At 53.1% G+C, this 138,678-nt stretch overlaps 7 protein-coding genes, 1 non-coding gene and 1 pseudogene across 17 annotated transcripts; 6 read left to right on the top strand and 3 right to left on the bottom strand.

Moving 5' to 3' along the window:
* Positions 1 to 28,152: 28,152 nt before the first annotated feature.
* LOC137776333 (immunoglobulin lambda-1 light chain-like) lies at positions 28,153 to 56,812 on the top strand (annotated as a pseudogene).
* LOC137776335 (immunoglobulin iota chain-like) lies at positions 34,877 to 35,401 on the top strand. Its single transcript, XM_068562724.1, has 2 exons — positions 34,877 to 34,922; positions 35,007 to 35,401. The coding sequence occupies exons 1-2, from the start codon at positions 34,877 to 34,879 to the stop codon at positions 35,399 to 35,401; spliced, it is 441 nt and encodes a 146-aa protein (XP_068418825.1).
* Positions 56,813 to 65,180: 8,368 nt separating the features above from the next.
* LOC137777079 (U6 spliceosomal RNA) lies at positions 65,181 to 65,287 on the top strand. Its single transcript, XR_011076408.1, has one exon. It is a non-coding gene; the product is annotated as a U6 spliceosomal RNA (small nuclear RNA).
* An 11,145-nt stretch (positions 65,288 to 76,432) lies between these two features.
* ZNF70 (zinc finger protein 70) lies at positions 76,433 to 87,497 on the bottom strand. 6 transcript variants are annotated; one of them, XR_011076201.1, is made up of 3 exons: positions 87,399 to 87,497; positions 78,769 to 84,318; positions 76,433 to 78,657 (listed from the first exon to the last, which is right to left on the bottom strand). XR_011076201.1 is itself a non-coding variant. In XM_068562709.1 (3 exons), the coding sequence occupies exon 3, from the start codon at positions 83,959 to 83,961 to the stop codon at positions 82,921 to 82,923; it is 1,041 nt and encodes a 346-aa protein (XP_068418810.1). In that variant the 5' UTR covers positions 83,962 to 84,087; positions 84,228 to 84,318; positions 86,999 to 87,169; the 3' UTR covers positions 76,433 to 82,920. The 6 variants fall into 6 exon arrangements, 5 of the variants coding, with proteins under 5 accessions (XP_068418810.1, XP_068418807.1, XP_068418811.1 ...); XM_068562709.1 differs by lacking the exon at positions 87,399 to 87,497 and adding an exon at positions 86,999 to 87,169 and having other exon boundaries at positions 76,433 to 84,087; positions 84,228 to 84,318; XM_068562706.1 differs by having other exon boundaries at positions 76,433 to 84,318.
* A 1,101-nt stretch (positions 87,498 to 88,598) lies between these two features.
* On the bottom strand, positions 88,599 to 89,846 carry VPREB3 (V-set pre-B cell surrogate light chain 3). The gene is made up of 2 exons (XM_068562725.1): positions 89,749 to 89,846; positions 88,599 to 88,915 (listed from the first exon to the last, which is right to left on the bottom strand). The coding sequence occupies exons 1-2, from the start codon at positions 89,795 to 89,797 to the stop codon at positions 88,599 to 88,601; spliced, it is 366 nt and encodes a 121-aa protein (XP_068418826.1). The 5' UTR covers positions 89,798 to 89,846.
* Positions 89,847 to 93,607: 3,761 nt separating this feature from the next.
* On the top strand, positions 93,608 to 95,801 carry C14H22orf15 (chromosome 14 C22orf15 homolog). Its single transcript, XM_068562433.1, has 6 exons — positions 93,608 to 93,632; positions 94,219 to 94,305; positions 94,397 to 94,534; positions 94,768 to 94,842; positions 94,923 to 95,078; positions 95,731 to 95,801. The coding sequence occupies exons 1-6, from the start codon at positions 93,608 to 93,610 to the stop codon at positions 95,799 to 95,801; spliced, it is 552 nt and encodes a 183-aa protein (XP_068418534.1).
* An 83-nt stretch (positions 95,802 to 95,884) lies between these two features.
* On the bottom strand, positions 95,885 to 97,797 carry CHCHD10 (coiled-coil-helix-coiled-coil-helix domain containing 10). Its single transcript, XM_068562892.1, has 4 exons — positions 97,645 to 97,797; positions 97,175 to 97,394; positions 96,182 to 96,329; positions 95,885 to 96,083 (listed from the first exon to the last, which is right to left on the bottom strand). The coding sequence occupies exons 1-4, from the start codon at positions 97,683 to 97,685 to the stop codon at positions 96,064 to 96,066; spliced, it is 429 nt and encodes a 142-aa protein (XP_068418993.1). The 5' UTR covers positions 97,686 to 97,797; the 3' UTR covers positions 95,885 to 96,063.
* Positions 97,798 to 100,519: 2,722 nt separating this feature from the next.
* Positions 100,520 to 110,042, top strand: MMP11 (matrix metallopeptidase 11). Of its 4 annotated transcripts, none has more exons than XM_068563659.1 (8): positions 100,520 to 100,640; positions 105,783 to 106,012; positions 106,915 to 107,058; positions 107,139 to 107,272; positions 107,415 to 107,656; positions 107,774 to 107,990; positions 108,688 to 108,945; positions 109,815 to 110,042. In XM_068563659.1, exons 1-8 carry the CDS (start codon positions 100,530 to 100,532, stop codon positions 109,946 to 109,948), a joined length of 1,470 nt encoding a protein of 489 aa, XP_068419760.1. In that variant the 5' UTR covers positions 100,520 to 100,529; the 3' UTR covers positions 109,949 to 110,042. The 4 variants fall into 4 exon arrangements, with proteins under 4 accessions (XP_068419760.1, XP_068419762.1, XP_068419758.1 ...); XM_068563661.1 differs by having other exon boundaries at positions 107,778 to 107,990; positions 109,815 to 109,964; XM_068563657.1 differs by having other exon boundaries at positions 109,726 to 109,964.
* Positions 110,043 to 111,784: 1,742 nt separating this feature from the next.
* SMARCB1 (SWI/SNF related BAF chromatin remodeling complex subunit B1) lies at positions 111,785 to 138,383 on the top strand. Of its 2 annotated transcripts, none has more exons than XM_068562908.1 (9): positions 111,785 to 112,069; positions 115,793 to 115,904; positions 117,456 to 117,585; positions 119,481 to 119,618; positions 121,668 to 121,795; positions 124,865 to 125,031; positions 131,618 to 131,808; positions 137,585 to 137,716; positions 138,052 to 138,383. In XM_068562908.1, exons 1-9 carry the CDS (start codon positions 111,977 to 111,979, stop codon positions 138,089 to 138,091), a joined length of 1,131 nt encoding a protein of 376 aa, XP_068419009.1. In that variant the 5' UTR covers positions 111,785 to 111,976; the 3' UTR covers positions 138,092 to 138,383. The 2 variants fall into 2 exon arrangements, with proteins under 2 accessions (XP_068419009.1, XP_068419008.1); XM_068562907.1 differs by having other exon boundaries at positions 115,793 to 115,931.
* Positions 138,384 to 138,678: the final 295 nt, after the last annotated feature.

Here is a 138,678-nt window from a genome sequence, read left to right as displayed (position 1 = left end):
CGTTGCTGCACATGGGCTTTCTCTAGTTGCAGCGAGGGAAGGCTACTCTTCGTTGCAGTGCATGGGCTTCTCATTGCGGTGGCTTCTCTTGTTGTGGAGTACGGACTCTAGGCGTGCGGGCTCAGTAGTTGTGGCTCTTAGGCTCTAGAGCGCAGGCTCAGTAGCTGTGGCGCACGGGCTTAGTTGCTCCACGGCATGTGGGTTCTTCACGGACCAGGGCTCAAACCCGTGTCCCCTGCATTGGCAGGTGGATTCTTAACCACTGTGCCACCAGGGAAGCCGCAAGGAAAAGGTTTTTAAAAAGCTCAAAGGGGTCTTTGGGGCCAGGCCTTGGCCTCAGTCTTTCCCCATGAGGTTTTCTCACTGCTTAGGAATTATAGCAATATGAGCTGCGATCTAAAGTCACACAGATCGGGGCTTCCCTGGTGACGCAGTGGTTAAGCATCCACCTGTAAATGCAGGGGACACAGGTTTGAGCCCTGGTCTGGGGAGATCCCACATGCCGTGGAGCAACTAAGCCCGTGAGTCACAACTACTGAGCCTACACTCTAGAGCCCAAGAGCCACAACTACTAAAGCCGTGCGCCTAGAGCCCGTGTTCCACAACAAGAGAAGTCACTGCAATGAGAAGCCCGTGCACCGCAACAAAGAGTAGCCGCTGCTCTCCGCAACTAGAGAAAGCCCATGAGCAGCAACGAAGACCCAACGCAGCCAAAAATGAATAAATAAAACAGATAAATTTAAAAAAATAAAAAAAATAAAGTCACACAGATCTGTGTTTAAATTCTGGTTATGTCTCGTTTCCTGTGTGATTTTGTTAAGTTATGTAAGTTCTCTAAACTTCCTCTTTTTAATCTCTGTGGAAAATAATTGTACTTGTTTTAGAGTTATTGGGAGAAAATATATACATCACACAGCACTGAGCCTTGTGCATAGTAAGTACTGGATTTATACATGCTCATTTAACATTATGTGAATTAATGAAAACTCTTCCTACTTTGCTTCATCTTGTCCTTGGCCTACGGAACCCTCTTAGCACCCAAGCTAGGCCAAAACAAAGAGTCATGACATTTTTTTTTTTTTTTTTGAGTCACGACATTTTGAAAACTATTTTAGGAAAGTATAAATAAGGTGACTCACAATGCCTTAAAAAGGGCAAAAGAACACTGAAAGGTGGATTGTCACCATAATTTAGGGCCTTTAGGTTCATGAAAGGATTCCCGGAAGAAGAGACAATGGGAGGAAAGTGAGAGAAAATGAACATTTCAGGCAAGTGGAACAGAATGTGAGAAGGCTCAGCTACAAGCTGGCACAGGGCAGGTGCGGGGAACTGAAGTTAGCTTCGTTTGAACTGAGATGCTGTTGAGGGAATGGAATGGAGTAAAGAGGAAAGCAGGACCAGATCTTGTATGGCCCTGTAAAGTCCTGTTAAAGAGTTCAAATTACCCTTCCTGATCATGTACTGATAATGTATGAGTTAGATTAATAACCTTAGGATATGGACAATATGGAATTGGCAAATGACAGCTACCCCATATGGTAACAGAGGCCAGCTTTCCATAGGAGATGTGGCACGAACGCATGCTCTACTTTAAGTGGTTGATTGAGCTTTAGGGAGTTCCCCTAGGGAGGAGCCTGGTGGCACCTGGATAAAAGACCATCCTGTGGTGCTCCAAGGACAGTGGTGCTTCAAGGGCAAAGGACGACCCTGCCTGAAAAAGTTTCAGTTACACCCCCTACCGGACTCTTAATCAATTGCCCTCCCCACCATGTTGTGATGGTTATGAAATTCCTGAGCCCATCTGGGCGATGCCCACCTGGGCAACAGGACCTGTCCCAAATAAGGAAAGGTATCTGCCCTGTCCCACTCCCACCCTATAGAAGGAAGGTATATGTGCCTCAACCAATCAGTAAACGAAATTTTCACCTCGGAACATTCCTTTGTTTTCTGGCTATAAAAACTGATCAATAGCACATGTTCAGGCTCGACTCTCCCAGACTACTAGGAAGTAGGCCTGCTGTTCTGGCAGTGACCCTTCCCTCTAATAAATCCTATCTTCCTTACATTCTGCCTTGTGTCTGGAAATTCTTTTCCAACCCGTGTTCGGACCACAACACATCCTAAAGTTGTTTATTGCCAATTCAGCCTCATTCAGCAGTGGTTTTGAGAACTTAAATTCCTAATGCTGCACTGGAGAAAGAGGGAAAGGGATATATGCTCTTGCTTCGTGAGGGAAACTTTCCCTTGTCTTGCTTCAGGTGTTGGCAGCGCGAGCTAAACAACTGAGATTTCCCAAGAATGACAAAGAAACACAGTGGCTATGAGTGGGGATTCTGTATGGAGTCAGGTGGCCTGGGTTGAAACCTCACTCCCTAAGTTATCTGACTAAATTACCTACTCTCATTTATAAAATGGGTGCAGTAGTACGTTGATCATGAAGTTGTTAGGAGGAGTAAACAAAAATTTCACGGAGAGCTCTACCTTAATGCCTGGTGTGGAGTAAGACCACAGTAAGTCCTAGTCATTATGATTATTCGTATTTTGCGTCTTTTAATCTTTCACATTTTTGTAAGCATGTGATCATTTGAATTTTACAACTTTGCTAAAGTGAGTATTGGAGAATCAGAAAGCTGTACTTAGTAAAACTTGCCTGGCATGAATTTAAATTATATAGTTAATTCATTCATTTTTTTGAAGGCGTTTGCATTAGTTTTCTAGGGCTGCCATACATAATACAAAATACCACAGACTAGGTGGCTCAAAAAACAGAAATTTGTTTTCTCACGATTCTGGAGGCTAGAAGTCTAAGACCAGGGTTGGTTACTTCTGAGACGTCTCTTTTGGCTTTAGGTGGCCAACTTCTTACTGTGTCCTCACATGGGTTTCCTCTGTGTCCTAATCTCCTCTTCTTATAAAGACACTAGTCATATTGGATTAGGGCCTCGGAACAGTAAACAAGGGAGTCATGAGAGAGTGCACAGTGAGTCTTATCATAGTCATATGGAGAAGGGTAATTCTTTGAGGTAAGCTGTTTCCTAGAACACAGGTTTTCAGAAAACAAAAGGATTTCCTAACCATGGCTGTTTTCTGGGAGCACAGACTCAGTTAAAGTTCAACATTGTCACTAGCTTGCCCGTTAGAGGACAGAAGAGGTAGGGAACTGCTGGAGTTTCATTGCCTTCAGACAAACTATGCCCAATCCACACTCTGAACCTGGTGTATTCGGGTATAGAACAGGGCAGTTGCCTTCAGCCTGGCTTGTGCTGAGCTGAGAATGTGGAGGCTGATCTCGGGGAAGCTGCTTTCCTATCCTTCTACCTCCCAACCCACACAGCCGTGTAGTTACATCTGAGAGTCTCCCCATAATGTTACTTCTCCTGAGAAGTGAAAGGTGACCATCAGACCCGGATAACTATTTATTGGAATGGGGAGTAACTGACGGTGGTTTTTCTGGTGTTTTCACCCACCCCCACCCCCTTAGCTAACTGGAGCTGATAGGGTCTCCTCGGGTCTTCACCCATTTCTTTGCCCTATAGGAGACCATGTTATTTTTATGTTCGAGAAATAATTTACAATCAGTGGTACATAATGGGTTCAGGAAAATTAGTGGAAGAAAATCCACTGAAGCACAGAATTTCCTTTGGTAGTGGTGTCATAAGTGGTCATTTATTTGTGCTCTTAAAATTTTTCTTAAATAATTAATGGCGTACACAGCCCTCCCCACAGGCCCTCAGCTCAGGCCTGAAGCAGTGCTCAGGGAGGGGCTGGAGAAGGCGCTGGGTGGGGACAAGTTTATAGGAGCAGACCCTCCTGCGTGGGTCAGTGAAGGGGAAGAAAGGCCCTGGATAGCCCAGCCCCACAGCCTGCTCGGCTTCCTTTGCTTCTCTCTCACCGTGTGGGTAGGGACAGTCCTCAGAGACCTGGCAGCTGCACCCTAGCATGAGTGAGCCCCTCCAGCTCACACCCTAGAGCAGGTGCAGCCTGGCCGAGCCCAGTGACCATGTGTCTACCCTCCCTCTCCACATCCCTGCCAACAACTAGCCACACTCGCCTGCATCCTGAGCCATGGCTTCTGGGTCATTGGCTACAGGATGTTCTGGCAGAACTTTCTCCAGAAGCACAGATATGACACTATATTGATGATATCCTCCTCTAGGGAGATTCATTTGACACACTCATTAAGGAGATATGACACAAAAGGGCTCACAGAAGGAGGATGGGCCACTGTCCCACACATAATGCAAAGCCGCACCACCTCAGTTAAAATCCTGAAGATTATTTGGTAAACTGAGGGCTGCTCCATCCCTGACACTGTCAAGAAAGAGCCGTTGACCTTCTTAGCATCCACAATGTTCACACAGGTACAAGATCTCTTAGTCCTTTTGGGACTGATGCTGTTACCTGCAATAAGCCTACACTGAATGGGGACCCCTCCAATAAAAGGCTCTAGAACCCTCTAAATTGAAATCAACAGGCAATCCTATTAGAGCTTTCAGAGACTCCTTCACTGTAGAGGCTTTGGCAACCTCCTCTCATGCCTCCTGGAGTTTCTGGACCACCTATGATGGCCATAAGCCACCCATGGGCTCCTGATGTAAGAAACTGACCTCCTTAGTCCTGCATTATATACCAATAGGGCAGCAAATGCTGACTATTTACTGGGCCAGAAAGCAGTAGGTTAATACAGGTAACCGTTGAACAACGTGAGAGTTAGGTGTACAGACCCTCTGTGCAGTTGAAAATTGGCATGTACACTTAGATTAATTTCTATAGAAGGAATAGAGAAAGTTATCAGGAGCTATCCTGCAGGAAGCACTAAGTCCAGATAGTTTCATAGGGGAATTCTACTAAACATTTAGAGACTATCTAGGAAAAAACAAAACAAAACAGTAGATGTGGGACAAACTGAAACATCATCCTGAATAAAGAAGCATCAGTCTAAATGGGCATATGTTGGAGGCATATCTTACAAGATCAGGAAAGAGACAAGGACACCCATTCTTACCTGTTCTAGTCAACACTGTACTAGAGATCCTAGCCTGGGTGATAAGGAATGAAAATTAAGAGACATAGGATTAGAAATGAGTAAATAAAACTGCTGTTATTATAGATGATAGAGAAAACACAAGAGTATCTACAGATTATTAGATATAATGGAAGTGAGTGTAATGGGTCCAGAACAGCAAAGGTAGTTCTCGGGAAGTAGTGCAGGATAGGAGGCAGGGTGGGAAAGAGACATGCATTTAAGTATCAGAATTTATTATGAAGCAAAAATAATTAGAACAAAACTAATACAACATTGTAAATCAACTATACTTCAATTTTAAATAGTAATTAGCAGAACTTCCATGGCAGTCCAGTGGTTAGGACTCTGAGCTTCCACTGCAGGGGGCGCGGGTTTGATCCCTGGTTGGGGAACTAAGATCCCACAAGCCACAGGGTGAAGCCAAACAACAACAACAACAACAACAACAACAACATAAAAAAGTAATTAGAACAATTCTACTTAATTACCTTGTCCTTCATCTTAATCACCTTTGTTCTATCCCAGGTGCTTTTCCTCCAGGTAACTCTATGCAAAGGGCCACTCCATGCAAAATGATTCTCCATTTTCACCACCGAAGGGTTTGACACATCCTTCACCTCCGTCTCCCTCATTCCTTCTCACTGTATGTCTCATTTTTCTGCCTGGGAGGCCTCTCATGTCTGGCTGCTTCTCAACACTCACCTGTCAGTCATTGGTAACATTCACAGAGAACCCTTGATTTCCTGACCATCCCCTCTCCCCCTTGACTAGAGTAGCCACTGTAAAGGAAAAAAAAACAGTACTGTTAGTCTTTGTCCTGTGTCTCCTTTACTACTCATGCAAAACACTTCACTTTTGACACTTCTGGTCACCAGATGTGTGGGGATTTTTCCCCACATGGAGAAGCAAGTTTCTGACACCATCTGGGTGACATACAAGTTAATTCAATTCTAGCACTGTCTACGTGGGGAGTGTCAGATCCCACAGGTTGGGGCTCGGTCCCTCAAGAGACTACCCCCATGCTACTTCAAATGCCAGTAGCAAGTACTGGGTGTCCAGGTTATCCACAACTTGTCTCATTTGGCTACAAACCAGAGGTTCCCACACCCCCCTCCTCAGGTTTGATTTATTTGCTAAAGCAGCTTACAGAACTCAGGGAAACACTTTCTTACGTGTACCAGTTCACTGAAGGATATGATAAAGAACACAGATAAACAGCCAGATGAAGAGATACACAGGGCGAGGTCTGGGAGGGTCCCGAGCGCGAGATCTTCTGTCCCCGTGGAGTTGGGGTGCCTCACCCGCCCAGTATGTGGATGTGTTCACCCGGAAGCTCTCCGAACCCTCTACTAATGGGATATTATGGAGGCTTCCTTATGTTGGCATAATCAATTATTAACTCTGTTTCTAGCCCCTCTCCCCTCTCTGGAGGATGAAGGGTGGGGCTGAAAATTCCAAGCTTCCAATCATGGCTTGGACTTTCTGGTGACCAGCCTCCATCCAGGAGTCACCTAGAGCTGCCTCATTAGAACAAAGGATGTTCGTTGGGTTCTTACCACGTAGGAAATTACAAGGGTTTTAGGAGTTCTGTGCCAGGAACTGGGGGCAGAGACCAATAAAGTTGGCCCTCCGTATCTGTGGGTTCTGCATTTGTGGATTCAATCAACCTTGGATTGAAAATATTCGGGGAAAAAATTCCAGAAAGTTCCAAAAAGACAAACTTGAATTTGTGCACTGAGCACTACGCTGAATCCACACAAATGAAGAGACGTTAGGCACAGCCTGCTGTAGCCTCCCACTGTTTCATAGATCCTCAGTCTCTCCTTTTCTGAGAGTTGTTCACCTCATTGTCTGATTTGTTCACTACTTGTGCTGTGTGCACCCTTTGTTTCTGTGAGAAAAAAAAAAAAAGGCTTCTAAAAAGCAATTAAGTGGCCACAGCAGTCCCTCAAAGGTTAAGGGGGAGCGTAAAGTGCCATGTCTCAATGAGAAAATGAAAATCTTAGATCTTTTGAAAAGTGGCATGTCAAGCGCTTGTCAAAGTGGGCTGTGAGGTCAATAAGAACAAACCGAGCGTTCTCATGGTAAAGCAGAAGGAAGCTGAAATCCGTGGAAGTGTTAGTGCTGCCTCTACGATAGCAAAAACAGTCTCACTGGTTCGTGATAAAGTGCTTGCAAGGACTGAGAAAGCATTTAGTGTATAGCTAGAAGACATGTCACAGAAGCATGTCCCTGTTGATGGCAAAACGATGCATGGAAAAGCACTCAGCCTCCTTGAGTGCTGCTGTGAGGGGCCTGAGCAGAGTGAGAGGAAGGAGTCTGAAGCTAGTAGGGCGGGCTGGCTGGCTAGCTGGCTGTGTAAAGTGCTACAGCCTCATGAGGCGGCCTCATCCTTCCCAGAAGAACTCCAGAAACTTGTAGAAGAGAAAGGCTACCTTCCAGAGCAAGTCTTCAATTGTGATGAAATGGGCTTGTTCTGGAAGAAGATGTCCAATCGTACCCACAGCCATAAGAGTGCCGAGCAGCCCCGTGGTTCAAGGTCTGGAAAGACTGCCTTACTCTGGTGCTGTGTGGCAAGGCAGCAGGTCACATGATCAAGCCAGACCTCATCTACTGAGCAAACAATCCCCAGGCCCTTAAGAACAAAAACAAAAATTGCCTGCCCGTGTTCTGGCAACACAAGAAGGCTTGGGTGATGGCCATCCTATTCTTGGAATGGTTCCACCAGTGCTTCATTCCTGAAGTGAAGAAATACCTCGAAGAGAAGAGGCTGCCCTATAAGGTCTTCCTCGTGATTGACGATGCTCCCCTGGTCATCCCTAATCTCTCTGCTTCACCGAAGAGAATGCAGAAGTGACATTCCCAACTCGTAACACTGTGTCACTGCTGCAGCCACTTGATCAAGGCCTCATCAAGCGCATTAAGGTGACTTACACCCACCTCACGTCTGGCAGGATTTGTGCTGCCCTTGACGCAAACTCGGACTGCAGTACCATGGATTTATTTTTTTAGTATTTATTTATTTAGGCTGCGCCGGGTCTTAGTTGCGGCACACGGGATCTCCCTTGTGGCATGCGGGCTTCTTAGCTGCAGCATGCATTCAGGATCTAGTTCCCCGACCAGGGATTGAACCCAGGCCCCTGCATTGGGAGCAGAGTCTTACCCACTGGACCACCAGGGAAGTCCTGCAGCATCATGGATTTATGGAAGAGCTCCACAACTGTGCTTACTGCAGAGGCTGCAGATGTCATGAAGGCCAAGACAGCCAATGCATGTTGCGATCCATGATGGAGAAAGGTAAGTCAACCATCTCAGGGGATTCCCCATTACTGATACAGAAGTCAAGCATATCTTGAATGGTCCAAGGGAAGTTGGTAGGGGAGGCTTCTCTGACATGATCAAGGACAATGTTGAGGAACATGTGGAAGAGCACAGAGAAACCCTTACAAACAAGGAACACGAAGATCTGCTAAAATCCCATATAGATGATGATGATGCAGAAGATTAGAGGAGGCAGAGCCATCACCTTGGACACTTGAAAATTTTGCTGCAGTTTTTCCAACGGGCACAAGTGAATATGATCCTCGAGCAGTGTCCTTCGATGGAATGAAGTCTCCGTGTCTTTCAAGGGATAGCAACATGCCTATAACCACTATAAGATTTGTTTGATGATGCAAAGAAAAAGAATAAACAACTTCCTATAACAATGCTTCTAACTAAAGCATCTGCAATTGTGAAGCCTCCACCTTTGCTTGAAGATCCTCAGCCCTCAGACTCCACAGATCCTGACATTAGTATTATTGAACCTCCACCGGAGCATCAATGTCTGCAATTGAAATCTGGTTCTTCTGACATAGATGATCCTCTGATGTCCTGTGAAAAGGTCCAAGTTAGCGGTGAGACATCCTCACTGCTTACCTACAGTGCCACACATTTCATTGCCTCACCACATGGGCACTGTAGGCACCACATAGCAATCATCATCATTGTCATCCTCCTCCTCCCTCCTCTTCATCTGAGGGTCATTATCATCACCATCATCTGAGGATCATCATCATATAACAGTCATCAGGTAGTCGTACCATCATCATCATCATCATCATCATATGAAGGATATCAAGAGAGAAGAACCAGGGTTTTGGTGAGTGTTAACACCGTGGGTGAGAGAAAGAATGAATTTACATTTCTTGTTTATTTTCTATATGTTCTTGTATTTTAAATATTCTGTGTTTTAATCTATGTATTTCTCTTTCAGGTCATTAAATGAAAGCAATCTGTAAGTGTTGAAACAAAGAAAATGTTACGTTGTTGCTGACAAATGCAATCATTGGATGGCTGCATCTATACTGAACATATACAGACTTTTCTTGCTGTTATTCCCTAAATACAGTATAACAACTATTTACATGGCATTTACATTATTATCAGTAATCCAGAGATGATTTAAAGTATACAGGAGGATGTGCAGAGGTTATATGCAAATACTCTGCCATTTTACATAAAGGACTTGAGCATCCACGGATTTTGGTATTTGAGCTGGGGGGTCCTGGAACCAATTCCCATCAGATACTGAGGGATGACTATATATATTTCCTATTACCTCACAGCCACCCACCTCCAACTCTAGTAACTCCCATCATGTTGGTATTCTGTTGTTCTCATGGAGTCCTTTGAAATCAGCTTTCTGATTGGTTTGTTAACTTGTTTCGTGGTCCCCATCCCTCTTTCAAAGTTAAGTCTTTGAAAGCAGACATCATGAATGTTTACCTTTGTATGCCCCAGTGAGACCAGTTTTTGTACCAAGCAGGACATCACTATTTGTTAAACAAACAAGTGAATGAAAACTCTGTGTGGAGCACCTTACTTCTCTATGCCCTTGATTATCATTTCAATGATCCCACTTTATAAACGACTATTTTAAGAAACTCACCCCATTGCTTGTTGTTCAAAGTGGGAACAGTGAAGCAAATGAAAGGGAAATTTGGTAAACAGACCAGAGGGGCAAGTGCTGGGAGAGGTTGTCTTTTTATCTCCAGCATTAGAACACTTGCACAGTATAGATTTCTGACCAGTGCCTGTTGATTTCATGAATGAGCCCCAGCTCTCTCCAGAAATCTGGCCTGAGAAATCTGCACTGCCCCTACCTCAGTCTGGATGCCAGTGTTGAGCGCCAGTCTTCTGCACTGGTGAAGAACAGAGCTCAGAGACAACCATTTCCCCATTCCCATCAGGACCTCTCCCATGTTTAGAGCATGGTGTCAGGCACACTGACCTCTTAGCCTCAGGCTTCCTAACTGTGTAAACACAAGCATCACTCATGCTGCATGAGTTGTTGTAGGAATTAATGAAATTCAGAAATGGCTCCTTCCATGGTAAGGGCTAGGTTTTTTCTGGGTGTAAGGTTTGGGAAGGTGGTTCCCCGCGTTTCTTTTCACGCAAAGACCAGGTCCCAGAACAGCTCCCTGTTCCAGGGAATGCCACAGAAAGGTCTGTGAGACATAACTGAGGCATCACTGACCAAATCAGCTGGGCTTAGATGGCGTGGGGGCACCTACCTCCCTCACATACCACCCACACAACTTCACACCCTTATTCACCCTTCTCTGTGAAAGCTCCTATAAGCTCCTGGAACATGAGCGCCTGTGTGACTCTTCTCAGGGTTTTTTTTTTTGACTAGTCAAAACAAAAGTTAAACTTTATTTTTAGACCCAAAAATGGTGATTTAAGCCTTAAAGAATTAATTGTCTTGGGGATTAACCAAGATGGCGGAGTAGAAGGACGTGCTCTCACTCCCTCTTGCGAGAGCACCAGAATCACAACTGGCTGCTGGACAATCATCGACAGGAAGACACTGGACTTCACCAAGGAGGAAACCCCACGTCCAAGGACAGAGGAGAAGCCACAGTGAGACGGTAGGAGGGGCGCAATCAGAGTAAAATCAAATCCCATAACTGCTGGGTGGGTGACTCACAGACTGGCGAACACTTATACCACAGAAGTCCACCCACTGGAGTGAAGCTTCTGAGCCCCACGTCAGGCTTCCCAACCTGGGGGTCCGGCAACGGGAGGAGGAGTTCCTAGAGAATCAGACTTTGAAGCCTAGTGGGAATTGATTGCAGGACTTCGACAGGACTGGGGGAAACAGAGACCCCACTCTTGGAGGGCACACACAAAGTAGTGTGTGCATCGGGACCCAGGGGAAGGAGCAGTGACCCTGGGGGAGACTGAACCAGACCTACCTGCTGGTGTTGGGGGGTCTCCTGCAGAGGCAGGGGGTGGTTCTGTTTCACCGTGGGGACAAGGACACTGGCAGTGGAGGTTCTGGGAAGTGCTCCTTGGCGTGAGCCCTCCCAGAGTCTGCCATTAACCCCACCAAAGAGCCCAGGTAGGCTCCAGTGTTGGGTTGCCTCAGGCAAAACAACCAACAGGGAGGGAACCCAGTCCCACCCATCAACAGTCAAGTGGATTAAAGTTTTACTGAGCTCTGACCGCCACAGCAACAGTCAGCTCTACCCACCACCAGAGCCTCCCATCAAGCCTCTTAGATAGCCTCAACCACCAGAGGGCAGACAGCAGAAGCAAGAAAAACTACAATCCTGCAGCCTGTGGACCAAAAACCACAGTTACAGAAAGATAGACAAGATGAAAAGGCAGAGGGCTATATACCAGATGAAGGAACAAGAAAAAACCCCAGAAAAACAACTAAATGAAGTGGAGATAGGCAACCTTCCAGAAAAAGAATTCAGAATAATGATAGTGAAGATGATCCAGGACCTCGGAATAAGAATGGAGGCAAAGATTGAGAAGATGCAAGAAATGATTAACAAAGACCTAGAAGAATTAAAGAACAAACAAACAGAGATGACCAATACAATAACTGAAATGAAAACTACACTAGAAGGAATCAATAGCAGAATAACTGAGGCAGAAGAACGGATAAGTGACCTGGAAGACAGAATGGTGGAATTCACTGCTGCGGAACAGACTAAAGAAAAAAGAATGAAAAGAAATGAAGACAGCATAAGAGACCTCTGGGACAACATTAAACGCAACAACATTTGCATTATAGGGGTCCCAGAAGGAGAAGAGAGAGAGAAAGGACCAGAGAAAATATTTGAAGAGATTATAGTCGAAAACTTCCCTAACATGGGAAAGGAAATAGCCACCCAAGTCCAGGAAGCGCAGAGAGTCCCATACAGAATAAACCCAAGGAGAAACACGCCGAGACACATAGTAATCAAAGTGGCAAAAATTAAAGACAAAGAAAAATTATTGAAAGCAGCAAGGGAAAAACGACAAATAACATACAAGGGAACTCCCATAAGGTTAACAGCTGATTTCTCAGCAGAAACTCTACAAGCCAGAAGGGAGTGGCATGATATACTTAAAGTGATGAAAGGGAAGAACCTACAACCAAGATTACTCTACCCGGCAAGGATCTCATTTAGATTTGATGGAGAAATCAAAAGCTTTAGAGACAAGCAAAAGCTACGAGAATTCAGCACCACCAAACCAGCTCGACAACAAATGCTAAAGGAACTTCTCTAAGTGGGAAACACAAGAGAAGAAAAGGACCTACAAAAACAAACCCAAAACAATTAAGAAAATGGTCATAGGAACATACATATCGATAATTACCTTCAACGTGAATGGATTAAATGCTCCAGCCAAAAGACACAGGCTTGCTGAATGGATACAAAAACAAGACCCATATATATGCTGTCTACAAGAGACCCACTTTAGATCTAGGGACACATACAGACTGAAAGTGAGGGGATGGAAAAAGATATTCCATGCAAATGGAAATCAAAAGAAAGCTGGAGTAGCTATACTCATATCAGATAAAATAGACTTTAAAATAAAGAATGTTACAAGAGACAAAGAAGGACACTACATAATGATCAAGGGATCAATCCAAGAAGAAGATATAACAATTATAAATATATATACACCCAACATAGGACCACCTCAATACATAAGGCAACTGCTAACAGCTATAAAAGAGGAAATTGACAGTAACACAATAATAGTGGGGGACTTTAACACCTCACTTACACCAATGGACAGATCATCCAAAATGAAAATAAATAAGGAAACAGAAGCTTTAAATGACACAATAGACCAGATAGATTTAATTGATATTTATAGGACATTCCATCCAAAAACAGCAGATTACATGTTCTTCTCAAGTGCGCACGGAACATTCTCCAGGATAGATCATATCTTGGGTCACAAATCAAGCCTCAGTAAATTTAAGAAAATTGAAATCATATCAAGCATCTTTTCTGACCACAATGCTATGAGATTAGAAATGAATTACAGGGAAAAAAACGTAAAAAAGACAAACACATGGAGGCTAAACAATACGTTACTAAATAACCAAGAGATCACTGAAGAAATCAAAGAGGAAATCAAAAAATACCTAGAGACAAATGACAATGAAAACACGACGACCCAAAACCTATGGGATGCAGCAAAAGCAGTTCTAAGAGGGAAGTTTATAGCTATACAAGCCTACCTAAAGAAACAAGAAAAATCTCAAGTAAACAATCTAATCTACACCTAAAGAAACTAGAGAAAGAAGAACAAACAAAACCCAAAGTTAGCAGAAGGAAAGAAATCATAAAGATCAGAGCGGAAATAAGTGAAATAGAAACAAAGAAAACAATAGCAAAGATCAATAAAACTAAAAGCTGGTTCTTTGAGAAGATAAACAAAATTGATAAGCCATTAGCCAGACTCATCAAGAAAAAGAGGGAGAGGACTCAAATCAATAAAATCAGAAATGAAAAAGGAGAAGTTACAACAGACACCGCAGAAATACAAAGCATCCTAAGAGACTACTACAAGCAACTTTATGCCAATAAAGTGGACAACCTGGAAGAAATGGACAAATTCTTAGAAAGGTATAACCTTCCAAGACTGAACCAGGAAGAATTAAAAAATATGAACAGACCAATCACAAGTAATGAAATTGAAACTGTGATTAAAAATCTTCCAACAAACAAAAGTCCAGGACCAGATGGCTTCACAGGTGAATTCTATCAAACATTTAGAGAAGAGCTAACACCTATCCTTCTCAAACTCTTCCAAAAAATTGCAGAGGAAGGAACACTCCCAAACTCATTCTATGAGGCCACCATCACCCTGATACCAAAACCAGAAAAAGATATCACAAAAAAAGAAAATTACAGACCAATATCACTGATGAATATAGATGCAAAAATCCTCAACAAAATACTAGCAAACAGAATCCAACAACACATTAAAAGGATCATACACCACGATCAAGTGGGATTTATCCCAGGGATGCAAGGATTCTTCAATATACGCAAATCAATCAATGTGATACACCATATTAACAAATTGAAGAAGAAAAACCATATGATCATCTCCATAGATGCAGAAAAAGCTTTTGACAAAATTCAACACCCATTTATGATAAAAACTCTCCAGAAAGTGGGCATAGAGGGAACCTACCTCAACATAATAAAGGCCATATATGACAAACCCACAGCAAACATCATTCTCAATGGTGAAAAACTGAAAGCATTTCCTCTAAGATCAGGAACGAGACAAGGATGTCCACTCTCACCACTATTGTTCAACATAGTTCTGGAAGTCCTAGCCACGGCAATCAGAGAAGAAAAAGAAATAAAAGGAATACAAATTGGAAAAGAAGAAGTAAAACTGTCACTGTTTGCGGATGACATGATACTATACATAGAGAATCCTAAAACTGCCACCAGAAAACTGCTAGAGCTAATTAATGAATATGGTAAAGTTGCAGGATACAAATTTAATGCACAGAAATCTCTTGCATTCCTATACACTAATGATGAAAAATCTGAAAGAGAAATTATGGAAACACTCCCATTTACCATTGCAACAAAAAGAATAAAATACCTAGGAATAAACCTACCTAGGGAGACAAAAGACCTGTATGCAGAAAACTATAAGACACTGATGAAAGAAATTAAAGATGATACCAACAGATGGAGAGATATACCATGTTCTTGGATTGGAAGAATCAACATTGTGAAAATGACTCTACTACCCAAAGCAATCTACAGATTCAATGCAATCCCTATCAAATTACCAATGGCATTTTTTACGGAACTAGAACAAATCATCTTAAAATTTGTATGGAGACACAAAAGACCTCGAATAGCCAAAGCAGTCTTGAGGGAAAAAAACGGAGCTGGAGGAATCAGACTCCCTGACTTCAGACTATACTACAAAGCTACGGTAATCAAGACAATATGGTACTGGCACAAAAACAGAAACATAGATCAATGGAACAAGATAGAAAGCCCAGAGATTAACCCACGCACCTATGGTCAACTAATCTATGACAAAGGAGGCAAAGATATACAATGGAGAAAAGACAGTCTCTTCAATAAGTGGTGCTGGGAAAACTGGACAGCTACATGTAAAAGAACGAAATTAGAATACTCCCTAACACCATACATAAAAATAAACTCAAAATGGATTAGAGACCTAAATATAAGACTGGACACTATAAAACTCTTAGAGGAAAACATAGGAAGAACACTCTTTGACATAAATCACAGCAAGATCTTTTTTGATCCACCTCCTAGAGTAATGGAAATAAAAAAAAAAATAAACAAATGGGACCTAATGAAACTTCAAAGCTTTTGCACAGCAAAGGAAACCATAAACAAGACGAAAAGACAACCCTCAGAATGGGAGAAAATATTTGCAAACGAATCAACGGACAAAGGATTAATCTCTAAAATATATAAACAGCTCATTCAGCTCAATACTAAAGAAACAAACAATCAAATCCAAAAATGGGCAGAAGACCTAAATAGACATTTCTCCAAAGAAGACATACAGACGGACACGAAGCACATGAAAAGATGCTCAACATCACTAATTATTAGAGAAATGCAAATCAAAACTACAATGAGGTATCACCTCACACCAGTTAGAATGGGCATCATCAGAAAATCTACAAACAACAAATGCTGGAGAGGGTGTGGAGAAAAGGGAACCCTCTTGCACTGCTGGTGGGAATGTAAATTGATACAGCCACTATGGAGAACAATATGGAGGTTCCTTAAAAAACTAAAAATAGAATTACCATATGACCCAGCAATCCCACTACTGGGCATATACCCAGAGAAAACCGTAATTCAAAAAGACACATGCACCCGAATGTTCATTGCAGCACTATTTACAATAGCCAGGTCATGGAAGCAACCTAAATGCCCATCAACAGATGAATGGATAAAGAAGTTGTGGTACATATATACAATGGAATATTACTCAGCCATAAAAAGGAACGAAATTGAGTCATTTGTTGAGACGTGGCTGGATCTAGAGACTGTCATACAGAGTGAAGTAAGTCAGAAAGAGAAAAACAAATATCGTATATTAACGCATGTATGTGGAACCTAGAAAAATGGTACAGATGAGCCGGTTTCCAGGGCAGAAGTTGAGACACAGATGTAGAGAACAGACATATGGACACCAAGGGGGGAAAACTGTGGTGGGGTGGGGATGGTGGTGTGCTGAATTGGGCGATTGGGATTGACATGTATACACTGATGTGTATAAAATTGATGCCTAATAAGAACCTGCAGTATAAAAAAACAAACGACAAAAAACAGAATTGTCTTGAGTCACAATTCAATTCTACTTAAAGTTCATATATATATACATATACATGTATATATGTTAATATTAACATATAAAGTGAGAAAGTTTGTTTATATTCCTGTCCTGCCCCTAGGTTCTTCAGAACCAATTTTTTTTTTTTTAGATTCCATATATATGTGTTATCATACGGTATTTATTTTTCTCTTTCTGACTTCCTTCACTCTGTATGACAGACTCTAGGTCCATCAACCTCACTACAAATAACTCAATTTCATTTCTTTTTATGGCTGAGTAATATTCCATTGTATATATGCACCACATCTTCTTTATCCATTCATCTGTCGATAGACACTTAGGTTGCTTCCATGTCCTGGCTATTGTAAATAGAGCTGCAATGAACACTGTGGTACATGACTCTTTTTGAATTATGGTTTTCTCAGGGTATATGCCCAGTAGTGGGATTCTTCTCAGGGTTTTATATCCATTCTTAGGTCTATGTATGTCATGGACCAAGTGCTTGAATGAATGAATGAACAAATGAATGAGTGGAGAGATGCCAATTTCAGACATATATCTTTCTCTTCTACAACAGCCAACAGCCACTAGCTGGCCCAGGACGCTGGCCTTGGGGTCTGTCCATCGGTGCCTCTGCAGGAACTTGTGGAAGGGGCAGTCCAGGCTTGCCTCTGCTCTGACAGAAACACTCGGAGTAAGTGTCCAGGCACCGTGACCTTTGTACCTTCACAGGGACTCTCCACACACTCACCTGGGCATCTTCTGTAGCTGGTCTGAGAGACAACCAAAGATGAGGTGGAGCTTCTGGAGGTGGCCCAGCGGGCTGAGCAGAGAGAATCAGTAAGCAGGGAACTCCCAGGGGATGGGGCTCATGATGAGGTTGCCCAGGTTGCTCATCTGCCCGATCTGGGTGAAGAACTGGATTAGGTCTGACTGGAGGCAGAACCTGCTCCTGTGATGGAGCCTCACCTCTCGGATGGCCTCCAGCTCCAGCATCCCCAGGATCTCCACGAGGCTGTGGAATGGCACCTGGTTAATGACAAGTGTCTGGCGGCAGAGGCGCAGACAGCCATGGCTCTTCTTGACTCTCTGCAGTATGTATGAGGGGAACCCAGACAGGTGGAAGAAACCAAACATGCAACCTAAGAAAAAGTCTGTGTGTATCTCCACAGGGTCTCGGTCACGCGGAGGCTGTTGTCTGGAGCTGGGTGTGAGCTGGTCCGCCTCTGGCTCTTACAGCATTTGTGTGATGACAGAGGGCGCAGGCAAGGTCTCAGAGCATTCCTCTCAGTTGGAGTGCTCAAAGTCATGGGTAAAATCCAGCACCTTTAGCTTCGATCTCCTGTGGGGAATGAGGCGGCGAGCTGAGACTGTGACTTTCAAGACAGCACAGCAGGGCTGGTATGGGCAGCGGCAGAGGAAGGGGCCTCCATGCCAGCCAGCAGTCAGCCATGCCTTCTAAGTGGGTCCACCATCCTCATGCACCCCCAGATCCTGCTCAGTCCCCGCCTCTTAGACACCCAGGAACCTAACCACACTCTCAACCACCTCACAGCATGATCAGCTCTGAAACTCACCAGGTACTCTGAATGATGGCCTCAAGGACTCCCAGTGACTGATGCTGCACCAGCAGGAGATTCTGGCACATCCTTGGACCCCACATCACTGAACCCAGCTCCCTCTTCCTCAACTCATGGTGCCCTTACCAGCACCCGACCTGTGCAGTCACCTGGGGCAAGCAATGTTGGCAGGACCCAGTTCCAGCCCATCTAGGACAGCTTCCAACAGGTCCTGAGTTACTGACTGATCCCTTAACGATCCCAGACGGAGGCAGGGGAAGGGCCAGGCCTGCACCATTGCTGTCACGGTCTTCGTGTGGCCCCCATCAAAGGCTTCAGTGGACAGTGTTGGGAAGAGGCCCACAGGAAGCTCCTCCAGGGCATGTACTGCCGAGTCTCTGTTACTCAGCAGGCTCTGTGATGCAAGAGCCAAGAGGCTGAGAGGGTCCTGTCTGCTCATCTCCACGGACCTGGAGCAGGGAAGGGAAGGCCCTGCATGGGTTTTCACAGCACTGAGCCTCCTTCTTTTGGGCCAGAACAACCCAGGCCTCAATCACCCACCACAGCAGGAACCCCAGGTTGTCCCCGACCCCTCCTTCCATCCTGCAATTTCTAGTCATAAATCTCCAGCCCTTTCTCTGCTGGTGTCAGCCCAGGGTTCCCTGGCCCTCACAGCAGCTGGCTGAAATGAGAATAATTAGGGTTTTATCTCTGTCCCTCATTGGGCTTCAGAAAGTATAAGTTGTTCCAAACTTAATTTCTTGAGCTTTCCCCAGGATCACCACCACCTCCAAGGTGACTTTAAGGAACACGACTGAACATCCAGTCTCTTACTGTAGGCCAGTGGTAAGAGGTCAGATCCTGAAGTTTTGTCTGCCTTCTCTGGCAAGCAGGGCTTCTAAAATAGTGACCACAGCTTTCCACATGTTCTCACCTCTCCTCTGTCCCATTATATGGAGTGAATTGCTAACTCACATTCCACCAGGCTTCAGTGCAGTTCAGAGATGAGAAAACTTTCAAAAACATCAACAAGATATAAAACTCTTCTTACAGGGCTAGTAAAATTTTGACACAAAATGTCGGAAAAAGACAAGAGAAAGGAAAATTATAGTACAATCCCATATGTAAGTATAGATTCTTAAAAGTCCTGAGTAAAATATTACCAAGTGGAACAGTGTTTTTTAAAGTAGCAGGATCACAAAGGGTTTCTTCCAGGAATGAAAGGAGAGTGCACGTTAGAGCACCTGTCAGTGAACTTCTGATTACACTGGACAAGTGGGCATCCGTGCTCTGAGCTGCCACCTGAAAACCCAAACGAAGTAAAGGAAGATCTAAAACCAGGAAGCCAACAGAGGGTGAATTAGATATCCCCACTCCTCCAGAAAAAGCAAAGTTTTGCATTCTGGGAAAAGGTGAATTAGAGGAACTAGTACGCAGACCACAGAAGCCAAAACCTAAGCCTACAGGGGTGGCGAAGTCAGTAAAAAATCAAGTGCAGGACCTGCAAAGGCCTCAGGTGTGAGACACCTAAGTACAGCCCTGGGCAGGAACCAGAGACCTGGCCAGCACTGGGGCACTCGGGGAGTCTCTACAGCACATGCATTTACTTCTGCCACCAGCACGGCCAGCAAGTCACACCATGGGCCCAACCTTCCTCCACTTCCTGCCTTGACTCTGCTCTGCTGCTCCCTGGAGCAGCCCTAAGCTCTCACCCCATAGCAGGCTGCTCTTCCATGGGGTACACAGGGGGTGCGCTAGGGCAGGCTTGGCAAATGATCATTTTAACAACCAAAACACTAGGTTCTGAGCCGACGGAACCTTCTCTATTGGAGCATTTCCCACGTCTGTATGCCTGAGAAGGGGAACCTGCTGAGGGAGGCTCAGGCCTGGGGGCAGCCTGCGGAGCAGACAGGGCAGGAGAGGGAAGCACCAGGCCCCTGTCACAATCCACCAATTGTTCTGAAGGCAGAGATCCTCTGAAGCAGCTAGAGCCCTTGCCAAAGAGGTGGCTATGACAAGTTTGAATCCTCCTCTCTGCGCTTCTTCTGAAACGTCCCATTTCTCTGAAGGAATAGCCCACAGGAAGCCACATGCCTGGGACCCTCAGGGGCATCTCTGCCCTTGCCCCTCCTCTGAGGGCAGAGCGCCACGCCTCCATCACTCAACTACCAAACTCTCCATGAGGGATCATAGGGGCCAGAGAAGAGGTTCCCAGGACAGAGTACAGTAAGCGCTCAGCACACTCCCCGTGAGACAACATCCTTCCCCCTCCCCTCCCAAAGCCTGTTGGCCTAGACAAGCTCCTTCCCCCCAGATGCCTTTCTTATGAGGAGCCATTCACACCTCCAGCTTCTCCCACTGAAGCCTGAAGCATCTCCCTGCTCAGTACCTGAGGCATCCTCACCTATCCCCCTCTAGTTGAGGTGGGTGTTGTAAGTAGCCCATGTTTCACCTGTCACCCGGATTTCCTCAGGGCCTCCTCCTAGATTCCAAGGCAGCTTCTCCTCCCCACTGGGATTTTCAGCCCAAGGACTGTGAATCTCCATCCAGCAGGATGTAAGGAGCTGAGGCCTCTGGTTCCTGTGAGCAGCCAATGATCTCAGATGCTCCTTTTCTTGTCCGTGAAAACCAGGATTTACAGTTGGCCTACTCCCACCAGGTACACGGCTGAATGCACGTCACCTGTTTGGAAAGGGGCTCTCCTGGGATTCCAGTGGCCTCTAATCCTGGGGGAGACAGAGGAGGAAAGCTAGTGAGATCAATTAAAGTCTTGGCCGCTGCAGCTGGTCTTGTTTCTCCTCACAATGAGCTGCCACCTCTGTCGTCCTTGGTAGCTTGCAAGGTGGTCTGAGGGGTCTGAGCCCCTCTTCACTATGCCTTCTCTGGCTGCACTTGTCTTTTGACTGTCACAACTGGGCAAGGGAATACTGGTGCCTGATAGAGGCACCAAAAGGATCACTTGGGAGTCAAACATATTCCTCTCCACCCCCTGGTTTAAAAGCAGCCCTATCTCCTCATGATGCGGGGGCTCCTTTCCTTGTCAACTGGGTGCCTGACACAAAGAGGATAAAGCATTCAGCTGGCACTCTTCTGTTGCCGGGCCTAACCAACTTTATGACTTGGTGGGTTTGACAAAGCTTACCTCACGACAGGCAGTTCTGGACATGGGGTCACCTCATGTCCCACGGTCCTCCACCAGGGCCCAGCAGCACTGCAGGAGTTGTTTTACAAAACACATAAAATTCACCACTGCAGACCACAAAGCCTTGCCCCAGACCCCTGGAAGCCGGCACTGTGACTCTCCTGCTGGAGCTTGCCACAGATTCTACATGGCACATTCTCCTACCACTGACACCTCCAATCTCCTATGTTCTGCTGAGTCTCATGGCTCAAGCGCAGGGCTGCATTCATGGCAGTCTGGACTCTGCTACTCTGCAGAGAACTTTCCTACTCCAGGTTGCACTCAAAGGTGGTGGTCTTTTGTGTCACCCCATATATTGGCCAGAGGAGTGTTCTCAGACGTGGAACGTGCAGTCTCCAAAACCTGTAGTGTTCTATCAGGCATCATGCTTCCTTCTTCACCACAGGAGGTGCAAGATGTGATCGTTCATCTTTCATTTTGGATGATATGACCTAGCATGCCCTCGACCCCTGGGGGCATTCAAAATTGTTCTCATATGGCAGGTGCTTGACTCCTCATATGGATCAGCTCCTACTCTGCAGTGCATGTTTCTTACCAAGACCTCCAACACGCCAGCCATTTCTTGCTAATCTAACTCGATTAGCATGTCATCAAAGTGAATCAATGCCACATTCTGTGGATGCCCAGATGACAGATGGTCCAGCTGTCTTTGGACTATGACAGAGGGTGGACGGGTATAATCCTGGGGCAAAATTAAATGCATACTGTCGTCTGTTCCATGTGAATGCAAATGGTATCTGATAGGGATAGAACAGAACACATTCACCAATGAATGTCTGCATCCCATATACCTGAGGCGTCACTAATCGGCTCAAGGAAAGGGAGCACATCTGGCATAGCAGCTCAACTGGGGCTTCTAGTTGGGTAAGTTTATAGAAGTCTCAGCCAACCTCCAGGATGAATCTGGTTTCTGCAGGGACAGATTGGTGAATTATATGGAACTATGACAAGGACCACCACCCATGAGTCCTTTACATCCTAAGAGTGGCACAATTTTCCATCATGCCTCTTAGGATGTGGTACTGCTTTTTATTTACTATCTTGACCAGGAGTGGGAACAATTACAGAGGCCTCCATTTGGCCTTCCCCATCACAATAGTTCTTACCCCACAGACGAAAGACCCAATGTGAGTATAGCATCAACTTCCAAATATTCTATTCCAATTACACATTTGCAAACTGGGTAATGACACAGTATACCCATTGTGAGCTGATCTCGGCCAGGATTCTATTTATTACCTGGCTCTCCATTCTAACAGTGGGCCACAATGATGTTTTGGATCTCCAGATATCAGCGTCAACTCTGACACTATGTCCAGCAATATTCAAATTGTTTGTATATTCCCCTTTCCCTGGTCCAATCCTCAAATTGCTTGTATATTCCAATTCCCCTTATTTACACTTAGCCGAGTCTGGTAGCCAGCCTCCAAATTGGCTGCAATGACTCTTGCCTCCTGGTATTCATGCTCTTGTGAAGTCCTCTGCCACACTGAATAAGGCAGGCCTGTGCTAACCAATAGGATATGGTGGAGATTACAGGGTGTGACTTCCAAAGTTAGGTCATAAAAGATACTGTGACTTCCACTTTGTTCTCTCTTGGATCATTTGCTTTGGTGTCATGGAGACTCTCAAGCAGCCCTATGGAAAGGTCCATGTGGCAAACAACTGAGGCTTCTTGTCAAAAACTTGCCAGGCATGAGGGTAAGCTATCTTGGAAGCCTACACTCCAGCCCCAGATGACATCTTGACTTCATCCTTATGAGAGACTGTGAGCCAGCACCATCCAGCTAAGCTGCAACCGAATTCTTGACTTTCGGAAACTGTACGAGATAATAGCAAATTACACTGCTGAGTTTTGGGGTAATTTGTTGTACAGAAACAGGTAACTAATACGCTGAATAAATGTATGTAGATTCCTCTGAGGAAATTATTAGAGTCCCCTTCTTCAACCAAAGGGTTTCAGGCCTGAAAACTGACTCAGATCTAGAAACTTGGCAAGGGAGTATGCCTTTTTGTTGGGCTGACTGCCCTCAGCCTCCCAATCATCCATCCTTGATTTCTTTTGATAGTAAGAGTATTACCCTTGGTGGCGACCCTTCTATTGATATCTTGCACTTAAGGACACTGTTCTTTTTTTTTTTTTTTGGCTGCGTTGGGTCTTCGTTGCTGTGCGGGGGCTTTCTCTAGTTGCCGTGAGCGGGGCCTACTCTTCGTTCTGATGTGCAGGACGCTGTGTTCTTTAAACCATGTCCATAACCCTTTGTGGGTCAGGTGCCTTGGCTGCCACTCCAACCATACGGCTCATTACAGTGATTGAGTCCACCCAGCTTCTGATGTGAAATGCCATCACCTGACCCCAACTGCTTCAGGGTCCTATCATCCCCATTTTTATTAGTGAGTCTAATCCTGTAACAGCTGCTCTTTGCGTCTGTCAGCCCTGGCCTACAGAGGAGCACCACCACCGAGCTGTCAAGTGAGGCTGCTGCCCGTCATCGGCATATTCCGAGGGCCTTGGTAACTGGTGTGTTTGCTGGGGCTTCCCGTGCAGCATAACCATTTGATTGGATTTTCTGTTTCGCAGAAAGTGCATCTATGCCAGCCTGCCACCTCCCCTGAGCCCCTTCCCCTTCCACCTGTCCCAACAATCCTGGAGTTTCCACCTCACTTAGCACTGGCTGTTGCTCTTTGCACACTTCCAGAAGCCATCCTTGTAGCAAGTTCACTTAAACTTGTTTAGGTCCCTGACAGGATGTTAAACATTCTACCTCTGAAGGATGCCCCAAATCATCAAATTCATCCCCCAATCTCAGTGTCTGGGCCCCTTCACGGAGCACCCTCATACCGCAGCCCCCCACGCCCCCCGGATGGGCACCCCCTGGCCAGACCTGGCAGCATCTTCGGGGCGCCAAGACTGAGCCTCCCCCACCCCACCCCCACCCTGAGCACAGCCACCGCGCGCTGCCAGCGCTGCCGGGATGAGTCCAGTCAGAGGCCTGGAGGGAAACTGGGGGAGCGCGAGGAAGGCGAGCAGCCTCGGCAGGGCGTTCAAGGAAGGGCGCCTCGGAGGAGCCCGACGGAGAACGCGGATTTCAGATTATTCGGGGCCCGGGCGGGCGGGGGGAGTCCATCGCCTTCGGACCTGCTGCTCGGGGTTCCGGCCCCAGCCCGCGCTCCCCGGCTGCCCCGGAGAGCCTGCCTGCGTCTCCTCCAGCCTTCGCTGCAGCCCCGCCGTCGGCGTCCCCAGCACCGTCCGCGGCCTGAGGAGGGTGGGCGCGCGAGGGCGTAACGACGGCCCGTGCCTGAGCTCGACGAGGTCTCACCCCCCGGAATCCTCACTCCCCCACGCCGCGCTTCCAGCTTTCCTTTCAGAACCTCTCGGGGCCCCAGTCAGAGCCGACCGGGAGCACGGGAAGCCGGGGCCACGCTCTGAGGCCTCGGCCGCGCCAGCCCTCAGGCCTGGACGCCCCCAAACCCGGCGAGGCAGCTGAGGGAAGAAACCTCGGGGAAGGAGGACAGGCCCATACCGGAGCAGCCCAAGGCCTGAGGCCCGCGCGACTGCATGCCTCTCCATGCTTCACGTAGGAGGCGGGACGCGAAGAGCTCAGTGATTCACGTGGATGAGAGAAGCCTCTCGCCTCGCACGCGGCAGATGGGCGGGGCCTGCTGCTCTCAGGGGAGATCACGTAGGCGGCAGGGCGGGGCGCGCCTTGCCACGGGAACGTGGGCGGGGCTTTCCCTTTACCCGCTCTCCCCCAGCGGTGGCCTTCGCAGCGCAGGCATCAAGGTGGCTGTGGGCCTTGGGTTCCAGGGTTCCCAGGCCTGGGCCTGAGGCAGGACTGCAGTCAAGGATCAGGGAGCCCATTGACATGTAAACCCCTCCCCTATCCTGAGCAAGGGTGAAAAGGTAGTGGGGTACCGCCACCCCATTCACACATCTGTGAGGTCTCAGGAATGTTCCTCCCTCCTCTCAGGGTCTAGGATCAGGCTACTCATCGGATCTGGGTCTCAGGACCAGGGGCCCCCCCCTCCTGCACTGGCAGCTGTGGCAGGGACCCCTGTCTCTTGTGCCTCTGTTTCATTCTTTTTTATGGCTGAGTAATATTTGTGTGTGTGTGTATATCACATCTTATTTATCCCTTCATCTGTCGATGAACATTTAGGTTGCTTCCATGTCTTGGATATTGTACATAGTGCTTCTATGAACATTGGGGTGCATGTGTCTCTTGAAATTAGAGTTTTTATCTTTTGCAGATATGTGCCCAGGCAACTCTGGGTTTCATTCTGGTTTCTTGCTGGCCTCAGAGATCCTGAATCACTCTGTTTCAAAGTTAACATCCCTTTTCCCACTGAGCTCAACAGAGCACCAACTGTAGCATGTCAGGCCACAGAAATAGTAAATGTTTAAACTTTAAGGTGCAAGAAACATCTTGGGTGAAGATACAGAGGGACCCTTTCTGAGTACCATCCTCCTAGTCTCTGCAGAAGTGATGAAACTTCCATGGGCTGCAGGAAGCAGCCTGTGGTGACCTCCGAATTTGCAGCATGAGGCTAACTGCACCCTCCTCTGACCATGGCTCTTGCCCAGAACTCCAATCCCCTCCCCTATACTGAAGAAAATCCAGTGTCAGAAGTCTTCAGGTGTATATATGTGGAACCTAGAAAAATGGTCCAGATGAACGGGCTTGCAGGGCAGAAATAGAGACACAGATGTAGAGAACAAACGTATGGACACCAAGGGGGGAAAGGGAGGGTGGGGGTGGGGGTGTGATGAATTGGGAGATTGGGATTGACATATATACACTAATATGTATAAAACGGTAACTAATAAGAACCTGCTATATAAAAAAATAAATAAAATTCAAAAAAAATAGTCTTCAGGTGTAACGTGTGTTGTGCTGACATCTTCAGAGGGGACAGAGAAGGTTTAATGTACAGAGAAGTGCACAAACCACAAGCATACAGCTTGATGAGTTTTCACAAGGCAAACCCTCTTGCGTGACTAACACCCAGATAAAGAAATAGAGCACAGAACAATGTTCCACTTCTTGGACAACAGAAAGAGCCCCACAGGGGATTCTAACCAGCAGCAAGATTTCCAGAACTATTGCAAAGAGCAGGGGTTTCCAAACTTGGCAGCATATTGGAACCACCTGGAATCTTTAAAAAAGCACTGATTCCTGGCTCTGACCCCCTGCCTCCGATGTTATGGTTTCATAGGTATGGGGGAGACCCAGGCATCCAGGTGATTCTAATGTGCAACCAAGTTTGGAAACCAAGACAGTCAGGAATTAATAAGCAAAATGTGCCATGCAGGTGATGGAGTAGTATGCAGTTGTAAACACAGAGATCTCCACACATGCTGTAAAGCAAAAGAAAGTGAGGAATAGTTTGGGCACTGCAGAACAATTAGACTGATGCATGTTAAAAAAAAAAAAAACTCATAAAACCACTATCATTTTCTTAAGATATGTATGTGAGAGAGGGAAGATGGAGTTTGACAGCCAGGAGCTGGCCTGGCCCCTACAGCTCCTCTGAACATGCATAATTTCACAGAAAGCCAGCCTCAGACAAGGCCAGTCTGGGACCCTGCTGGATCAAGACAAAATAAGACCACCCCACAGTCGTATACGAACACAGGAAAACATGAGCATTGTTCAAACCACTAAATGACCAAACATCCCCCCATGCTGGCTCTTGTGAGTGAGTGCTACTTTTCTCCCAGCTACAGCTTCGGCCCGCCTCTGGGCTCCCGCCTCTGGGGTTAGAATGAGGACAGTACCCAGTGATAGGATCACCCGGCTTCCTGACAGCATCCAACCACCAGCAAAGCCTCGCTTCCTTGTACCTTCCCCGAAATTCCCTAACACAAGTCCAAATCCCCTAATAATTCTTTCCTAACACCCTCCTACAGAGACACCCCACGGCTCCCACAGTGCAGTGAATCCAGAAATCCACCCTCGCTTGCCTGCAGGTGTGTCCTGGATGTCTTTGTCTGGAGAACACTGACAAATGCACAGGATTACAAGCAAATCCAATTGTCCTGAAGCACACTCATCACGATGGTAGAATTAACAAATCTATGATAGTGTAGCAGCAGGTTTGATCTAATAGCTACTAGAATTTGGATGCAGTGATAAGTGTAAACTGTATTTGGAGGTTGGTGATCTGAAAAGAGCTGCTATTTCTGTTGGTGACAGACAGGTATGGCCAGTACTGTGGAGGGTTTTTGCCTGTATTCACAAGTGAAGGAACTGATGAATTTTAGAGGTCAGTTGTAATAACGATATATATTTTATCGCCCCCAAGTTCAGCCCTGTGCTGGGGCTCGCGCATCTGCAGCCGGCAGGGGGCGCCATGGAGCTGTCCGAAAGGGACAGCTGGTGGGGACCTCCCAACCGGGAACCCCCAAGGGGACTCTAAGGTAGTTGCGCCAACAGGGCCTTCACTCGGGTGTGACTGACCACAGCAGTGCTCTGCCAGGACCCCTGGGGTCCCGATGGGACCAGGTGCCCCTCCACCCCAGAGAGGCGGCTCCAGGAGGCCAGCCCTCCCCAACCCCGTGCAGTCAATGCCCAGAGCAGGGCCCTGGGCCGGCAGGGGGCCAATCAGAAAGCAGCATCCTCCTGCATCTCTGCCCCCACGAAGGTGTCAGCAGGTATTAGAGGGACCCGGGAACCCAGCCTCCCCTGTGGTCTCAGGACTGGAGCTCTGTGGGCCCCTCCACCATGGCCTGGACCACTCTGCTCCCCCTCACCCTCCTCACCCTTTTCCCAGGTGACCAGCTGATGGGGTCTCAGGTCACAGCCTGGCAGGGCACCTGGGCTCCTCTCCTGCCTTCCTCCTGGGTTCAGTGCCGGCTCTCAGCTCAGGGTGACTGCTTTCTGTCTCTCTCCTTCCATGGTCCTGGTCGCAGTCAGTGCTGACCCAGCCGGCCTCGGTTTCGGGGGCTCTGGGACAGACGGTCACCACCCAGTGCTCTGGGGGCAACAACAACCTTGGCAGGAACTATGCCAGGTGGCTCCAGCAGGTGCTGGGCGGGGACCCCACGCTGGTGGTCTTCGCAGATAGCAGTCGGCCGCGGGAGTCCCTCCCCGCTTCTAAGGCTCCAGGTCCAACAGCACGGCCTCCTTGACCATCTCCAGTCTCCAGCCCGAGGACGAGGCTACTTATTACTGTGGCACACGTGACCACAGCCTCAGTGCACCAACAGAGCTCCAGGGCCGCGGGCAAGTGGGGCAGAAACCTGCTCCCTGCTCTCTCTGTGCAACCAAGTGATTCTGTTATCTCCCACTCCTCTGGCCCCTGGGGCATTGCACCCTGTAACTGTGCCCTGGGCTTCCCAGGATAGGGGGGCCAACAATATGGATCCTTCCCCAGGCTGCGGAGCCCCAGGGGCCCAACCACATCAGTGTGCAGAGCAGAATTTCTGCCCCAGACTCACCTGAATGCTCTAAGCGTCATCTGAGTTTGTAAATCCTATGTTATAAAGGGGTTAGAGAAATCCCCCAGTATCTACCAATCTCCCTCACCCATTCCTCAGCTTCCAGGACCTGATGATTGGCAAACATCTGGATGAATGGGGGTGGAGGTGGGGTCCAGCCAGCGCCTCAGGATGGCCACAGGCTCCTTCAGTCTCCAGCCTCTGAGATTTGTTCCTCAGCTCAGAATTCTGCTCCCTCAATTGTCGGTAGACAGGAAGAGTTGATCTGACTCTTAGTAATGACTTCAGAGAGAGGGAGATCCTTGAATCCCCACTGGTAACTAAATACTGGGAAAATGGCATCTTGGGCACAATGAATTTGGCCAACTCAGTTCCTTATGGAAAACAGAACGTTAAGTAAACTTGGGGTATCCCACCTTCAGCTGGTCAGGCATCACACAAGCCTGGAGTTCTGGTGTGTCTGGACCTCCATCCCTCCCGAGGGAGTGAGGGAATCTCTCCCTTCCAGAGCTCTGTTAAATGCCCTAATTAGATTAATCTGATTAAGTAAATTGTTAAAAAGAAGAGAAAGTTTCAGCACTTTCATATTCTTTGCCCACAGCTAAGCCTGATTGGATTTGGGGGCTTAGTTCAAATGTTTGAGGGATTGATTATTTCATTCATTCAAGAAGAAAAGTAATTGTTTTAAAAAAGATAAACACTCAAAAGTTTTTCTTCTTGGTACCATCAAAATATCGGAATGACCATGTTAAAAAGCAAATAAGGTCACCCTGTGCTGAGAGTCACACACCCAAATGCCCACACAGGTTAGGGGAAGCTGTAAATGAGCAAATATGGCTCAATGCAGAAACAAAATACCAAAAAAGCCCCAAAACTAAACTAACCACCAGAAACTTACTGAAATTTGTTTATTCATCTACAGTGTGAACATACAACAAACAAAAATATCTCTGATGATGATTGTTTAAAATGCAAAGTGGAAAAATCTTAAAAAGGAAGCACTGACCTATTTTTACTTTGATAATTCATTGTTCACTGATTTGAAATGAGAAACTATCTCATTTTATTTATTTTACGATGGAAAATGACTGCTTACAGATGTAGATCCATGCAAATGTCGATCCATTTACTGTAAAATCCTTCCCCTGCTGTTTCCTCTCAACCTGGTCTTTGCGCAGTAGCTGGTACTTTTTCCAAAAAAAAAAGTGAAACAAAGCATGCCCCCCCATGATTTTACATTAAGAGAACATTCCTCCCGTCCCTTCCCTGCCCCCCCATGTCGGAAGGGGGAACCCCTCTGCCCTTCTAACCCCACTTCCTCCACCCTGAGACTCTTGGGGCTCAGCTGTGGGTCACTTCTGCTCTTAGGAAGATGTTTGATGTTGTTTGGTTGATGGTATAGTCCTGTGTGATTTCAGCAGGGGCAGAAGGTAGATTTTTAGTGGTTCTAGTTAGAGGCAGGGCAGGTGTCGTGAGTCTGGTCCCCTCTCAATGGACTGGGGCCTCAATGTGGACGACATGCATTCAGTGGGGCTCAGAAACCCAATTGGCTGTGTTAGAATTTCTAGCTGGTCACCCAGAGCGAGAGGCTGAAGAGCATGGGCTGCTCATGGGCGCCACTTGCTGCCCACCCCCTGTGTGCCCACCAGCTGCTGTGTGGGCCGTCACCCCCACGAGAGAAGCACCATTCATTCATTCATTCACGTTGTTACACAATAGTGAATCTATAGGGGAACTGTATTACCTAAGGGTTGTACATTCAGTGATGAATACAGAGAAACGGTCCCTGTCCTCGCACAGATTGTGGTCAGGAGAAGAGTGATGCACACAGATAAACCTGGATAAGTGCTTTGACAAAAATGAAAATAGTGTGTAGGAGAGCAAGATGGGGTGAGCCTGCTTATCTGGGGCAGTCAGGTAAGACTACAGAGGAGGTGACATTAAAATTAGCACCAAAGGAAGGAGGCTAGTTCTGAGAGGACCAGGAGATTGGACGTGGGGCAGCTTGAGGCCATGCAGAGGCTCATGGGAGCCAGAGGCATGTTTGCTCCATCCTGTGTTTGTGAGACAGGAGCCCCAGTGCGCACCCAGCTGCTCAGGGCCACCCAGTTCGCATGGGTCACTTCAGCCATAGTCACAGGCCAGTGCAGAGCCAAGGGGAGGAAACATAGACTCCAGCTTCTGGTGAGAGGACAAGCCCGTGTGACAAGGGGCCTTGTGGGGCCATCTTGGAACAGTCTCTGGATTCGTTTGCTAGGGCTGCAGCAACAAGTTGTCACAGATGGGGCGGCTTAAACAACAGAAATTTATTGTCTCAAAGCTCTGGAGGCTGGAAGTCCAGGATCAAGGTGTGGGCAGGGTTGGTTCCTTCTGAGGGCCGTGAGGGATGGATCTGTTCAAGGGATCTCTGTCTTCTCTCTCTGTCACTTCAGATGGTCTCCCACTCTGTCTGTCTCTGTGCCCACATTTCCCCTTCTTTGTATTTTTTATTTATTTATGTTTTTGGCCGAGCCGTGCGACTTGTGGGATCTCAGTCCCCCGGCCGGGGATCAAACCCAGGCCCTTGGGCTTCCCTAGTTGCACAGTGATTAAGAATCCACCTGCCAATGCAGGGGACACAGGTTCGAGCCCTGGTCCAGAAAGATCCCACATGCCTCGGAGCAACTAAGCCCGTGTGCCACAACTACTGAGCCCACGTGCCACAGCTACTGAAGCCCGCATGCCTGAAGCCCGCGTGCCTAGAACCCGTGCTCCGCAACAAGAGAAGACACCACAATAAGTAGCCCGCGCACCGCAACTAAGAGTGGCCCCTGCTCACCGCAACTAGAGAGAGCCCAGGCTCAGTGGCGAGGACCCAACGCAGCCAAAAATAAATAAATCAAATAAAAACCAAACCAAAACAAAACAAAAAAAACCCCCATGCCCTAGGCAGTGAAAGCGCGGAGTCCCAACCACTGGACTGCTGGGGAAGTCACAAATTTCCCCTTCTTGTAAGGACTCCAGTCTTGTTGCATTAGGGCCCGCCCTAATGACCTCACTTTAACTTAATTACCTCAGTGAAGATCCTATCTCACAGGAAGGTCACACTCTGGGGTACTGGGGGGGTTAGCACTTCCACATGAATTTTGGGGGAACACAATTCAACCCTTAACACCCTCCAATGGGTATGTCCTGTTTCCTGCAAGATGCTGGCTGATCCGCTGGCTGATGAGAAGTAAGATGCAGTCTCACCTCTTCCTTGAGCCCAGTTAACATTTCCTTTCAATCCTTATCTCTGGGGAACGCTAGAAATCAACTCCTTTTCCCTCAACAGTTAGGATTCTGGGGGACGTGGAGCATCTGTCAGCAGTCTGCCAAGATGGCGGCCGGAGAAGGGCAGAGGTTTACAGGATGACGGGGGACATCGCGGGCCCAGGCTCGGGGACTGCAGTACAGTGCCACCTTCAGGGCCGTTGCCTCTCCAGCAGGTCCACCAGCCTGACTCTCCAAGACAGTGTAGGCCCTGTGAGGACAAGGATCTTGCCCTCACATATGCCATGGCATCTGCGGTGCCTGGCAGGGCAGGAGCAGGGTGGATATTTGTTGAACAGATGGGGAAACAATGATTTCCCCCAGGATTCTGGGCTCACGCCCCTTTATGCAGAGAAAACCTTGTTTCCCTCAATGTCTTGGTTTCTGTTTGTGGGCTTCCTCTGTTTCCGGGTGCATACGGATGCCTCCTAAGTGCCTCTGGAGAAATATAGGAGTGGAGTTATAGGAAAGAATGTTGAGCCTGTGTTAGCCTGTTGGGGCTTCCGTAACAAAATGGCACTGACTGGGGGGCTTAACACAACAGAAATTTATTTCTCACAGTCTGGAGGCGAGAGGTCCAAGATCAAGGTGCCTTTAGGGTGGGTTTCTGGTGAGACCACTCTTCCTGGCTTGAAGGCAGATGACTGCCTTCTTGCTGTGTCCTCACATACGTGGCCTTTTTGTGTATGTGCAGAGATAGATAGATAGGTAGATAGATATGGGAATTCCCTGGTGGTCCAGTGGTTAGGAGTCCGCGCTCCCAATGCAGGGGGCCCTGGTTTGATCCCTGATCAGGGAACTGGATCCCACATGCAGCAACTAAGACCGGGGCAGCCAAATAAATAAATAAATATTTAAAAAAAATAAAGTAAGATTAAAAAATAACAAATAAAAATAAAAATTAGATAGATGAGAGATACAGATAGATTAATAGATGATAGATGGATAGTTAGGTAGCTAGATAATAGGTAGACAGACAGACAGATAGACAGAGCGAGCTCTGGTGTCTCTTTCTCTTCTTATAAGGACACCAGTCGTATAGGATTAGGGCCCAACCCTTATGACTTCATTTAACCTTAATTACTCCCTTAAAGGCTCTACTTTTAAACAGAGTCACATTGGGGGTTAGGGCTTCAACATATGGATTTGGGGGAACACAATCCAGTCCATAACTGGGCCAAAGTGCCTGCTTAGTGAGCTGGAGAACGGGGAGCAGACGACGCTGAGTGCCCTTTGCAATGCAATTCTGACATCAGCTACACGGAGTTAGGTCAACTGTCACAAGTTAAGGGCACAGCCCTCTCTCCCCAAAAAATAACACTGCTCATTTCAGATTGCAAGCTCAGATAGTCCCAGGCCACCTGTATTTCTGACCAATTGGCCACAGATTTGGGGCGGGTCCCCAAACCCCCTCAGGATGAATGACTTGGTAGAAACACAGAACTCAAGAAAGCTCCATCCTTATGATTCCAGTTTTGTTGTAAAGGCTACAAACCAGGAGCAGTCGAATGAAGAGATGCATGAGGGGCGGTGGGAGTCCCAGTTGTGGGGCTGCTGTGTCCTCAGGATGCCTTGCCCTCCTGCACACCCACAATGCACCAGCCTGGGAGGCTTCCGTGAACCTCTGTGCCCACAGTTTCCACTGGGGTTTCATTACTCAGGACGATTGCTGGGACCACTGGCTCTGTGCTTGGACTCAGCCTTGGGCCCCCCCCTCCCCGCCCTGGGGGTTGTGCTCATATCCCATGGCCTAAAGCCCTAATCTTTGAATCACATGGTGGGGCTTTCTTCATGGCCAGCCCCCATCCTGAATCACCCATTAGCATAAACTCAGGGGCCCCCATGAATAACGAAGACACTCCTATCACTCGGGAAATTCCAAGGATTTAGAGAGACTCCCTTCCAGGAGCCAGGGACAAAGAGCAGCCAGTTCTTTTCTATACAAACCCCTGGTCCCCACACAGCATCTTATTTATGGACCTGAGGATGCAGGTGCATGTCTGGCCAAGGGGTGGGCCCCCAGGACCACTGAGCTCACTTATGCCTCCTCCCCCGATCCCTCGGGAGACCATCATGAGGAGGAGGGGGCAGAGGGCCAGGGCAGGGCTGAAGTGGGTAAGGCTACTCTACCTCCACCCCCACCTGCCCTGGACCCCAGATGGGGGCCCCCTAGATGCTCCCTTCGAGGAAGCTGCTAGTCACTCCAGCTTTACTCCAGGAGGAAAGAGGCTGGGTTTGGGTGGAGGGCGTGCTAGGGACATGGGAGTGGACAGAGTGGCCCCCTCACCCCAGGGCCCCTTACACTTTCTGCAGCACCAAGCAGGTGCTTTCCACCCTGAGTACCTGTCCTCTCTTCCCGGTTCACCAGGCACATAAATGTGCACAAGAACCTTATTCTGTGGGGCTCATCTTCTTCACGGGGATGTTGAGGTCACCCCCTCAGGGACTCGAGCCTGGCCTCCTGGGCACTGGCCCGTGAGCTCCAAGCAGGTGCTTCCTCCTTAAACGCTTCCATGGGGCCAAGGCAGGAGCCGCAAAGGCCACCACGGGACTGTCCCCCTAACCGACAACACAAACCCAAGAAGTCTGGGATGGCCACCGGGAACTGGGCGTGCAACGGCTCCACCCCTGGGAGGGCGGAGGCGGGTGCTGGTGCAGCCCCGCGAGGGCCCGGGGCCCCAGTGCACACTGGAGGCAGAGCTCTGCTCGGCTGCACCATGTCCTGGACCCCTGTCCTGCTGGCACTCCTGGCCCACTGCACAGGTGAGAACCCCCAGAGCTCAAGGCCCCCGGCCCCTTCCCTCACCCTGCTTTGCCCTGGATGCCCATGTGCTTCTGTGTCCCCAGCTTGTAGCCCTCAGCCGGTGCTGAATCAGCCGCCATCCGTGTCCTCGTCCCTTGGAACCACGATCCGCCTGGCCTGCACGCTGAGCAGCGATCATGATGTCAGTGTTCACAGCATCTACTGGTACCAGCAGAGGTCCGGCCACCCCCCAAGGTTCCTGCTGAGATATTTCTCCCACTCGGACAAGAACCAGGGCCCCAAGGTCCCCCTTCGCTTCTCTGGCTCCAAAGACCTGGCTAAGAACACGGGGTATTTGAGCATCTCTGATCTTCAGCCGGAGGATGAGGCTGTGTATTTCTGCGCTGTGGGGGTCCAGGGCATGGAGCAGGAGCCGGAGACGGAGAGAGAGAGGAGGGAAGAAAGGGAGCCTGCTGCTCCAGTCCCCCAGGCACCCTAGGACACACTTACCTTGAACTAAAGGCAGAAGGGCACACATCCCCGAGGGGAGGGTGGTGTGGCAAGGAGGGTGGGGCCTTGGGCTGCCCCAGGCAAGGAGAAGCTCCTGGAAACCCCTTTGGAGGCTGGATTCGGGAATTAAATCTGCTTGTGTCTTGGGAAGTTGTTTTGCTGGGTGGTCTGAATTTGTTCCAGGGAGGCCCCAGATGTTCTGTGAACAGTCAGAATGAGTGGGACGCACCCAAGACCCAACCAGGGTGAAGGTCCCAGGAGACCTGGCCAGTCACGGTCTGCTTGGCCGGAGCCCCTGCTCTTGTGGGTCCTGGGAGGCAGGGGGCTGCCATAGCATCTTGGGGGATGCCCCTGCCAGGAACAGGACCCCCTATTGTCACCTGATTGTGCACGGGGTAAGCAGCTTAGAAAATGCCTTCATTGGGCCTCTGGGGCGGAGAGCCGTGCCCAGTGATAGGGGTGATCTAGGTCCTCCGCTGGGCCAGATGGCTCTTTGTTGTAGGGGGGCTGTCCTGTGCACTGCAGGATGTCGAGCAGCATCCCTGGCCTCTACCCACCAAACACCCTCCTGCCCCTCGTTATGACAACCAAAAATGTCTCCAGGCATCACCAAAGACCCCCAAGGTGGCAAAACCACCCCACCTGAGAAACACTGGTCTAGGAGAGAGAAATGCATTTCCTCTTCTGTGCAGGAAAGCGGCAGGGCTGGCAAATATTTTCTGTAAAGAGCCATGTAGTAAATATTTTTGGCTTTCTGGGCCATATGATCTTTGTGGCAACTACTCATTTCTGTCCTTATGGCGCAAAAGCAGCCACAGACAGTACGTGAACACGCGGGCATGGCTGTTTCCTATTACACTTTATTTACAGAAACAGACAGAGCTGGGCTGGATGTGGCACTCAGGCCATACTTTGCTGACCTCTGCTCCAGAGAAACACCCAGTTCCTGCCTCTAGGTTTCAGCCAAACCACACTCAGTGGGGTGATCAAGGTCACCCTCAACTCCTCCTGCCTGAGGACTCCAGGATACTAACCCTCTGGACCCTTGGAAGACCCGGGGCAGGAGAGATACAAGGGGTGTGTGTGGCCTTGCCGATGAGCTTGTTGGGTAAAGAGGGAACGGTGGGTTCCTGCTACCCTGGCCCACATCTGCACCCTGAGCCCCTGGGTGGTGAGTCAGTGTGTGCCCTGCAGAGAGGGACCCTGTACACCCACGTCCACACCACGTGTGGACATGCCTCCCACTCAGAGAGGTGCCAGGTAAACCATCTCCCCTGTGATCCAAACTTGGCTGAGAATGTCCATTTATCATGGCTGAAAAGACCCGGAAGGGTACATTCATGTCAATATCAGCCCGTCCATGTGTGGCCTGAGTCGCCTGTAAAACAGTGGTCTCAGCTCCGGCCAGTTCTCAGCACCCTTTGGGCTTCCACTCTCTGAAATGCACTGAGTTCTTCCTGCATGAAGCCTTTGCCCCCTGGCAGGGGCCTCCAGGCCCAGGTTTCCAAAGGCCATCGAGGTCATCCCCAAAGAACTCTGTCACCCGCTTGTAACATGCTCTTCTCTTGCTTTCATCCTTTGTGATTCTGGGATTCCAAGCCACGACAAAAAACCCAGAGAGCAGGGAATCAGGTCAGCTCCTCCATCATCCCAGCACCCCTGCCCCACCATACTCCTGGAGGATGGGACCTTGGACCCGGGTCTCGGGCCAGGCAGAGCGTGAGTCTTAGCTCTGGTCAGCCTCGGAAGGGTCATTTGGATTCTAGGTCAACATTTCCAGTGTTGTTTGTAAAGAGGACAATAATAGCACCAATTAATTTCTATAAAGTGCTTAACCTGCACTTGACTGTAACGCGTGCTCAACAAAGTAGTGGTATCGTTTCCTCATCAGTTACCAGGCCTGGCCTCCCCCTTGTCTAAACCTTTCCTTTAGTCTGAGTCATTTCTTACCCGGCCATCATCTGGCCTCCTGCCCATCATCCTGCTGCAGCCTGGACCCTCCACTCCTCATTTTTATTACTCCTAGATCCTTGCCTGCACTCCTCCGCTCTAGCCTTAATTGTCTCCCACCCTCAAAGGTACGGATGCAAGCCATATCTGCCGTTTCCAATTTTCTGGTGGCTACATTTTTTTTTTAAAGATAAAAAGAAACAGATGAAATGATGTTTAATAGCATATTTTATTTAAACCAGTGCATTTCAAATATTATCATTTAAACATGCAATCAATGTACAATTAGTTATGAGATGGTTAACTCTTTTTTCATACTAAATCTTCAAAACCCAGTGTGTAGGGACTTCCTTGGTGGCGCAGTGGTTAAGAATCCTCCTGCCAAAGCAGGGGACACGGGTTCGAGCCCTGTCTGGGAAGATACCACATGCCACGGAGAAGCTAAGCCCGTGAGCCACGACTGCTGAGCCTGCGCTCTAGAGCCCGCGAGCCACAACTACTGAGCCCGCGTGCCACAACTAACTGAAGCCCGCGCGCCTAGAGCCCGTGCTTCACAAGAGAAGTCACTGCAATGAGAAGCCCGCGCACTGCAACGAAGAGTGGCCCCCACTCAACGCAACTAGAGAAAGCCCGGGCGCAACAACGAAGATCCAACGCAGCCAAAAATAAATAAATAAATAAATAAGAGAGAATTATCTTGAGGTGAATGCTTTTCAACCCAAGAATTTAAAACAAACAAACAAACAAACAAACAAAAAACCCCAGTGTGTATTTTATACTCGGGGCTCATCTCAATTTGGACCGGCCACATTCCAAGTGGTCCACAGCTGCCTTGGCTGCGACAGGACAGTACAGGTTGAAGGGGTAAAATTCAGACTCCATGTTGTGACACAGCCTTTGGAGACTGGCCCAGATTCTGTCCCAAGTCTCATTTCTTGTGCGCCGCCCTCACCATCTGTTTCTGCTGATGCTCTCGGTTGCCTCCAAACCTCTGCCCAAGCCATCTACTTGCCAGTGGACTTCCTGTCCCTTTGCCGTGTCCTCCAGCTGGCTGCACCAACTCTGGGGTCTGCTGTTATCTCCACTGTCACTCCTTGGGCAAGACTTCCCTGACCTCTTTATGCAGTTATTAACTTCCTGTGATGTGCAAACATCGTGTTTTCCTAACTATATTTAGCGCCTGCTGCGCAGCTCTGCATTTAGTTTGCAAGTCTCTCTCCTCTACTAATCCATAAATTCTCAGTGGGAAGGACCTCTTCATCTCATTTTCTGGGTCTGATATACATTGATAATGGAGTTGAGTAAATGGATGTATAAACGAATGCACGACTGAATGAATTCTTGGGTCCCAAAGACCTCACCATTCTGGGACCCCATTAGACAGCTGGGGTCACTGTGATTCCCTAAGAAGGGAAAACTTGCAAATCCGGTGATTATATCCAGTAACCAGGAGTGATGTGGGAGGAAAAGATTGAAAAAGGTCAATGCAGGGAAGGGAACATTTGGGAAACTTTCTGAATTGTTAATGGAGGCTAGAGATGTTGGAGAGGGTGGGGTTCCCAGATTGTTGGGATTTGCTGCCTGGTACCCAAAGAGCTCCCCCACCCCCAAGTATCACAACAGGGCTCCTGACTGTGATACAGAACAGGGGCGCAGGGATGCTGAGAGCTGTGGTCTGTGCACAGAAATGCTTGACGCTGCTCCTAAGTCTGACCCAGGAACACAGAACCCAGCAGGCTTGGACATGTCACCAGTGGTACTGAAGACCAGAGGCCCGAACATTCTGACCTGAGTTAGACCTCCAGATCCTCAGAGGAGAGGATCTGAGGACGGCCCAGGGGTCTTGGGGGATGGAACGTGCCAGTCAGACAGAGTCAAAATGCAAGGGCTAAAAAAAAAAAAAAAAAAAAAAAATGCAAGGGCTCTCCGTGCACACAGAGGCCGGTGTGGTTGTGATGGGATTGGCAAGATGAGCTGGGGCAGGTGGCCCCACATAAAGAGGGGGGTGGGATTAACACTGAGAGGCCCTTTAGGGCATGGAGGGCCCTTGCGTCTTGTTCTAAGTTGCATCACAAAAATTTTGTGATGCACGCCCAATGTCCAAATCCATTCATTCACAACGGGATGTAAAACGAGGATATTTTCATTCTAGCAAAACTCCGAAGAAAACGTCCCCTCCTCAATGATTTAGGCACCCAAGGGACTGTTCACATAGTAAAGGCAGGATAAATGTCTGATCTTTTTCCCCTTTATTTACCAGTCATAGAAATCACAAGTCAGTGTGCCAGCATCTTCCAGGTTCGTGGGTATAAGATACTTGAGGTGGGTATAAGATATTTGAGGTGTTTAAATCCATTGCAATTATGGTAAGTTGTTCTGTCTTTGGGCAGCACAAGCCCATTCCAATTGGTGTCTAACCAGGAACATGACAATGTGTCAAAAACAGTCCATTTACTTTTGTCTTTAAAAAATTTGTGCCAAGATACCTTCACTCCAGCTAATTCTCTAAAGGATGATGATTTTTTTTTTTTTTTGGTGTGTGGATCTTTATTATTGTTGTTGTTTTCTTTTTAAAAAATTTTCCCATTCATTTTTTATTAATTTAATTTTTATTTTATATTGGAGTATAATTGATTTACAGTGTTGTGTCAGTTTCAGGTGTACAGCCAAATGATTCAGTTATACATATACGTATATCCATTCTTTTTCAGATTCTTTTCCCATTTAGGTTATTGCTACTGAGAATACTGAGTAGATTTCCCTGTGCTGTACAGTAGGTTCCCGTGGATCATCTATTCTACAAACAGCAGTGTGTATACGTCAATACCAAACTCTCAATTTATCACTCCCCCCAACGTTTCTCCCTTGATAAACATAAGTCTGCTCTCGAAGTTTCTGCTCCTGAGTCTGTTTCTGTTTTGTATACAAGCCCACCTGTATCGGTTTTTTTTAGATTCCACATGTAAGTGATATCATATGATATTTATCTTCCTCTGTCTGACTTCACTTAGTATGATGATCCCTTGGTCCGTCCATGTTGCTGCAAATGGCATTATTTCATTCTTTTTTATGGCTGAGTAATAGTCTCTTGTGTGTATATGTATATATACACACACACACACCACATCTTCCTTAAAAGGACAATTATTATAACACCCTAAATGGAGAAAGAGCACAAGAATGTGAAAATTTTGAAATCCTCCATGTGATACTGGTAGTTACTAAGCCAGGATCCCGAATAGTTTACTCACCCAAAAGCAGAAAAATTAAGGATAAGTTCAGGATAACAGTACCCACCTTACACCACTCTCTCAAAATTAAAGAAATAAAAATAAAAAATTTAAAGCTCTGTTCCATGCCCTCAAGGCATAATGGTGCCGCAGGCCGGGAGTTGTGAGCAGGCTTCTCCTCCGCGGGACTATTTGGACTGCAGCTGAGGGAGGTGGTGCTGGGAGGGTGGTCGTCCTCACAGGCCGACCACGACCGCTCCTCTCCCTCCCTCCACTTCCAGTGACTGCCGTCCACCTGGGGAGTCTGCAAAAACCCCTCAAACCCGAACCCTCCTCTCATTTCCTGCATCTCATCAGTACGTCCTTGACCCAGAAACGCGGCTTCCCGAGGTTCTACCCTCCGACAATCCAGTTCAACCTCAGCTTCAGTTCAGCGGACGTCAGAGCTGTCCCTGGGAATCGCCCCTCCGGCCGCGGTGACCACCGATGGCCTCCATCACCCACTGGACAAGTGCAGACACCGCGTACCAAGGCCACCAGGGGGCAGTGCAGAGTGCCCTTCACACCCCGTTACGCCATGTGGGTCCACAGGCTGGCAGCGGCAGCATCACCTGGGAGCTTGTAAAAAGTGCCACGTGTCCCGGTCACCCCAGACCTGCTGAGTCTGAACCCGCATTTTCACAAGATCCCTGGCGGTTCCACGCACGTGAAAGTCTCAGAGCACTTCCTGCGCCCTTGTCATCTGGTTCAACCTCACTAAGGCACTCTCACTCAAACCACCCATGTGGTCAAGCAGGTGATGCTCTGGAGATGCTTCTCAGGAGCACCTGGAAACCAGAAGCAACGTAACAGATGTGCCTGTACGCACAGAGCACGCTCACCTCCCACGGTTGACCTCTGGCTCCTTCTGGCTCAGAAGCGCAGGCCCTTCCCTCCCACTCAGACCCGGATGTTTGGGCATTTCGACCACCCTCCAGCTGTGGCTTCGCAGCCCTGACTCCCGGATTGCAGCTGCCCCCCTGGCAGCCCCCGCCCCCGCGTCTACTTTCCCCTCCTGGGAAGAGCCCCCGCACCACACCCCTCACGCTCCACTTTCTCAGCCCTCACCCGACGGAAACTGGAGGCCTCTCCCTGGAGGGGCTACTGCTGCGGCCTTGGTTTCCTCAATCCCACGGACCACCCCTCACTCTGAGCTTTGCCGCCCAGGGAAACAGACAGGGATATGGCGCTGCCAGCAGCACCTCTTCCTCCGTCAAAACCGCCTGCCGCAAGGACCACTGGACGAGTGGGACTGGTTTGTTTCTTGTGAATCTGTGTAGACCCAGGCCTGAGAGATGGCTGAAATGCAAACGACCCTCCATAAAAGGGATGAATGTTCCCAGGGAGGTGTGACCAGGGCCAGGCGGCAGTGCTGCCGGCATCGGAGAGCAACCGGAAGGAGGGGCCTCTGCTCCTGTTTCTGCTCTGAGCCGCCTGAAGGGGGCGCCCACGGCAGGAGGCACGTATGGGGCCAGTTCTGGGGCCCTGACTACATCTCAGACTCAAAGGCAGAGCCAGCCTTCCCTGAGGCAGGAGGGCAGAGGGAGAAGTCCTGCGGGGTGTGGGGAGCCCAGCGAGATGGCCGCGCCCCTAACTGGGACCAGCGCCTCAGATGCACAGGGAGCCCACAGCAAAGACAGGAGGGGTCAGGTTTGCATGAGCCACAATGAGAGGGTCTGGGAGGCCCTGCCCATCTCCAGGCGCAGAAGGCAGAGCTCAGGGCATCTCCACCATGGCCTGGACCCCTCTCCTGCTCCCCTCCTCACTCTCTGCACAGGTGCTATGCACCGTCCCCCCCCGCCAACCGCAGCCACTGCAGGATCAGCCTGAGGGTAGGAGCCCCTGGGAATGGGCCTTCATCTTCAAGTCCCCTCTCCCCTCCTCTCTCTCTCTCTTTTTAAAAAATATTTATTTATTTATTTAACTAAGACACGCCGGGTCTTAGTTGCAGCACGTGGGCTCCTTAGTTGCGGCCTGTGAAATCTAGTTCCCTGACCAGGGATCAAACTCGGGCCCCCTGCATTGGGAGCAGAGAGTCTTAGCCACTGGACTACCAGGGAAGTCCCCTCTCCTCCTCTCTTACAGGCTCCACGGCCTCCTATGAACTGACCCAGCCGCCCTCAGTGTCAATAGCCCCCGGAACAAGGTCAGGATCACCTGCTCAGGAGGTAACATCATGCATAAACATGCATCTTGGTACCAGCAGAAGCCGGGCCAGGCCCCTGTGCTGTTCGTCTATGACAATAGCAACCGGCCCTCAGGGATCCCTGACCAATTCTCTGGCTCCATTCAGGGAACACAGACATCCTGATCATCAGCGGGGCCTGGGCCGAGGACGAGGCTATTACAGTGCCATCTACCATGACAGTGGGAGCCGTGACTCATGGTGACGTGACAGACGGGGACTCAAGGCACGAAACTGCCCACCCCAGCCTGGTGCTCCTAGTCCACGCCCACCCCTCCCCTGCCGCCTCCACCCTGGACCAAGAAGGCTCTACTCCTTCTCAACCCAAAGTCACGTCACTGCACCTAAACAAGGCCCTAACTTTCAGTGTCCTCGTCTGGGAAACAGGAATCATAATGACCATCCATGGGATGAGCTGTGTGAGCCAGGGTTCTCTAGAGAAACAGAACCAGCAGGATGTGTGTGTCTATAAATAGAGATTTATTTTAAGGAATTGCTCACGTGGCTGTGAAGGTGTGAGTCCAAAATCTGCAGGATGGACCGGCAGGCTGGAGACCCAGGGAAAAGGGGCAGTGAATCCGTCTGCTGCAAAATTCCTTCTAGCTCTGGGGAGGTCAGTCTTTGTTCTACTCAGGCCTTCAGCTGATTGGATGAGGCCCACCCATATTAGGGAGGGTAATCTGCTTTACTCAAAGCATCAATTTCATGTTAATCCACTGATTTCAATGTCAATCTCATCCAAATAAACCCTCACAGAAACATCCAGAATAATGTTTGACCAAATATCTGGGCACTGTGGCCCAGCCAAGTTGACACATAAAATTAACTCTCACACTGGCCTTAAATAAACAAGGGTGACTACAGCGTCACTCTCACGTCGAATGAAACCTCCAGACCTCTGGGCTTTGGAGAATGTTTTCAACCTTCCACAATAGTGGAGACCACCCCCAGAGAAGGGCTTGGGAGTCATACAGCAGATCTAGTGATCCCAAGAACCTGGAATTTTCTAGAACGTTCACACCTGGGACTTGGAGAAGACGGACCCACGTGTCTGCTCTGGAGACGACTTGGGAGAGAGGAGTCCTGGTGGCCACAGGAGGAGCCTCTGGGGCCTGTGGGATGGAGAATGGGCAGGGGGCTGACCAGCAGGAGGCAGGGGGCGCCCTCCGACACGGGAGCAGGGCAGAAGTGACTGGACATGACACACCCCTCCGCTCCAGGGGAGATGGGTGGGGGCGGGGCACAGAGGAGCCAGGGACCCTGAGCACGGGGTCTGCTGAGCAGGAGAGCTGGACCCAGACCTCTCTGGCTCAGCCTGAATCCAGCCCTCGGCCATTCTCAGTCCAGGGAGGGTGTGGGGACAGGCCTGGGCAGCCAGAGCTGCAGCTGTACCAGCTGGGAAGGCCCTGCCCATCCCCCGAGGGTCTCCAGGGACCAGCCAGACCCGGATTTCCAACCATGGCCACCACAGGAATATGTGGTCTGTAGCAACAGCAGGTGCAGGGCAGGTTATGGGGAGTAGCTGGGGTCACTGAATTCAGGGACAGCCCCTTCTTCTCCCCAAGACCTGGGGCTGTCCTCGGGGGAACCACAGCTTCTGGGCCCCGGGCAGTGGGTGAGTGTCACACCCACATAGGGGTGCTGTGAGGGAACAGCTTCAGCCTGGACCCTGGCAGGAACCCCACCCCAGGCCCCAAGGTACAAGGAACCCAGGTATGAGGCTGGAGTGGGCCAAGCACCACAATGGGGAGAAGCTGGACTGGATCAGGGCCTCCCAGGGGCTCCCCTATACCCCACGTCACGTGTCAGGGCACCTGCACCCAGTTACCGTTCAGTGCTGGCCCATCTTCCCGAGGACCATGAGGTCTTGGGATGCAGTACCTGGCCTCGGGGATGCCCGGTCAGTGTGTGTGGGACATGAGGATCTAAGCAAAGTCACGTCGGTCCACGGAGTCTGACCTCACGGTGGCCTTCTTGAACTCCCTGTGATATGAGGAAGTCAGTCTGTCCGCTACAGCATCCCATGACCGCGGTAGGACAGATGCCAACAGGATGTCTGGGATGGCCCAACTCCACTAGGGCACGTGGCATCTATGAAATTCACTCTGGGGGCCCCTGGGGAGAGCCTCACAGAGATGGACAAACCATCAGGACCTGAAGCAAAGAGTGGTTTCAAACACGAACTCCATCCAGTTTGAACTTGAACTCAAGTTCAAACACAAACTGGACGTGCAAGGGCAGATTTGACAAGGAGCTCCATCTCCTACAAACAACTGGACCAGGACTGCGTTTTCCAAAGGTTTTTCTATCAAAAGCCCCAGTAAGAAATGCATTTCCCATCACTATCCAGAGTGTATCTATGTTTTCGGGTAACTGAGGCAGGACCCCACGAACCAGCTGCCCTCCTCCCGCGCGGACGCTGTCTGTTCTCCGTCTGCTCTGGGTGACCTCACTGTTGCGGGACTCTGGCTGCATCTGACTGAATTCGTTCCACAACCTCTGGGAGTTGCAACGCAAAATTTGAAAAGTGGCAGTTGAATAGCATCAGAGATTCGTTTGTTTTTTGATGGCCGATGGTTTTCCCAAGCCACACCAGATGGGCCAGCTCCCAATGATGATAATAAGAAATGTCATAATTACTGTCATCCTCCATCTGCGTTGAGCGTGGAGCACTTCCCAGTTTAAAAAGCACTTTGAAAGTACAAATCCCGTCTGATTCCACTTATATGAAGTCCCTAGAGGGGTCAAAATCATAGAGACAGAAAGCAGAATGGTGGCGGGGAATTCCCTGGCGGTCCAGTGGTTAAGACTCTGCTTCCACTGCAGGGGGCTCGGGTTCGATCCCCAGTCGGGGAACTAAGATCTCGCAGGCTGCGCAGGATGGCAAAAAAAAAAAAAAAAAAGCAGAATGGTGATTCCCTGCGACTGGGGAGGCGGATGGGAAGATCATGTTTAATGGGGACAGAGTGTCAGTTTGGGAAGATGTGAAAGTTCTGGATGTGGATGGTGGTGATGGTTGCACAACCATGTGAAGGGACTTAATGCCACTGAATTGTACACTTAACAGTGGCTAAAATGGTAAATTTTATGTAATGTATAGCATTCCTGAGGCATCACTGCTGGCAGCACCAGCACAGAGCCAGGCCCTCGCTACCCAAGGTGGGCTCAGTGCCTCTTTTCTGCCCACCGCCCACCCCACCCCAAAGCACAGGGTCCCTGGGCGATGATGCATCCAGATGTTGGGGAAGCAGGCAGGCTCCCCTGGAGGGGAGAGGGAAACGGGGGCCTCACAGAAGTCCCCGCTGTGCACCAGACACTCTGCTCGTGGCGGTGACCTCTGGATAAACTCTATGAGCGTGTGTGTGTGTGTGTGTGTGACACGACGGGGCGGGGGGAGTGAGACCATGAGGTGCTGAACACATCTCATTAAACCCACCATTTTATAATGCAATCACAATTCCCTGACTTGAAACTGGCTTCTTGCTAAACCTGCACCTGTTTCCTCCCCTCTCACCACCCCCGCCCAAGGCTGGTCGGAAGAGAAGCCCCAGCCTCACCCCGCTAAACTCAGGCCTCGGCCGCTCCTGTTCCGCTGGCACTCGGCCGCCTTCCTCGGCCCCTCCAGGCCCCAGGGAGATGCTACACAGGCGCCCTTGGGAACTAGGGCAGGAGCAGATGTGTCCCACCCAGGGTCCCAGAGGTGGGGCCGGCAGGGGCTGCAGTGTGAGGCGGTTGAGCCCTGGATCCTGACCACAGCAGAGCAGTTGGCGGGTGCCCCTCTTGGGAGAGGCCCCCAGGAGTAACGGCCATGGGCCCTGGAGGGGGCCGGGTGCTGGGGGCAGGGACAGAGAAGACCCAGGCAGAGGCCAGGGCCATGTGGGCCAGGACGCACTGGGACGGCTACCGCCAGAGAGGGGAGCCGGGGGCAACTGTCAACACCCCTCCAGGGAGCCCACGCCAGCGGGTCGGCCAGAGGTGCCTTTGACCTGAGGGCACATGAGGCCCAGGACAGGCCAGTTGGGCTGTGAGGCCCCCAGGGGTCAGAGCTGTGTCCCCAGGCACAACTGGCTTCTAATAGTGCTGGGCCTGGCCGTGGGCACCCATGGACTGCTGCCCCCGACGCCAGCACCGCAGAGCACGGCGCCCCACAAGGAAACCCCGGGAGGAAGCAGCCCTTGGAGCCTGTGGCACAGGTAAGGGGCCGAGGGAATCATGGGGGGATATGAGGGTCCCTGCAGGCAGAACTGGGAGTGGGGACAGAGAGCGGGTGAGGGGAGACGGGCAAGAAGGGAGCATCAGCTGGAGAGGAGGGGCCTGGGCAGACGGTGGTTTTATTTGAAGGGTTGACATTTTGTCCAGTGTGGATTTGTTTGCATTAATTTTTATTTTTTATATTGTATTAAAATATTTATCTGAATTACTGAGTTTTTTGGCACCCCTTACATTTTGTACCCAAGACTAGTGCCTCACCCACCTCGCACTGGTCCTCGGGGTAGAGCAGGAACAGGGAGGCAGGGACAGGAGGGGGCAGTGGCTGCTGTCATCCTGGGATCCCTGGGGCTCCTCTTAGCTGGTGAGCCACCTCCTCGCCCTTCCCCTGACTGGGCAGGCTCTGGAGCACCAGGGCGCAAGCTCTGGCTGAGGCTGTGTGGTGAGGGGACCTTTCCTGGTCACCCCGGGTCCCCCAGCCAAGGACCACCTCCTGTGACTGGTCCCTGGGAACCCAAGTCCACCAGGGTGCAGGCGCCTCCATGAGAAAGGCCTGGGCGAGGGTCCGTGGGGGCCGCAGTCTGCCCCTGCTGCTGCTGTGTGACCCCGGCCCCCTCCTCTCTGCTTGTGGTGGGAGGTCCCTGGACAAACTGCTGAGCATCTGGGACCATTTGTGATGATCAGTGACACAGCAGCACATTCATCATGGGCACTGACCATTTAGGGGCAGAACCTCCCTCTCAGTGGCCCCACAAGGCAGGTCCCACTGTCACCCCCAATTTACAGGGATAGAGGCCCAGAGAGGCGAGGCAACTGCCCAAGGTCACACAGCTGGTTCTGACTCCAACGCCCAAGCCTCCAGCTGTCCCCATCCCTATCCCCTAAACAGACCCAGCTGACAAGTCCGCCTCTCTGAGCCTCAGTTTCCCCCTCTGCAAAGTGAAGGGTCCTAGTTGGAGGAGGGCCTTGCAGCCTGACGCCTGCCCCAGTGATGCTGGGGCTGCGGTGGTGAAGGTCTGGGACGGGAGGAGTGGAGTCTGCAGCACCAGCAGCACAGCCGTGGAGGTCGGTGGGTGTCTGTGAGTGTCAGGTCGGGGCCGGCACTGCAGCACCCGATGGGGACTGCACAGCCAGGGCAGGATCCAGGAGAACACGAGGAGAGACGGACCTCCATCAGGTCAGGCCCCAGCTCAAGGTCCAGGGAAGAGGGGCCCGGCGACAACCACCACATGCAGCGTGATGCCTTCAGGACAGAGGGGGTCCCACTGGGGTTGGAGTTCAGGTCAAGGGGTCCACCTGGGCAAGGCAGCACAGGCACAGAACCCTCAGGAAGCACTCAGGGGTCCACAGGGCTGCGGCACGTGGGTCTGAGAAGAGGCTAGAGGGGCGGCCAGGCCCAGACGTGGAGGACCTGTCCCTGGAGGATAGACTTCATCTGGGGGGTCCTGGGAGATGTTTGCAAGGAAATGAGACTGGAGTTGGGTGGGTGGGAGGGGGCGGGAAATCAGAACTAGAGAGGCCTCAGGGAGGGGGGCGTTGTCATGGGCAGAGTGGACAGAGAGCTTGGCTTTTTTGCTAGACAGTTAAGAGAATGCTGTGTCCTGTATTTTAACAAAATGGTCCAAGAGAAGGGATGGTCTGCAAGAAGTTGGTCTCCCCCGAGGACGTCCACTCACCCGACAGGCCACTCAGGGTCTCAGGGTGGGCCTGAACCAAGGGGGTCATGTCCAGGCATAGGGCAGACCCATGGACTATTTTAGGAGAAGTAAGATGTGGGGGACGGATGCCCGAGCTGGTCTTACAGATCCAGCGCTGACCAGTGATGGGGGGGCTCCAGGCAAAGGGAGCAAGGGGTGCTGAGGAGGAGAGTTGAGGTGCACTGACCCGCAGGGAGCTTCCAGAGCCAGGGAGAGCGGGGTGCAGACCATGGGGGTCTTGTAACCCGGTCCTTTATCCTGGGGTCCATGAGGAGTCATTAAGGGATTTAAGTGGGGCACTGTCAGAGTCAGGTTTGTGTTTTGGAAAAATGGCTCCAGATCAGAGACCAGTGTGAGGGCAGATTAGAGAATGGAGAAGGGACGTGGAGAAGGGGCTTTGGCCAAAGCCTGTGCCTTGGGGATGGAGAGGAGGTCCACAGTAACCAGGTACCAAGATCACCTATGAAATTGCCAAGTGAATTTAAAGTGATGTTATCAGAGTGCTGACGGGGAGGAACGGGCACAGTCATGGACTGTCAGTGGGAGGCTGAATTTCTGGAACAAACAATTTCTGGAATAACATACCAAGATTCATAAAAACATACATTCCTTTTAATCAAGTAATTCCACCTCTAGAAATTTATCTTGATGGTATAATCAGAACTTCAGCTAAATACTGTAAGTGTGTTCCTGGGGAAGAAGTAGAAACAACCTAAATGTCCAATGACAAGGGAAGGTAAAATAAACTACGGTACATTCATGGTAGGGAGTATTACACAGTCATTTGATATGATTTTTTTGACAACTGTAATGACATAATAAAGATTTGTATAACAGGCTGCAATATGGTATACTAGCACACTGCTTTTGTTTTATTTCGATTTACAGAGTAAAATTCATCCTTTCTGGTATTAGCAGTTGTAGAAATTTAATAAAACTATAGAGTTGTGTGACCCTCACAACAATCAAGATACAGAACATTTCCACCCCCCACCAAAATTTCCCTGCGCCCTCTGTGTAGTCAATCCCTTTTTCTGCCCCAACCATGGAAACCACTGATCTCTTTCTGATCCTATAGTTTTGCCTTTTCAAGATATAAACGGCATGATGCAGTATGTAATCTTTTTTTTTTTTTAATTTTATTATTATTTATTTAGTTATTTATTTTTGACTGTGTTGGGTCTTCGTTTCTGTGCGAGGGCTTTCTCTAATTGCGGCAAGCGGGGGCCACTCTTCATAGCGGTGCGCGGGCCTTTCACTGTCGTGGCCTCTCTTGTTGCGGGGCACAGGCTCCAGACGCGCAGGCTCAGTAATTGTGGCTCACGGGCCCAGCCGCTCCACGGCATGTGGGATCTTCCCAGACCAGGGCTCGAACCCATGTCCCCTGCACTGGCAGGCAGACTCTCAACCACTGCGCCACCAGGGAAGCCCTGTAATCTTTTTTTAAATTAAACTTTTTATTTTGGGAAAATTGTAGGTTCACATGCAGCGGTAGGACATAATACAGAGGGATCCCATCTACCCTTCACCTAGTTTCTCCCAACAGTAATGTCTTGTAAAATAAAAAATCACAACCAGGATATTGACATGGACGCAGTCAAGGTACAGAACATTTCCATCGCCACAAAGATTCCTTTCTAGCCACGCCCACTTCTGTCCCTCCCAAGCCCCTGCTAACTCTGGCAACTACTAATTTGGTCTTCTTTTCTAATTTTGTCCTTTCAAGATTGTTCTATAAATGGAATCATACTGTATGTACCCTTTTGGGACCGACTTTCTTTCTTTTTCTATCTTTAAAAAATTTTTATTGGAGTATAATTGATTTACAGTGTTGTTAATTTCAGGTGGATAGCAAAGTGAATGAGTTATAGATACACATAGGTCCACCCTTTTTTAGATTCTTTTCCCTTATAGACCATTACAGAGTATTGAGGAGAGTTCCCTGTGCTATACAGTAAGTTATTATTAGTTATTTATTTTATATTTAGTAGTGTGTATATGTCAATCCCAATCTCCCAATTTATTCCTCCCCCCCTTTGCCCCCTGGTAACCGTGTTTGTTCTCTACATCTGTGACTCTATTTCTATTTTGTAAATAGGTTCATTTGTACCATTTTTTTAGATTCCACATATAAGCGATATCATATGGTATTTGTCTTTCTCTGACTTATTTCACTCAGTATGACAATCTCTAGGTCCATCCCTGTCGCTGCAAATGGCATTATTTCATTCTTTTTTATGGCTGAGTAATGGTCCATTGTATGTATGTACCACATCTTCTTTATCCATTCCTCTGTGATGGACATTTAAGTTGCTTCCATGTCCTGGCTACTGTAAATAGTGCTGCAATGAACATTGGGGTGCATGTGTCTTTTCGAATTATGGTTTTCTCTGGATATATGCCCTGGAAGCGACTTTCTTTACTCAGCATAGTTTTCTGGCTCTTCATCCAGACTGTTGGTTGTACATACTTCGTTCCTTTTTATTGCTCAATATATTCCAAGTACGTAACCATATGAGTCTGGCTTCTTTAGTTCAGTATAACACCTTTGCAATTATCCAATTATCCCCTTTATCTATAGTTTGTTCCTTTCTATTGCTAAGTAGGATTCCATCTATGAACGTGTCAGAGTTTATTAACTATTCACCAATTGAGGAACATTTGGGTTGTTTCCAGTTTTTGGCAATGATAAATAAAGCCAGTATATACATTTGCATACAAGTCTTTGTTTGAACATGAGTTTTCATTCCTTGGTTAAATACTTAGGAGTAGGATTTGATTGATCAGAGGGTAAGTGTATGTTTATAAAAAACTACCAAACAGCTTTCCAGAGTGGCTAAAACTTTTTACATTCCCACAAGCAATGTGTATGAGTTACAGTTGCTCTGTATTCTCCCCAGCACTCGGTATTGTCAGTGTTTTAAGAAATTGAGATAAAATTCTTTTAACATAAAATTCACTTTTTTTTTTTTTGGCCGAGTAGCTTGTGGGACCTTAGTTCCCCGACCAGGGATCAAACCCGGGCCCCAGCAGTGAAAACACCAAGTCCTAATGAGTTGACCGCCAGGGAATTCCCAAAATTCACTACTTTATTTTAAAATACACAATTTGGTGACATTTAGTGCGTTCACTATGTTTTGTGACCATCACCACTATCTTTTTCCTGAGTCTATTGATCACGCCAAAAGGAAACCCCAAAACAGTCCCTCTGCATTTCCCCAATTCACCAGCCCCTGGCAACCAGTAATCTGCTTTCTGTCTCTATGAATTTGCCTATTCTGGATATTTCATATAAATGAAATCATACAATATAAGACCCTAGTGTCTGGCTTATTTCACCTAGCATCATGTTTTCAAGGTTCATCCATGTTGTAGCAGGAGTCAGTACGTCATTCTTTTTAAGGCCAAATAATATTCCTTTGTTTGTTTGTTTGTTTGTTTGTTTGTTTGTTTTTGGCTGCATTGGGTCTTTGTTGCTGCGTGCCGGCTTTCTTTAGTTGCAAGGAGTGGGGGCTACTCTTCACTGGGTTGCGTGGGCTTCTCATTGCAGTGGCTTCTCTTGTTGCAGAGCACGGGCTCTAGAGCGCAGGCTCAGTAGTTGTGGCGCATGGGCTTAGTTGCTCCGAGGCATGTGGGATCTTCCTGGACCAGGGCTTGAATCCGTGTCCCCTGCGTTGGCAGGCGGATTCTTAACCACTGCGCCACCAGGGAAGTCCCAATATTCCACTTTATGGATATACCACATTTTGTTTATCTGTTCATTAGTTAATGTGTTATTTCCACCTTTGGGTTATTGTAAATAGTGCTGTTATGTACATTCATGTCAAGTGTTTTTCTGAGTATCTGTCTTCAATTCTTTTGGGTAAGTGCCTAACAGTGGAATTGCTGGGTCACATGGTAGCTTTACGTTTAACTTTTGAGGCTGGCCAAACTGTTTTCCACAGTGGCTGCACCATTTTACAATCCTACCAGCAATGCACAAGGGATACAGTTCTCCATATCCTCACCAACACTTGTTATTTCCTTTTTTTATTATTGTTATTTTTATATCCATCCCACTGGCTGTGAAGTGGTATCTCATTGCGGTTTTGATTTGCATTTCTATAATTATTAACGATGTTAAGGGTCTTTTCAAGTGCTTGTCAGTCATTTTTATATCTTCTTTAGGGAAATGTCTCTTCAAGTCCTTTGCCCACCTTTTAAATCAGTTGTCTTTTTGTTGCTTTGTTGAGTCATAAGATTTCTTTATATATTCTGGATACTAGGGCCTTATCAGATATATGATTTTCAAATTATTTCTTCCATTCTGTGAGTTGTCTTTTCACTTTCTTGATAAGGTACTTGGAGGCACAAAAGTTTTGAATTTTGATGAAGTCCAACTTATCTATTCTTTCATTTATTGCTTGTACTTTTAGTGTCATATCTAAGAATCTGCTGCCTAATCCAAGGTCATGAAGATCTACACCTATGTTTTATTCTAAGAGATAGTTTTAGCTTTTACACTTAGGTCTTCGATCAATTTTGAGTTTTTGTGTATGGTATGAGGTCGGGGTCCAACTTCATTCTTTTGCATGTGGATGTCCAGTTATCCCAACACCATTTGCTGAGGAGAGTCTTCCTTTCTTCCTTCCTTCCTTCCTCCCTCTCTCTCTCTCTCTCTCTCTCTCTCTCTCTCTTTCTTTCTTTCTTTCCCACACCGCAGGGCTTGCAGGATCTTAGTTCCCTGAACAGGGTATCCCCTGCAGTGGAAGCGTGGAGCCCTAACCACTGGACCACCAGGGAATTCCCTGTTCTTTTTCAAGACTGTTTTGCCTATTGGAGTCCTTTGCAATTCCATGTGAATTTTAGGATCAGCTTTTCCATCTCTGTAACAATGACCACCCACTGAGATTTTGATAGGGACTGCATTGGATCTGTAGATCACTTTGGTTAGTATTGTCTTCTTTCAAATACTAACTCTTCCAATCCATGAACGCAGCACATCTTTCCATTTATTTAGGTCTTCTCTAACTTCTTTGAACAACATTTTGCAGCTTTCAGTGTACAGTCTTTCACCTCATTGGTTAAATTTATTCTTAATCGATACCATTGCAAATGGAATTGTTTTCTTAATTGCCCTTTTTGAATTGTTCATTGCTAGTGTGTTGATCACGCACCTGCGGAATTTATTTGCTCTGTATATAAGATCATGTCATCTGTGAATAGAGACTTTGAGTTACTGTCTAGTATCCTTTCTTTTTTAATTAATTAATTAATTAATTTTGGCTGCACCGGGTCTTAGTTTTGGCACATGGGATCTTCGTTGTGGCAAGCAGGATCTTTAGTTGTGGCACGCAGACTTCTTAGTTGCAGCATGAGGGCTCTTAGTTGAGGCATGCATGTGGGATCTAGTTCCCCGACCAGGGAATGAACCCGGACCCCCTGCATTGGGAGCGTGGAGTCTTACCCACTGGACCACCAGGGAAGTCCCCAGTATCCTTTCATTGCACTATTTAAATGCACTTCTAGATTGCTTACTTGTGTTATGTATCTAATGTTCTTATAATTTTAAAACAATTAAAAATTTAAAGCAAAAAATCTTATATTTGCCTCACAAAACCAACCACAGCTAACTGGGCCAGCTTAGCAGGTGGAAAACACAGTGGTCTGATCCTCTGGCAGAGATTCTTGCATCCAACAAGCCCCAACTCAATGCTGCATCTTGTATGAGTTGGGAATTTAAATCAGCAAAGGCAAAACCTGGAACTTCTTGTGGCTTTGGAGTCTCTGAGGGTGGTTCTGTTGTTTCTTAATTATTTTGGGCCTTGCTTTAACTTTAAGGAGTATTTAGGTGCAGAATCTAAGGACAAAGTTTTCTGGCCTGGGGGTGAGAGCACTCATGGTCACCTGTGAAAAGGTGAAGACAGAAAAAGAACTGGAATAGGAGAAAAGTGGTCAGTCTCATGTGGAAGTGGTGAGTTAGTTTCCTATTGGGCATCCAGCTGGAGATGGTCAGTAGGCAACTTAAGTGGAGATGAGGAAAGGGTTTGAAGCTGGAACAGACTCGAGCCTCATCATGTGGGCACACTGTGGGAAGATGGCAAAGAAGGAGGACCCAGGGAGGTAGCCTGGGGATCAGTAGCCATGCATGGGTCAGGGGAAATGGAAGACAAAGAAGGAAGAAAGTGGGGGTCACAGACATCAAGGAGAACAAAGTCACTGGAAAGAGGGGCCAACCCTATGTTACATCCTGCAGAGGCATTAGGTACAACAGGAACTGGGGAGAGACCTTAGACTTGACCCAGATGAGGGCCCTGTTGTCCATCACCTGAGAGATTTCAGGGAGAGATGGGGTGAGAGCCAGAAGGGCCCTGGCATGTCCCAGAATGTAAAACAGTGCTTGGCAGGCAAGTGTTTGGGAGCCATTGTTGGTTGGATGGATGGATGGATGGATGGATGGATGATGGATGGATGGATGGATGGATGATGGATGGATGACAGATGGATGGATGGATGATGGATGGATGACAGATGGATGGATGGATGATGGATGGATGAATGGATGGATGGATGATGGATGGATGGATGGATGATGGATGGATGAAGATGGATGGATGATGGATGGATGGTGGATGGATGGATGGATGATGGACGGATGGATGGATGATGGATGGATGGATGGATGGATGATGGATGGAAAAACAGATGGACAGAAAGACAATGATCTGAAAGATCCAAGAAGGCTTCGTGAAAGAGGAGGAACTGAACTGCCTCTCAATGAGTTGAGACAACAGGGCAGGGGGCCCCCAAATGACCTGGTGTCCACAGGCCCAGGGAGGAAGCTGCCTGGCTGGACTGTGGGAAATTATGGGGGAAGGAACACCCAGAAGCCCTAAAATGAGGCCAGGAGAGGTCGGGCAGGTCCAAGCCAGCTCAGGACTCACTCTGCCACACCACATGGCCACCCGAGGGAACTCGTCACTCAGCAGCACCATCAGCACTGAGGATTCAGAGGTCACAGGACAGCCTCAGAGTGGGGGGGACACACTGGGTGACAAGGTGTGGGTGGCAGCTGCCTCAGACAGGGGGCTGGGCATGGGGACACCCAGGGGCGCCCCAGCCTCCGGGGGGCTGGCTGCCCACCCCCCCAACCTGAGGACACAGCCCTGCCTGCTACAGCCCTGTTCCCGTCATGCCCAGCAGGTCCCCGGTCCGGCCCGGCCCCCGGGGGACAGGCCCCAGGTGCTGGCCTGGCGGGTTTTGGTCCGAGTCTCATTCACCGTGGTACATCTTTGGCGGCGGGACCCAGCTCACCGTCCTAGGTAAGTGACTCTCACGTCTTTCCCGGCCTGTCCCACCCTCTGCTGTCTTGGGAAAGTCACTTTTTTCTCTCTGGGGGCTGCTTCCCCTCTGCCCTCCCAGCTTAAGGACTGACCCCCACCTTTCTCCTTGGGGCCTGGGGAGGCAGGTTGGTCTTGGGGTAACCAGCAGGAAGGACCCCAACCGCAGAAGCAGCCACCTCCAGAGTCCGACAGGGATCCTAAGGAGGGAGGAGAGCTGCTTTGGTTATACACGGGGACACTGAGGCTGCACATGGGACGGCTTGGCCGGGTCACCTGGGAGAGTGAAGTGGAACAGCATCTGGGGGGCTGTCTGCTGTCCAGGGGCTGAGTGGGAGGGGGGACAGAGAAGGCAAGCAGGGCCACCATGGGGACAGTCACAGAGGCCATGATGGGGGTGGGCAACCCCGGACCCTCCCCTGCATCTCACACCCCCTCCTCTGTCACACAGGTCAGCCCAAGTCCGCGCCCTCAGTCACTCTGTTCGCACCCTCCACTGAGGAGCTCAGCGCCAACAAGGCCACCCTGGTGTGTCTCATCAATGACTTCTACCCGGGAAGCGTGACGGTGGCCTGGAAGGCAGGCAGCACCACCATCACCAGGGGTGTGGAGACCGCCCAGCCCTTGAAACAGAGCAACAACAAGTACGCAGCCAGCAGCTACCTGGCCCTGACGGCCAGTGAGTGGAAATCTTACGACAGGGTCAGCTGCCAGGTCACGCACGAGGGGAGCACCGAGGAGAAGACAGTGGCGTCCTCAGGGTGCCCTTAGGTCCCTGGATCCCCCACCCTCCGGGGCCTGGAGCCACGGGTCCCCTGGAGGGTCTCCCCTCCCATCCTGGTCCCCCCAACCCTTCCTCCTGCACCCAATCAACTCTCAATAAAATGTTTTCATCGTTATTCAGAAATCTCTGCTCATTTCTTTTCTTGTCTCGTATTTAATTTGCACCCTCTCCAGAATTCTAGGGGTGGGGTGGGGAATCCTAGGCGCCAGTGGGAGAGTAACTAAGGGGAGAAGCTCACAGTCTCCTGGGTGGGGGCATCTCCCAGGAAACCAGCCAGGACACATCACCCATCCGCCCCCTCTCCTTCCTCCCACTCCTCCTCCAGCACAAGGCCATGCCCACCCCCTGCCACCTTCCAGGCCGGAGCTGCCCATGGCTGGTGACCTCCAGATGAGCCCTCCCTCCCTGCCCTGGTGGGGACCCTCCACACCTCCCTGCCCCCGGCTTGTCCTTTCTTTCCAGTATGGCTGTTAGCATAACTGACTCGGGACTCTTCGCCCACATTCCTCTTCCTCTGTGTCCTGCCTGGTCCCTGGGCTGGGCCACTCCTGGGGGCCTCCCAGCCCAGGCTCCCCCTCCTTCCTCCCTGGCCTCCTGCGGCCCCTTCTCCTCCTGGGCTCATGGGGAGGGGACTTTGATCTTAGCTTCTGCTCTGGGGCACTGCTTCCCTCCAGCTCCAGTTAAATGTTCTCCAGGCCTTACCTATCAGGCATCAAACCACCTGGAGAGTTCTGAGCCCACCTGGACCCAGGTCCCTGGCCCTGGGACCCATGGCCTAAGGGGACAGAGTTGTTAGGGCCAAAGAGGGACCATGGGGGACAGGGGCCTTGGGTTGGAGGGGCTGGCTTCCTCATGCCCTTCCCCGCCTCTGGGTCAGAAATCAGGGTCAGGGCACTGGGGGAGGGGCCGAGAGAGGGTGTTGTCTTCTTGGAGGCCCCACCTCGGCCCTGGTTCCTGGAGGTGAGGGCTCACTGTGCCCTGCCACCGGAAAGGTCAGTCTGGCACAGGGTCAGACTGGCCCAATAGCAGCATCTTAAGGATAAAGTTCAAACACCAAGCCCCCAGTACAGGTCCCTTTGGCATCTGCTCCTCCCACTCCCAGACTCGTTTTCTGCTGCCTCTGTGTCCCACCAACCCCTTCTACTCGAAGCCCAATGGCTTCTATCCACAAAGGCCACACTGCTTCACGCCTCTGCAGTTTGCTCTGCTGCTCCCTTGGCTGGCGTGACAGTCCCTGTCCCCATCCACCTGACAGAGGCCTGCCACTCCCTGATGCCCCGCACTCAGCTCTCCACTCATGACCTTCACGTGGACGATGCTTGAACCTCAGCCAATCTGGGCTGAGCACGTGGGGGCTGAGAGGACCTGCTCCCAGGCATCTCCCACCCACTCCCGACCCCCAGGGGCTGCAGGAAGCAGCTTCTCACACCTCCCGTCAGGATAAGGAATGAGACCTGTGCCTGGGCGCCTAGGACACAGCTGCCAGCCACAGACCTGCTCAGCGCAGCTGGTAACAGGCTCGCTGACAATAGGGTGTCCACGGGGACCCGGCTGCACCCTCCTCCGTACCCCAGCTGTGCCCCGTCGTGGGACTGACCGTCCCCAGCTCTGCTGCAGGTGTCATCTCTTTGCCACGAGGCTGCAGCCCCAGCTGGGTGCTGCCTGTGGATCGTGCTCTACCTCCTGTGACCCCCAGACCTCCCCGGGAGGTGGGTGCTAACCCCCCCTCACCTCATGGATGAGGAGACAGAGGTTCCCAGAGCTGAGGCAGCTGCCCAGGTCCCGCAGGCACTCAGGGCCACACACACGGTGGGCACCCGGGCCCCCCTCATGAGGTCACCCCCCCGCTTCCCGAGGAGGCTGTGCTGTGCTGGCCGGGAGACGGTGCTGAGCACACGACCCCGCAGCCTCTGGACATCAGAGGCATCCTAAGGCTCCGTGGGGTGGGGGACCCTGGCTCCTCAATCTATACTGACTCGGTGCAGGTAGGGGCAGGCAGGAGGGTGTTCATGGACCCTCTGAGTCCATACAGCAAAGCAGAGCGGGTTTTGTGGGCCCATTTCACAGAGAAGAGAACTGAGGCTCTGTCAGCGGGATGGGGGTTGGGGGACCTGCCCAGGGTCACAGGGTGAGCTGCTGGCTGACCTGCCCCCCCCCCCAGCTCTTTCCACAGCTCCTCAACCCTGCGAGATGTGTCATTCATTCATTCACTCACTCATTCATTCAGCAAACCGTCAGTGAGCACTGCTGTGGGCCAGTGCTGGGGGCAAGGAGACAGGACCACCTGCCCCGGAACAGCTCATGCGTTGGGGGGACAGCCATAGAGCCCACCGCTGACCCCACCATGTCCTCAAGCTCCCAGGTCAGCTTTCCACCCAGGGAGCTTCTCCCCGCACACTTGGGATAAGACTTCATTCACTGCCCGGCCCCAAGTGGCGGATCCCCCAGCAGCCGGCACTGGGCACGCCTCCAGGCTCATCACAGCCCCTCAGGGAGCCTTGAAGTCCCCATCAGGGCTGCCACTGCCCACTTCACAGATGGGACACTGACCATGAGGGACGCACCGGGCCTGCCCTGCTCAGCTCAGAGCCGGGACAGCCCCTGCGGACTGGTGGCCCCAGGGCACCGGCTGCGGGGGCGGGTGTCCATGCTGGGCTGACTCTTTGTGGAATAAAAAAGAGTGTCAGGTCAGGGGAGGGGGCTTGGCCTGGCCCTGCCCTGACTGCTGTGCGACCCTGGGCAGCGCCCTCCGTCCAGGGCTTCCTTGTGGGAGGCCAAGGCTGGGGGAGGTGACTGATGGGGGACGGGGATTGTGGCTTCCTTCACAGCAGAGCCCGGAATAGCCTCGGGCAGGGAGGGCAGAGGGGCCCTGGGGGAGGGGAGGGGAGGTGACTGCTGGGGCCCTGGGGGAGGGGAGGGGAGGTGACAGGCAAGAATCAGGGAGCCTGTCTGGGGCAACCAGGACAGGGACCAGGGGAGGGGCTGGGTCATCAGACGCCCTGTGTCCACTCCAGGGACAGAGTAGCTAATGGTCAGCACGACCCACCAGGGCACCACAATGCGTGTGTTTCCACACAGGTCGGGGTGACACTCTTCCTGTGGCCACTCAACCCCCCAGGTCCCTTCTGCTCCTCAGCACCTGACCTGGGGACATCTCACATCAGGGCTGGCATCCACTGAGCATCCTCTGTGCCCGGGCTGTGCTGGGCACCAAAGTCTGGATCCCCCTCCGGTCCTCACCAGGATGGGCAATCCCTGCCCGCCCCAGGCCTGGCCTCCTGGGGACATGCTGGGGTCTCCTGACCGTCCCAGGAGGAGGGAGGAAGCCTTGGCCAGACCCCAAACGGGATCCCTAAGGAGGACGGAAAGGCTGCTGTGGGCCGGCCGAGAGCGGCTCTCTGAGGGAAGGTGGGACCCCAGAGCAGCCTGATGAGCCCACCCGCAGGGTCTCTGGTCACACAGGGCCTCCAGCTCAGCGCTAGTGTGGACCAAGGCCCTGCGAGGATGAGGCCCGCTGTGGTCACTGCCCGGGGCAAGGCCACCACTCAGCAGCCCTTTCCTGAGCACCTACCATGTGTGGGGACCTCGGTGGTGGCAACGCAGCTCTGCTGGGGCTCCTGTGGGCACAGGGAAGTAGCCCATAGAGAGGGAGTGGTGTTGTGCAGGACGGGCTCGTGCCCTGGAGAAACCAACCAGGGTGAGGGCCGGGGGTGCCTGACTGGGCCCCACGAGGGGCCACGGCCGAGCCTGGAGGCGGCCAAGGGGCAGGACAGCCCTGACTCTGGGTTGGCGGCTTGGGGCCTGTGTCCCCACCGTGCAGCCGGGCTGGTGATAGTGGAAACTTGCTCCCTGGGGTCCAGGAGGGACGGTCAAATGGAAAATGGACGTTTGCTAGTCTCTGAGGTTGACTGTTGCTGCCATTAGCATAGGGCTGCTTGGGCCCAGCGGCCTCAGGCCAGCACCCCTGGGCTCCCCATGGGCCCCACCCTCACCCCCGTGCAGCTGGCCTGGCGAAACCAAGAGGCCCTGACGCCCAAAATAGCCAGGAAACGCCGACCAGCCCAGCCCGGGGAAGCAGGTGCCTCCCTCTCCCCAGGCTGGGGGGAGGGGTGGCTCCAGTTCTGGAAGCTTCCACCAGCTCCCTTGGAGAAGGGACCTGCGTTGCAGCACCCAGGCCGCCCAAGCCCCTGCGCCCAGGCCTGAGCCAGGCAGAGATTACGTCAATCAACCATCAGAAGCGGCATCTTGTGTTCCAGAATCTTGTGTCTGTGCGGGTCGTACCCCCTCCTCGGGGCCCCCAGGGACCTCTCTAAACGCCGGGCGCGCAGCTGCGGCTGACGCGGGGCACAGCCAGACACTCGGGGCTCAGGGGAGCCCGGGGGGCAGGGCTGGCCAGGGCTGGACATGGGGACCCTCACAATCTCTGTGCTCGGAGCCCCAGGTCTTGGGTAATAATGAGGAACCCAGAGCACAGGTGTCCTTCAGGAGACTGGTCAGTTACTCATCCGTCCATCCGTCCATCCACCCTTGAGGCCCCCTGAAGGCCTGGGCAGTGTGGGCTCTTGGCTTCTCATGTCCCAGGCAAGGTGGGACGGTCCAGCCAAGGCCAAAGTCAGACCTGGAACATGCCTGCCCATCTGCCACGGGGGTGGGGCTGGGGCTGTGGTTCTGGGTGCCTGGGGGGACTTGTCTGTTCACAGCTTGGAGCTCGTGGCACAAATGAGACCCTGTGTGAGGAAGACAAGGGGAGGCGGATCCTGGGGTTCTGGGGGGCAGCCAAGGGGAGCAGCAGCAACTTCAGCCACATCAAAACCAACTCAAAACCACCTCAAAACAGGGCCCGGGAGCTGGACCCCCAGGGCTGAGGGGCAGAGGGAGGAAGGGCCTCCCGGGGGGTCAGCATGAGCAAAGGCACAGAGCAGGGGGGCTGCAGCAGCCCTCGGCTGGCGCACACGGGCCCCCAGTGAAGCACCCTGACCCCTCCACCTCGGAGACTCCAGACTCCTGTCTCCCGCGCTGCCTGGCCCACCACCCTCCTCACCGCCCAGCAATTCCTGGCATTCGGTGCTACATGGCGGGGCCCTGCCCTGGGGAGGAAGGGGAATCAGACGCAGACTGGACACCGGGCAGAGAGGGACGAGCAGAGGGTGCGGGGAGCAGGCCCAGGGAGGGACCGGGGGGTGGTGGGCCAGGAGTTCTCCAGGGGCGACGGTTCTCTGTGCCGCACACAGTGAGGCCGGCTGGTGGGCCAGAGTGTCCCGAGCCCCGGAGCCCAGCAGAGGGTCAAGGACGGGGCTCAGAAGAGGTGAGGCCGGGGACAGAGGCCCTGAAGGCCTCAGTCCTGACCAGATCTGAGATTCCAAAGGCAGCTGCGCCCTGAGGCTACTGAGTGGCCTACTGTCCCAAACCATTTACGAAACACGCAACACAAGTTACTCAGCTGAGCCACATCCGGATTCCGTGGGGCTCACAGCCAGCATCATCGTCCCATCTCACAGGTAGGAAAACCGAGGCCCAAAATGATTAACATCCCAGAGAGCGAGACAGAGCCAGCCCCCGGTGTTCCCCCTCCCAACCTGGGGCCTCCCCGCTGAGGGACAGGAAACAGGCCACACAGGGGCACCCGGATGGAGAGCTGCCCTCTGCCGGGCCCCTGACCCCTCCCGTGGGCAACTTCCCCCCATCACCCCCCAGCCCCGACCTGAGTCAGGGGAACAGAAAGGAGGCCCGCGAGTGGACCCAGTGGCCACCCCCACCCCATGGCTGGAAGGAGGGAGGGCTGGTGGCAAAGGGCCTGTGGGAGCCCAGACCCCAGGGTGGATAGGGAGGGTCCCCCTCACCTGCAGCCCTTCGCAGCCCTTGACCTTGGGCCATTTGCTTCCTTCTGTGGGCTGTTTCCTCATCCCATCTGTACAGGGGGTGATAACGAGTCTCTCCCCCAAAGGGTGGGCTTGGGGATTAAAGGAGACGATGCCTGTGAGGTGCCTGGATCATGGTGACCCTCACCCACCCCAGCCACTGCTGTCACCTCCTGGGCTCTTGCCTGGGGTCTGCCTCTGACATGCTGTGTGACCTTGGGCAAGATGATTCCCCTCTCTGGGCCCCAGCCTTCCCCTCTGCTCAGGGAGTGCTGGGTGAGGGGCCCTGCGGGCCAGAAACTATAGGAAAACTGTCGGATTCTTGGATGAAGGGGCTGAGCAGGGAGGCCCCAGGCCTGGTGGGGCAGTGAGGCCCGAGGTGGAAAGGGGATGGAGTGGGTCACCTCCCCAGCTCTGGTGGCCCTGCTGGTCACCCCTGGAAATCCCCAGGCTAAAGGTAACCTTAACTTTGACATAAACAGAACTCAGGGTGACAAAAGGGGAGAAGTAAGGGGAAGAGAAGCTTAGCCCGTGGTCAGTGGGGCATGGGACCGGTGACAAACAGGGTCAGGTGTGGCCCAGGACAACGGGACAGGGCAGTTTCAGGGCTGTAGTCGGATGTTTGTGCAGCTCGCAGGAGCGGGTAGCAGAGGCCCCCACCCCTAGCCCCCTCCTCCTCCCAGCCCCCTCCCCTTCCCAGCCCCGCCTGGGCCTGATGCTGCCCCATGGCTGCCTCCCCACATCCTCCCCGAGCTCCATCCTGGGTCCTGGAATCCTGGAGGGCCCGACCCCATGGGATCTCACCTCTCCCTTCCAGGACCCTCATTGACAAAGGAAAAGCTGCTGCTCCCAAGGGATGTGGCCTCTTCCTGGGTCTGCAGACTCAGAATCTCATCCCCAGTGTAGTGCATGGTAATTTCAAGGTTCTCAATAAACAGTTTGAATGAAGGAAGGAAGGAAGAGATGGATGGATGGATGGATGGATGGATGGATGGATGGATGGATGGATGGATGGATAGTTGGGTGGGTGGGTAAATGGATGGAGAGATGGGTGGTTGATTGATGGATGGGTATTTGAGTAGGTGGATTGGTGTGTTTGAGGGTAGGTTAGTAGTTGGATGGGTGAATGGATGGATGAATAGTTGGGTGGGTGGGTAGATCCTAATTATAAGAAGCACAGTTCCCAATTTACCAAGAGCTACAGTAACCAAAACAGTGTGGTATTGGAATAAGGATAAACATATGGATCAATGCAATAACATTGAGAGTGAGAAATAAAAACATACATCCATGGTCAATTGATTTTTTAAGAAACACTATTTTTTAGAGCAGTTTTAGGTTCACAGCAAAATTGAGCAGAAGACATGGAGATTTCCCGTATACTCCCTGCCCTCACACGTGCATAACCTCCTTTATTATCAATCTCTCCTGCATTTATTACAACCGATGGACCTACATTGACACATCATAATCATCCAGAATTCATAGTTTACATTCTATGGGTTTGGACAAATGTATAATGACATGTATTTATCCTTGAGTATCATACAGAGTATTTCCCTCCTTACCCCCAACCCCCAGCAACCAATGACCTTTTTATTGTCTCCATAATTTTGCCTTTTTCAGAATGTCATATAGTTGGAATCAGACAGTTGGTAGCATTTTCAGATTGGCTTCTTTTATTTATTAATACACATTAAATGTTCCTCTATATCTTTTTATGACTTAATATTGATAGCTCATTTATTTTTATTGCTGAATAATATTCTATTGTCTAGAGGTACACAGTGTATTTATCCATTCACCTATTCTAAGATATCTTGGTTGCTTCCACATTTTAGTAATTATGAATAAAGCTTCTATAGACATGTGTGTGCAGTGTTTTGTATGAGTTTCAACTCCTTTGCGTAAATATCAAGAAGCATGATTGCTGGATCTTATGGTAAGAACACGTTTATTTTTGTAGTATACAGCCAAACTGTCTTCTAAAGTGTCTGTGCCATTTTGTATTCCCACCAGCACTGAATGAGAGTTCCTGTTGTTCCACATCCTCACCAGCATTTGTCAGTGTTCTGGACTTTGGCCATTCTAATAGGTGTGTAGTGATGTTCATTGTTGTTTTAATTCCCATTTCCCTGACGATATAGGATGTGGAGCATCTTTTCCTCTGCTTATTTGCCATCTGTCTATCTTCTCTGGTGACCTGTCCAAGTGTTTGGCCCATTTTTTAATCAGGTTGTTTGTTTTCTCATTGTTGAGTTTTAAGAGTTTTTCATATATTTTGGATAATAGTCCTTCATCAGATGTGCATTTTGTAAATATTTTCTCCCAGGCTATGGCTTGTGTTCATTCTCTTGATCAGTTGATTTTTAACAAGGGTGCCAAGACAATTCAACCACAGAGTCTTTTCAACAAATGGTGCTGGGACAAATTAATATCCGCATGCAAAGAATCAAGTTGTACCTCTACCTCACACCATATGCAAAAATTAACTCAAGTGCCTGCTTCAGCAGCACATATACTAAAATTGGAATGATACAGAGAAGATTAGCATGGCCCCTGCGCAAGGATGACACGCAAATTCATGAAGCGTTCCATATTTTTTTTAGAGAAATGTAAATCAAAACTACAATGAGATATCATCTCACACCGGTCAGAATGGCCATCATCAAAAAATCCACAAACAATAAATGCTGGAGAGGGTGTGGAGAAGAGGGAACCCTCTTGCACTGTTGGTGGGAATGTAAATTGATACAGCCACTATGGAGAACAGTATGGATGTTCCTTAAAAAACTAAAACTAGAACTACCATACGACCCAGCAATCCCACTACTGGGCATATACCCTGAGAAAACCACAATTCAAAAAGAGTCATGTACCAAAATGTTCATTGCTATTTACAATAGCCAGGACACGGAAGCAACCTAAGTGTCCATCAACAGATGAATGGTTAAAGAAGATGTGGCACATATATACAATGGAATATTACTCAGCCATAAAAGGAAATGAAATTGAGTTATTTGTAGTGAGGTGGATGGACCTAGAGACTGTCATACAGAGTGAAGTAAGTCAGAAAGAGAAAAACAAATACCGTATGCTAACGCATATATATGGCATCTAAAAAAAATGGTCATGAAGAACCTAGGGGCAAGACGGGAATAAAGACACAGACCTACTAGAGAATGGACTTGAGGATACGGGGAGGGGGAAGGGTAAGCTGGGACAAAGTGAGAGAGTGGCATGGACATATATACACTACCAAACGTAAAATAGATAGCTAGTGGGAAGCAGCCGCATAGCACAGGGAGATCAGCTCAGTGCTTTGTGACCACCTAGAGGGGTGGGATAGGGAGGGTGGGAGGGAGGGAGACGCAAGAGGGAAGAGGTATGGGGACATATGTATATGTATAACTGACTCACTTTGTTATAAAGCAGAAACTAACACACCATTGTAAAGCAATTATACTCCAATAAAGATGTTTAAAAAAAAATTAACTCAAAATGTATCAAAGACCTAAATTTAAGTGCTAAAACTATAAGACTCTTAGAAGAAAACATAAGGGTGTGTCTTCATAACCTTGGATTTGGCAATGGATTTTTAGAACTGACACCAAAAGCATAAGGAAGAAAAGAAAAAATAGACAAATTTAAAACTTTTGTGTATCAAAGGACACTATCAAGAAAATGAAAAAACAACCTACAAGGAGAAAATCTTTGCAAATCATGTATCTGATAAGAGTATAATATCCAGAATATATAAAGAACATTTACAAGTCAACAAAAAAAGACAATCCAATTCCAAAATGGTGAAGAAACTCAGATATTTCTCTAAAGGAGAGAAATATATACAAATGAAGAACATGAAAAGATGCTCAACATTGTTAGTAATTATGGAAATGAAAATCAAAACCACAATGAGATGCCACTTCACACCCAATAGGATGACTGTAACTTTTTAAAATGGAAAATCACAAATGTTGGCAAGGATGTGGAGAAATTGGAAATTTTGTACATTGAAGGTGGGAATATGAAATGGTGTAGCTGCTCTGGAAAACAGTTTGGCAGTGTCTCAAAAGGTTAAATATAGAATTACCATATGACCCAGCAATTCCACTACTAGGCACATACCCCAAAGAACTGAAAACAGGTATTCTGATAAAAACTTATTTACCTATGTTCATAGCAGCACTATTGACAGTTGCCAAAAGGTGAAAAGAACCCCAAAGTCCATCTGCTGATGAATGGATAAACAAATATATACATGCAGTGAAATTTTATTTGGCCATAAGAAGGAATGAAGTACTGATACACACTACAGCATGGATGAACCTCAAAAACACGCTAAGTGAATGAACCCAGTCACAAAAAGTCACATATTGTATGATTCCATTTACATGAAATATCCAGAATACAGGTAAATCCAGAGAGACAGAAAGCAAAATTAGTGGTTGCCAGGGACTGGAGGGAGGGGGACGGGATGGGGAACGACCGCGTAATGGGTTCGGGGTCTGCCTTTGGGGTAATGACAATATTTTGGAACTAGATCGTGGTGATGGTTGCACAAAATTGTGAATGTACCAAATCCACTGAACTGTTCACTTCAAAATTCTTCATTTTTTGTGGTGTGAATTTTACCTCAATTAAAAAAAATCTCTACCCACTCTCTCCCCCAGGGGACCCGAAGTTCTCTGGTTCATGAACTTGTGCTAACAAAAACCACACCCAAACAGACAGAAATAAAGTGTATCAAACGCAGGTGTGACGTGGAGTCAGCCAAATGACCTGGAGGAAGGAAAAATCCAGGCCTGGGAGGTATCTGTGTCCTACCTCAGGGTCATCCTGGCAGAGATGTCATCATGTTCGGGTATTGCTGGGGCCCCAAAAGGCTCAGCTGGAGGCAACGGGGTGCAGCTGAGCTACAAGGACACGGGTGTCAGCCCAGCATCAGGGAGATGATGGCTGGTTTTCTGAGTTCCTTTTAAAATACACTTTATTAGTCTTGGTCTTTAGCTTAAAAATAACAGCTCACTCCAAATAATGTGGAAAGTACAGACAAACTGGAGAACAAATTTACCCCTCGTACTTCACCCAGAAGAGCCACCACTAATATTTTGATGTACTTCCTCTATTTTAATTGCAAACTACAACAACCATAAAAAGTATATATAAAATGTACCTGTAAAGTTGAAAAAGTATTGTAATAAAACCGCCATCATGTACCATCTAAGCTCAGAACGCAGCCAGGACCTCAGGACCCCCAAATTCATCGTTTCTTTAATTTTCCTTACAGTTCTATGTCCTCCGTGTGTGCCCTTAAACTAACCATTTTTCAGCTTTGCCTGTTTTTGAACTTCATGTAGATTAAGTTGGACTGTATGTGTTTTCTTTCTCTCAACACTGCGGCTGATACCACCCACGCTGCCCAGCGCTGTTTTCACTGTGGACATGGAGGGGCCCCCACCCAGCTGTGTGCCTGGCTGGCCACCTCTGGGCAGATCTGCCCCCAGAGCAGGGCCATCAACACTGGGGCCAGAGGGAGGGTTTCTCCAGGGCCTGTCATTGTTCAATGCATTGTTTCAATTTATTCTGTTTTCAAAAATGGAGACAGCTTAATTTTTTCCTGTAATAAAACCGGAAAAATGTATAAAGAAGGAAAGTTTCCAGAACAGACTGGAGATTATGCTGGTTGTACCTGGTGTGTGTCCTTCCAGACTGGACCTCACATTCCACACAGAAAACAGATCAATGATAGATGTATAGATAGATGACGGGTAGATGATAGATACATAGATACATAGGTGATAGATGATAGATGCATACTCACATACATACACAGATGACAGAGAGAGGAGAGGGGATGGATGGGTAGATATTTTCTTTTCGTCACTGAACCGCACACGCACACAGGTGTGGTAACCTGGGCGTGCGTCACACTTGGGCATCACACTTGTGAACCTGCGGCTGTCACGACACTCAGTGGGTCCCTCCGGGCACCACTGTCCCGCACAGGATGCGTCCAATGCCCCGGCCTCCATCCCTGGGCAGGGATGCCACCACTGACTTCGGGTTGACCCTCCCCGCAGGGATCAAAGGTCATGCCCGTCTAAGGCTTTGAGAGCTCGTTCCAGACCGACTTCCAGAAAGGCAGCACACATTGCCCCCCAACTCTCAGAGCCCAGGAGGACCCCTGGATCCTAGGGAAGGGATGGCACAGGCGTGGACAGAGAGGGGCCCGAGGACACTGCCCCCCCGCCTGTCCCACCCGACCCCTGCTCTGCTCTGAGGCGGGGGGCTGACAGGGGCCCCGAGGCCTCTTCCCAGCTCTTCAGAGCACCCGCCACAAGCTGGCCTGAACCAGCCAGAAGCCCCCTCCTCAGGGAGTCTTCGGACCCCTCCCCTCCAACCGCGGTTGCCCTGCGTGTCTCCCTGGCAGCACGGAGCCCCCGGTGAGAAGAGAAGGCGCAGGGCTGTGAGCTCAGCCGCCCGCTGCTCTGGGGTTTGGGGCGGGGAGTGTGTGAATGCTGGGAGTGGGGGGCTGTGGGCTGGGGTCTGTGGAGTCTGCACAGGTGGAGCTGTGGGAAGGCCCTGTCGGTGGTCTCCACAGTCAGAGCCAAAGGAAGGGGTCTGGCCCCTCTGCCCCAGATAACGTCTGGTCCCTAGCTTCTGAGGCCAGAAACTCCCAGTTTGCCCTTGATGGGGGAGCGTTGGAGGGGAGGTCCCCAGCCCCAGTGTCCTCAACAGCAGGCCCTGGTTCCCCATCTCCCCGGCCCTGATCTCAAGAGTCTGGGGTGTCGGGCCCATTAGGGGTCCCAGCTGCCCAGCCCGGCTGCCCCAGGAGTCAGAGGGGGGCGGGGGTTACTGGGGAACCTGGAAGGGGTCTTAGAGATTGGGCCCCACCCACTCACCTTTCACAGGAGAAACCAGACCCACAGGGGGCAAAGGACTTGCCCAGGTCACACTGTGAGCCCAGCTGCTGGACTCAAGGCCCAGCGCAACCTGCACCCCAAGACTCAGCATTGCCTCTGGGCTGTGGAGCTGAGGTCCATTCCAGCACATCCTTGCCCAGGTGGTGCTCACTTCTTGTGAACAGGAGGGATACACAGTGTCCAAGGGGAGAAGCTGATGCCGTCCGACATACCCACTCCCAGGCCTTGGGGAGTAGAGTGAGCCCCCAGACCCCGGTCCCTTCTGACCCGCCAAGCCCCAGCCCGGCTCTCCCCCAGCCTGGGGGCCTCAGTCCACGCCTGGGGCCTGGAGCTGGGCCTGTGGGGAGCTGACCTGGGGGCAGGACGGCCGAGTTCGGGAGCCCAGCCAGGCCGTCACCATGCACCACATGGGGATGTCACCCACACAGGGGTGTCACCACTGTCACCTGACTGTGCTCATGGGCCACATGGAGGTGTCCGGGCTGCATTCCTGGTCACATACTCGTGTTCCCGTACCGTGCCACCCCCACATAGGCATACACACACATGCACACATGCTCACACAGGTGCACACACATGCTCACACATATGTACACACATGCTCACATATGCACACACGCTCACACAGGTGCACACATGCACACACTCGTATGCACACACATGCACACACAGAGGCACACACAGAGGCCCCAGCCGACAGTGCCCTCTACTGGCCACTGTTGTCATTTCTCTGGAAGGTCGCAATCACACCTGCAAAGACCCAGGATGGTTCATTAGAAATCCCAGATGCACAAGTCTGGGAAGATCGTTCTCTCCTTTCACGGGGTGGGGGATGTGACCTGGCCAAGGTCACACAGCAGGCAAGCAGTGGAGCCCTGGTTCCTGACCCAGATTCCAGCTCATTCCAGCTCCCAAGGCCCTGTCAGAGCCCAGAGGCTGGACCCTCTGGGGCAGTGGAGCTGGGGGTCTTGTACTCCCACCCCCCTCACACACACAGGTGCACGGACCCCCAGGAGGGAAGAAGAACCATGGGAGAGGAATCTTCAGACCAGAGAGTCCCCAAGACGGGCCTCCTCTGTGTTGATGGGATGGGGTGTCGGGAGGGTAGGGGGCTGGACTTCACAGAAACCCCAAAATGCCAAGAACACTGACACAGACGTGCCACACACGCCACACAGAAGCAAGAAACGCTAACCAGTGTTCCACTAGCTAAGATCTTCTCCTAAGAGAAGGAAAACTGGTCACGCCGGGTCCCCTTGTCCCCCAGGCCCATTGTCGCTCCTTCCCCAGAAGAAACAAGCACCATTCACTCCACCCATAGCCTCTGATCCTCTCTGAAGCCCAGTGCTGCTTCGGGCCCTGCGGACACAGCAGGGGCCTCAGAGACCAAGTCCTGGAGCAAAGCCCCAGTTGGTGAGGCAGGCCGGACAAGCAACACGTTATACTATAATGTGAGGTGTGACAAGCTCTTTAGGAAAGGAAGGGGTTGGGGTGAAAACTGTTGGTTTAGGGGGATGGTCAAGAGAGGCCACCCCTGAATGAAGGAGGGGACCCCCTGGGAGGTGCCAGGGGAGGAGCGGTCCTGGCAGAAGGGACAGCAAGTGCAAAGGCCCTGGGGTCAGATGTGTCTGACAAGTTGCAGGAACAGCAAGGAGGTCAGTGTGGCTGGATCCAAGGAAGGGGTCAGGGGAGGGGGCAGGCCCTTGGGGGCTTGCAGAGCAGGCTGAGCACCTTGAGATCTGTCCAAGTTTTCAAAGGTACCTGGACGATATCATGCCGCCATACCTGCTCCTTCTAACTTCCTGCACATACATCTCTGGGACTGGGATCCAACCAGTCAAGCAGGGGGAGCCAGACGGCTCAGCGTGTGGACACGGCAGGTGCCGCCGGGTCTGCGTGGATGGACATTGGGCAGTTCCGGTCCACCCCTCACAGACACGGCCCGGGGAGACCTGTGCATCCCTACTGTACGGTCAGCACTTCTGGAGGGCACACGCCCACCTGGAGCCGCTGGGACACGGCGTCTATGTCGGGGTCACTGCGACCTGCGGCCTGCTCTGCAGAGCAGCCTGACTCACAGCCCCGGGGACAGGCCAAGCCCGCTCCTGCGTCGGCGCCCCTGCTCGGATTGTGGCCCCTGGACGTTGTCCCCAGCGGTGCGCCTCCCCCACGGGACTGAGAACCCGGAAGAGGTCCACAGGAGTCACTCGGAGGTCCCTGAGTCCACCCCCGGCCCCCCACTGTCCCTGCCTAGGGTGACCCCGGGCTCTGGGCCTCAGTGTGTCGGGGTGTCACTAGGAGGTCCCTGAGCCCCGCCATCTGGGGCCCCTTCCTCCTGGTCGCCGCTCTGGGTCCCCCTGCGCTTCCAACGAGGGGATAGCGACCCCTGGCGGCCGAGGAGGGGGCGGCAGGAGGGCCCAGGTTAGAGGGGGAGGGGCGGGGCGACCCCCGGAGGGCACAGGGAGCCCCTCCCGGTCCCTACTCTCTGGGCTGAAGCTGGGACGGGTGTGCCCATGGGGGGACCCCCCACCAAGGTCGCCTCTTCAGACAGAGAGGGAGAATTCTGAGTGGGCGACGCAGGGAACCAAGTCCTTCTGGGCATGACCTTGAAACTGCCCAGGTAGCCAGGACGAAGGAGAGCGCTCCTCTCTGTCAAGAGGATCTGAGCGTCTCTTAATTGGAATCGGCTCCTTGGCTTCTGCTCTTTAAAAAAGGTACAGGAATTTTGCACCTTGAACCAGTTCTGGGGGAATTTGCCAATCAATTTGGGGGAAATTGGCATCTTTTACTACATTGAACTTTCAATCCATGGATATCCGCTCTCTCTCGCGCTCTCTCTCTCTCCCCCATTAATAGGTTTTAATAATTCTCAATAAAGTAGCATGTAGAGTTTTCCCCATAAACAAATGACTTGGGCATCTCTTTAGATTCATCCCTAGTAAACTGATATTTTTAATGAATTGTAAAATGTATCCTTAAATGTTATTCTCCATTTGCTGTTATATAGAGATACAGTAAGTTTTTGCATTTGAAATTTGCTACACTTTTTTATAGGTTCTGTTAATTTATCTGCATTCTGTGGGACTTGCTACATACTTAAACATATCATCTGTGAAGAATGACAGTTTTGCTGCTATCTTCCCAATTCTTATACATTCACTTCTTTCCTGGTCATTTCAAAAGCCAGTTTGGAGGGGGGAGAATTCCACTTCTGGAACAGCAACACAAAGAGTTCCACAGACCCATCTCTAGCAAAAGTGGTGAAAATTATTTTAAAATTTATATATTTATAATAATATTTAAATATATGTTTATCATTATATATTTATAATATACAAATGTTTGTGTTTATAATTATATACTTATAATAATATATTTATGTTTATAATTGTTTTTATGAATTCATAAAAATATATAATATAGTTATATGTTTATAATTGTGTATTTATAATTATATATGCATGTTTTATATATTAATTTTAAATTTATGTATAAATTTTAAGAAATAATATAATCTTTGTATATAAATATTTAAAGTCTTTAAATATCGTTAAACCTCTATATCTTTAAAGTCTCTGGAAACGGACCTAAGGGCATACAAAAAATGAAATATTTATTCAAGGAAGTCTACCAAAACTTGGCAAGAGCAGTGAGAATCTGTAACATTTCACCTATGAAATGACCTGTTTCCTCCCTAACCCCCTCCCAGCACAACTTGACGGCACCTCCGCTCCAAGTAGGTGCAGCAAGAACACAGGGCACCCTCTCCACCCAGCTCCAGGTCTAGGTGACATCTTCCTATTTCCCAAGGAGAAATGGATGGCTGGGGGTACGGGTGCAGGCTGATTGCTCTGGTCCCTCAGCTAACAAGCTCCAAACGTGCTTCCTCGTAAAGGATGATCATACTCACCTGGTCACATCATCACAAATGAAATACCTGCCAGCTACCCCAAAACACCAGGCTGAGACCTTTCAACGCTAGAGGGCGCCAGAGACCGCCCAATCCCATCCAGGCTGCAGGGACTGCCCCACAAAACTTGTAAAAAAGAAGGTAGATTAGGTTTGAATTTCAGAAAAACAATAGTTTATGTATGTCCCCTGTAATATTTGGGACATACTTATACTAAAAAATTATTCACTGTCCGGGCATCCTGTATTTTATCTGGCAACCCTCTTCATGAGCGATGAAAAAGAACGGCGGTGACTTTGCGTCTTTTTTCTTTGCTCCTTATTGTGTATGTATTTATCAACCACGTTCTCTTTTCTTCTCAGCATTACTTTATGTAGGAGTTGTTGGAGGTTAGCAGAATATTCAGTGGAACTGTGACTGAATTTCAGGAGGAATTAACACAGTTGGCTGTGGATACGACTCTTGGGAGCAGGTGTCCCTCATTTTGGGGAGAGGGTGAGATCTCTGGGACAAGGACGGGGCCTCCGAGCTGGAGGAAAGCGCAAGGCCCAGAAACCGCCTCCCTGTTTTCCCACATTCTTTCCCTTTTATTGGGCACAGGAGCCAATGATTGGCGTGAGGATGGTCCCGGGTCTGCTCAGCAACTCTGACCGACTGTTTAGCGTAAGTATGTCCCAGATCTCAGCGCCCTATGCCCCCACCTACGGTAGGATAGGTGGGGGATGAGGGCAGCCCCTGAGATAGTGAAACTGTGGGTCATGATTAGTCAAATCCATTCCACCTGCCGTCACTAATCAAGGCCGTTTTAAGACCTGCATGTCCTCCAAGCACGTAGCCCAAATGATAAAATATCTTCCGGATTGTTTTCTAGAAACTCAGAGTCAGCTGCATCTAGTTGGAGCTGAGCTGGCTAAGACTGGATGGGACCCCTGACCCTCCCACTGGGCGTGCGCGAGGGTCCGCTCCGTGAAAAGCCCGCCCCCAGATCGTGCTGTGAGCGTGCAGAGGCCGGGAGTTGGTTACACCTGCGCAGAACCACAGTCCCTGCTCCTTTTTCTAATCGTTTCCCCCCCGCGCTCCCCACACCTCAGACCGCCCTGCTGCTTGATTCTCCACCCTGTAAACACCCAGCCCCTTGCTTTCAGGGAGGCAGATTTGAGAGTGTTCTCTGATCTCATTAGCTGCCTTGCGGATAAACCCTCTCTTTGCTGCAAACCTCTGGTTGTTTAAGCGTTTTGGCCTGCTGCGCTATGGACACAAAGAACCTGGTCCCGTAAAAATAGCTAAACCATTACACTTAGCACCTGGCCCCCACAATACCCCACAGATCGCCGACCGCCAAAGGTTTTTCTTTGAATCCCTTCAATAGTGAATCTTCTAGAAAGCTTCTGTCTAGCCCAGGCCTCCGTTTTCCAGATCCCTGGAGGCGCAAAGGGGGTAAAGATTGTAATTCAAACATAAATACCCTGGTCCAGGTAGAAATCAATCGCCATTAGCCAAAGGGAGAAATCCACTCCTCCGCAACAGACAAGGCTGATGGTTTGGGGTGGCCTTATTGACGATTTCTTGAGAAAACTGCCTTCCCTGGAGAACACAGTCCAGTATTCTGCCTCCGGTCCCTCGAGACTCCTGGGCTCACTCCTCATCTCCACTCCCCACCCTCTGGGCTCTGATGGGTGATGCTCCAGGTCCTGGTCCTGCACATGCAAACAGCCAGCGGCCACAGGGGACAGCAGGAGGAGGTGGGGACCTAACAGGTCGGCCCCATCCACACTGGGGTGAAACCAGAGGGATGGATCAGCAGTGAGAACACAGGCAGCTCCTTTGGGATGGCTGCTGGGGGGAGGGGACACAGAAGGATACAGAAGTTCTTCCCTCCAGCCAGCAACGTGCAGGGCAAGGTCTCCCAGGATTAGTGAGATTTGCCCCCAGGACAGTGAAGCTAAAGAAGCCTGTCCAGGGATGTATAAAAGAAATCAATTTCCAAAGGACCCAGAAGCTGTGACCACTTAGGACTAAATACAAACACTCTTGCAAACACCACAGGCATGTACAGGCTGTGTTACACGTCAGCAAGGAGGGAACCAGTTTTCCTTTACCCTCACCTCTCCCAGAGGCCACATCTGGTGAGAGTGAGGGTGGACACTCAACTCTCTGTCCCCCCAAACATTTCCTGCTTCCAAGTGTCAGGAGGGGACGAAATCCTGTCCTCTCCCCACCCCCCTCACGACAGCTTAAAGGGCAGTACTGCTTCAGGGTGGCCTCCCAAGGGTGGCCCCAATGTCATGTTTTTCAAAAATGACCACCCCTCAGTCTGTTTGAGGGCTTTTCATAGGAGAAATCTCATGGGAGGTGAGGTGGCAGTGGAGGTGTGGCCTGCAGTAGTTAAAACCAACATTCCCAGACAAACTATTACCAAGGAGGTTGGATTTGGCTTTTTCGAGGTGATCCTCCACACGTAAGATAAGGAACAGGAGTCCCAGTTTAGCTAATTAAGCTCAGTGGGGCACAGGATGCAGCCCAGGAGTGCGGGTCACAACTTCTGAGTGGCCACAGGACAATAGGCTTCTCAACCGTTGTTCACAGACTCAGGTCATTTGGCCTGACACCCAGCAAAGGGCTGGAGTGGTAGAAAACCTTCAGTTAGATCAACCCCACTGGATGCCCCCTGCTGGAAGGCAATGGTTGAGGATAACTGAATAGATAAAGAAGATGTGGTGTATATGCATAATGGAATATTAGCCATAAAAAGAATGAAATAATGCCATTTGCAGCAATGTGGATGGACCTAGAGATGATCATGCTAAGTGAAATAATTCAGAATGAGAACGACAAATACCATATGATATCACTTGTATGTGGAATCAAGAAAATGATACAAATGAACTTATTTACAAAACAGAAATAGACTCACAGACATAGAAAACAAACTTATAGTTACCAAAGGGGAAAGGCGGGGAGGGATAAATTAGCAATTTGGGATTAAGAGGTACACAGTACTATATATAAAATAGATAAACAACAAGGACCTACTGTAGAGCACAGGGAACTAAATTCAATATCTTTTAATAATCTACAATGGAAAAGATCTGAATAAGAATCTATCTATACCTATCTACCTGAATCACTTTGCTGTACACCTGAAACTAACACAACATTGTAAACCAACTATATGTCAATTAAAAAAAAAGGGGGTGACCCTCTCCTGGACCCTCTCTCTCTTCTCAGTCTCCACTAACTGAAGTGCTGGCCCTGACCCTAAACTCAGCCTCCTTCCCCAGCTCTACTGCATCTGACACCCAGGACGCAGCACGGGGCTGGGGCGGGTTGGGGCAGGGGGCCTGGCCCTCTCAGAATAGCTGACCCTGGGCGAGAAACCCCCGTCTTTGGCCCAGGCTCTTCCTACAGATGGGAGAGGGTCCCCTGAGGACGAAGGCCTGCTCGGAACACAGGAGCTCCTGGTGGGGAGGAGGTGTCCGATCATTGGGAAGCATCTTGACACTGGTTTCCATGGAAACCAGGGTGGGTGTTTGTGGAAGAGGCTGACCCCATCAGGCTGCAGGGCAGAAAGATCACTCTGGCTGCGGTGGAGAGAAAGGCCGGGGGTGGGTGGCCAGGGAGGGGGCCATGCAGTGAGATGAGAGGGGGGGGTGGCATTAGGGACATTGTGGGCAGGACTTGAGGGGATAGGTGTATGAGAAGGTAGAGGAGGAGGGGTCTCCGGACCCTGGTTGTGATCAGCGAGACCGGAGGAAACAACGGGCGACCAGAAAGAGGCTGAAGAGCGCGGCTGACACTCAGGAGGAAGCCGCCAGCTCACGAGGCAGTGCTGGTGGAGCGGGGGACGCAGCTGCCCATGACACCTGCAGGCCACTCCCCTCCAGGGCACAGCAGGTAGAAGGGAGGATGGCGGGAGTGAGGCCCACATTGGGAATGCGGATGGGCTGCCGGGAGGAGGTAGAGGCTCCAGTTCATAAAACCCCATGCGGCCCCACCAGCCTCCAGGAGGGGAACTGGCCCTCTCACTACCTCCGACCACGCGCCCAGGACAGCTCTTTGCTCGGGGGTGCCTGTGGTCCCGGGAGGCCAGTCCAGAGCCACGCAGTGCGGCTCCCTCTTCCACATAAGGCCACGTGAGGATTATGTAGGGAGCGCGTTCGTTTGTGGCTGCTCATGACCCCCTCTCAGCTCTGGGGCCCAGGAGCCGGAAGACTCAAGTGAGGGCCGGGGAGGACAGAGGTGCTCCTGTCATCTCTGCGAGAAGAGCTGGCCTGGCTGAGGGTGGCAGCACAGGGGGCAGGGATTGAAAGGTGTAGAGAGAGCCTTTCAATCTGGTGCTCTGGACCCCAGAGGGCAGAGAACTCAAAGCGAGCAGGGGTCGAGGAAGGTGAGTGAGAGAGGCAGATGCCCACCAGGGCAGATGGGGGTGGGGGCTGGGGCGTGGGAGGGTCTCCAGCACACGGCCCCACCGGCCTCCTGGCGACTGGGCGAGCGTCTGGCCTGTGGTGCAGGAGGGATGGTCCACCTCAAGACACCCCACTCCACACTCCCCAGGCCACCTTCTGACTGGGTTTCCTGGTTATCAGACACTGAAGAGGGGGTTCCCCCACAAGAAAGGGGTTGCCTTTCCCCACCCCCTGTAAGGTGGTGTGTCAGTCGATGGCAAATACATCTAGACATGTGTGATGCTGGCGAGCATCCGCTCGGCCCCAAGAGCAGAGCGACTCTGAGCAGAGAGGCCGTTTGGTTTCCACCTCGGCCCATGGTGACTGAACCCACTGTGGCCTCTGAGAAGTCCCGGCAGCAGCAGGCTGGGGCTCCAGCATCACATCTGAACTGTTCCTCCCCAGGGCTGCCGGCAGATCTGACACTAAACCACTGCACCTGTGGTAAACCACTGGCCTCGGGTTCCCACCTACAACAGGAGTGGCCAGAGTGACCATCTTCTTGAGCCTCTGCCTCCACCACGGGAGGGGTCGGGGAGAAAGGGGAAAGTTTAGGGGACCATCCTGGGACAGACAGGTGATGGGGAGAGCAGCACAAGATCAGGGTCCCCACCTCTCTTTCACATGACTGTGTGGGTTCCCTCAGGGAGGGTGGGCCTGACGTCTAGCTCTTTGCTGCATCGCGTATTATTTCTAAAAAGTAAAGCACAATGTAGTGTTCTAAGTTATGTTGAACAAACTTTGGGATTAAGAAGAACAGAAAATCAAAGGAATATTTCACAATACTAACAGTGTAATAATCACCTACGCCTTCAGTTTTCCACACAGGTTTGCATTCCTCAGTCTTCCAAGCCCCACGGGGCTGTGAGGTAACATCATTCCTCCACATCACAGCCAAGGACACTGAAGCGAGAGGATGTGCCTTCAAGAGGGGCTCAGGACAGAGCCTGGCACTGACGAAGACCAGGAGGAGCAGGTGTGCCCAATGGCAGACCTCTAGTCTACCCAGAAGTGATGCTCTACACATGGATAATAACTCATAGAGACGGGGGTGGGGGGGAGATGAGCATGACCTTTTTGGGTTAAATGAATTAATATATATTAAAATATTAAGATGAAGATAATTTATGCCTTACTCTAAACAATAATGTTAATAATAGAACTTATGTGAGAAGAATTACAGAAAGAATCAGAAAACAAAATCCAACAATTTGCTGTTTATAAGTTACAGATATATAGCAAAATATATACACAAATTTTAAAAATAAAATGCCGAGCTAAATAAACTCTCATGCAAATGCAAATTCAAAAAAAGCAAGGGGCTTCCATTATGATATTTGCAAAAGAGAAGTTGAAGCTAGAAGCATTAAAAGAGGCAAAGAGGGCACTAAAAGGCACAGTTTTTCGATATGTCACTATTAAACATATATGCCCCAAATATGGTAATTACTTGATCATTTGTACCCTGCCTATTTCTTAAGAAGATAACTGCACGACTAACAAAGCAACAACATACATAAAATAGAAACAGAAATTAAAGCAAAACAGAAATACGTAAAGAAAAAAAACACACAAAATCAGACTGTGATTTGACTAGGTAAATGAGTGTTCTTACCTACTTTGGGGTCACAGAGCCCTTCCAAAATGTGGTGAGTGCTACAGACCCCCCTCCCAGAATAATTCATGCATGCACATATCCACACAGCTTTGTTCAATCCCCGGCATCCACGACCTCTGAAACCCCTGCATGCTCATGGACTCCCAGGCAGTCCTTGGACCCCAGGTTAAGAACTCTGAAGTAAAGTTAGAGAGAGTATGGATTTGAATAAAATAATATAAAAACTGATTTAACAAATAGAACTGATGGAGTAAAAACACGTTTCTTGAGAGTACACAAATGTCTTATAAAAACTGATAATATATTCAGGCCCAGAGAAGTTCTATGGACACTTAGAAATGTTGACACCACCACGTACCATAAGAAGTAACAGCCATAACCTCAGCAGTCATCACTGGGAAATATTAAATTAATAATAACAATAACAATAATAATAGTTGGGTCAAAGGGAGAGTCCTAAGGACAACAGCAAAAGACAACACATGTCAACGTTACAGAGCGCAGAAAAAGCTCTAACTGTAAGAAAAAAATCATAGGCTAAAGTACCCCCATTTACTAGAAATATTAAAAATGATTAACTATATCTAAATAATCTTAGAAATGTAAGGTATTAAGTCAAAAAAAAAAGAAAGAAAAGAGCAGAATACATGCACTTTGACAAACAATTCAATTAGTAAACAGAACCAAGAACTGGAGCTTTACAACACTCAACACTTCCTAAAAGAAGGAAAAAATGTAAGACAATAAAACAAAAACAACTAAACCAAGGACGATTAAAATATTACCAAGATGATCTCTTATAACATCATACTGTTTGAGAACCTCAATAAATGAAAAGATTTAAAAATACATAAGAAATCAGTGAAAGAATTTGAACTGAAAGAACAAGGCTCTGCTCACACTTCCTACAAAGAAAGTACCTGCCTGGTCTGACCATGGTTTTGTGAGAGTCTGTCAACCCTTCAGAAAGGGGGTCTTAATCCCCATATTACATAGTCAAAAGGAAGAAAGGAGATGTGGGGGAGGAAGAGAAAAAGTGCATATTCAAAAATGTGAGAACAGCATAAATGAGCTGAGAGAAGCTGGGCGTGAGTGGGGTGCATCTGGGCGTGGTGGGAACACCGAGACGCTTGCTCGCGCAGGTAACCCAGGCTGGTTAAAATGGGGGTTTACGTGCAGAAGACCCCTGAAGGTTGGTTTTAAGGAGAGTGGTGACACGTGCAAAGTGATGCTTGAAAAAAAAAAATTTGGCTGGTGCACAGTGTGCGGGGACAGACATCAAAGGTAGGAAGCAGACAACTGGCCAAGGCTGAGACCGAATGCGGGGACAGCAGGGGGCGAGGAGGTAGATCTTGGGGGGGGCGCTGTCCCACCTGCACTGAGCAGGGGTGTCAGTACTCTGTCTTCACTCTCACTGGTGACCGAAGACCCTCCGTGCAGGCTGCCTGCAGACAGTGCCTGGCACCACCCGGTCAGGCTGGTCCACCTGCTCATGCAGAGGCTCTGCGGGGACCTGGAGAGCTGGTTCAATGCTCCACAGACTCACACAGCAGAGAGGAGCTGGACAGAGCCGATCTTCCCAGCCCAACAGACCTGTCGCTTTAACATCTCTGGCCTACCAAGCCCCACTTAAGAAGTAACCACTATGGCGTTCCCATTTTCATTCATCTAAACCATACACAGCTGCCCAGCTGAGCTTCTCATAAGCTGAAATAACTAGTGTGACCATGATGGGTTCGTGGGATTTCAGCCAGAGACTCGGAAAGCTTCAAAATAGCTCAGACTGCGTCCTCCCTGCACTAGCTCCGAGCAGCCCGGGGAGCCAGAACTAAAGATCCTCGTGGACACACAAAGGCCTGGGACAAACGCTTACCAACCAGCCAGACACGGCACTGCCTGAGCCCATCCCTGGGGTGGTGGGCAGGGGTCTGAGACAGGATGGCCACCTTCAAGCTCTGCTCTGGACGATGCCATCTGGGAGATGCTGGGGCTGCCTGGGAGCCAGCACGGGCTCACAGCCTGCTATGCAGGGGAACCTTCTAATCACCTGGGGAACTTTAAAAACATGCTGGAGCCCCACCTCTGGGGATGCCCAACTGAACTGGTCAGGGCAGGACGCAGACAATGGTACTCGTTAAACAACCCCCAGTGGGGAGGACAGAGAGAAGGACAGGACGCAGACACACTGCCGCTGCGGGGACGGCATGCAGGAAGTGTCCTGCCCAGGGCGCCGCACCCAGGACACAAGCTGGAGGGAGGGAGGGAAAGCCTGGCTGAAGGAGGGGCCCTGCCATGTTGGGAACCAGACAGGGATGCACCTCCCTTGCAGGTGGGGCAGGGGTCACTGTGGGTCTCCATCCTCAATCGCCAGCCGACAAAGCACGTTCATGCGTGGTCCCACTCTGAATAGGAGCCTTGCACCAGCCCTTAGGGGAATGTGGCCAGTCCCAATATGCCCACCTCACGGAAGGGGTCACCAAGGTGAGGGAGGGGCCAGAACTGGAACTTGAACCCAGACCTTCTGACCGCATCACCTTCTATCCCCTTGCGCTGGAGGGCGGAGGGGAGGCTGCAGAGCGCCGACCAGAGACGGGCCCCAATGATGTCCAAGGCACGCTGTGGTTGGGGCCCTAGGTCTGGTGGAGGGTTACCCCCGGGGGAGCAGTGAGCCTTTGCCTGGGCTGAGCCAGAGCCAGGCTGCACCGTCCCCTGGCCTCCTCCGGGACCACGCCTCCACCTCCTGGAAGAGCTGCCGGCCAGAACCGCCCTCAGCTAACCCAGGTGGAGGGCTGAGAGAGCACACAGGGGCCTCACCCCCACACCCAGGATGAGTCCTCCAGACCCTCCCTCTGCTCTGTCACCTGAGCTGGCCGTCCCCACCAGTGCCCGAGGCGGGCTGCTGACGCGTCTACTTTGGATCCATTTTCCTTCAGTTGATTGGACCGCGAACACGGTTACTTCTTCTAAAAGTGCCTGATGTTAGAGCTCATCTGACATTTTCATGGGTTTAACTCCACTTTCTCCCTCTGACGTTTATTCTTCTTCTGGATTCTGGAAAAAGCGAATAGAGGGCAAAACTAAACCCCATTGGGTCACAGGTGAGCACGAGACAACTGAGAGCCGGCTGTGCCCTGGCGCCCCGGCCCTTGGCCTCCCTCCCCACCCCACCTAGTCCCCCTGCTGGGCCAGGGCCTCGGCGGGGGGGGGCCGGACCCTGCCACCAGGGCGGGCGGGCATTTCTAGGAGGCACTGGTCTGGGGAGGCGGGCAGGCCTCACAGATGAGCGGGGGGCTGGGCTCCAGCTGGCAGAGGCGCGGGCCGCGGCACCAGCCCCTCCTCTAGAGCTTGTCCCCTGCATGGACCTTCTGGTGGCGGATGAGGTGCGAGCTGCCCCGGAAGGCCTTGCCGCAGCGGTTGCACTCGTAGGGCCTCTCCCGCGTGTGGGTCTTGTAGTGCTCGATGAGGGCCGAGCGGTGCCGGAAGGCCTTGCCGCACTCATTGCACACGTAGGGCTTCCGGCCCGTGTGGATGCGCTGATGCTGGATGAGGGCCGAGCTGTGGCAGAAGGCCTTGCCGCACTGGCCACACTCGTAGGGCTTCTCACCGGTGTGGATGCGCTGGTGCTCGATGAGCGAGGAGCTCTGGCTGAAGGCCTTGCCGCACTTGTGGCACTTGTAAGGCTTCTCGCCCGTGTGTGTCTTGCGGTGCTCGATGAGGTTGGAGCTCTGGCTGAAGGCCTTCCCGCACTCCTCGCACGCATACGGCTTCTTGCCTGTGTGGATCCTCTGGTGCCGGATGAGGTGGGACCGGTGGCAGAAGGCCTTCCCACAGAGCTCGCACTCGTGCGGTTTCTTCAGCGTGTGGATCTTCCGGTGCTGGCTCAGGCCCGAACTCTGGTTGAAGGATTTCCCGCACTCCTTACACTGATAGGGCTTCTCCCCGGTGTGGATGCGCTCGTGCTTCCGGAGGCTCGAGCTCCGACTGAAGTCCTTCCCGCACTCCCTGCACGCGTACGGCCTCTTCCCGGTGTGGGTCTTCTGGTGTTGTGCAAGGGCAGAGCTCTGGCGGAAGGCCTTGCCGCACTCCCGGCACTCGTAGGGCTTCTCCCCCGTGTGGATGGCCTGGTGCCGCAGCAGGTGCGAGCTCTGGCTGAAGGCCTTGCCACACTCACAGCACTCGTAGGGCTTCTCCCCCGTGTGGATCACCAGGTGCCTGAGCAGGTGCGAGCTCTGGCTGAAGGCCTTGCCGCACTCGCGACATGCGTAGGGCTTGGCTGGCTGTGCAGTCCTGTGAGGCCCCTCGGGTCCCGAGTCCCCCCTGCCCGCCGTCTCCCCATCGGGCTTACCGGACGCTTCCCCGCTGTGGATTATCTGGCACATAGTCAGGTCTGATTTCTGGAGGAAGGTTGGGCTGGACGGCTCATTGTCCTGGGGTCTGTCTCCTGGGGGGACGCTCTGATGCTGGACGGGGCTCGAGCACAGACTGCTATTCCCCTCATAATCGTCCTGCTCCCCCAGAGGGATCTCCTTGTAGATGACAGCCATCTGCTCTAAACCCCTTCCCTGAAGAAAAGGGTCCCCCGGGTCCTCCTCCGGGAAAAGGTTTGTCTGCATCTCCAACCCATCCTCAAACACGAAAGCCTCACCCAGCTTGGCTGCCGGGGAAATCTCCATTGTGGGTCCGGGCTCACCCCCAGTGACTGTTTCTCTTTGGGACACACTTACTGCTCTCAGATTCTGAAAAGAAAACAAGAGACACTGTCAAGTCAGCAAGTCGAGCACCTAGTAGGTGCCAGAGTCTAAGGCAGAGATAACCAAAGACACAATCTTGCCCTTGAGATGGTCCTTACTGAGTTAGAGACAAGTTTGACTTACCAGAAACAACTGCAAGGAAGACAGACAGACAGACAATGCCACACTGTGGTGTCCAGACACTAAAGGCTCAGGGTGTCCAGAAAGGTGGGCAAGGACAGGAAGTGGAGCCATTCTGAAAAAGGGGCAAGACTCCAGCTACCGGAGGAGGTTGGGGCTGGGGTCTTGTTGGGAAAGAGAGAGCACACACCTCCCTGCTACGATCAGTCGGCTGCAGGCCTCCAGCCCAGAGCCCCAGCCGGAGCCCTGGGAGTCAGCCCTTCTCATTCCCGCCGGCACACCCCATCCTGTCCACTTCCCGTCTTTACTGAAGGGGTCTCTGCCTCTCTCCTCGCTGCCACTGGGCAGCTCAGGCCTCGGTGTGACTCGCCTCCCCACTGGCTGCCTACCTCCAGCTTCCCCCCTCCCCCCAGCCCGTTCTCTACGTGGATGCCAAGGTCAAACGCCCAAAACACAGTCCTGATCACGGCATCCCCCTTCTCAGGAGCTTGCAGCAGCCCAAGTCCTCCACACCCAGCCATGCGGCCCTGTCCCCTGCTTCTCCTTCCACACACACCCCAAACTTCCAGCTCCACCACTCACACATGCTGCTGTTTCCTCCTCCTGACTGGTTCCCACTCTTCCCACATGGCCACTTGCTCATCCTTCCAGACTCAGTTCAAATGTCCCTTCTTCCCTGCACCCTCAGACTCTGACAATCTTGGGCACGTGGCCTTGGTGACCGTGGAGCATGGGGCACATGTCCATCACAGCACTCACCACCTGGAGGGCAAACGTCATGGCAGGACTTTCCCCACCACCGCCTGCGAGCTCCCCAAGGGCAAATCCGGGGCTCCTCCATATTGGAATCCCCAGCTCCCAGCACAGCCACTCAATCATTACACACACATTTATTGAATAAATAAATGATTGAATGGAGGAAAAGTTATTGGTGTTTGTGTTAGAACTGCTTACCACACCTTTATTTTATTTTGCCAAAGTATTCTTTATTCAAATAAGTCAATTATCTGGGAGATATGAATAAATGAAACATACAAAAGCAGAGCTGCTCCGGTTGAAGGGGGTGTTTTCGGAGGGACAAGGAAGGAGGCTAGAACACCCCACTCAGCCCCCCATCCCACTGTGGGGGCCCAGAGGGAGCCCCACAGGACACCATCCACAAACTGCTATGCAGCCTCCAGGGAAACTCTTCAGGTACCATAATGATGACAACTCGAGTTTATTGAGCAACTACTGTGTGCAAGGCACGGCTAGACCTTTTACAAGCATATCTCATGTACTCCTCAGGACTCCATACAAAGGTACTATCATCCTTACACTGACGTCAGAGAGGAACTGCCTCAAAAAGACATACTAAATTAATCAGAATAGTCATGATGGAACTCATTCCTATTTGCAATTTTTTTTTTAATGAATTTTCAGCCAGTAGAAAGGCCAGGTGTGAAAAAAAGCACAGAACCGCAATATCCTCAAGAAGCCTGTGTCAGACTTCCCTGGTGGTGCAGTGGTTGAGAATCCACCTGCCAATGCAGGGGACGTAGGTTCAAGCCCTGGTCCGGGAAGATCTCACATGCTGCGGAGCAACTAAGCCCGTGTGCCACAACTACTGAAGCCCCCACACCACAACTACTGAAGCCCGCATGCCTAGAGCCCATGCTCCGCAAGAGAAGCCACCGCAATGAGAGGCCAGTGCACCTCAACGAAGAGTAGCCCCCGCTCACGGCAACTAGAGAAATGCCCGTGCACAGCAACAAAGACCCAACGCAGCCAAAAATAAATAAATAAATAAATTTATTTTTTTAAAAAAAAGCTTGTCATCACTCCCACTCCTCTTCACAACCACGGTCTCCACTTCCCCCCGCCTCACCCGACCTCCTCAGACCTCACGTCCCATTTGCACCCTGGTCCACCCCTTCCCCATCTAGCTTAGACCTTCTCTATAGCGGGTCTAACTATGGGCGTCACTTCAACCAGCTCTCTGACCAGCATCACATTCCTCACCTCCCTGCCCTGCCACTAACTACCCACCTCCTCTGCCAGCTCCTCCTAAGATGCTGAAATGTTGCCAAGGAAAATCATATGACTGTTTCTGGCACGGAGACAAACTTCAAGTTTCCAATTTCAGCTGGGACTTCAGCTCCAGCATCTAATGACCTCCTTACGGCCAAGCCCTCTCTTCTGGGTCCTCACTTCCTCCCCGCTCTGGAAGGCCTCCCCAAGACATCCCTCTCAAAACCCTTCATTTCAGAGACTGCAAATTGGCACTCTGGGGATCCTGCCACAGACATGTTGTGTTTGGCTCTCAAAGAGTCAGGCTTTTCCTTTTTGTTTAACTTAGCTGCCAATATTTAAAACTCAGTAGGTTTTCTCATGAAAAACTGGACGATGTGACAATACGAGCCCACACTTCACTAACCCACCTTGCTGGCCAACCTACCCCCACTCCCACGCCCCACTTCATTCCCTCGGTTTCTTTCCCCCCCCCCTAATTTTAATGCCCTCTGACCCCTCTTTCTCGGTATCTGGGGATTGTGCCTCCACCCACCTGCTAAATTCTGGTGTTTCCGAGGTTCCCTCCTCGGGGGTTTTCCATTCCCACTATGTACCAGCTACACGCTTAAGTCTCCACTGTGTTGAAAAAGTTGGCGATACTTTATCTGTGCCCAACGATGTTTTAAATATTTTGGGACCGAAAATCCAAAGGTCTGGAACCCCACGCTTCCCACCTCTCTCGGGCCTTCCCCGGCTCCTCATGCCTCCGTCACTCCATCCTCCTGGGACCCCCAGGGCCTGGGCACCCGGCCGACCCTCGGGCCAGTCAGGGCCTCCTGGCTGGAGACCAGCGCGCGGCCGCGCACCCGCACCTGCTTCCACGGACGGGGGCCGCCCACACCTGCGCCACCGGAGGGAGAGGTGGCCACACTGGCTGCCGCGGAGCCACTCACCTAGGCCGGGGCGGGGCCGCGGGCGAGCGGGGCGGGGCAACACCTGAGCTGCTCCTGCCCGCGGCCGTGGCCTCGCTCGGCTGCGGCTGCTGACGCGGAGCCCGCGGCGGCCCGAGAGCCTGAGCCCCGCCCCCTCTCGCGGCACTTCCGGGACCGCTCTAGGCCGCGCGGAGGCCAGTGTCTCGCTGGTCCCGCCGCGCGGTATGCGTAGCCGCCTGGACGCCGGGGTCCGGGTCGCAGGACTGGGGTCAGGAGAGGCCGTCTGGTCGGGTCAGGGCTCCGGGCCGTCCCCGAGCGCGTCCCGGCTGGGCAGGCGTTGGCGGGAGCGCAGAGGAGGAAACTGAGGCCGGGACGGGCGGCCGGCTCCTGGGCACCTGTCCTGGGGGTGGGGCCCGGGGTCGTGCTGCGATTCCCCCTCCCTTCCTGGGGAGCTCTGGTCCTGCTTGCTCACCTCGTCCCCGCAGAGACAAATGAGGGGAGCCCGGAGAGGGCCCAGGAGATGTCTGGGAGCCTAGGCGGGACCCTCGGTGGACCCCACCTCTGCATCTGAGGGATGGCCTCTGTTCAGGTGGCGCCTCTTAGGGGAACCGGGAGGGAAGCGGGGTGTGTTCTTCAGCCCCCGACCCCCCTCCCAGAGCTCCCTTCTGCTTCTGGTGGCAAGACTTGCCCCTCCACCCAAGGATGGCTGCTGCCCATTCTGCCCCTGCCATCTGCCCACCTGTCTTCAGCACCTTCCGTCCTGGCCCTCAGGTGCCTCCTAGCCCCATCCAGGAGTAGGCAGGGGCTCCTAGGGACCCAGTCCAGTGACCCTGTGTGTGTTGGACCACAACCAACCATGCAGAGCTGGGACCAGCAAGGGCTGGTTACTTTTTCTCTCACTCCATCTCTTCCAGTCACAGGAAGGCAAGAGCCACCATTCTGAGCCCCCTGGGGGCTGGTAGGGAGGTGGGGCCCCACCCAAGGGTCTCAGGTGCTTCCCCTTCTGCAACAACCCCCAGAATCCCTACCCCCACACTCCCAGACCAACCACAGTCACTTTTTCAGCTAGGATCTCATGGCCCTCAGAATAGTTATTGTTGACATGTTGATTATTAACCCATTTTACAGAGGAGGAAAATCAAGGCTTAGAGAAAGGGAGGGTCCCAAGGTCAGGAGCATAAGTGAGAGGCAGATGGAAGGCACTCATCCCACACCCCACCCCTAGGGTATGTAGCCCACGGAGCAGTAATAATCCGCGGCGTCTTCAGGCTGCACGGGGCTGATGGTCAGGATGCAGGCATTATGGGCTGCATCCGTGGCTGCCGAGAAGCGGTCAGGGGTGTCAGGGGGGCGGTGGTGGTCCTCCTCTGAGCGGTAGTGGAGGAGCAAGCGGGGGGCGCTGCCTGCCCGCTGCTGATACCAAGACACGCCGTAGTCCCCGACGGTGGCATGGCGGGGGCTGAGCATGCAGGAGAGTTGGGCCACCTGGCCCGGGAAGACCAGCAGTGTGTCCGGCTGGGTCAGGGTTGGCTGGGAGGCTGAGAGAGACAGACACACTCAGGTCTGGCCTGGGCCCCTTCCTTCCTGCCTCTGCCCCACAAAGTCTTGGTCAGACTCCCAGGAGAATCCGCTCCCAAAAGCTCACAGCCCGGTGCCATGGGATCGTCACTGGGTGGGGCACAGAGCTGGCGACCCCTAAGCCCCCATTAGTGTCATGTTCCCAAGGAGCCATGTTCAGCTAAGGATCTAGAGTTCAGAGGGTGATCTGGTGGTCTCTGGGCTGCCCACCCTCATCCCTTGCCCTGCAGACCCTTATCACTTTGGTCACACTGGCTTGTCCAAACCCTGGCTACAGACTGACAACCCCCAAGAAGCCTCCTGGGCTGTTACTACCCACTGGCTCAGCCTCTGGCCACTGGCTGCTGAAGACCTTCTCAGGGTTAGCTTGTTCCTGAGGCCCTGCGGGGTAGGAACCAGCCCACACCAGCTTCACCTCTGAAAAACTCAAAAGATGACGAGTCTCTGAGACCCCCAAGAGTCAGAGTCCAAAGGGACCCTAGCAATCTGGTCATTCACAAATGGGGAAACTGAGGCCCACACAGAGAAATGACTTGCCTCAAGTCTGGGGCAGGGCCACCTGTGGCCAGTTCTCCTCTCCACCTCAAGGACACTTCCAAAACCTTCCCCACTGCCCACATGGATCTGCTTCCTTATAGGGGGCTTCCAGAGCCAGTGTGGGAGTCCTCCTCTGAGCGGTAGTGGAGGAGCAGGCGGGGGGCGCTGCCTGCCCGCTGCTGATACCAAGACACTCCGTAGTCTCCCACTGTCTCGCACTCCACCCCCGGGTGAGCAAGGCCCAGGGAGGGCTCACCTGCCAGGAGGACCCCAGTCAGAAGGAGGGCCAGATGCCAACAGGCCATGGCCAGAGGCAGGGAGGCAGGTGGGAGTCGCTTGTTGTGTTGGGCTTGCGCTGGGCGTGCTCCAGGTGCTTTAGGGCACACTGGGGAGGCTGCTGGACCACGACAGGGCATGCAAATCAGCCCACTGACACGGTGGGAGGGCGGTGCTGGGCCCCAGCAGCCAGACCTTATCTTCCCAGACGTCAGCATCCTGGCCCCACAGGGCCTTCTTGAGAACAGAAGCCCGGAAATCCACATGTGCAGTTAGAGCAGGTGGCTGCTCTTCACTGAGTTATAACTCATACGGTCAAGTGCACAGATCTTACATGTATGGCTCAATGATTTTATATATATATCCCTGCAGCCTCTACCCAGACCAAGATTTAGAACATTTCCATCACCCCAGAAGGCTCCCTCATGCGCCTCCCCTGCCAGTAACGCCCTCTTAGCCCCCGACGGTAACCGAGTGGGACTCTGTGGTTAATCAGTTTTGCTGTAGAACGTCAGCTAAAAATGGAGTGATAGTGTGTCCTCTTTTGTTTCTGCTTCTTTTGTTAAACATTATAAGAGTCATCCGTGTGTGCAGCAATGCTTAATTCATTGTCACAGCTGTGTGTAAGCCACTGTGTGGATAGCCACAATTAGTTTATCCATCTCCTGTTACTAGCCATTTGGGTGCTTTCATCTTTGGCTATTTCAAGGAGAACCGCTGCGAGCATTCCTGCCTGTGTCACTGGTGCACCTGAGCTCTGGTTTCTGCTGGGCAGGCACCCAGGACGGGGAACGTTTCCGTTTAGTGTTGGTTTTTTTTTGGCTGCATCGCACCATGCAGCATGCGGGATCTTAGTTCCCAGACCAGGGAGCGAACCCGTGCTCCCTGCAGTGCAAGTGCAGAGTCCTAACCACCGGACCGCCAGGGAAGTCCCCTTTCTGTTTAGTTTTAGTAGGTACCGCCAGGGTTCCCGACATGGTTGTGCCGATCTGCACTCCTGTTGTGGATAAGAGAGTTTGCCAGACCGAGGGGAGCTGACTTTGGTTGGGATTCAACCCGCGTTGGGATTCAAACCTGAATCCCAGATCCTCCTCCTCTTAACTGCACAACTTCAGCCAAGTTCCCCTCTCTGTGCCTCAGTTTCCTCATCTGGAAACTAAAGATGAGCATTGTGCCAGCCCAAGTGTTGTGAAGATGCAAAGTTAGGACTTTGTGGGAGTTCCTTGGTTGCCTAGTGGTTAGGATTCTGGGCTTCCATTGTGTGGCCTGGGTTCAACCCCTGGTAAGGGAACTGAGATCCCACAAGCTGCACGTTGCAGCCAAAAAAAAGAAAAACAAAAACAAAAAAAAACATAGATAGGACTTTGTGTGTATTAATCATGCCTTTTATATTCTCTATCCTGATGGTTTGACATCTGGGGCCTTGCTGACCTTGGAGGGACTGGCCCTCCCAGGGTCAGCCAGTTCCTAGAGACAGTAACACACTTTTCAAATGCAAACCAACCATTCCTGAGTCCACACTCCCCCGACCACCTCCCCTAAGGGGCTCTCTCATTGGACCACTGCCCTCCTGCCCTGTCACCCAGGGCAAGTACCAGACAACCAGGGACAGTTCCTGTGCCCCAGAGCATGAAGGTATCCCAAACAGCCAACCCTGAGCCTGCTCACCCCACCTCACTGTTCCTTCCCTCAGAAACCACAATAGAGGCTCCTGATCAGAGTTCCCCCTCTCTCTCTCTCTCCTGACCAGCCCTGGTGCTTTCCCATGTGGCCTCCCCCACCATGGGGTGTCATACCTCCTCCACTGCGGAACTGTAATAAACCATCTCCTCAACGGCAATCATGTCCTGATCTGCTGGCCTTACCAAGTACCTAAAAAATAATAAAACAAGTTAAAGCAGTGTGCTCTCGTTACTTTGTAGCCTTGAGAGCTCGCTTGGGGAAGGTTACAAAGCTCCCACTGTGGGTCCCACTCCAGTCCTAACACCTCCTTAGGGCACCTCCATGACACTCAAGACAAAAGACCCCTCCTCGGCGGCCCTAAAGACAAACCCCTCGGAAAACAGAGGGGTGGTCATTGGAGCTGAGGGTCCAGGCCGGGAGTTCCATTCCTTCCAGAATCTGGCTGCAGCCACTCCTGGGCTGTGTTCTGCAGGGCACGGGTCCCCAGATTTTGGAAGAAAGTGCCCTGCCTGTAAGTTTGGGAAACGCTGCCCCAGGGCTTTCCCCAGTGCTGCCTCTGAGCGCCTGCTGCAGGCTGAGCACCCAGGTAGCACTCAAAAGGGTTACTGCATTCCATCCTCACGCTAACTTGCCCGTGGTGCTGTGAGCCGTGCCAGTGGTGCCGTGAGCGGTGCCTCTCACTGCTTTACAGGTGTGAGCACTGAGGCAAGTCCTGTCCAGAGGCAGTGATGCTGACGAGCTGCGGGGACGATCTGGGCCTCCCCCTGCCTTCTGCCTTGAGCTCTGCCTGCAGAGGGGGATGAATAGTCTAATCACCGGGGAGCAGTGGGAGGGCAGCTAAGAAGGAGGTATCCTGACCTGCCATGAGTCCAGAGGCCCAACCACAACCAGACGGAAAGAGGGGCAATGCAAACGCTGCACACGCTGGAAAACAATGGCAGTTTCTTACAAAGTTAAACATACTCTCTGCAGAGGACCCAGCAATCCCTCTTGCTGAGAGTTACAGTAGATAAATGGAAACGTCTCTTCACCCAGAGACCTGCGGGTGAGTGTCTGTACTGGCTTTACTCACAGTCACCCAAAACGGGAAACAATCCAAACAGCAGCAGGTGAGTGGATCCACAGACCATGGCACCTCCAGGCAGTGGGACCCTCCCGGGTGATGAAAGGAAGGACCCATTGACACCGGTTGACGACCCCGGTGAATCCCGCACGCATGGAGCTAGGTGAAAGCAGCCGCACCTGAAAGGCTCCGCGCTGTCTGCTGCTTCCCTCTCTGTGACATGACAGTCTAGAAGAGGTGGGGGCAGGGAACACTGCAGTGCTTGCCAGGGGCTGGGGTGACCACAAAGGGGCATGAAGGAATTTGGGAGAGTGACGGAAATGTTGTGTATCCAGACTGGTGGTGGTTCTGTGAGACTTGTCACAACTGGAAAACACTCAAAAGTGTTTTGTTCACTCAAAAGTGAATTTTACTGTATGTAAACCATAACTCAATAAACTTGACTAAGAAAGGAAAGAAACAAGGACAGAAGAGAGGGAGGCTGGGAGTGAGCCCCGGGCAGGGGGCCTTGAGTTGATAGGGAGCCTGCGAGGTTGGTGAGGATCCCGGTTCTGCTACAGCCATGCCAGCACCCCACCCCCAGGAACTTCCCCTGCTTTCAGCCTGGGAGCTCTGTCTCTACTGGTGAGGGGATGTGGTCTCTGGACATCCCTGGGCCCTGAGGCTCCAGCCCCCACTAGAGCCCTGCGTCAGGGAATGTCCGGACCCTCCCCAGAGCCCGTTACCGGGATACTGGGGGGAAGGCATTTCCTGCATAGACCTCTTGGCAGCTCCCACTCCCATGGAGACCAGCTTGGAAGCTGGGAGGGCCTGAGTCTTCTCTGATTACTCTGATCTAGCTAGCGGGAGGAAGAGGAAGCCAAGGCTCCTGGACTAGCTGCAAGGACCCCCTGGGCTGGTGGAGCCCAGCCCCAAGGGCGGCTGAGCGGGGAGCTGCACCTGGACCCACCCACCCATCACTCCCCCATCCCCGACACACACATCTCCTGCAGGGCGCCGCACGGGGTAGATCTCAGCCCCAGCTCCTTCCTTAGTCAGGAAGTTGGGGGTTGGGGGATCAAAGCCCCTACATCTGTCTCCTTCCCCCTGCAGCATGTTTATCACGGTGATGTCTGGAGGTAAGTGGGGTCCCCTGTCCCGGCAGACTGGTGGGGGTACATTCCCTCTGCCTTGAGGGAGAGTGGGGAGGCGGCGTGGGGAAGGGGTACACATGGGAAGGGATGGGAGCGTCTGCGGAGAGTCCCTTGAGGGGAAACCCCGGCTGGGTCCTGGGAAATGCGCGTGGGCTCCTCTAGGAGCGCACGGGCCATGCAGCAGCCAAGCCGTTGCCGTGGAGCAAATGTTCAAACTGCTCAATCCCTTAGCTGGTCAGTGGTCCTCCAGCTTCAGGGGGCATGAGGCACCTAAAGCTCTAGCCCCAGCTGCAGATTCCTGACCTTCTGGTGGAGGCGGGGCTGGTGCGGGGTAGGGGGTGAGGGGCTGTCAGGTGCCGGAGGTGGGGCTGAAGTGGGAGGGGAGGGTCGCGTGAGAAAGGCAGAAGTTGTGCACCCCGGTCACCGACATCTTGGGAGATGGAAGGGGGTACATTCCTAATCTCGTAGCCCCATTCCCTGCTCTGTAGGGAAGAGACGGGAGGGAGGCAGAGGGTCCCAGTTTGGGGGGAATAGAGGGTGCCATTCGTTCACCTCTGCTCCTCCCCCACAGCTGGCTGCTGGGAGCTGGTGAACCCCTGGTGCAGCCTGGTGATCCTCATCACCCACCTGAGGCAGAGGGGGCAGGTGCCCCTGGATGGTGAGGGGGCAGGGAGGGGTGCTGGGAGGACTGCTGAGGGCCCCCAGGCAGGGATTCCAGCCCTGCCCTGCCTCCCTCTCTGCTCCCCCAGCGACCATCGCCCTCCTGGCTGAGGACGGGCACCTGGTGAACCTGGGTGAGGGACTGGAAGAGGGGCCTTCCCCGGCGCCCTCCATGGGCAGCCCCCTGCTGCAGGAGCGTGGGACCTATGTCCTAGTGCAGATCTTCAGTAAGTGGGGCCCCAGACTCCCCCTGTGCAGCTATGCTGGAATATAAGAGGGGAGACAGCAGCCACAGACCACCCAAGCCCTGCCGAGCCCCAACTCTGGCCAGGGCCTAGCCCTGACCTTCCCATCCAATGCCCTGTCCTGACCCCACTGTGGACCAGCAAACAGGTCCAGAGTGAGAGGTGGGGGTGGGGACCACCAGGCCAGCCAGGAATCAGCCTTCTTCCCTCTGCAGAGTGCAAGCGTGGGGCCCCCACCTGCTATGAGTCCCTCCTGGAGAAACTGGATGAGCGGTGTCCAGACCTGGCAGGTGAGTGTCACAGGAGAGCCCCAGGGGGAGGGTGTGCCTTCCCACCAGCCCCCCACAGGCAGGATTCTTGGGCCTTCCAGAGGAGCTGCGCTGGCTGTCGGGCCTGCCCCCCCGGGCGATGGCTGGAGAAGGCGTGCCGGCACTCTGCATGGCCACCAGGAGCAAGGCCCTCCTTCACGGCCCCGAAGGGTGGGCTTCCTGCTGTCTGGGACCCACTAGCTGGGGCCGAGAGCCAGGTAAGGAGGAGACATGGATCCCTGAGGGGATGCTCATGTCCTTCCCAGGGGACAGATGTGTGTGAGAGGTGGACCCCAATGGCAACCCCCCTCAGAGACACACACGTATACCCACATGATGGAAGACACTATATCCAGAGACAGGTCCCCACCATCCCGCTGGAGGCTAAGTGCCTGCACAAGGGCAGGGAGACGTGGAATAGGGCCTGGCACACCGTAGGTGCTCAGTGCAGAGCTGCTGAATGAACCCAGTGAAGGCAGCAGCACAGTGTGTGATGGCGTTTGAAGGGCCAGCACCTCTGTTCCGGCAGGCCCCGTGACCTGACACATCACGGCCAAGTGGCCGAGCTGGACTCAGATCCAAGGGGGTTGGCCGTGACCTCTGCCTGGCGTGATCAGGCGCAAAGGCCCAGCAGTATTCCTCTTGCAGAATCTGGAATTTCTGGGAAATTGTAAGGTCGCTGACAGAACGTGAGGCCGCTGCGGGGCTCCTAAGGTGTGGGTGTGGAGAAAGGGATCCAGAGGCAGAGATGAGAAGGGTGGACGGGCAGGGGTCCCTGAGAGGAGACAGCACGCTCCTCCAGGGATTCCAGCCCCCAGGAGTCAGATGCCCTTGAGGCTTATGGTCACCTGCTAATGCCTCACCACCCAGTCTGGACTGCCCGAGGCTGTCAGATTACACCGGATTACAAGGTCACCTTCCCCACCCAGGACACCAGCTGAAGGTGAAGCATCCCACTCCACTGTGGGACATCCATCCATCCCCCCCACCCACAGAAAGTCCAATGAGAGCGGACACAGCAGGCTCAGATCTAACATAAACTATTTTAATTGCACATTTTTGTCTCGGGTCATCTGTGGGGTGAGAAACCCCCTCCTCACTTCCAGTCCCAGCTATGTGGGTACAATCTGACGTCATGGTCTGGCTGTCGGTGAAGGGGTGAAGGTGGCTGCAGGGCTGGCCCCTGAATCTGCACCAGTCTCTTCAGGGCAGGGAGCTCAGACCTGCAGAGGGAGGGCCGGCACAGGTGGAGGTCAGGCCACAGGTACAAGAGGAGGGACCACTGCTCCCGCCCCAGCAGGGGTCAGGGTCTCCTGCTCACCGTGGTTGTACTTGCACTGCTTCAGGGCCTCGCTGAAGCCCTCGCACAGGGTCAGGTCGCTCTGAGCGGTGGAGCAGTCCAGGAACTGCCTGATCTCATAGGCGCAGGGCCCCATCTGCAGGGGCTGCGGGGCAGCGCGGGCCGGGGCCTGGGGTTACAGCACAGGAAGCAGCAAGGTCAGCTTGGGGTTGGCACCCAGAAGAGAACTCCAAAGCTGGGGGTGCCAGCTGCCCCTCCTAATGCCCCCAGCCCTGCCAGGCCCAGCCTGCCCTGTTTAGCCTCAGCTGCTCCATCCCTGAAACAGGGTGAGCCCACAGCCCTCTCAAAGCCACCCTGTTGGTGCTGGTACAGACAGCATTCCCAGCTGCCTCATAACAGGTATGCTGGCAGGTGGGGGTGGGAGGTGAGAGAAGGTTCTAGAAAAGCCCAATGCTCTGCTGGAGTATGAGCCCCACCCCCACAAGTTCTAGCACCTTCCTGCTCAGCAACACTGATCCTCATGACCCCCGACCCCACCACTAAGCCAGAATTTGGTTCAGGACTGGTGGGGTGCCCAGTGGGGGACAGGCCAGCAGAGAACAGACCCAGAGTCACTGGCTACCCTTCACCCTTGGGTGCAGGGGCTACAGGAAGGGGCTGCCTGGGAGAGAGAGAGCACGGACTCAGGAACTTCAACATCCCTCCCTTCTACTAGGGTTAGGTGACCTTGGGCCAGTCTCTGAGCTCCTAAGGGCCTCAGTTTCCCTATCTTTAAAGGGCTGGTTGGTGTCTGTCCACAGGGGTCTAGGGACCTTGGCCTCAGGGGAGGGGCAGGGAGAGCCAGCCTGTGACCAGAGGCCAACAGCAGAGCGACTACTAGGACCCTTCTTGGGCACAGTCCCCGGCCGAGGCAGCTCTGGACACCCTGGACACTCCTCGCTGGACGTTCCGGCAGCTCCCCGCTCAGTGGCCTTTAGAGAAGGCGGCTTCAGTTTCCTCTGAGCCCTTGCTCACCTGCTGGGCAGCAGCCTGGGCGGGCTCTGAGCTCCCCCCGCTCAAGGCTCCGGTCAGGGCGCTGCCCACGACGTGTCCCACAGCCGAGCCCACGGCCACTCCTGCGGCCGTGGTCGCCATCTGCGCCATCAGGCCGGGCTGGCCCGACGGGGCGGGGGCCGGGGCCACGGCCGAGGGCGGCGGGTGCGCGGGCGGGTGGGCAGAGGGCGCGGCGTTGCGGCTGCGGGATAGGAAGAAGCAGGGTTAATCCCTGCGGGACTCCAGGCCTGCGGCCCCAGGGGCCCGCAGCTCCAGAGAGGTACCCTCTCCTCCTCCCCGAGGGTGGACGACCACCGTCTTAGACACGTGATTGCGGTACCCCCGCCCCTCCCCCGCCAAGATGGCGCAGCAGCCGCCAAGGTCACGCTGTCACGCCCTTGGGGGCCGAGCTTCCCCAGACCCCACCCTGCGGGCCCTCGTCCCGCTCCCACCTGGCTGGCCGGGCGGCCATGCTACGGCTCCCCCGGGGCATGGTGGCGGCGGTGGGACCGGCTGAGCCGAGTCGGAGACGGCGACTGTGACTGCGGTTCCGGTTCTGGGACGAACGCGTCGGCGCCTGTCTCGGCAGGCGCTGCGGGGCGGGGCCGGGGCGGGGCCTCGGGGACACGCCCCCGGCCGGAGGCTCGGGACCCGGGGCCAGGCTGCACCCCCGCGGTTCACCCGGCCTCTCCATCCGGCAGCACCCGTTGCCGGTGACCCTGCGCCCTCCCAGCTCCTGGCCCGAGCTATGTGCGCCATGGGGACACGGGCCGCTGTCGTAGGGCACCGAGGGCGTACGCAGGAGCGAAGGGCCTGGTCCTTCAAAGACCACCGCGGAGCTCTGGGAGTGGAGCTAGGGGCTGTCCCGCGCTCTGGAAGGGGGGCACTGGGAGGCCGGGCCCTGCCCCTCCCCCTCCTATCGGACCGGGCTCGCTGACTCCGGCGTGGCCTCAGGGTCGCGGGTGGACTGGGCAGGGGAAGAAGCACCCACCCTCCGTGACGGTCCCCAGAGCTCCCGCCAGGGGGCGCCCGGACCGCTCTCGGACTCCTTCCCGGCAAAATCACTGCGGGGCGCGGGCAGCCCCCGCTGGGGTGCGACGAGGCCCCCTGCGTGGCCCTCCACCCAACCCGACCCCCTGCCCCACGGATGCAGCGCCAGACCCCGACAGCGTTTACGCAGCGTGTCCCTCACAAAGGCCGTAACCTAGAGGTGTTTGCGCAGGTTTGAATCCTGTGGCCTCGAATTTTACCACCTTGGTTCCAGGCCCAGGGCAGGGCAATGCCGAGTTTAGGACGCTTCCCAGCCCTTCGGGAACTGGAGGTTTTCATAGTCTTTTATTGATACCCTTAGAGGGGAGAGGTCCTGACCTCTTTACCACCCCCTCATCACTGTCCCCTATGCCCGAGGGAGGCCTCCCAGCACCAGGACTGTGGGGAGGATGAAATCGCCCACAGCAAAATCATGGGGGAGGGGTCCCTCTGTGAGGAAGGGGCGGAAGGGACGGAGGGGACATGGGCAATGCCTGGCAGGCTCAGCATGTCTCTACTGTGTCCCAACCACACAGTCCTGTCAGCCAGCCTGGGAAGCAGGGCCCTCCCCTGACCCCCATCTGGGCCTGGGCCAGAATTTTCTCCTCTCTGCAGTGGGGGTGACCATTGGCCTCGAGGTGAGGGAAGCATGTGAAGGGTGGCTACTCTCTCCTCATAGACATGCCAGGCCTGGTCCAGCCTCCACCCCTTTACTCATGCAGCCCCTGACCACTTGTTCCCATTGCCAAACTGGCCCATCCTAGGCTGATCAGGGTCCTCCTCCTGCAGGAAGCCCTCTGTGACCAGCCCAGCTTGCTGTAACCATGGCTCTCCACTGCGGCCTGCAACGTGGGAGGTTGTTACTTGAGCTCCCATGACAGGTGGACTGTGGTTGCGCAAAGCAAGGCCATGCTCCCCTGGAGGCACTCAAGACCACTTAAGGTAGTTACACAAATATTTTTACTGTCTATATTTTCAGGTGTATCGGAAAAAAATGTATAATTAGCTCATCAAATCTATGATTTCTTGACCAATGTGGCTAAAATGAGGCTGAAGTAGGCATTTCAATTTTTAAAAGTAAATCACTTTAAAGAAAAAGATGGCAAACAGCCCAGGTAGTAAAAATCACTGCTGTCTTTCCTCTCCTTGCCCTCTAGGGGTCTCTGTAGAGCCTCCCTGGAGAGGCTGTGAAGGTTCCCAGGAGTGGGACCCGGAGGGAGGGCTGAGTCAGCCGGTGTCCCTCTCCTCCCCCTCCCCACACCGCCTCCCCCTTCTTAGGCCCAGGATGGGTGCCCACAGCCTCACCCTGAGGCAGCTCAGCACCCCGCCCACCAGGACGGGAGCCACCGCCTGTGTCCTGGCTCCCCAGCATTGCCCATGATGGAGCGGATTGCCTGGCAAGGTGGTGAGGTCCATGGTCATCACAGGGAGTATATGAGCCTGGAGGATCCCTTCCAGCATGTGGTCATCACCCCCTCCTCTGATTCTCACCTACTTATCCTCGGTCTCAGAAGGCTGGGCCGGAGGTGTTCAGAGGAGTCTGTTAGTTCCTGACCAAGGGGCAGCCTGGGCCCCCAGTGCCCCACTCAGACACTGCCCACCATGGCTTTCTGCCCGTACCCTCCCTCCAGCTGACCAGCTAGAGGGCCTTCTGACCCCTCTGCCTGCCTGCTGGTTTGGAAAAGCCTGATCTCGTCCCTCCCTCTTAGGGCTTCAGTTTCCCCATCTATAATTGTCTATGGTTCTGCGCCAAGCTGGGGTCCTGGCCAGCCGCCTCCATATGCCTCAGTTTCCTCTGGGGCACATTTTAATATTCCTTTCCTCACAGGGACTATAGTGCCATCTTCCAGATGGATCAGCTGAGGCTCTGAGGAGTGGCAGAACTTGCCCGTGGGTACCGCCACCTGTCACAGGCTAACAGGAGGTCAGAGGTCAGGCCCCCAGGGAGACCAGCTAGGGATGCGCCTTCCAAAGGTGGCCTGGTCAGGAGGGGGAGGAGTGAAACGCGGCTCCTCTCAGACTCTCCACCGCATCGGGGAAACTGAGGCCCGGAGCGGCACCGGCTGGCCAGGGTCCCCCAGCACCAGGCCCCTGAGACCGCAGGGCCGGCCCGCCCGGGAAGGACTGGGTCCGTGGGCCGGCCCCCGCCTGGCCAGCCCTCCCCGCCCACCTCCCCCACCCTGGCCGCCAGCACGGGGCGAGTGCAGAACAAAAGACGCGGGGGCGGGGCCGGGCGGGCGGGGGCGGGGCGGAGGCTATAAGGGGCGGCGGCCGGCGCGGCCCAGCAGGCCCAGCAGCCCCGGGGCGGATGGCTTGGGCCGCCCGGCTCCGCGGCGCGGCCACGCGCGCCCTCCTGCTCCCGCTGCTGCTGCTGCTGCTCCCGCCGCCGCCGCTGCTGGCCCGGGCCCCGCGGTCGCCGGTGAGTGCCCGCCGCCGGCTGGCCGCCCCCCGCCGAGGGGCGCCGGGCACGCGGGCTGGGCCCGGTGGCCGAGCTGGACCCACGGGGATGCCCGGGGTGGCCCGGCGCGGCCCCTTACCCGAAAAGCTGTCTGGGTCCCTGGGGGGCGTGATAGATAGTGAGCTTCCCGTCCCTGGAGGTGTGCAAGTGGAGCCTGCGCCGGGATCGCTCAGGCTGGTGAGCGGGACTCAGCGCCCCCCTCCCAGCTCTGGGACCTGCTCCTCGGCGCCCCGGCCGAGATACTGGGGTGTATGTTGGGGGAGGTACAGCGGGAGTGGCTACAGGGCCCCCTATTCACTGCAGGGACAAAGCCCAGCAGGTCTCAGGCTGGCGTCAGCCTCCAGATGTGTGGCCTCCGTGAGCACACCTCCAGGCTGGAGGATTAAGGAAGCGCTGGGGAGGGCAGCCGGTGCCGGGGAAATGGGGTCTGAGCCTGGAGGAGGCGCCACCGCCTGGCACCTGAGAGTGGCGATATTGGGGGGCGTGGAGCCAGGAGGCAGCATGAGTGTGAGAGCTAGTGTGTGTTATATGAGTTGGGTGAGAAAGAAGGGGCCGAGAGCAGGGAGTCGAGACCCTCAGAGAGCAGGGGGTAGGGTCAGACAGGGAAGGGAGAGGAAGGTGTGATCAGAAGAGGAAGGAGGTCCTGGCATGTGTGACAGCCTGTGTGTGCCTGGGAAAACTGCACCCTCCCCTCCGGCTGGCGCTTGGGGGGACCAGTCCCAGGGGCGGCCAGGTGGGCCTGGGGTCACAGCCTGGGCAACTGCAGGTCCAGAGCCCGCTGGGTGCCCAGCCCACTCAGACGCCCAGCTGAGCATCCAGCCAGCCCAGGCAGGGATGGGAGCATTAGAGGGGTGGCAGGTAGAGTCCAGTGAGGAGGGAGGTCTGGCCAGGCTGGGCCCCTCTGTCCAGCCACGCCAGCTCTGCCCTCCCCTGCCCTGGCTATAGGAGCAGGAGAGGACAGAAGGGGTGGTGGGCACCTCAGTCCAGGGACCCTGCCTCTTTCCCAGCCCCTCCTGGTCCCCTAGACCTTGGGGCAGAGTCAGAAATCACCCTGGGTAGCTGTTGAATCCATGGGGTTCGGGTATGGGAGAGACCTGGGTTTGAACCACGTGACCCTAGGGGAGCCCTCTGGAGCCTCAGCACCCCCGACCTGTCTTGTCTGGGTGGGTGGGAGGCAACAGTGCCCACTGCTGGGCTGAAGAGTATATGAGGTGAGGCCAGGAGAGGGCTCAGCCAGGCACACTGGAGACATTGTCACCTGCAGCTGCTACTTTGCCGCTTGTGTGGGGTCAGTCGGGTCTGGGTCTGAGCTGGGCCGTTGTCTGTCACGCTGCAGATATGCAGGGAGCATTTGGGGTCGCCTCCGATTTGTTTATCCCTGGACTGCTGTTGGCAGGGCCAGAAAAGCTCTGTAAATATTTATCCATCCCAGTTCACAGCCTTCAGGGTTGATGAAAGCCCCGCCGCCCAGTGGGGTGGACGCTGCCTTCCCTTCTGGAGCCAGCGGGGGAGGTGGGGGGAGATGGACCTGCCTGCCCACCAGCGGTGTGACTTGGGCAGGTTGCTTGATCTCTCTGAGCCTCAGAGGGGCATAGAATGGCGTGGTGATGCTCCCTGCCTTCCTCACAGTCTAACCAAATGCCCTCCCCTCAGGGTCACCTCCTGCCCACAGTAGAGAGAGTAGCTATGAGTAACTGTCCCGCTGGACCAACAGCAAACAGGCCCAGAGAGGGGCACACCCGGCCTGGCCTTAGCCAGCACTTTCCAGTCTGGGGTCTTCCCTCACCTCCCCTCTGCTAGGTACCTCCCATTTTCCTAATTGGAGGTTGACCCAGGGGCTGACCCCAAGCCTCTAGCTCAGCCAGGAGGCTGAGTTCCCCAAGAAATTCCTCGAGTATGTTTGAGGCTGTGGTTTGGTGCCCGCCAGAGAAGGGTGGGGTGAAGGAGCTAGGCACCCTCCCCAGGGCAGGCTGAGGGAGGCCGCTGGCCGAGGAGGAGGCGGACCTTCTCCAAAGAGGCGCATTTCTCAGGAATGTGGGTTTTGGAGACAGGCCAGAGCTGGGGGGATGGGGGGCTATGGGTGGGGAGGCATGAACCCCAGGTCTAGGCCCAGCTCTTGGCTGACTTGCTGTGTGACCCTGAGCCAAGACCTTGACCTCTCTGGGCTCTGTTTCTTCCCCTGGGAAATGGGGTGAGACCTGCTCCCCAATCCCCCAGGGCTGTAGACGAGGCCAGGTGTGGTCTATGCCCACCCCCCACCTCACTGCCTCCCAGCCGCCCTGGGGGGACTGGCACACCCATCTGAGGAATCAGGTTGCTGCGTGCCAGGCCTTGCAGCTAGGGAGGGCCCCTGGCCCCAGGCCGGAAAGGACTTGGGAAGACAGAGTGCGGGAGGTCGGCAGGGCAGGGAGCCTGTGTCCCATCCCAGCAATGGGAAACTGAGGCCAAGAGCCCTTAAATGGTGGCTCCAAAAAAAAAACCCCACTGCCCAGGGGCCTTGACCCTAGTGCCTCCTGCTCATTCGCTCTCCAGTACCAATGAACGTGATGTGGGCGGGGAGCAAGAGGCCCCTGGCTTGTGGGTGGACCCAGCACAAGTCACTCTTCCTCTCTGGGCCTGAGAGCTCCCTTCTAGCTGCAACTCCTTTGTTACGATTTAAAGTCTGGAAACTTCAGGGGAGCTGTAGGGAATTGGGTGGAGCAGATTCCCAGGTGTGGGAGGGGAGGGCCCACGGGGCAAGAAGCCAGACCAGGAAGAGGCTCTTCTCTGCACCAGACGCTGCGGTGGGCATTACAGATGGAGGTCATTTAGCCCTTTGCCATGGCACCATTCCCATTTGACAGATAGGAAAGTCGAGGCTAAGAGAGGACAGTGACTTGCCCAGGGTCACTCCATCCAGGGTCTCCACAGCACAGAACTGGGCCTTCTGAATCTCAGCCCGTGGCTCTTTCTGCTGCACTGACAGTCCCATGATCCAGGAGTCCTCGTGGGGGATCCATGAGAACTTGGTGCCTCGTGGGGGCAGGAAAGGAAGGCACACCCACCCTCCCTCTGTGGCTGGCTGCTCAGGCCTCACTGGGGGGCAGAGGAGGGAGCAATTTCTGCTCGTGGGCATAAACAGCTGGCAGGCTGGGCTCTGGGCTGTTTGGGGCTCCCAGGAACGACGCAGCCCTGGCCTTCCTGGGGAGGGTCCTCAGACCCTGGCCAGGGTTGGGGGGAAGGAATCTATTTATCCTGGAGGTCTACGGGCTAGACCTTCCTGGGGAGGGGAAGGTGCAGGCCGTCATGGCTCGTCACATAAGTCTGGGGTCCACATCCTTGATGTGAGACCTGGCATGCATATCCTCCCCAACTTATGCCGGGGGTGGGGGCGGGGAGGTTCAGTGAACCTGCCTCCAGAGTGCCTGGGAAGTGGCAGGTGCTTAATCATTTCCCCTTCCTCCTCTTCTGTCACCAAGGTGAGGCCAGCCTGGGTCCCTCCTCCAGGGGTAGGGTGACCCCAGCCTGAAGAGCAGAGCAGAGTAGCAAGTAGGGGGTGGGCTGTGAGTGCAGACAGCCCGCCACCTGCCAGCTGTGCCCCCCGCAAGTTGTTTAACTTCTCTGGGCTCCGGGTCCTCACCTGAGAAATGGGGATGATGACTGCAGAGATGGTGGGAGGTCCCATCAGGGGCTGAGAGCGTGTCTGTGGAGCAGTTGGCAGCGTCCTAGCCTAGATACGGGTGAGCTGCAACAGCCATCAGTACTTAGTACTGGCACACTCAGTATGGCTGGGCTCTGTCAGGTGATCAGCCATTCAAGAAGCAACTCTGAAATGGGGAAAACTGGCCCAGGGCCTCACACCCCAGAAGCTCCAGGTGTCTAGAAGACCCCTTCATCATGGGGAGTCCTTGGGGGTTGAGTGGCTCCAGGGGGTTGAGTTCTTGGTGGCTCTGGAATCGGGAGCTGGGGGGGTTGGGATGCTCATCAGAGCTCTGGGGCACCCAGGGCCTGGGAGAGCCGCCAGAGGCAGAGGCCGAGGGTGGGGCCCGGGTGGCCCGGCTTCTGCCCCAAATATGGCTGTGGGGAGGCCACAGCGGCCCTGACCAGACAGGCCCAGACTAGACAGGCGCTGAGTCTCTCAGCAGACGGCACTGCTCTGTACCTCTCCCCCAGCTTTACTGTGTCCCAAACCGGGCCTTCGCCCCTGCCTGGGATGCCAGAATCCTCACCTGGCCTGGCCATGCCGTTGCTGGGTGACCCCGGTGGGTCTCTCTACCTCTCTGAGCTTCTGTTTTTTCCATGCATGAGAACTGCGACCTCCATCCTGGGACTCTCGGAGGGTGGGAGCTCCAGGTCAGAATCACTGTTTGTGGTCCAGGGGCTCTGGTACGGTGGGGCTGGGTGTCTGGTAACTGTCTGCCCCCCATACCCCCGTGGAGGGGGCAAACAGAGCACATCTAGCCCCGCCGTGTACCCAGCCCTGGCAGGGCGTGAGCAAGACTGCCCCCAGCAATCAGACCTCCGTTCCCGGTGCCCTTCGCACTTTGTGTGCACTGCCTGGTTCATCCTCAGATCCACGCTCTGGGGAAGTATCGTCCCCATTTGTCAGCTGAGCAAATTGAGGCAGGACTGCAGCCTCTCCACGCTGGGGAGTGGCTGCCGTGGCTGTCCTGGGCAGGAGCCAGCTCACGTAACTGGAGAGGGCAGAGTGGGGGCCGGGGGCGCCCAGGAAGAAAGGGAGGTGGAAAGGTATCTGCTGGGGGTGTGGAGGAGGAGCTTCCCTGGCCTTTCCTTGGAAGCTTTGTGGGGTCCCTTCCTGGGTGTGTGTGAAGAGTACAGTCAGGGCTGCACCCCAACCCAGTCCTCACCAGCCCAAATGGTGGGAGCAGGTGCCCGGCAGCCCAGGCCCTCCACAAGGGGGCAGGAGGCGGTAGGAGGCCTTGGAATCAGCATCTGGACGCCAGTCAGCCTGTGCCAAAGGCCCCTGCTGCGTGACGGCCTCAGCTTGGCCATCGACACGGCCGGCTGGGGTCAAGTGAGGGTGCGCTGACCGTCCACACCTCTGACCGTGGGCCACCAGGACCCAAGGCCTGAGCAGGCCCCCGCATCCCCTCTCCTGCACAGGATGCCCACCGCCGCCACCCAGTGAGGAGGGGGCCGCAGCCCTGGCGTGAAGCTCCTCCCAGCAGCCCGGCACCTGCCCCGACTGCCCAGGAGGCCCCTCAGCCTGCCGCCGGCCCCAGACCTCCCCGCTGCGGCGTGCCTGACCCGCTGGACGGGCCAAGCGCCCGCAACCGACAAAAGCGGTTCGTGCTTTCTGGCGGGCGCTGGGAGAAGACGGACCTCACCTACAGGTATGGCAGGGGCTGCGAGCAGGCTCTCGCCCTCCACCTACCGCCCTCACCCTGCTTCTTGAGACACAGTTGTGCCAGATCCCCATGGTAACAGGCTGGTGTATCCACTGGCCCCTGAGCCCCCTGGGTCAACACCCCAAACCCACACTTAGATGCCCACACAGATGGTACCCCCTGCACCGATGCCCTCCCTCAGCAGAGGAGTCTCAGCACATGCCTGGTCACACCGTAGACATGTGGGGACACAGCCTTCAGTCAGCCAGGCAGCCTCTGTGGGGATGCACTAAGGGCCAGGTCCTGGGATTCTGTGGTGAATGAGGCAGACACGGCCCCTCCTCTCAGCGAGCTAGGTGTTATCCACACCGGGTTCATATCTATCGCTGCAACTTGGGATCCGAGCAGGTAGGGAGCAGCAGTGGCAGGACAGGTAATAGCTCAGGTGACCTGAGGCCCCTCGGGGTGATGCAGCGGGGCTCATTCTGGGAGAGAAGGTGTGAATACTGGTGTGGTGCCCCGAGGCATTGGAGCCGAGACTGCTGGGGGCTCCGGAAATGTCCTGGGTGGGGAGCTGGGAACCAGGAGGGGGCAGGTCTAGGGCCCAAGGTCTCCCCACAGTGAGCAGTATAGTCAGGTCTAGAAGGTGGGCCTTGGGGCTCCTGGTCCTGTGTTCCTTCCACCCAATGCAGATACCCATGGGCACCTGAGGACACAAACCCACACAAAGATGTGCCCATGTGGCAGAGGGACTGGTGTGCCACATCTGAGGCCCAGAGCACACCTGGCCTGTGTCGTGCATGCCTGCTCCCCGACTGAGCAGCATCCAGGGGCAACTCCTGGCCCAACAGCCATCAGGGGCTGACGCTGCCCCATGAGCCAGGTCCAGGCCCCTCCTCCTCCCCCAGGATCCTCCGGTTCCCATGGCAGCTGGTGCGGGAACAGGTGCGGCAGACGGTGGCAGAGGCCCTACAGGTATGGAGTGATGTGACGCCACTCACCTTTACCGAGGTGCACGAGGGCCACGCTGACATCATAATTGACTTCACCAGGTGAGCCAGTGGCCGGGGACCCCTCTAGGAATGAGCCCCACCCATCAGCAGCCACTGACTGTGCCCCCACCCCCCTGCAGGTACTGGCATGGGGACAACCTGCCGTTTGATGGACCTGGGGGCATCCTGGCCCACGCCTTCTTCCCCAAGACCCACCGAGAAGGGGATGTCCACTTCGACTATGACGAGACCTGGACAATCGGGGACAACCAGGGTATGGGCTGGGGACCCACTTTCCAGATGGGGCTACTGAACATCATAGAGAATGGGGACTTGCCGAGGTCCCTGAGCTGGGCCCGCAGCTCAGTGTCTTGCTGCAGGAGCTTGGGGATTGCTGGGCTATCTCCCTTTTCCAGGCACAGACCTCCTGCAGGTGGCAGCCCACGAATTTGGCCATGTGCTAGGGCTGCAGCACACGACAGCTGCTAAGGCCCTCATGTCCCCTTTCTACACCTTCCGATACCCGCTGAGCCTCAGCCCAGATGACCGCAGGGGCATCCAGCACCTCTACGGCCGGCCTCGGCTAGCCCCCACCTCTAGGCCCCCAGACCTGGGCCCCGGGGCCGGAGTGGACACCAACGAGATTGCACCTCTGGAGGTGAGGCCCAGGAGGGTGGGGAGGCAGGAGGTGAGGCCCTGCTTCCAGCCCCGACCCCCACTGCTGGCCTCTGTGGCTCCAGTGCAGGCTCTTTCTGACTCTTCTCTCCTACCCCAGCCAGACGCCCCACCAGATGCCTGCCAGGTCTCCTTTGATGCAGTCGCCACCATACGCGGCGAACTCTTCTTCTTCAAGGCAGGCTTTGTATGGCGGCTGCGCGGGGGCCGGCTGCAGCCCGGCTACCCTGCGCTGGCCTCGCGCCACTGGCAGGGGCTGCCCACCTCCGTGGATGCAGCCTTCGAGGATGCCCAGGGCCACATCTGGTTCTTCCAAGGTGAGTGGGGGCTGGAGGTCACACTTCAGGAATATCATGGCCAAGGGTAGGGTCAGACGGCAGACATGATGAACAGATGGAGGGTGCCCCGAACTCTTGGGGCCAAGGAAGAGTATGGCTCACTCCTCTGGGCACAGCTGGGAGGCTTCCTAGAGGAAGCGGCTCTCGAGGTTGGAGTAGAATTGAAGGTATCACACCCCATGGAGCATGTGTGATCGTTACCCCTGGTCTAGAGACAAGGCTCCGGGGCTCAGAGGTGGTGAAGTGACCTGCATGAGGGCACAGCTTGGAAAAGGCAGAGAGGGGTGTGATCTGGGTCTGGCAGAGACGAGAGCCTGGAGCACTGCAGGCGGCAGGGACTTCACAAAGGCCCAGCTGGGGCCTGCTGCGGCAGGGCTGGGCCCAGGGATGGGCAGCAGGTGCCTGTCCGGGGCAGCCAAGTGCAGGGAAGGAGCAGGAGCCAAGGCGGCCTCTCTGCTGCTTAGAGTAAACTTTCCCATGTGTACCTCCCAGTGCCTGCATTGCCCAATGTCCTACTTGGGGGTGGGGGGTGCCAAGCAGGCATTGCTGGCCTTCATGTTTTACGGACAAGGAAACTGAGGCTGGGAAAGTCCGTGGCCATGGTGGTGGCTGGGCGGGTCCACAGTGGCTGGATGTGGCAGTTGGGCAGCTCATTGCAGCCTCCACTCTCTAACAGGAGCTCAATACTGGGTATACGATGGTGAGAAGCCAGTCCTGGGCCCCGCGCCCCTTTCTGAGCTGGGCCTGCTGGGGTCCCTGGTCCACGCCGCCCTGGTCTGGGGCCCCGAGAAGAACAAGATCTACTTCTTCCGAGGCGGAGACTACTGGCGCTTCCACCCCAGCACCCGCCGCGTGGACAGCCCCGTGCCCCGCCGGGCCACCGACTGGCGAGGGGTGCCCTCTGAGATCGACGCTGCCTTCCAGGATGCTGACGGTGCGCTGGGGGTGGGGTGGCTGGGGGAAGCGGGGTGGCGGCTGCATCTCCCACCGGTGGTGGCTGGGCATCAGCTCTCATTGCGGGTCCTCTGCCTGGCAAACTCCCTCTCCACCCCCTCCTCGTGCCAGGGCAGTGCTAGACCCCTGTGCTGCAGATGAGGAGACTGAGGGCCAGAGAGGTGCAAGGACTTGCCGAGGTCCCTCGGTCATGCCTGGTGAAGTAATAACTGCTGCTTGCTGAGGGCCAACGAGGCTCTGGGCACAGTGCTGAGCTCTGTACACGTCTCATGCGATTTCCTGATGTAGCATCTGTTATGAACCCAGTTTCCAGAAGAGCAAATAGAGATTCAGGTGGTGAGGTCCCTAACCGGGGCCACCAAGGTGGACAGAGCCAGGACCTCCACCCAGGCAGTCCCTGCTTCTAGCCGAGAGCCACCTGCCTTCTGTGATCTTGAAGCAGTAGATCTGGGACTCACAGTCCAGCGCTCTCTCCCATGTCCTCCCTTTGCTTCTGTGCTCCCCCACATCGGGACCTGCTGGGAGAGCTGTCTTGTAGTGGCCTCGGGCTCCTGGGCTCCAGGTCGCCAGTGTCCCTCATCTGACTCAAGGCGCAGGAGAGGTGGTGAGAGGGGCGGGATTTGCTTTCCTGAGAGGCAGGAGTTGGGCCTTTGAGGCTCTGGCCTCTGTCAGGCTGGGTGGTAGCTCAGACCAGCCCCTGGGGCAGGCAGAAGGGCTTGCCCAAAGGGAGGTTTTGGAAGGGACACCCTGGGGTCTACAGGTTTCAAGGAACTCAGCAGTGGCCAAGGTCTGCCCACCGGGACTTCCCCCCGTGTCCACTCGCCCGGCCTGACCCTCCTGTCTCCTCAGGCTATGCCTACTTCCTGCGAGGCCGCCTCTACTGGAAGTTTGACCCTGTGAAGGTGAAGGCCCTGGAGGGCTTCCCCCGCCTCGTGGGCCCTGACTTCTTTGGGTGTACCGAGCCTGCCAATACTTTCCGCTAACCACGGCTTGGATGTCCTCAGGGCCGTTAACCCCTGCCAGGACACTGACATCGGTTGGAGACCATGGCCATCTTTGTGGCTGTGGGCACTGGGCGCGGCATGGAGCTGTGCCTACTCGCGGGGGCGGGGGGGGGCGTGCACTGCCATCAGGACTGCGGGGAGGGCCGCGCGGGTCGTGGCCACTGCCAGTGACTGCCTCAGACTGGGCAGGGCGGCTCCGGCATTAAGGGTGAGGGCGGCCTCAGGCCAGCTCCACCCAACCTATGCAGGTCACGGTCAAACCCAGCTGCCCTGGGTCTCTGTCCCCATCCCTCAGGGTAGCACCTCAGCAGGGCTGGGGGAGTTGGAGCCTTCACTGTCCTGGCTGTGGGGTCCCACAGGGTGCTGGCATGTGGGTCCCAGGGCACTGTGCCTTCTGCCTTTTCCTGAGAAGTCGGCTCTGGGTAGGTGCTTGGAACTGGCTGCCTTCCAGTTGGTGGTTCTGGAGACCTGTTCCCCAGGATCCAGGGCACAAGGGCCAGGCAGCTGGGGAGGGGGGTGCTTCCTGCCAGAGACCCTGGGACCTGGAGGCCCCAACATACCTCAATCCTATCACGGGTCGGATCTTCTCCAGCCCTCACCCCACACCAAGCCCTCCAAAGCCATGTAAATGTGTACAGTGTGTATAAAGCCTTTTCTTTCTCTTTTTTTTTACTGAGGACTGCCATTAAACATGGTCATTTTCTACCTGCCTGCCTGGGGTGTCTCTGTGACTGCAAGGCCAGGATGGGGGGAGAGCTGGGCCAGGGAGGTGGGAGGCCTGGCTGGGGACCTGCTCTGCCCTGGGAGCCAGGGTTGCAGCCCACCCCACCCCCAAGCCCCTGGTCCTCGGGGCCGGGTGCCCTGCTTAGGGCTTCTCCTCATCTTGCTGGATGCCTGGAGTGGCTTTATAATCTGTTCCCTGCCTCCCCAGTGGCCCCTCATACCCTCCTCCACCAAGTGGTGGTCGCTCTTTCTGATCATGCCACGCTCCAGCCCCTATCCTGCCACTGTCGAGACACAGAACAAAACTCATGGTTACCACCGCCAACCATTCCTAACTCTCCAGGGTCTCCTCGCCTGCCACCCAGCCCCACGCGAATGTTCTTCGGAGTGGCACCTACCACGACTGCCATTTATCAGATGGAACCATAGGAAATTGTCAGCAGTGGGCCGTTTTTGACCTACTGCAATTGTTCAACCGGATACACGGATGCTTTGATGCTTTCCTGTGTGTCAGGCCCCGCTCCAGCTGTAAGCGCCCCAGGACAAGGCTGTCTGGCTTCAGTGCACCGGGCTTGTGGCAGGCATAAAGCCCAGAGTTAAGGAGGGAATGGAGACGGTCCCCTCGCCCCTGCCAACCCCAGCACTCAGAGGATGCACCAGCCAAACTAAATACCACCTGGGCCTTGAAATCCTGCAAACCCCATCCCCAAAGCCACAGGAACAGTGTGGGCCCGGAGCTGGGATAGCGGTCCCTTAGCCCTCCTATCTGCTCAGCTGCACTGAGTTCTTGGGCCGAGGAAACTGAGGCATATGTGCTTCTGGCCTCCTCCAGGCCTTCAGGCCTCGCCTCGTTCCTCCTCACTGGGCTGAGTTACAGTCCCAGCTGTGAGACTGGGAAGACCACAGCCTGAGTCAGGGCCGCGGTTGCTATTTGTGTCCGTGAGAAATTTTCCCTGGTACCTCCACTTGAGAGGCGGCCTGGGAGGAAGAGAAACGGGTCGAGACTCCTTTAAGGGGCACGCGGGGGCGCGCCCGGCCTTTTGTCTGGGCGGCAGTGGCGCGCGCGTCAGCGTCAACGCCCGCGCCTGCGCACTGAGTGCGGCCTGGTCGTCGTCTGCTGCGGCGGTGGAGGAGTCCGGCGGCGGCGGCGGCGCAAGCACCCGGCCCGGCTCGGCCAGCCCTTCGCCTCCGGCTTCGGCTTCCCTGGGCTCGGGGCTCCCCGGCCCCGCCTCAGCCCTCCTGACCCTCGCACCCCGGCCGTGGCCGCCCGACTCTGCCGCCGCAATGATGATGATGGCGCTGAGCAAGACCTTCGGGCAGAAGCCTGTCAAGTTCCAGCTGGAAGACGACGGCGAGTTCTACATGATCGGCTCTGAGGTAGCCCGCGGCGCGTCCTCTCTCTCCGGGCCCCTGGCCGGCCTGGTCCCCGCGGGAGCCTCGGGGCGGGTCTGCGCGCCGGGAACGCGCGTCTCCATTCATCGCGGAGGGCGGGCGCGCGCGTGCGCGGCCGGCCAGCGGGGCGTGGTCTGTCTGTGTCTGGGGGCGTGGTTTAACCGGGGCGTGGTTGAGCAGGCCCCCGCCCAGCGCTCGGCCGCCTGGGTTCACCCACTGGTGTTGCGGAGTCGCGGACTCGCCCGGCTGCCAGGGCTGCGGCGTCCAGGGGCCCCTGGGCCACGCTGAGTTCCACAGCTCCAGCCGGGCACATAGAAACGGGGTGTTAAGTTATCTCTTGCGACACGTGGGGGGAGATGTTGGACCCCTTACACGCACCCCTCCCACACTGCTGGAGCTGGGATCCTGAAATCGTATGTTCGAAACACGGGGCTTAGTGAGGGCTCACCCCCTTCGTGTTCGTGAACTTTGAGGTGGGCGGGGAGTTGTTCTGACCTTTGATTACCAGTGAGGAAACAGGTTGGGAGGAGGATGCTTGCTTTTGGATGGCTAAGGCCGCAGCCCCCGAGTTAGATCTATCAACAATTCGGAAGCGCTTGACACTTCGGATATCTTGAACTAACTCTGAGTTAGTACAGGGGAAAGAGCCTTAAGCCTTTAATCCTTAACTAAAAGTGACTTTTCAGCACTTTGTTGAATCATGTGGATGACTAACTTTAGGAAAACCCTACAACTGGTTCTTCACTGGTAGTTTATAGCAAGTATATTTTTTCCAGATTGCCTCAAACTAGGCCTTTTTGGCAGTCCCCGGTTTGTGTGTGTACATGCACATACACATATATTTTTAAATTATGGATATGCAATTTAGACGTGCAAACACCAAGCAGTAGTGTCTTCCTCATGTAATGAGTTAAGTGCAGATCTTGGAGAGTTAAAGCAGTTACAAATGCCAGCGGTTACTTCTCCTTGTAGCAGTTTTCAGTATTAGACATTTCATTCCTTTTTTTTTTTTTCTTTTTTTCCCCCACAATGTTTTTTTTCCATCACAGTTGAACATAGTGTGAATGAATTAAGCCTCCTGATGGTCATACTGAGGCTTCCAGGACTCCCTGTGATTCCTGGCTTGTCTGAGTTGTATTGAGTTATGAGACCAGTGTTTTCAGTAGCATCGGAACCTTAGTGTTTCCTTTTTTCACCAGTTTTTGAAAAACACAAGGGGCAGGATGCAACACATTTTTCATGTCATCATAAAAATACTACTCTTCAAAGCTAGCTATGCTGAGGAGAGGAGCCAGTGCCTGCCATCTGCCATAGCTCAGAATGGTCCTCATCGGCCGGTGGGCACAAAGGCAGTGGAGGAGTTTCAGTTTGTGATGATGGACAGGTTGTTTAGAGAACCTTTACCTGGGATTTCCCTGGTGGCGCTGTGGTTAAGAATCTGCCTGCCAGTGCAGGGGACATGGGTTCGAGCCCTGGTCCGGGAATATCCCACATGCCGCGGAGCAACTAAGCCCATGAGCCACAACTACTGAGCCTGCGATCTTGAGCCTGCGAGCCACAATTACTGAACCCATGTCCTGCAACTACTGAAGCCCGCGCGCCTAGAGCCTGTGCTCTGCAACAAGAGAAGCCACCTCAATGAGAAGTCCAGGAACCACAACGAAGAGTAGCCCCTGCTCACTGCCACTAGAGAAAGCCTGCGTGTAGCAACGAAGACCCAATGCAGCCAAAAATAAATTAATTAGTTAATTTAAGAAAAAGAAAGAAAGAAACCTTTACCTGATCTAACGGTCAGGAAGAGCAGTCAGTTTAGCATTGGCTCTGAGTCGGTGGTACTTTTGAAAATCAAGCTTGCGTTTATTAGGTGGAGCCCGCAGCCAGGTGGGCAGAACGTCAGGAGGCCTGGTTCCAGCTCTGCCTGTGTGTCACTTTTCTCATGTATGTAATGAGATGGTTAGACTAGATGGTCTCTAAGATCTTCCCCTTAGCACATTTTAGATTCTAGAAAGCTAACTGCAGTCTTCTCTTTCAGCCCTGTTGAGTGAGAACGTTTGTCCTGAGATGCAGTTTATAGAGACCAGATGGGAGAAGGGAGAGGCAGTTTGCTTTCTGGGGCCTGGCTTAACAATCATCAGGCCTTGGGAGGCCTGGGAAGGGTTCAAGGTCAGAGTGCTGTCTACTGATAAGCAGCAGCTCCTCTGACAGCATTGGGTGGATGGCCCCCAGGCCCCTTGCCCTTGGCAAACAGGCACAGTATTCAGAGAGGTGGGCCCGCCAGAGCAGTACCCTCAGCGCCCCCACACACTTGGGTGTAGCAGCCTTGGGAGGGCATCCACAGCTGCAGTGAGCGTGTCACCCTTCTCCTGCCATCTGCAGGCAGCCGTTGTCACCACGCCAGAGTCACAGCTGAGAGGATCCTAGGAAATCCCCATAACCACACCTTCGTTTTCCATTTGGGAAACCCGGGTCCAGAGGTGGCAAAGGCTGGTTTGTGGAAAACCCAGGAAGGCAGGCCTGGTCTCCTAAGTTCTGAAGGGACCTTGGGAAGGGCCTAGGAGTGTGGGAGGTCTGCAGGACCTGCAAAGTAGTAGTGGGGGCATTATAGTCAGTGTCTTTTCAAAAACCTAATGGAAACTATGTGTTTACCCTTGGACGGTAACCACACTCAAGCCAAATAACTGGCATGGGTCTGTGCCTGCAGTGGGGAGCACCAGTGACCCTGTGGCCACTTTCTCTTGCACTGTTCGGCAGCCCTGGTTGGGCATCGTGTAAATCTTTGATTCATGAAAAATGGAGAAACTTTTTAAAAATAAATATACTATAATGGGGTAGGTAAGTGGGAAAGTAGTAGAAGTGGTCCTTCGTGGGTGAACTTCACAGTTGATGAACATCTGACAGAGATGTAGGGAGACCCAGAAAAGGGAAGTGATGCCTGGTCACAGGTGGAGCCAGCACCCAGTCCACCTGCTGTCCCTGGCCATGTGACTCAAGTGTTCGTTTTTGAAAAGTCAGTGAAACAATGGAGTTTCTTTATAAAAACTTTAGGACTAGATTTCTTTTCATCAAGTAAGTCGTACTTCGAGTATTTGGTACAGGCAAACTGAAGCTATTGTTTGGGGCAGTAATGATTTATATAGCAATCTAAGGATTGCTGATAAGTGCACTTTAAACTCTTTGGAAAATTCCTTTGGTATTTCTGGTTTGAGTTTTGTTACTAAACAAAGCAACAAAGGCCATGGGGGAAATTATCCTGCATCTGTCTAAAATTAAAAGACCTTTTTGGTCTTTATTACATCGTAAAAATATCAAAGTCTTAAGATAAAAGAAAGTCAGAGAGGCCTTACATTTCTGGAAAGTGCCACAGATCCTTAGTCCAAAATCAGAATCACTTCGAGCTTCTTAGTGAGCTCGGGGGGCCTGCCTCCCCAGTGTCTGGTCAGGCCTTTCTGAACTTGGTCCTGTCGTCAGGATGCAGATGTTATTACCCCTGCCAGAAGGACAGATGTAGGCCAGATACGAACTGCTGTTGAACCCCTGATGTCAGCAGAATGTATTTTTACTGCTGCTGGAAGCCTGGCGCCTGGAGGCCTGGGGGCCAAGTCGAGGTGTGTTTGTCTGTCACTTATCCAGCAGAGCCTCTGAGCCAGGGCCCTCTCCTTCCTCGAGGAGCTGCGACCCTTATAATGAGCCTTCTCGCTTTACTCATAGGTGGGAAACTACCTCCGTATGTTCCGAGGTTCTCTGTACAAGAGATACCCCTCGCTCTGGAGGCGACTAGCCACTGTGGAAGAGAGGAAGAAAATAGTTGCATCGTCACATGGTAAAAAAACAAAACCTAACACTAAGGGTGCGTCTTCACGAGGGTTTGTAAACCTGTTTCAAAACCACTCGCTTATGTCATGAAGATAAAACTTTTTCACTCCGGAGCGTCTTCACGGCAGCCCTGACCTTAGGGTGGTGGAGGGTCCTGGGGTCCCCCTGGAGCGGGTGGTCCTCCGTCAGGGTCGGTCAGGGTCAGGTGTTGGCAGCGGGCGGTGGGCGGAGGGGGCGGGGCCAGGGCGGAGAGGGTGTTGTGAAGACTGCTGGTCTGAAAACGTTTTAGGAATGCTGTCATGCTCTACCATCTGCCGCGGGCGTGTTGCCATCGTCACCCTCCATGCGCCCGGGCGGCGGGGGGCCGCCCCAGCCCCCGCTCCCCTCCGGCTTTCACCGCTTCGCTTCCCAGCGCACATCCATCGTGTGGCACTTGGTTCTGGCAGTCGGTCCGCTGGCGCTCGTGTGCATGTCCCGCTTGGGGCTGTGGGGCGCTGCTACCCGACCCGGGAGGGCGGGCAGAGGGTGCTCCTCACCTCTGAGCTGGGGAGAGGCCCTGTGCCTCTGGCCTCAGTCGAAGCTGCCTTCCCTTTGGCAGGGTTGCCTAGCGGAGCCGGCCCGGCCCTTGTGTGCGTGTGCCCAAGTGCGTGTGCGTCCCTGCATGCGTGTGCCCGTTTACGTGCGTGTGCCCATTTGCGTGCGTGTGCCTGCGTCCCTGCGTGTGTGCATGTGCGCTTCGCAGTCCGTCCCATGCCAGTGCGTCTGTAGGCGCTGCGGTGGTCTCGTCTATCGTATTCTTTTAATGCAGGAGCCGGAGCTGCTTTTCTATGCGCTGCTGTAACCTTTCACTCCCTCCCGCGCTTTCCAAAGCCTCCCTGGTCCTCCCTCCACCCCAGTGGAGCGCCAGTCACTAACCAGTGCGTCCCCAGCTGCGCTTGCCCCTTGGATGCCTTGGCGACCCTTCGGCCTCCCGCTCCTCGCGCTCGGGAGACTCTTTCCTGTAACCATCTGTCTCTCCACCAGGCTCCCTAGGCGAGCTGTGGTCGAACTGCCTAGAACTCCCCGCTCCTGGGCAGCTCGCATCCACTGGCGCTGGGCCAGGAATTCCTGTTTGGTGTACAGCAGCTCTTTCCAACTCTCTGGGCTCTTGTTTTAAAAGAAAAATATTTCTCATCCCTCATTTCATCTCCACCTTGCTTCGTGTCGTGGACTGCAGCGGTGTCAGACCTCTTCCCACTGGCGGTGTCACTCTGGAGCCTTCCTTTCCCCGAGAGGCCCCGCGGGCTGAGCTGCCCATGGGCGTCCCCTGTGCCTGGAGCCAGTGCTCCTCCCGGGACACGTTGGTCCCCGTCCATCCAGGGGGTGCTGACCCGGGAGGGCCTCTAGAGAAAGCCAGGGTCCAGACCGTCCCTTTGGAAGAGGCCAGCATTGGGCAGTAGTGAGGTTGACGCCCGCTTTCCCACCTCCTGCATGTGAGGACCTCAGTGCGCTGCATCTCCTGGCTGCTGCTGCTCACTGCCTGCCCGCAGGGTGACCGCAGCCGCATCTCTGGTTGCAGATCATGGATACACGACCCTGGCCACCAGCGTGACTCTGTTAAAAGCCTCCGAGGTGGAAGAGATTCTGGATGGCAACGATGAGAAGTACAAGGCCGTATCCATCAGCACGGAACCCCCCACCTACCTCAGGTAGTGCACCCCCGGGCTCGGCTCGCTCTCGGGACACCCACGGGTATTTTTCTCATGCTCTGGAACAAAATACTTTTCAGCAATTTACCCACTGTGTTTACAGATCGTCTTAGCCAGGCTTTGAAGTTTTTTCTGACTTTGGAATTTCTAAGAAACATAAGTCAAGTCTTGGGTTCTGGAGAGTCATTAAGAATGCTTTGAAAGTGGAATTCACTAATCTGTCAGAACAATTAGTGGCCCAGATCAACTCACAAAAGAAACAAACAATAGATTTGAACGTATCAACGTAGATCCTTTGAAAGAGCATTTACATTAACAGTTAAACAGGGGAGTAATTGGGAAGTTGCTACCTTGTAGAGTTTGTTCATTTAGATTTATAAGAAAAACTTGGATACCCCAAGTATTTGTCTATTTTATGTAGACAAATAGGTAAAGCGTGATCCACACTGAAGCACAGGAGTAAAGAAACACAGGGAATGATGTTTGTTCTTGGGTGTGATTTTAAAAATGCAAAGTAAAAAAATAAATAACTAGCAACATAAAGAACCGGGGAGGGCGTCATGGAGTGGGCACACTCACGCCCACCGTGGCGGCTCTGCCTCAGGCATTGCGGCCTCAAAGTTTTTTGTTGGTCTCTGATCTATTAATTTCACTCCTGGGAATTTGTCCCAGGGAAATAATTTATACCGTCAACAAAAACCATTATAAGTACAGAGATGCTATTGGTGGCATGTGAATTATAAAGAGAACTAGGGAGCCCCTTGGGTGTCCTGCCTCAGGGAAAGGCTGTGTGAGCGAAGATGCAGACACCCAAATAGTCTGGGATTACACAGTGTGTTGTGGGTAAGTAGACCCTGCAGCAACCCGAAACCTGGCTCACATGAGCGAGACGTGCAGAATACCTGCGTGATGCTTTCAGCTCTCAAGAAAACATGCATTTATGTGCATGAGATGGTGGGAGCACTAAGGCGGGGGGCAGGCCATTGTTTCAAGTGATGCGGTTGCGGAAAATCATGAAGGTGACATGATGCAGAGGTTGGGGATGGAAAGGTGAGTTATGTACAGTTGCTGCCCTCACGTTGCTTCCAGGTTACTAGGGACACGGCCCGAGTGTTGATGAAGGGGCTCGCAGAGCAAGGTGGGAGCCCACCCCCTCCTGTCGGTCAGCTTTTGGTACTTTCCTAGTAGTAAAAGCAACTTGTAATTTGGAGAGAAGAGTGAGCTCTTTGTGGGACATGGGTTCCTTGGATTACTTTGAGCATCATTTTCTAGAGAGTATTTACCAATGTGTCTTCTCACTTCTACTGGTCTGAAGGCCCAGAGGCCAGAGCCGTTGCCTAGTCTCTCTCAGCCTGGACTGCATGTCTAAAATAACTGTCTGAGTCTCTGCCTGCTTCAAACCTCCAGGAACTCACAGCCACCTGCTGAGTGCATCCGTTTCCTGCAGAGCACGCCAGCCCCTGTAATCAGGACCCTCTCTGTGTCTCCAGCCCTGCTGCCCTCTGTGTTCTTCCTGAAATGCTCTCCTCTCCTCCACCCATGAACCGTGACTCAGCATTTAAGGCTTTGCTCCAGGGCTGCTCTTCTGGGCAGCCTTCTTGTACAGTCCCTTCCTCGCAGAAGGGATGGTGCTTCCGTGCAGCTGTGCCCAGCATGTAGCACGTTGGGTCATGGCTCAGGCACTGGGCTGGGGCCCCTCTGCACCTCCCCTAACCCAGGAGCAGGTGCTGGTGGGAGCCTAGGGAATAGACACCTGCGGAGTCTGGGGTGCACAGAGGTCCCCACTGGGACCTGGGGCCCTGCAAGGGCGCAGTGGGCATCCACTGACCACGACCTGATGCCTAGTGGGCAGTTTCGGCTCATAGACTGAGTGGAGGTATTTCCATGTCTCTCAGGGAACAGAAGGCTAAGAGGAACAGCCAGTGGGTGCCCACCCTGCCCAACAGCTCCCACCACCTGGACGCCGTGCCCTGCTCCACCACCATCAACAGGAACCGCATGGGCCGGGACAAGAAGAGGACGTTCCCGCTGTGGTGAGTGGGCCTCGCCCTCTGACTCCACCGAGGTCCTCCAGCATGTTTTAGTTTCCTCCTCCCCAGAAAAACGCTCTGCTTTGACCTCCTGTCCCCGAAACGCTGCACTGCTCCTCCTTGGGGCTGGTCTCCCTCAGTGTCCAGCATGACTGGCCTCCACGTGGTCCAGCCTGGCTCTGCCTGCGCTCACCCCCAGCTCCTCAGGTAGCGTTCCTGGGCGCAGTCACTGGACCTTTTCTCTGTCATCTGCATGACTCAATGCTTAGTTGCCCATGGTGCCAGAAGAGAACGCCACAAACTGGGTGGCTTGAAGCAACACAAGTTTATTCTCACACAGTTCCAGACGCTGGGAGTTTCACTGGGCTGGAATCAAGGTGTTGCCGGGCCCTGCTCCCTCCAGGGTCCTTTCCAGCTGCTGGCAGCTGCCACGTTCCTTGGCTCGTGGCAGCATCACTCCAGTCTCTTCTTCCGTGGTCACATGGCCTCCTCTGTGTGTGTGAAATCTCCCTCTCTTTCTCTGACACTCTCTCTTTTTTTTTTCTGGCCGTGCCGCGTGGCTTGCAGGATCTCAGTTCCTTGACCAGGGATTGAACCTGGGCCACCACAGTGAAAACCTGGAATCCTAACCACTAGGCCACCCGGGAACTCCCTCTCCCTCTCTTTCTTGTGAGGACACTTGTGATGTAATTTAGGGCCCACTTGGACAAGGCTCCCTCGCCTTTTTTGCTCTATAAGGTCACAGTCACAGGTTCCAAGACTTAGGACACAGATGTCTCTGGGGGGCCATTTTTCAAGCTCCCGCCCACTAAGCTGTCCTCTGAATGCCGCCCCAAGCACCTCCGGCACAGGCTGCCTGCAGGCTTCTCTACTCCAGGACACAACAATCCCGTCCTTCCTGTGCTTGGGCCACAATCCTGGAACCCTTCCTCCTTCTCACACCATAGAGCCAGTCTCCACAAATTCTACTTGCTCAGCTCTCCAAGTGTCCAGAATCCGACCACCCTTGGCCAGCTCCCCACCAGGCGTGTGCCCCTTCACCCAGGGCAGGTCCTCTAGATGCCCCGTCACACCAGCATCCACCTGACAGAGTCCTGGTGGTGGCTGCCCCTCTCTGGCCCCGGCTCCTGCCGCCCTTCACCTCAGGCACAGTGGCCTCCTCAGCGCTCTTCAGCCGCCCAGGCGCTCCTGCCCTCGCAATTCCCTCGCTTCCTGCCAGCATCTGCAGGCTCATCCCTTTCCCCCTCCTCCTTCCCTCCTCACCCTTTCTTTTTCTCCCTTCCCATCTCTGTTTGAATGTCACTTCTCAGAGTGGTCCTCCCCTTTTAGAATGGCCACTCTGTCCCTTTCCCTGAAGGTGTCTCCTAGAGCATTCGTGTCTGGGCCGGGAGAGGGGGGTGTTTTCCTCATTTGTTTGTTTATCTGTCATCTGTGCCCCCAGCTCTCTGAGAACAGTTCTCAACCCTCGGTCTTCCGCCCTTGCGTTTCTTGCGCCCACCCTCACCCCATATCTTCCTGCTTCGTCTTTCTAAAATGCAGGTGTGAGCACAGAACTGCCTTGCTCTCAGTCCTCCTGGGGCTCTCTCGGGGTCGAGGCTGGAGATGGAGAACTGTGGGCACTTGGACCCCTGTGGCTTCCCAGCGTCCTCCCACTGCTCCTCCGCCCCATCTGCACCCCTCCTTCCCTCAGCAGCTCTTGACTCTCTTGCCCCTCGGCCTTTGCTCAAGGGCTTCCGCTTTTGGGAGTACCCTTCCTTTCCTACAGTTTCCTGGGGAAGTCCTGCCTGCTTTGGGGCTTAAATCTCCCTTACTTCGGACATCTCCATCTTGTCCTGCTGCCCAAGTCAGCATCTCCCCTCCCGTCCTGCGTGTCCATTAGCATGGACCCCTGCTGGCACTGTCTCTGCCCACTCAGCCCATAGTGGACAAGTCCCTGTAAGAAGCGGGGTTTCCCCTCTGGTTAGGTCACAGTGACCAGTGGTGCAGAGAGGGAGGCCCTGGGTGCAGGGACCCCAGCCCCCCTTGCTGAGCATGCTGCTGCCTCCCTTCCAGCTTCGACGACCACGACCCAGCTGTGATCCATGAGAACGCGTCCCAGCCCGAGGTGCTGGTTCCCATCCGACTGGACATGGAGATCGACGGGCAGAAGCTGCGGGATGCCTTTACCTGGAACATGAACGGTACGTGGTGGCCAACCCACCATCTTGCACACAGTCTTGTTTCCTGCCTGCTGCCCGTCGGGGGACCCTGGACTCTGATTGTGACATTCAGAGCATTGTGGAGTAGATTTGGAGGTTGTGGACTTTGGGTTCAAATCCTGGAATGCAAACCTGTCAGTGTTTGAAAATCAGTCAGTGTGATCCATCATATTAACAGACTAGAAAAGATAAATCCCTTGATTATATCAATTGATACAGAAAAAGCATTTAACAAAATCCAACACTCGTTCTTGATAAAAACTCAGGAAATTGGGAATAGACAACATGGTGCTGGAAGTACTAGCCAGTGTAATAAGGCAGGAAAAGGATATAAAAAACATATGCTTCAGAAAGGAAGAAATAAAACTGTCTTTATTTGTAGATGGCGTGATTATCTACGTAGAAAATCCCAAGAGACCTACCAAAAAAACCTGCTAGAACTAATAACCAAGTCTTAGCAAGGTCACAAGACCCAAAATAAACATGCAAAAGTCAATTGTATTTCTATATATTACATACTGTCAGTGAACACGTGGACACTCAAGTGTCCAGTATAAAAATATGTTACTATTTACAGTTACTCAGTTAAGAAAAAAGGTGTAAATTTTACAAACATATAGTTTGTTTCAGGAAACATTTTGTATGCTGAAAACTATAAAGCACTGATGGAAGTAATTAAAGGAGATCTGAATAAATGGACAGACAACTATGTTCATGGATCAGAAGATTCAAGATGTTAATTCTCCCTAAATTAATATGCAAGTTTATTTTTTTTTTCATTTTTATTGGAGTATAATTGCTTTACAATGGTGTGTTAGTTTCTGCTTTATAACAAAGTGAGTCAGTTATACATATACATATATCCCCATATCTCTTCCCTTTTAATATGCAAGTTTAATGCAATTTTTTTGAAAATCCCAGCAAGACATTTTGTAGATTTAGACAAAATTATTCTAAAATTTCAATGGAAAGGCAAAGGAACTAGAGTAGCTAAAGCAATTTTGGAAAAGAAGAAAGTAGGAGGAACGAGTCTTTCTAATCCCAAGACTTGGTGTGGAGCTGCAGTAATCAAGGCGGCAGCTGAATCTACAATGATCATAGACTAAAAAAATTAATTTTAAAAATCCTCTGCACAGTATACTCATAGGATGCTTGGCCTGAGCACCTTAGCTTCCTGCTGCTTCACTAAAACTGGATGTATGAGTTATCAGTAGTAGGCTAGCTGAGTGTTCAGGTCTGGCACAGTGGTGCTGTGAGGAGGGTTGGTCTCTAGCCCTTGTTCTGGGCTAGTGAAATAGTGGGGTCAGTTGTCTGTTAAGCAGACCTCATTCTTTTTATTTATTTATTTATTTATTTATTTATTTATTTATTGCTGCATTGTGTCTTCATTGTTGCGCACGGGCTTTCTCTAGTTGCAGCAAGCGGGGGCTACTCTTCGTTGCGGTGTGTGGGCTTCTCATTGTGGTGGCTTCTCATTGCGGAGCACGGGCTCTAGGCACGTAGGCTTCAGTAGTTGTGGCACACAGGCTCAGTAGTTTTGGCTCGCGGGCTCTAGAGCTTAGGCTCAGTAGTTGTGGCGCACGGGCTTAGTTGCTCCGCCACATGTGGGATCTTCCCGGACCAGGGCTTGAACCTGTGTCCTCTGCATTGGCAGGCAGATTCTTAGCCACTGCGCCACCAGGGAAGTCCCAGCAGACCTCGTTCTTGAAGATGGAATCATGCCGAGTGCTTGTGACGGAATTCATTCTATTTTTATATATATATGCAGATTTATTTATTTTACTTATTTATTTATTTTTGGCTGCACTGGGTCTTCATTGTTGCGTGCGGGCTTTCTCTAGTTGCAGCGAGCAGGGTCTACTCTTCGTTGCAGTGAGCAGGCTTCTCATTGCAGTGGCTTCTCTTGTTGTGGAGCACAGGCTCTAGGCATGTGGGCTTCAGTAGTTGTAGCATGCGGGCTCAGTAGTTGTGGCTCGTGGGCTCTAGAGCGCAGGCTCAGTAGTTGTGGCGCAAGGCTTAGTTGCTCCACGGCACGTGGGATCCTCCCGGACCAGGGCTTGAACCCGTGTCCCCTGCATTGGCAGGTGGATTCTTAAACCACTGCGCCACCAGGGAAGCCCGGGAATTCACTCTTTGCTTTCTCTTCTCCGTGGCTCATCCCAGCTTGACACGTGGTCATTGAAGTTTGGGTTATGAGAAAGAGGGCAGGTCAGGGGAAAACATTTGACTGCATAGGACCGTGCTGTAGTCCGGCCAGTAGTGGACAGTCCCCATGAAGCTCATACCTGAGGCAGTTACATCTCCAGGATCCAGGATCCGTACCCACCCCCACGCCGTCACCTTGTTGAGTGCGTGTGCTGCCCACAGAGTCAGAAACTCAGCGGGAGCTTGTAAAAAGCCACACGCAGCCCCGGGTGATCTCTGAGGGATTTCCACTGCAGAGGAAGTGGTGGATGGGCATGCACCTGCTCCGTCTTCCAGTGGATGCTGGCTTCCAAGTGGCTTGTCCAGAAGGAACCTGTGTCCCACAGCCTGGGGGGCATAACAGCAGGTTTTATCTCCTTCCAGTTCTGGAGGCTGGAAGTCCGAGTCAGGGTGTTGGCAGCGTTGGTTTCCTCTGAGTCCATCTTCTCCCTGTGTCTCCACGTGGGCTTCCCTGGTTGCCTGGGTTGGAAGAGGGGAGGAAGTGGCACATCAGCTCTGAAGTGCCTTTGCTTCCCCCCTCCCCAGACAGCTCACTGGTTAGAACTAACGGAGCTGTGCAGTCCTAAGCCCGGGAGTGGGGAGCCTGGGGTTGGGGAGCACATAGGGTCTTGACCACCTCCAGAGGTGTGGGGGGGTGGTGTGTATGGATTGAGGGCCAGAAGGAGGGTGTTCGTCTTGTGCTTCCTCTCCTTACCATGTCTGGGAGGATCCATCGTCCTCATCTTCATGCTCATCTTCATCCGGGTGGGTTGGCAGAGGAGGACAGGCTGGGGGAGGTCAGGGCTGAGCACGGTGACATTAGGCCCTGTAGTCCACCAGCAATCCATACCTCTCACCTCATTTCAGAGAAGCTGATGACCCCTGAGATGTTTTCAGAAATTCTCTGTGATGACCTGGATTTGAACCCACTGACGTTCGTACCAGCCATCGCCTCCGCCATCAGACAGCAGATCGAGTCCTATCCCACAGACAGCATCCTGGAGGACCAGTCAGACCAGCGTGTCATTATCAAGGTAGGCAACTCCCCGCCCTGCACCAGGACCTTCCTTGTACTGGTGGGGGTCATGGGGTGCTGAAGCTACGTGGAGGCTTCAACAGAAGCCTGTCTGGGATTCATGCTGTGGGACAGGGCTTCTGGAAAGCTGTCTTTCAGGCAGCTTATCCCAGGAAAGGTGTGGGCTGACTTCTGAGTAAGGTATCACATTCTGGACGCTTTCGGGGTGCTGCTGTGGCATTGCCAGGCGTGGAGCAGAGCCTGGGTGGTACAAAGGGGGTTATGCCAGCTGACGGGTAGAGCAGGGAAGACTACAGTAAGATGAGCACACTGCCACACTCTTCCCATGGGCAGGCTGGGCCAAGCACACCCCATACTGTCTCAGTAACCCCCACCATCCTAGGGGAAGATGCTGTGTTACAAGTGAAGAGGTGGGGCCACCTACCCCCAACTGCCCTGCTGAGAAGTGGTAGAGCTGGGGTTTGGGCCCGGGCCTGCCTGCTGCAGAGCCTGCTTGGTATGAAGCAATATCTCATTGTGGTTTTGATTTGCATTTCCCTGTTGATTAGTGACCTTGAATATCTTTTCATGTGCTTATTGGCCATTTGTTTATCCTCTAAGTCTGCATAAATCCTTTGTGTTTTTGAATCAGGTTTTTGTTCTTTTGTTGTTAAGCTTTAGCAGTTCCCTGGGTCTTCTAGATAGCAATCCCTTTTCAGATAAAGTGATATTTGCAAATATTTTCTTCCATTCTGTGGGTTGCCTTTTTATGTTGTTGATAGTGCCCTTTGATGCATAGAATTTTTTTATTTTGGTAAAGTCCGGTTTGTCTATTTTTTCATTTATCGCGTATGCCGTTGGTGGCATATCCGAGAAATCATTGCCAAATCCAATGTCATAAAGCTTTCACTCTGTGTTCTTCTAAGAGTTTTATAGATTTAGCTCTTACATTTATATGTTCCATCCATTTTGAGTTAATTTTTGCATATGGTGTTAAGTAAGGGTCCAGCTTTGATTTTTTTGCTTATGTATATCCTGTTTTGGGCCCAAAACCATTTGTTGAAAAGACTATCCTTTCCTCATTGAATGGTCTTGGCAACTTTGTTGAAAATCATTTGACCACATATTTGAGGGTTTATTTCTGGGCTGTCCCACTGGTCTATTGTCTGTTTTTTTGTCAGTACCACACTGTTTTGATTCTTGTAGCTTTGCAGTAAGTTTAGAAATTAGGAAGTGTGAGTCTTCCAGCTTTGTTCTTTTTCATCATTGTTCTGGCTGGACATCCTTTGTCCTTAGATTCCATATGAATTTTTTTTTTTTCTTGGCCGAACCGTGTGCATGTGGGATCTTAGTTCCCCAACGAGGGATCGAACCCAGGCCCCCTGCAGTGGAAGCACGGAGTGTTAACCACTGGTCTGCCAGGGAAGTCCCTCCATATGAATTTTAAAATAGATGTTTTTCTATTTCTGCAAAAATATTGTTGGGATTTTGATAGGGATTACATTGGATTTGTAGATTGCTTTGGGCAGTCTTGACATCTTAATAATATTGTCTCCCAATCCATGAACATGGGATGTCTTTCCATTTATTTATGTATTTAATTTATTTCCGCATGTTTTTAAATTAATTAATTTAAAATTTTAAATTATTTATTTATTTATTTATTTTTGGCTGCCTTGGGTCTTTGTTGCTGCACACGGGCTTTCTCTAGTTGTGAGAATGGGAGCTACTCTTCGTTGTGGTGCGTGGGCTTCTCATTGTGGTGGCTTCTCTTTGTTGTGGAGCACGGGCTCTAGGCGCGTGGGCTTCAGTAGTTGCAGCACGTGGGCTCAGTAGTTGTGGCTCGCGGGCTCTAGAGTGCAGGCTCAGTAGTTGTGGTGCACGGGCTTAGTTGCTCCGCGGCATGTGGGATCTTCCCAGACCAGGGCTCGAACTCGTGTCCCCTGCATTGGCAGGTGGATTCTTAACCACTGTGCCACCAGGGAAGTCCCTTCAGTGTGTTTTATAGTTTTCATTGTACAAGTCTTTCATCTCCTTAGCTAAGTTAATTTCTAAGTATTTTAGTCTTTTTGATGCTATTGTAATTGGAATTTTTTTCTTAATTTCAGATTGTTCATTGTTAGTGTGTAGAAATGCAACCGATTTTTGTGTGTTGACTTTGTATCCTGCTACTTTACTGAATTCATTTATTAGTTCTAATAGTTTTTTAGTAGAATCTTTAGGGTGTTCTACAAATAAGATCATATCATCTGGGAACAGAGATAACTTTACTTCTTCCTTTCCAAGTGGATACCTTCTATTTCTTATTTTTGCCTAATTGCTCTGGCTAGAAATTCCAATGCTATGTTGAATAAAAGTGGCAAGAGTTGGTATACTTGGCTAGTTCCTGATCTTAGAGGAAAAGTTACCAGTCTTTCACCATTGAGTGTGATATTTACATTGATTTTTTTGTGTATTAATTTTGTTATGTTGACATAGTTTCCACCTATTCTTAGTTTATTGAGTGCTTTTACCATGAAAGCATGTTGAATTTTGTCAAATGCTTTTTTCTGCATCTGTTGACATGATCATATGGTTTTTGTCCTTCATTCTGTTCAAGTGGTTTATTGCATTGATCGGTTTTCTTATTGAGCCATCCCTGCATTGCCAGAATAGGTTCCACTTTTTATAATTTATTTATATTGTTGTATCATTTATAATGGTGTGTAATTCTTCTAATGTGCTGTTGAATTCAGTTTCCCTAGTATTTTGTTGATTTTTTTTTTTTTTTTTTGGCTGCATTGGGTCTTCCTTGCTGCTTGTGGGCTTTCTCTAGTAGCAGCGAGTGGAGGCTACTTTTCATTGCAGTGTGCGGGCTTCTCATTGTGGTGGCTTCTCTTTGTTGCAGAGCATGGGCTCTGGGTTCACGGGCTTCAGTAGTTGTGGCTCTTGGGCTCTAGAGCACAGGCTCAGTAGTTATGGCGCATGGGCTTAGTTGCTCTGAGGCATGTGGGATCTTCCCGGACCTGGGCTCGAACCCATGTCCCCTGCATTGGCAGGTGGATTCTTAACCACTGTGCCACCAGGGAAGTCCGTTGAGGATTTTTTTTTTTAATTAATAGCTACTCTATTTATTTATTTATTTATTTTTAGCTGTGTTGGGTCTTCGTTTCGTGCGAGGGCCTTCTCCAGTTGCGGCAAGCGGGGGCCACTCTTCATCGTGGTGCGGGGGCCACTCTTCATCGCGGTGCGCAGGCCTCTCACTATCGCGGCCCCTCCCGCTGCGGGGCACAGGCTCCAGACGCACAGGCTCAGCAGTTGTGGCTCACGGGCCCAGTTGCTCCGCAGCATGTGGGACCTTCCCAGACCAGGGCTCGAACCCGTGTCCCCTGCATTAGCAGGCAGATTCTCAACCACTGCGCCACCAGGGAAGCCCGAGGATTTTTATATCAATGTTCGTAAGAAGTATTGGTCTATAGTTTTCCTTTCTTGTAGTATCTTTGCCTGGCTTTGGTATCAAGGCAATGAGTTATGAAGTGTTCCTTGCTCTTCAGTTTTTTGGCAGGATTTTTTTTTTTTAACATCTTTATTGGAGTATAATTGCTTTACAATGATGTGTTTCTGCTTTATAATAAAGTGAATAAGCTATACATATACATATACCCATATCTCCTCCCTCTTGTGTCTCCTTCCCACCCCCTGGGTGGTTACAAAGCAATGAGCTGATCTCCCTGTGCTATGCAGCTGCTTCCCATTAGCTATCTATTTTACATTTGGTAGTGTTTATAAGTCCATGCCACTCTCTCACTTCGTCCCAGCTTACCCTTCCCCCTCCCTGTGTCCTCAAGTCCATCCTGTTTTTGGCAGGATTTGATAAGGATTGGTATTAGTTCTTCTTTAAACATTTGGTAGAATTCACCAGTAAAGCCATCAGGTCCAGGGCTTTTCTTTGTAGGGAGGTTTTTAATTACTGATTCAACCTCCTTGCTAGTTAATTTCTTTTAAGAGAAATATGAATTTATTTTTCTTAACCTATTTCAGTTTCTCATTATGGCCAACTAGCAGAAAAAGGGCACAGGTGAGAAAGAAGGGGGATGTCCTAGGAGAGAAGCGGCGGGGATGTGTGGGGTGCAGCTGTGGGACCAACACCTGTGTCCCTGTGCGCAGCCTGTGGCCCCTGGAGGATGGCCCCTACTCTGCTCTGTGCTGCGTCTTTGTCCCGTAACCATGGTGGGGACGTGGGCTTGCAGAGTTGGCTACACCCAACTGCGTGGTTCCAGATAGGCGGGGTCAGCCACAGGGAGGGTCCTTGTGAGTCTGACAGCTGGCTTCTCTGACATTTTCTTGTAACTGAGTGTCATCTTTTTATTATCCTGATGGGGCTTGTGGGCAGCCATACAGAAAGTTGTCAGGCAGTTGAAAATCCACCTGGGACCATCACCTGCTCCCTGATCAGAGGCTTTCTTGGTGACTAGACAGCTGTCAGCCATGGGGTCCGTTCAGGCCCTCACACCCACCTATAATCCCCACCCATGGGATGGTGTCGGCTGGTAGGCTGCTGGGAGACCATCCCCAGGTTGGGGTCCTGCTTGGTTGGGGTCGTGAGGGCCTGCCAGCATTGGGGCCGGACACAGCTAGTCAGGGAAGGCCTGCTGCCGGGGGGGCAGAGCCTCGTGGGCACTGTGACCTGGGGGGAGCGTGCCACCTGGTAGGCGAGCATGCTGATGGCCACATCCAGGGTTTCCCGTGTGTCACAGACTGCAAAGGAGCCCGGTGCTTCTGGGACACAGTGGAGGACGACATCTGACCAGTGTCTCCTCACAGAGCAGCACCTTAGCTTAGGGCAGCCGCTCACAGGTGCTCCCGGAGCGGCGGAACGAAAACCCAGGCTGGCACTGTGACCAGGACACCTGGCCCTCCAGGGCCGTGGGGCTCAGTGCGGCTGAGGGTGGAGCTGTCAGACTCTGGGGGGCTGGTGGGCCCTTTCTGGGGAGGGAATGGCATGTGGGTGATACAGGTTGAAGCTGGGGAGCCTGCTTGGGGGGCCTGGCCCCACAGTCCAGCCGCCCCTCACCACCCACCACCCCCCTGACGGCTCCCACTCCCCACTCTGTGAGCTTCCCGCATCCTCTGTGGAGGTCTCAGGCCCTGCTCTGCCCAGACCCTCCCCCAGGAGCCCCACCCTGCTCTCTCTCAGCTTGTCCAGTTCTTCCTAAAATGCCCCCTCCCCCGGGCGGCCTTCCTGGAGCTCCTGGCTAACAGCTGACTGCACTTTCCACCCCTCCCCCTCTTCCCCTCAGCACCTACACCTCTGATATCCCCTCATTCACGTATTTAACCCCGCACTGGATGTCAACCCATGAAGATGACTCTGTCTGTTTTTCCCACTATGTGTCCCCTGTGCGCATCCTGGGTCGGCAGGAGTCTGTATTTCTTAATAAACGATAGCATTGATGAGCAGTCGGCGCAGTGCACAAACAGGCACCGGTCTGCGTGGCACCCCTGATGGCCAGGCCGAGTGGTGCGCAGGGCGGTCTGGTCCTGTGTGATGTGTCCACGGGCTGCCTGCTGCTGCTTCGCTTTCCGGTCCTGTTGTGCCGACGTGGCTCACCAGACATGTGGTTCCTGCTGGAAAGGGCCGGCTCTTCCGATTCTCACCTGCAGACCTGCTTGGTCGCCCAGCAAGGGCGCGGCTTGGAGGCAGGAGTGGCGGGGCCTTGGCTGCAGAGTGGAGCGCCGTGCAGGGGGCCCAGAGGTGCAGGACTTCATGCACAGGTCAGGTGGTAGGGCCTCACGTTTCTCTGAAGGCACGGACGAGTCCCGATCCGAATCTTAAAAGCCCAGCTGAGCGCCTGGGGACAGTAGCATGAAGGGGCAGGTGCACCGTGGCCTGCTTGGCTGGCAGAGGGCTGGACAGCAGGGGCAGGGGTCTCCACACGATGCCCAGTGAATGCCGCCAGACCCCGAGTTGTCCTTCCTGTGAGTCGCTGATGCCCAGTTTCAGAGCAGGCCCAGGTCATCTGTGGGGTGAGAAGTCAGGGTGGGGAGCTCCTGGGGCACAGGCTGTGACTGCAGGTGGCACGTCTCACAGATGCCTCTGGGGAGCGAGGCAGAGGAGCCGGCATGGCCTCCGCTCCCGCCGCCCCCCACCCCCACCCGCCCAGGCTCTGCCTGTGCCATGCGGGCTGTGGGTCTGTGAGCGCACGTAGCAGATGATTTCAGAGCAGGGCATGTTCCGTGAAGAGACAGAGTAGGGGGGTAGACACTGGCTCAGGGGAGGGCTCGGGGATAGTATCTGATGAGTGACCAGTGTTTATCACGTTGTAAAGATCCAGAGCGGCACGGTAGAAGGGCAGAGAAGAGGGTATCGGCCGGTGCGGGGAGCGAGGGGGTGGGAACAGGGGCAAGGCGGGACTCAGGTGCCCAGGGCCCTCCCTAGAGGGTGACAGTGCCGGGCCCTGAACCACAGTCCCTCTGGCCGCCCAGGAGGTCTGTGGGGTCAGCCCCGTTTGCGGATGGGGAGTTGCAGCCAGAGGGATAAGGGCAGCCGTCCCACTTTCTCATGGGCCTGGAGGTGGGGGGATGCAGTTCTGCCTGCTCTGACTCGTGTTCCTGGTCTGGCCCAGCTGAACATCCACGTGGGAAACATCTCCCTGGTGGACCAGTTTGAGTGGGACATGTCAGAGAAGGAGAACTCGCCGGAGAAGTTTGCCCTGAAGCTGTGCTCCGAGCTGGGGCTGGGTGGGGAGTTCGTCACCACCATCGCGTACAGCATCCGGGGACAGCTGAGCTGGCATCAGAAGACCTACGCCTTCAGGTAGGTCTCGGACAGGTGCCTCCTCCTCCTTCTGCAGACCATTCTGGGGACAAGGCTTCCCCCTGTGTGTGGTGATGCCTTTGGGACTTTCTGGAGCCTCATGATGCCGTCTGGCCGAGGGCAGCCTTGCGGGCTCAACGGCCTCTGTTGGCTCCTCCCATCCCCCATCACAGAGGAGGATCTAAGGAGGTGGCGGGTCTGCCCCTCTGTCCTCACCCACTCTGCCGCCAACAGCCCCTGCCACCCTCACACGCCACCTCCTCCCTGCACTCACCCAGACCCTTCCTCGGTCAGGGTCGTCTGATGGACTGGCACTGAATCTCAAACAAGGGCTACTCCATGCTGCCTTCCCTGGAGGGGAGTCAAGAGGCTGCTGTCGCCTCTTGTTCAGTCAGAGAGTGGGCGGTGGGCGCCCCCGCTGGCTGGACCCGTACTGGGTGCCGGTGTGGAAGAGGGAGTAGCGTTCAGGCTGCTGGGGATGGGCGGGGGTAGGGAGTGTAAATGGAGCATTTGGTCCAGTGTCCTGGGTGCTGGTGGGGGTGGACCGGGGGACGGGGCTCCTCATGACACAGATGTGGCCTTCCTGTTCCTGGTGGCCCTGCCGTGCGGGCCTGGCCGGGGCAGGAGTCGGCGAGCGTTAAGTACATAGCAGAGCTCGCCCACCGACAGGACTGTCCGTCACATCCAGCCCTGTCCCCCGAGCTCCTTTACCTCAGCGGGATGGGGTGCCAGCGGGGGCGGCGCTGAGTATCTCTGCATCAGAACAGGATGTTAGGATTTATTCTGCTCGTCAAGCTGTCACCGTCCACATTTGGAGGCCATTACTGAGGGACCACCCCTTAAGGTGGTGCAGAGGAGCAAAGACGAAGAGCCTTGCAGAGACGGAACAGCTAAGGGAGCGCATGAGTCTGTTTGTGTCTCAGCTGGTTCTCCCAGAAATCCCAGGAGGTAGCCTTCTCAGTTTTCCTGTAGCTCAGAGCAAGAGAGAAGGAATGACCAACACCCGCAGGGCCTGAGGCCCCGGGCGTCCCAGCTGACATAACATGCATGGCCTCCCATAACCTCCAGCAGCCCCGCTAACTGGGGATCCTGCTCCACAGATGGGGGTCCAGGCCCGTGCTCTGCATCCCATGGGAGGTCTGCTCACGGTGTCGCGGTGCGTGTCCACTGACGGCATGCAAGCTGCGGCCGACCGGCCTGGGGCCAGTCTGGGGTGGCCTTGCTTCCTAGAGTCGACCCTGAGGTCCTGGGAGTCCCTTATCCCCAAATGCTGAGTCAGAGCCCACATCTCACCGGTGTGCAGCAGGGGGACTTGGAGGGTGTCCACACACGAGGCCGCATCCCTCCTGCTCTGATTCCCGGGTCTCCGGGCTGTCGGCAGTGTGACCTGCAGCTCCAGAGCAGGCCCCCGGGGGCCCTGGGGGGTGCAGGTCAGGACTTGGATGGAGTGCTCCCATTTCAGCAGCCAGTTAACACGTTCCGTTGTGTGGGTGGGAATGACTCTGCTACTGAGGATGCAGGTTTCAAATCCTCAGGATCAAAGGCAGGGCCGCCCCACTGGGGACCGTCCCCTCCACAGCAGCTTGGCCCAGCCAGCTGGGTGGGTGCAGCCTGCCTGGTGGTCTGGAGGCGGCCACAGGCCTCCTTTGGCGTCAGGAGGGCTTCTGCACTTCCCCAGCCAACCAGGCCTCGTGGGCTCACGTGTGCTGGGTCTGGGCTGGGCAGCGGGGTGCTCGGAGAGCTGGCAGGACAGGAAGGGGAGCGCGAGGTCAGGCTTTATCATCCAGGGGCAGGACTGCGGCTAGCAGGGGGCCTGGAACTTTGTCTCCTCACCCCACCTCGCGTTCTCCCCACCCCTCGGGGGCTCCCCGGGAGACCAGTAGCAGCCTTTCCCTGCTGTCCAGCCTCTGCCTGGGGAAAGGAGAGGGGCTCGCCGCGTCTCCAGGGCCAGGGCCTGCCTGGCCCACAGAGAGCTGCACTGGGAGCCCCGGCCTGGTTTCTGCTACGCGAGGCTTGGCAGCTGCTGAGTCACGTGACTCCTCAAGGGGACTTTAAGCTTTGGGCCCCGTCACCCGTTGGAAGCACTCTGGATTCCTGTGAGCTGGTGCTGGCTGTCTCCCCCGGACTGAGCTCAGCCCGGTGTCTGGCCACGGTGCCCTCCTCTGCGACAGTGGAGCAGGCTAGTCACAGGCCATGCGTGAGCAGGGGCACCAGTGCGGAGAACAGGCAGCGGGCCAGGCAGGCCTGATGTGGGCAGAGGCAGGCAGTGAGTATGAGGGGGACGCGGGCGTGTGGCTGCTAGAGGACAGAGCTGAACCAGAAGGACATATAGATGTCCTGGAGCCAGCGGAATGGAGACAGAGACAGTGACGAGGGGGCAGGGCTCCCCAGGGGAGGGCTGGGCAGAGGGTGTGAGGGTGTCAGATGGTCACCGAGACTGTGAGGGGGGTGGCATCCTGCAGAGTTCCTCCACCTCCTCCAGGCCAGCCCTGCGCCCTGGCTGGGGACACAGAGGAGAACCAGCGCGCTGTCCAGCAGAGGAGGTGCGAGTGCCTGGCCACCGAGGCCAGAGGGTGTGGGCTGGGGAGGAGGCAGCGGGTGGCCAGGGCAGGAGCGGCCGGAGGAAGCTGGGGACAGGCAAAGGATCAGAGAACCTGGCAGCTGTGCCCGGTGGGGGACAGAGGCATTGTCACTGGAACAGCCTCAGGGTTGGGAGGCACCAGGGTCGTTGTGGACTGGCTGACCAGAGCCACCGGAAGAGGTTAGTCCTGGGGCTGCATCCCCTGCGCTGGCCCCACGGCAGGGCTGGCCGGCTTGTTTTCGTTCACCACCTAGAGTGTCGACTCAGTGGGTTTTTGTGTGTTTGCACAGTTCCGCAGTCCTGGGCAACCGCTGATCTACTTCCCGTCTGTAGATCTGCCTGTTCTGAATACTTAATGTAAATAGAATCATATAACATATGGTTTTTTGTGGCCGGCTTCTTAGCATAATGTTTTCAGGGTTCGTCCATGTGGAGCCTGTATCAGAACTTCATTCCTTTTTGTGGCTGAATGATATTCCATCGTATAGACAGACCATACTTTATTTATCCAGTCATCAGTTGGTGGTCATTTGGGTTGTGTTAACTTTTGGCTGTTAAGAGTAGTGCTGCTGTGAACACTTGTGCACAAGGTTTTGTTTGAACACCTATTTTCAGTTCTCTTGGGTATGTACCTAGGGGTGGAATTGCTGAGTCACGTGGTAGCTCTGTTTAGCATTTGGAGGAACCACTAGACTTGTTTGCAAAGCAGCTGCGCCGTTTTACATTCTCTCCAGCAGAGCAAGGGCTCCAGTTTCTCCACATCCTCGCCAGCCTTTGTTATCTGACTTTTTGATCCTAGCCACCCTAGTGGCATCTCGGTGTGGTTTGATTTGCATTTCCCAATGGCTGATGGTGTTGAGCATCCTTTCATGTGCTATTGGACGTGTGTATATCTTCTTTAGACAAAAGGTTATTCATGTCCTTTGTGTTTTAATTGAGTTATTTGGTGTTTTATTATTTAGTTGTAAGAGTTCATTATATATCCTCGCTACAGGTCCCTTATCACATACATGATTTGCAAATATTCTCTCCCTTTTTGTGGGTTTGTATTTCACTTTCGTGACAGTGTCCTTTGAGGCACAAAAGTTAAACATTTTTTATTTTTGATGTGGACCATTGTTTTAACATCTTTATTGAATTTGTTACAATATTGCTTCTGTTTTGTTTTGGTTTTTTGGCGAGAGGCATGTGGGATCTTAGCTCCCCGACCAGGGATTGAACCTGCACCCACTGCATTGGAAGGCAAAGTCTTAACCACTGGATCGCCAGGGAAGTCCCACAAAAGTTTTAAATTTTGATGATGTCCAGTTTATCTATTTTTTCTTTTGTTGCTTGTGCTTTTGGTGTCATACCTAAGAAACGGTGGCCTGATCCAGGCTCCTGTCCCAGCACCATTTGTTGGAAAGACTGCTCTGTCCCCATCGAGTGGGTTTGGCCCCTTATCCAAAGTTAGTTGATCATAAACAGGAGGGCGACGTCGAGTTTTGCCCCCTCCTCCCAGCTGAGGAGCTGTGGGCAGGTTGCTCACCATCGCAGTCTTGTTCTCATCTACCAAGTGGGCACAGTCATGCTTCTCAGCTGGCCTCTTGTACCTCGTGAGGTCGTAAAAGTGAGGTCACATCGAAGATGAACCTCCAGGTCCTCTGCCTCCTCAGCCATGGCCTCCCTGCCTGGACACCGCAGATCGCGGGAACATCAGGGTCCCAGGTGGCCTTGAGGCCCGGGAAGCACAATCCCCTCAGAGGGGATTCTGAGGGCGGCAGGGCGGCTCTCTGCCCGCATGTCCCCCCCAACACCTATGGGGCCTGCTGGCTCCAGGCCCATCCTTCCGTGCCTGGTTCAAGCAGTTCTTATTTTAGAACAAACCCACTGGGGTGGAATCTTCCCAGAGACACGGGGAGGTAAACACAGGGGCCTCCAGGACCCACGCACCAGCTCTTGTTTAAGAGGAAAACATGTTTGCCTCCCCTCAGCATGGGCTTGGCGACTTTCATGTTTTCCCCTCCTGAGGAAGGCGGCTGGGAGCCCTCGAGGTGAGGAATGATGTTTGGGTCTGTGGCCGGCTGGTTTTGGGATTGCCAAACCGCCACCCGGCTGGGGAGCAGCTGTCAGGAGCGGCCGAGGAGGGGCGGCCCAGCCACGGGCCTCTGAGTCACCAATACCAGCTCCAGCTCCGGGCCTCATGGGCATGGACCCCACGGGCCAAGCTGTGGCAGCAAGAGGTGAGCCCCACTTCTGCGGGGGAGCAGGGCAGCCCTGGGCTGTGCCCCGTGCGCCCGCGGTCCCTGAGACTCCAGGCCGAGGAGCAGCATGAGGGCGGTGGGCGGGGGCTCTGCAGTCACGCTGGGCAGCCCCTTGGTACGGGCTCGGGGGGCTGTGGGAGTGGCACCTGTCCCCCACATAGCGGATGTACGTTGGATGTTGTAATAGTGATCCTCTGAAATCCCTCACAGCAAGGACATTGTCCCCATTTTCGAGATGAGGTGTTAAAACCAAGGCCAGGGGCCCGTTTTTTTCTGTGCCATCATCCACCGGGCACCTCCCTGGGGCCCCCCCGCTCTCCCTCCTCCAGAGCTGACTCTACAGGGCTCCGGGTAGACGAGGGCAGGGCTTGGGCTGCACTGAGGCTCACCGGGCAGCCTGGGCTTGGCCCTCCTGGCAGAGGCGGCAGCTCGGTCAGGCACCCCCAGCCTTGGTGGCCTCGCTGAGGCTGACCCCCCCACCGCTGAGTCCACTTAGCCAGAGGGTGTGCAGGTGGCCCTCAGCCAGAGTCGGAGGCGTCTCTGAGGGACCCCAGGATGGAGCGGTCAGGGGTCTTGGGTTCTGGGCCCCATGACGGGCTGAGGAGCCGTGTGTGGGACCATCAGGGGCAGTGGCCCTCGGTGAGCGGCGTCCGGACTCCTTTGCTTTCCTTTTTCGTGGACGCTGAGCGAGGCGGACGGCCCTCCCCCTCCCCGCAGGTGCAGTGGGAACAGCTGGCCCTGCAACGCTGTCCTGTGGACCCTTCCCCAGCATGCAGACCCAGAGTCGCTGTCGTGGTGTCCGCTGGGCCGCAGCACCCCCACTGCCCTGTTGGGGGCTGGGCACAGAAACCAGGCTCCAGGGTTCAAGCTGCCCGTGGGGCGTGGACAGCGCTTTCTGGGGCCTCTCCGGCTGCTGCTCTGTGAACTGTCTACTTCCTCCCATCTTCCACAGTGAGAACCCCCTGCCCACGGTGGAGATTGCCATCCGGAACACAGGTGACGCTGATCAGTGGTGCCCGCTGCTGGAGACCCTGACAGATGCCGAGATGGAGAAGAAGATCCGCGACCAGGACAGGAACACAAGGTGCCTCCCCAGCCCCCTTTCCAGGCAGGACAGGACCGTCACCTTTCCCGAGACCCAGCAGGCCCCTGGATGATGAGTCCTAGTCTAGCCCTGCAGGGGACAAGAGTAGCCCTTGGGTTGGTCTGACCACAGCCTAGACCAGGTTTCGGGACCCCTGGAGAGGTAGGTGGAACAGAGGGCAGCTTCAGGGCCCCAAGTAGCAGACAGGCCAAGGCTGAGGGAGGGGCTGGGGATCCCACCTACCACATCCTGTCTCTGCCCCTTCCCCTGGCTGCCCTAGAGATCCCTGGTGGAGGGGCAGCTGCCCAGGGTCACCGCCCTCTCCCCTCATGCAGGCGGATGAGGCGTCTGGCCAACACTGCCCCGGCCTGGTAACCACCCAGTGGTGCTTGGCTCCCACGGAGCATCTGGAAGATTGGACCGTCTCCCCTCCATCTTCTGGCAAGGAGGGGGCAGCCCGGCCATCCTGAGGAGCATGGGGCAGGGGCCTCCTGGTCATCCACCCCAGGGTACACATTCCTTTTGCTGAGCTCCAGTCCCCGCCGCCCGTCTCTGGTCAGGAAGAAGCCTCATTTTGGGTTGTGTTTTGTTTTTGTATAGGAGCCCCAGGCAGGGCAAGCAACATTTTTTAAATAAAAGGCGACAGGTCCTGTTTCGTTTCTTCAAAGTGGTGGCATAAAAACAAGAATGGGGGAGAGCACACGTGGTCGAGGCTGCGGGCTGACCCCTCACCCTCCTCCACCTCATGTCCCCAGCTGGGCCTTAGCAGGGCCGTGGCTCTATTCTCAGCCCTGCAAGGCCCCTGAGTCAGAGCAGTTTTGATTCCCCTTGGCCCCGGCATCCCACCCACCCGTGCTTGGCAAGTCCTTGCAGTCCCAGAGGGATGAGAAGGTGGTGAGGCTCAGCAGGCAGGGCCGCTTGCCCTATCAGCCACAGCTCCGCCCCCAGCCAGGAGTATGCTT

The sequence above is a fragment of the Eschrichtius robustus genome, chromosome 14 (genome assembly GCF_028021215.1).
Source record: "Eschrichtius robustus isolate mEscRob2 chromosome 14, mEscRob2.pri, whole genome shotgun sequence".
NCBI lineage: Eukaryota > Metazoa > Chordata > Mammalia > Artiodactyla > Eschrichtiidae > Eschrichtius > Eschrichtius robustus.
Note: the sequence above shows the minus strand (reverse complement) of the source record. Positions and strands in the feature narration are given on the sequence as shown.

What these genes read in the sequence shown, in the direction of transcription:
- VPREB3 (XM_068562725.1), bottom strand. Translation starts at nt 89,797, where the DNA reads ATGGCCTGTTGGCATCTGGCCCTCCTTCTGACTGGGGTCCTCCTGGCA. An exon ending in GACTGGGGTCCTCCTGGCAG is followed by an intron (nt 88,916 to 89,748) that starts GTGAGCCCTCCC and finishes TGTCTCTCTCAG; the next exon opens with CCTCCCAGCCAACCCTGACC.
- CHCHD10 (XM_068562892.1), bottom strand. Translation starts at nt 97,685, where the DNA reads ATGCCCCGGGGGAGCCGTAGCATGGCCGCCCGGCCAGCCAG. An exon ending in ATGGCCGCCCGGCCAGCCAG is followed by an intron (nt 97,395 to 97,644) that starts GTGGGAGCGGGA and finishes CCTATCCCGCAG; the next exon opens with CCGCAACGCCGCGCCCTCTG. An exon ending in GCAGTGCAAGTACAACCACG is followed by an intron (nt 96,084 to 96,181) that starts GTGAGCAGGAGA and finishes CTCCCTCTGCAG; the next exon opens with GTCTGAGCTCCCTGCCCTGA.
- LOC137776335 (XM_068562724.1), top strand. Translation starts at nt 34,877, where the DNA reads ATGTCCTGGACCCCTGTCCTGCTGGCACTCCTGGCCCACTGCACAG. An exon ending in ACTCCTGGCCCACTGCACAG is followed by an intron (nt 34,923 to 35,006) that starts GTGAGAACCCCC and finishes CTGTGTCCCCAG; the next exon opens with CTTGTAGCCCTCAGCCGGTG.
- C14H22orf15 (XM_068562433.1), top strand. Translation starts at nt 93,608, where the DNA reads ATGTTTATCACGGTGATGTCTGGAG. An exon ending in TATCACGGTGATGTCTGGAG is followed by an intron (nt 93,633 to 94,218) that starts GTAAGTGGGGTC and finishes CCTCCCCCACAG; the next exon opens with CTGGCTGCTGGGAGCTGGTG. An exon ending in TGTCCTAGTGCAGATCTTCA is followed by an intron (nt 94,535 to 94,767) that starts GTAAGTGGGGCC and finishes TTCCCTCTGCAG; the next exon opens with AGTGCAAGCGTGGGGCCCCC.
- SMARCB1 (XM_068562907.1), top strand. Translation starts at nt 111,977, where the DNA reads ATGATGATGATGGCGCTGAGCAAGACCTTCGGGCAGAAGCCTGTCAAG. An exon ending in GAACCCCCCACCTACCTCAG is followed by an intron (nt 117,586 to 119,480) that starts GTAGTGCACCCC and finishes CATGTCTCTCAG; the next exon opens with GGAACAGAAGGCTAAGAGGA. An exon ending in GACCAGGACAGGAACACAAG is followed by an intron (nt 137,717 to 138,051) that starts GTGCCTCCCCAG and finishes CCCCTCATGCAG; the next exon opens with GCGGATGAGGCGTCTGGCCA.
- MMP11 (XM_068563657.1), top strand. Translation starts at nt 100,530, where the DNA reads ATGGCTTGGGCCGCCCGGCTCCGCGGCGCGGCCACGCGCGCCCTCCTG. An exon ending in CCCGGGCCCCGCGGTCGCCG is followed by an intron (nt 100,641 to 105,782) that starts GTGAGTGCCCGC and finishes TCTCCTGCACAG; the next exon opens with GATGCCCACCGCCGCCACCC. An exon ending in TGCCTTCCAGGATGCTGACG is followed by an intron (nt 108,946 to 109,725) that starts GTGCGCTGGGGG and finishes TGGGGTCTACAG; the next exon opens with GTTTCAAGGAACTCAGCAGT.
- ZNF70 (XM_068562706.1), bottom strand. Translation starts at nt 84,255, where the DNA reads ATGGAGATTTCCCCGGCAGCCAAGCTGGGTGAGGCTTTCGTGTTTGAG.